Raw genomic sequence first — 128,968 nt, 5'->3', positions numbered from 1 at the left:
CCGCGGCGCGTCTGCGCGCCCCTCCTTCGGCGGCGTCCCACGCCCCCTTCCGGCCGGGGGCGCGCGGGGCGGAGCGTGGCGCGCCGCGCGCCGAGTGGGGCGCCGGGTGCCTCTCGCCTTGGCCTGCGGAGTGGGCGAGATTTGTTTGCTTGTTTGTTTGTTAGCGATCTTTGTTTCCTGTCAACTTCTCTCGCAGAAAACCTGAGGGAAGGCCAAGCGCCGCTCTTCGCCGCTTCAAAACAAGTGTCGACTTGGGCTCGCGGACTTAACTCAAGCCCAAGGAGGTTGAAGATGAACGAAACGCGCGTGACTGGTATTTGTCAAAGTGTCAAACTGGAGAAGACCAAACTTCGTGAAGTGCTACTTTCATGCTTAAGAAAGTTATTTATCGTGGTTTTGTTACGTATGAAAGTGAATTGAGAATGTTTAATCAGAAATTCCACAGTGAAGTTGGATAAAGATGAAGGAAAATAGAGCAAGGAATGGCTAGGAAAATGTAGAAATATTTGCTTGGATTTTGGTGTTTACAAGATGCTTCAAGAAACAAATGATGTTAAAGTTCAGAACTCTCTTAAAAATGCGTTTGGTCATCCTCCTCCCCCACCCCCTTTTAAATCTCATTTAGTATAAAGACCAAAATCCTATTCAAATATCACATAGCGACTTACGATGGTTTACCAATATCTACAAGACCATATCAAAAATCGAAACTAACTTTCCAGAACCACCATTATATTCTGGGCCTGTGTAATGTGTGTACTGTGAAACTAGAAGGGGTGCTAGAACACTGATACTAGCATCTCATTGTCTTGAAATTTCACTTTATTCTTTTTCTGAATCTTAAAAGACTTTCCAGTCTTCAAGAGTGTTAGCAAAATGCCAGTAACGATGTAATAATGGCTCTTCAGAATAGGCTAGAGCCTAGTCCCCTGTAGGAAAGGTAAGCAAGAGAGAAAGGGAAGTAGCTGGAGAGGAGGTTCTGAAAGAGGTGGTAAAAAACATCACACAACAAAATATGCTGTCTTCACATTTTCATTCTGGGCCCTGACCGGTACCACCATTTTCATTTGGGGCTCTCAGCTTCAACTCCATTATCCCCGCGTGCTGTTGCTGTCTCTCTGTCCTCGCATCTCAGTTTATTGCTGTTCTTTCTGTCCTATACTTTCATGAATTTCAAGATCCGAGTCAGAACTTTTCCTGAACACATCTTTCCACCACTTCTGGTCACATCTCTCCCACAATCCCCTGATACACAACTGAATGCCTAGGTCACTTATGTTGAGACTGAATTATGTAATAAATAATATGACTGGCCTTTGAGGGTGTATGTTTGACTTCCCAGCCACACTGTAAACTGTGAGAGATTAAAGAACATTATTCTGTATTCTTCTTGTACCCTCTATACTTCTAGTACAGTGCTAATCCCACAGGAACGATGACTTCTGTTGAGGTACATGTTCTGTTCTTTATGTTCTTCCGAGTGGACAAATGGATAAAGTATTTGCTTCATGTTGTTTTTCTAAGGCCTAATTTTTTTTTCAAGGTCTTAGACTGAAAGAACGTGCACATGCCAGAATTAGGGTAGGGTCAGATGGAGAGTGAGCCTCTTAAGCAGGCTCTGCTACCAGCACAGAACCAGTTGGGGCTGCATCTCACCATCCTGAGATCAGGACCTGAACTGAAATTAAGAGTCTGGCACTTCTAACTGAGCCGCCTAGGTACCCCTCTAAGGCCTATTATTTTTTTATTTAGCTTTGTTGTTTAAATACTTTTGGACAGCAAAGAAGTTTTGAGAAAGGCAACAGTGAAGCATATTTTAAATTTAAAAACCAACCACCAGAGTCAAGCAATAAAGAAAGGGGTAGGGGGGGATGCCAGCAGGTAACATTGGAATAGAATATAGAAATTGTTGAATCTCCAATAGCGCAATTGTATGTTTTCTTCTACATGGAAATTTTTAATGCAAAATGTTGAAGGTACAGAAGTAGTTGGGAAGGAAATCCTTGAAATAGTAAGCTATTTTGGAATGTAAAGGGTTTTAACTGCATTCTCGACTTTGAAATTTTTAAAAATGCCCAGGGTGTTTCATTTATTTAGCAATGGATGCCATATCACACATGAAAAGAGTCTTGTTATTTGGTTATTCAAGGATTTCCCCCGCCAAAAGTACTGTATTTAGACCAACTGCAAATCCACACTGCAAAAGCTCTGCATAAAGAATAATGTCTGATTCACTTATGCTTACAAGGTAGAGGAATAGACAAATTTATATAAAATGTGGATAATTCCATTCAGCAAGTTGTAGTGGAAACATTAGGTGTTTGGTGTCAGACTGAAGTTTGAAATCTGTCTCTGTGTCTTTCTAGTTTTATGGCCTAAGGCAAGATAGCTATTATCTCTGGCCATCACATTCCTCATCTGTGCAATAGCAATCGTGATAACAACCTTCCTAAACTGATGTGAGCATCACATGGAATCACATGGAAGTAGATGCTCAGAATAGCTGCTGGAATTGTTATATTGCAGAAGGCAAACATCAATTCTATAATAAGGGGACTGTTGTTAGACTGGTAAATGACACCTACATTCTAATGCAGATGAGTTTTTTAAATGGCATAATTTCAGGCCAGGACAGAAAACATACTCTGGTTAGACAATTTTAAATGGAAAAGCTTATATCAGAAATGAAACATTTTGCTCAGTTTAATTACTTTAGTTATTTTCTGTTTTTTCAGATCTTAACAAATGCCTCAAAATTGCTAAACAAGATTTACTATTTGTTAAGCTAAGGCATTTTGTTCTAGTTATTGCATTGTTTGCTCAGTAATATTTATGTAATCAAAATTTTATGCATCAAAATTTAGTGATAGAGTGATCGAAAGTGGTAGCATTGCAGTTTACCAAATTTTCAGCTCTTATTAAGACAAAAGGGAGCTGAGAGGTATCAGATAAGTAGAATTGCAGATTAAATAAACAGAGCAGCATTTTTTATTTCAGTAGGATTGCCTGAGAAAAAATTTTGTATGAAATAAGTTTGGAAAACACTATATATTATATCCCCACCTCTCACAACCAAATCCAGTCACAATAATGTAAAAGACTTGAGAAGTAAATTCTCAAGATTTATTGGGAAAAAAGAAGAAAGCTGGCTAACTTCATTTTACCCAGTATTTCTAAAAGTCATTTGAACATGAAATCTTTTGGGCCTGCTCTATATAGCTATTAACATTTTCAGGGATACCACTGGAATAATTTGCAACAGGATAAAAGGAAAATATTATTCAATGACTGAAATCTTTGAAAATAAATCTTGGTTTATTTACAATAAAGGTTTATTTACAAACCTTATAGATGAACAATGAGAAAAGGTGGTTAGTCTGATTTGAGATTTTTTTCTGATATATTTCTTTAAGTCATTATTAGTCATGAAAGTATTTCTAGTTGTGTATATTTTAAAGTAATAAAATTCACTTGTATAGTCTATAACTTGAACCTATTATTTATCCTTAGGGTTTTTCCACATTAGGAAGAATTTAGGGAGTATTATACTAGTTCATTATCCTCCTAAGTAAGCATTAATATAGCATAACAATCTGCTATTTTGATTTCCCTTATTTTCTCAAGTACACATCAGAAGGAGAAGCAGGTGTTAATAGCACTGGAACTTTGCCTTGCAGATTATTTACATAATCTGGGTAAATTTACATACTTTCTAATTTGTGCATGTTAAAAACGTGTCATTTTATCATCCATTTCACTGTCTTCAGATCACAATTTTTTCAGTTTGTCACGTAATGCTAAATTTACCTTCTCCATGGTAAAACCTTGTAGATAGCTTGTGTTCCCCCCGCCCCCAGTGGCTCAATTCTTTGGTGTTTCTGAGCAACAGGTAAGAATAGCTCATCTATTCTTCATCAACAATTGACTGAAGCAAGATTATGTAACAGAGTAAGTTTTATTTGGTCTGTTTCATGAATTCATGAAAATTTAGATCAGTCCTTTTTTCTTTTTCTTTTCAGTTCTGCCTTAAATATTGTTTTAAAGATCTCTGACATTTTCAAACATAAAATCTTTTGAGGCACATCTATCAGTATTAAATACTCAGTTTATGCCACTTGATATTAAACATTTTTATGCTGACACAACAAAACAAGAGGATGTCATTATTCCATTTCCTAGTTTTGACACTGTCTTATCATATGATCAATGTCTTGATAGATATATTCTTCCTGTTTTAAGACTGATTTCTAGCTTATATCACATATATTATTATTCCCTATTTGAAGCCATTTAGCACTTTAAAAAGTTTCACAATGCACATATTTGGAATTATATATTCACATGTAAATTTTCCTACCTCATTTTATAAGAATCAGAAGAGGTTGGTGACTACATAAACCATATCTAATACTAATATATCTTTAAACGCTTTAAATGGTACTGACCTCATAGATAGTTCTTTAACACACACACATACATGCACACATACACAATGTCTTTTTTAAAAATAATTCTTATGTGTGCCTAAACCTGAATAAATATAAACTGTACTGCCTCTCCCACATTTCCCTTCTCTAATCTCCTTTCTGCAGCTCCTTCATGCCCATCTCAGAACAAACACAATCTGCATTCAGAACAGAACCGTTTACAAGTTCAATGGAGTTATTTTGGGTGAGTCATTGAAAACACAGTACAAAACCTTTCCTCACTCACCAGAAATGCATTTTTAAAATAAAGCCAAAGTGAACAAGGCTTGGCAAGTTTGAGGGTGGACAAAATGGGGAGAGAGCAGGATTTCTGCCAGACTCAGACAGGATTTTGCTAAACCATTTTTGTCTATTCCTTACATTCAACTCTACCAATTTTTCTTACCATAGTAACCAAAAAGTATAAGATTGAGCAGGTGGGACATCAAAACACAAACATTTCAGTTCAACTGCCACTGTGATACTGAATAGAACCAGCAGATCCCTAATATCTTAGCATCAGTTAAGTCCCCCTTTTTGTCATTCTTTAATTCAGAAGCTATAAGATGTATCCACTAAATAATCTTATTATAATTAAATCAATTTTGACAAATTAATAATAATTATAGGCAGTTTTTGGAAGGTTGTATATAAATTTGGTAAACAATTCTTTAAAATTGCTAAAATAAGAGAAGTTCCATGAAAGTTAATTAAACAATAAAATATTAAAGGAAATAGAGCTATAGAGACAGAAAATAATAAGCTAGTTCCTAAAAAAACTTTTGAAATTGAATTAATATAATGAAAGTCTATACAAATGGCTTGATACATTTTAAATATTTAACAATCAGGTATTCAAGATTTATGAATCAGTATAGATTCTTCATTATCTATCTATATAACATATTACTCACCCTTTATCCTTCAGAGAACTTTCTAACAGAAATACAAGTAATTACTCTTCCACAACTTGGTACAAATCAGTTGAGGTTCACATCTCATGAATGAGGAGAAACCTAAAAAGAATCACGAAGGAGAGATTCTTAAACCTATAATGATAATTCAGAATTCCTTTGCTATAAAATTTGATAGTCCATGAAAGCCACCTTTAACATAGGTTGACCCAGAAAGTTACTTTGTGGTAACTGACACAACCTGTAGGCGGCCCTATGGTTAGAATTGTTCACATAGGGTCTTTCTCTAAATCTATGGCACAATCCAGGTTCTACTAGATGAAACTATGCAAATGTTCTCCTTGAACTCCCTGCAAATTATTAGTTTCCACAAGTCAGGGTGACAATTATGGGTTAAAAGGAATGCAAACTCTGTGTTTGAAATTAATCTGGCTATGAAAGCACTAGGGTCATAATAAACAAACACATATTTCCTGCTGTAGTTTAAGAGCATAGCCAAGAACTCTGGTTTCCCACATTTGGGGAATTTTTTCCTTTTCTTTTATGGTTAGGCAATTGTTTTTAAATTATAAAATAAGTACTTATACAGCCTTCAAAGCTTATCTCAACAATCTAAGAATGATTTTATCACATATAGTTGTATTTAAATATAATCAACAAATGTTCAAAAGTTAAAGGGACTAAATATCTATTGATGGGAACCCAAAACTAAGAACTTCCCCACAATCTTATTTCAAATCAAACAGAAAAATGAAGAAAACTTCCATTAAATTTCTTCGTAGCAGGCAAGAAAGGTAGCATATTTGGCCTGGACTACATTAGCACTAAATCAAACAGCTTAAAGTTATGTCTATTAATAGGTTGTTATTATATAAAAGAACTACAGGGTAAAGGTCAACACACAGGTTGTTTTGGTTAATTTTTTAAAAATCCCCTGAGCCAGTGTCTTTCCAATTTTTTTACTAGTCAGCCAAGTTGGCACCTTGAAAACCTTTAAATACTGTAACTATAATAGTGCTGATACTCAGTTTGGAGAAACGCTGTTAGAAGAGCAATTATTTCAGTGGACCCAAGGAAACAACAATGTTGAAAATGGATATGTTTGATTGAGCACTTGCTTTGTGTAGACACTGTACTTTTAGTGCAGGATTTATAGTGTCCCCTTGAATACAACAACCCTAAAGGGCTTGTATCATTCTCACTTTATAGTCAGGGAAACTGAGCTTCAGAGAGGTTAATTCTTGCCCCAGGCCATGTACTAGTAAGTGGCAGCTTAGAACCAGGACTTTTCCCCTGCAAAGTCTATGCTCTCACCTAAGATATGTGACTGTCACCTAGTATTCCAGATCCACTGTTAGAGAAACATTAGTAACTACTTACTCTCTTCAGACTGAGGAGATTCTTCCCCTGTAGCTGATGGGCAGAGGATCAGTGTGACTCAGAACTGGAAGGAATCCTATGGAGCCAATTACCTACTACAATTCCCTCATTTTACAAAGTGAGGGAAACTGAGCTCAGAAACTTGAAGTAGCCTGCTCAAGGTTGGCCATCTAGTTAGTGACAGAATTAATTAGGGACAAGAATCCATATCTCAAAACCCTACAAACACTGATAAAGGCAAAAGTTGAAAAACTGCTTTTATCTTATCAAATGTTCTAAAAAACTCAGAGAATGTAAAAACAAAGATTTTAGTATCTAAGCTTCTTAAGGACATGTAATATTTCAATTTATCAGTCAAGGTGGCCCAGAATTTGTCCTTGTACCTAGCTATCTTTGTGGAGAGGACTCAAGGTTGGGGACAGTGAGAATCTCTGCAAACTAGAGTATATTATTCAACTAATTTTGAGTCCTTCTAGGATAACATCCTATATTCTGTTAGATATAAAAACCCAAGACTATAGCATCCCTGTCCCAGCCACGAGAGCTTATTCAGGGGGAATCACACTCATGCTCAAGAAAAGAGAATTTTTACTTCTTAACCTAAAGTCCAGTCTTCTAAGTAAGACTTAACTGCCCAATAGGAAACCTGAAGTTTTAAGATTTCACCTTTTACAAGAACTATTTAAAATTCCATTTTTAAGAAAAACATTATTCAGAAAGTTTTATTGACAGGTAAAATTCAGTCACTACTGTGACTAATATATACTATATGTGAGTATTTCAATGTGTTAATATTTAGCCATGATTAAAGCAGACCAGCAAAGATCTGGGTATCTCAATAGTATCAAATGATTTCCAAAAAGATGGTTTTTACAAAATCACTCTGATTTGTGAAATGACATCAATCTATATTGATTCTCAATATGAACAATGATGTGAAATGAGATGTGTTTTTTCTAATAAGGAGTCTTCCCAGAAGTTGTTAAGTATATCACCTGGTGTTCTCTTTAGAAGAAACTCAGAAGAATGTCTTTTTACAGTATTTGTTCCAAGATGAGTTGAAATTACTGGGACATTTTATTCTAATCACATGGACACCGGGACTTGGATAACTAACAAAGTTTCTGTTTTTAACATTGGTTACTAGAAAATTGAAAGCCAAATATGTGGCTCACCCATGGTAGATGAGTAGGTCATCATGGTATGCATCCTAAACCTTATTCATAGCTCTGTTTTGTCCCCACCCTTTTTTTGTTCTTCTATTTTTTTTTCCTTCCTCAAAATAATATGGTATAGTTTCTGATATTCTTTTTCTGCACCATGACAAGGAATAGCTAACTATGCAAGAATATTATGCAAAATTATGTTTACTATTAGGAGGGAAACAAAGATGTTACATTACAATGACAATATTATGGCTTTTTTCTTTTATTTTCCAAACTTTCTGAAATTTACAATTTAGGGAGAAAAGGTTATTTGAACTTTGAAAACTCTAGCTATTTATTCAAAAGACAGAAGTATGGGAAATATTTGCAAGCCCCCTGCAATGTACTTCAGTTTGATTATATTAAGGCAAGAGAGGAACTGTCATAAAGTGAGGTTGGAATGGTAGGTGAGAGCCAAATTTCAAAGGCCTTGGTATATTATTCTAAGATTGTGTTATTGCAGTTGGGAAGTCAGAAGCACCTTTCAGTTTTTAACTAAAGTGCTTTATTGCAAGATAACTAGTAACTATATAGCTGAAAGAGTTGGGCATAGGAAGTTGTTAGGCAAGGGAGCCAGTTAGAAGGCTTGTTATTATGTTGCTTGAGGATACGGAGGCCAATAGAGACTCAAGTTAGGCTGGTGAGATTAGGGGCTTCCATCAGATTTCACAAGTTAGAAATGGGTGGAAAGAAAGAAACAGAATGATCTTTAAGGTTTTTTCTACTGTAGATATGTGACTAGGTATTGGTGTTGTTCAACATCATAGAGAATTTAGGAAAATTTGGTATTTGGCATTAATTTGTTTGGGAGTAAGGAGAACAGAGAAAAGAATATAAATGAGTTCATTATAGGACATATTAGATATGAGGTCCTTCTAAGTTATACAGATGGAAAGGTAGCCTGAAGCATTCAAAAATACAGTACAGAACTGAAACTCTGGATGAATGTTTGGCTTAAATTTTGTAAGGTATGTGTGTGCTTGCACTTACTAACACTAGACGGCCATGTTTCTATTTCCCAAGTAAACTATTCCCAATATACCAAAGCAGTGGTCATCGGTGATTTCTGAAATGCTAATCCTCTGGATCATTTTTAGCCCTCACTTTATACTTATCTTTATAGCTTTTCCAGGATTGGCTATTCCTCTCATTTCTTTCTTGATCTTACATTTTCCTCTTCTTCTACTTCTCCGTCTCCTTCACTGGTTTTCATTCTTTTATCAGCTTTATTGTTGTGTTCCCCACAGAGCTCCCCATGTTTATACACTCTCCCTGACTGAGATGGAGAAGACTAAGGATGGAAAAGGTTGGGGGGAAACAAAAGTTTGTTGAATGTATTAAGTTTGATAGCCTGTTAGAAATCCAAGGGAATATGTTGTGTAGGCATTTAGATACATGAATATCGAGTTCAAGGGAAAAATCTGGACTGAAATATAGATTTAAGAGTCATCAGCATATAAATAGTATCTCCAGCTAAAAAACTAATTGAGGTCAACAAGGGGGAATTGATGAAGAATGGTAATAAGAGATGTCTGAGGATAGTGCTTGGAGTACTCTACATTTTAAAGGCAGATAAGTGAGAAGAATCCAGCAAAAGAAGCCAAGAGAGATCCACTAGTATAACTAGCAAAATGGGAAGAGAACTAAGAGAAGTGGTATCTTGAAGGCCACTGAAAAAAAGGTTTTAAAGAGGAGGAAATGATCAACTCTACCAACTTCCTGAGAAGCTGATTAAGATGAAGACTGAGAATTGACCTCTTGGTTTGGCAGTACAGATGTTGTTGCTACCCTTGATAATAATTGTGGTGGAATAGTGAACAGTGAAGCCTTGATTGTAGTGGGACTCTGTGGGGCTGGTTTCGTTTTAGAAGAGGGAAACAGGAAACAGCAGGGGCAGTCAAACTAAAACAATTAATTAGTTAAGACAGAAAAAAAAGAGGGGCACCTGGGTGGCTCAGTGGGTTAAAGCCTCTGCTTTCGGCTCAGATCATGATCTCAGAGTCCTAGGATCAAGCCCCACATCGGGCTCTCTGCTCAGCGGGGAGCTTGCTTCCTCCTCTCCCTCTCTCTCTGCCTGACTCTCTGCCTACTTGTGATCTTTGTCTGTCAAATAAATAAAAATCTAAAAAAAAAAAAAGACAGAAAAAAAGAGCAAGAAAACCATTATAAGATATATGGCCATTCAAGATCATGAGTATCTATGTACGGATAAGGTTGGGCAAAAGCCAAGTTCTAAAGTTTTGACCCCTCTGACTTTATTTCCACTTAATTTTAATATTAGACCTTCTTATAATTACTATCATTTGTCAAAAATAGTCATGAGAGAAGTAAAGATAGAAACAGTAAATGTAGACATCTGATGAAGAACAGATGAAGATAGGAAAATAGCAAAAAGGAAATACAGAGTTGAAAAAGGATTTCTGGTTATTTTTTTAGGAATAAACCATGTTTATTGGTTAAAGACAAGAGCAAGTAGAAAAAGGTTAAATATACACAGGAAATGTTAGGTATTTGAGGGATAAGATCTTAAGAAAGGGAGGAAAATTTATTTCACTTAGGTCATTTCTTTCTTTTAGGTTAGAAAGACATACAGTGTATCAATGTAGTTAAATTATCTGGAGAAGATAATTTTTTTAAAGATTTTATTTATTTATTTGACAGAGAGAGAGAGAGAGAACATGAGCTGGGGGAGCAGCAGGCAGTGGGAAAGGGAGAAACAGGCTCCCGACTGAGTAGGGAACCTGATGCTCATAACCTGAGCCAAAGGCAGACATTTAACCAACTGAACCACCCAGGCGCCCCCAGTGGACGATAATTTAAAGGAGTTCGCATGTAATGTCCTATATATACTCTAAGAATTAGGCCAGATCTTCTGCTGAAGTAATGGATCATGAGCTGGTTGGAGAATTTAAGAGTGAAGGTTTGGCATATCTATTATTAAAAATGGAAACAAAACTAAGGGAAAAGTAAAATATTTATTTAACCATTATATACTACTCTAGGCACCTTTTAAATATCAGCTCATTTATCCATCATAATATATCTGTGAGATATGTTGACTATTATCCCCTCTTTGCAGATGATGAAAATGAGGCACAAAGTGGTCATGCTTTTTTTCTAAGGGTACCCAGCTAATAAGTGGAGGATCCTGGAACTGAGCTTTTGTGGGCTAGCTCCAGAGTCCATACTCTTATCTTCTTTGCATTGCTGATAAATGGCAGTGGCCTACCTTTACTTAGCAGGTTTAGGTACATAGGTGCTGAATTTCAAAGGACAAAATTTTACACCCGTCCAGGATAGGAGTTTAAAGGTTGAGTGTGATGGAAGTTGAGATTAGTTGATGAGATAAGCCATAGCATGCAGGGTTAGATGGAAGACATAGAGCAGGATGGAGAGAATCCAGTTCATGTAGGGGCTCAGAGACTTGAATCTTTGTTATAGTCTGAAGGCTTATGTTCCTTTGAAATCAAATAGTTTGATAGAGGTAAGGAAGAGGGACCATGGAAAACAGCAGGGACTCAATAAGGGAGTAACATTGTGAAGTGTCATTAAGAAGGGTAAAGAGTTACTGGGAATGGCGAGGTAACAGTGGAATATGGCACTGGTAGTAGATCACTGAAGTCCAAAGAAGTTAAAGGCCAGTGCAGCAGAAGAGGTCAAGAAATGCTGGATCTAGGGTGTTGGGTGGGGCACATCTATAAATACTCAAGTCACTTATGAATCACTCAAGATGAGACATGAAATCGGGTGGAGAAAACGACTGCAGAAACCAGTGGATTGCAATGTGAATGTGATGAGGGAATAAAAGATGGCATAAGAGAGACCAGACAGACATAATGAACATACTCCAAGCAGTGGAGTCATATAGGCCAATCTTCCCTGTAGCCACCTGCCTCTGAGAATGTGATAGGGAAGCCAAAAGTGCCATGCCATTAAGATGCCGAAATTGGCAGCATTCCTGAAGAGCTTTTTAAAGAGGTTGAACTGTTGAAATGATTAAAGCTTTAAATTACCTCAGAGGTACAACACATTAGTAAAGTAAATATTAATACAGATTAGCTTATCTAGCCCATGTAAAACCATTATGATTTAAGAACAAATATGGCCCTATGGATATTTTATGGTTTTAAAGGTGGGAGAGTGGAAGGAGGAAGAGAACATAGGAAACGGAGGTATAACGTGACCATGCATAATGTGAACAACTGACATAAAGGAGCAGGAAAGAACCAGCAACCATGAACATGGAAGACCTCTTAAATTTGCCCTATGAATAATGTGGAAAGGGCAAATGTGCAAATGAGCTATGCTTTCCCTTAGTTCAGAATTCTCAATAAAAATTGTTATTTTAGATGCAACCAGTGATAGGGGCTTTCCCAGTTCCAGCAAAGAGACTCAAAAACAAAAAATAGAATTTTACAGAAAAGAAATCCTATCCTTGAATCAGAAGGCAGGCTGAATTACATATTATGATATAATTAACTACTTAATATTAGAGGAAATTATGTTTCGATCAACAAAAATTCAGATTTGCCTGGCGACCTGTATTGTTGGTTACCTACAAAACCACCTCTCCTCCACCTTCTTCCTTAGCAACCAAATCTTTATTATGCCACTGGATTTTGGCATATACATATGACACCAAGAGATAAGGTAGCTGTCTTGTGATGATAAGTAGAGCTAGCCTTGAAAGAAAAACCAAGATGCTAATAAGTTTCCCAGATTTGAGAAACAGTAATGCAGGGACCCAGCTAAATATGAAATTTCAGATAATGAATATATCACAAGGGATATATATCATTTAACTAATATTCAGATTTAACTTTATGTCCTGTACTTAATCTGACAACCCTAGATACTCAGGATGACAAAATGGGAAGTTAGCTAGATCCTGTCATTGATGAAGTAATTGAGCTGCTGAATTAGCCAACTTGGGGATGACCTTAACTCAAAACATTTTAGCATCAGATAAATATTCCTTAGTTTTAAGTGAGTTCTCATTGCATTTTCTATTATTTACAGCCAAAGCATCTTAACTAACACAGTTCTGTCAGCCCTCTCATTGAGCAAGTCAATGCACATATTGTTCATCCCTACGTATCAACTTACAAATTCTAATTAGTATTTTCAAAAGGTTTCTTTGTGAAAGTTCTTTAATATGAAATACATCTATGTTTCCAGGATTCAGTTATCCATCTTTATGTAGTACTCCATAAAAGTTATTTTCATGAAATCTGTAAGATGAAATGTCTTTCTCTGCACAGTTTAGCTGGATTAGATGATCTCTAAGATCTATTCTGGTTCAGAAAATATTAGTTATTATAGGACAAAAGTAGATGTGAAATAAAGATAAGTACCTAACAATAAGACCATACAACAAAAATGATCCAGTATTAAAGTTAATTATGTAACAAAAGGCTTTTTCTGACAGTAGTTGCTCATTTTAAGAATTAGCAGAATCATATTCATAATACCACCACTGTGAAAAACTAATAAAACAGCTTTGATGTGATGTTTCTTGAGTTATAAAGAGAAATGAGAATGAAGTCTTTTATCCATATAAGTATATAGCTTTTGTTCTTAATATCCCACAAGTACAAAGGAATCTTGGGCAAAAGAAAACAAGATAAATGATGAAAAATTTCTAAATGGTTATATTCACAGGTTGTGTGTCCCTGGAAGCCCCCAAAAGTTGGCACTTTCCATCTGTTTCTAGTCGCTTATCAGAGGCCCGAATAAATTTGTGCGTGCTCTTAAAATTCAATTTTTTTTTACTATGAGTATAACCACAGTGATTGGAAGAACAGAGTGATCTTTAAAGAAACTGACCTCCCCTGGTCAAAGGTCAAAGGCAGGAACATTTTTAATGGTTATATGCATTTGTGTGCATGCGTGACAGTTCTGCAAGCGTGTGTGCGCACTTATGCTTGTGAGTAATCCAGAGATTCTTAGATCAAGAAGCCTCTGATTTTTCTCCCCTGCTCATGCACAGGGCAGATATAGCTGCACGAAATGGGAGCTGCAGAAGTTAGCTGTCAGAACTGGAAAATGGAGTGAGGTTACCAGAAAGTTTATAATCAACATATAATATATAATCAACATATCATTACTCTTCAAAACCACGTTCTGATCTGAAACCAGCCATTTCGCCACTCTCCTCTCTTCCCTCTCCTAATAGTCTTATTTAAATGCAATTCATCTCTCCTTCCAAGCCTGCTTTCTAAGAAAAACAAAAACACTGCAGTTATAGTAGCCATTCATTTTAGAATACTGTCCAATAACCACTATTCTCAGTCAAGCATGCCTCCTGACAGACTTCCCATGCACACCTCTCAACAAGCGTATCACAGTATTTACCCAGCAAAACCAGGTAACTCCCAAGAAGAAAAAAAATTTGCTTCTTAAAAAAATAATTTTCTTGGGGCACCTGGGTGGCTCAGTGAGTTAAACCTCTGCCTTGGGCTCAGGTCATGATCCCAGAGTCCTGGGATCCAGCCCCTCAACAGCATCAGGCTCTCTGCACAGCAGGGAGCCTGCTTCCAACCCCCCCCTCCCCACCCGCGCACCTACTTGTGATCTCTCTCTATGTCAAATAAATAAATAAATAATCTTAAAAAACAAAAGATTTTCTCTGTACCAGATCTTAGAAAGAACCAAAGGCATGTGCATGCATGCATAGCCACAGACCTCTACAATGAACTTGGGAAAAGAGAAAGGAGGGGAAGAAACATGTAACATTTTCATCTGGGTGGTCTGAAGACACTAGAGATTGGAAAAATATATTCAGAAGTTAAAAAATCTTTGTGAGATAATTTCATTTGAGATCTATTTTATGTATATTATTTGTACCACTTTTAAAAAATGATATATGTTTTTCCCTAAAAATTAATAATCATACAATAAACTCTTTCTAAAGACCGTTCATTGATATGACCTTGGAAGGGTATTTCTAGCTCATTGATTATTTTTTTATAATACTTATTTTATTATACTAGGTAAAATTTTGCCTCCACATCTTGCATAGTGAAGAAACAAAAATAAAAGCTGTAAATGGAAAAGAAAACTTCTTCAGGGTCATTTAATTCAAAAATTTCTAAAGAATTTTCTTTCCTCAGTTTTAATTGTCTAATAATATCCATTATTTTTCTAATGTATACAAATATTTCTACCCTGCCCCAGGAGAGGCTATTTTAAATATTTCTCAAGCCCAAAGCACTTACTATTAAACAAAATTTCTTGTTTTCCAAATGCTTTAGAAAGGGCTGAGAAGGGGGCACCTAGGTGGCTCAGTCGGTTGAGCAGCTGCCTTCAGCTCAGGTCATGATCTCAGGGTCCTGAGAGTGAGCCCCACATTGGGCATCCTGCTAAAGGGGGGAGTCTGCTTCTCACTCTCCCTCTGCCCTCCTCCCCACTTGTGCTCTCTCTCTCTCTCTCTCGTTCCAATACATAAAATCTTTAAAAAGGTGGGTGGGGCAGAATGATGGGGGCACCTGGGTACTCAATCCATGAAGTATGTGATTCTTGATTTCAGCTCAGGTCATGATCTCAGGGGCCGGGGATGCAGCCTCACCTGGGGCTCCTCACTGAGCATTCAGCCTCCTTGCGATGCTTTCTCCCTCTCCCTTGGCTCTTCCCCTCCCTTCTCCACATGCTCATGTGCACTCTCTCTCTCTCTCAAAAAAAAAAAAAAAAAAAAGGATGATTAAAAACTAAAACTTATATGTGATATATAATCTGATGAAAGAGAGGGATTAGGTCATGGAGTATGGCTAAGTTACCTCTTATTTTATTATTTTTTATTTTTTTGTCAGCACAATTGCAAAAATATAAAATGTCGCTTTGTGTCCATTGCCTATGTGACTTTAAATCCGTGAAAACAGGGGCACCAAGGTAGCTCAGTTGGTTAAGTGTCCAACTCTTTCTGCTCAGGTCGTGATCTCATGGGTCGTGAGATCAAGCCCTGCATGGAGCTCTATGCTGAGCGGTGAGTCTGCTTGAAGATTTTCTCCCTTTGCCCCTGCCATCCTTGCATGTACACACAAACACACTCTCCCTCTCAAATAAATAAATCTTAAAGAAATAAATCTATAAAAACAATCTTGTATCTTTTGATACTTCTACAACCAGTAATTTAAGACAGTAAAAGAAAAGTGCCTTGCGGAATACACTACCGGCTTATTAGCACTAAAGCACTTGCTGAGTACCAAAGGTAGTACCCATTGCCCCTTTTGCATACTTTAAATTCAGTGTCATCTTCTATTGCCTTCAAAGTACTTCTTCAAAATAACTCCATTTTACCAATTCAAGCTTATACATCAGTGACACATACACTCCTCTCCATTTGGATCTTTCTCTTCAATAAACATGTTTTCCCTTCCTCAGCTTTGTTGTTCCCCCAACCAGGAATGTCATTTCCTTTACCTCTACTCTCACCGGAGCACCTCATTTCCAGAAATCTGTTTCCTAGTGTTTGTCCATGTGTTGCTTTTACTGTCAATATGTCCATAAAGCGTTCCAGTGTTCTAATTTCTGTTAGTTTATTCTTATGCTTTTCTGTAGGCTCTGGCTCTCCTTGTATTTTGAAACACATTGGAAGTTCCTCTACCAAACTTTGTTTATTCGTTATTCATTTCTGTAGGATTCAAATTTCTAGAACCACCAAGTCAATAACCACAGTATAAAAAAAAAGAAGAAGAAGAAAGGTTTTACTTTTATAGAAACTACATTCAGAACCCCTTCTCCCTTATTTTGAAATGCAATTTCTAAGTGTTTCTCATGGTAGCTACGTTCAGAACCCCTTTTCCCTTATTTTGAAATGCAATTTCTAAGTGTTTCTCATGGTAGCTACTAACAGTGACATCATTTCAAATTTGGGTCCCCATGTTTTCTTCCTACAGGGCACGAGATAGTACAGTGGTTTCCAAGTATTTATTTTTAAGAGCACAAGTCTTCTTTTCAAGCTCATTCTTTTTTTTTTTTTAAATTTATTTATTTATTTGACAGACAGAGATTACAAGTAGGCAGACAGGCAGTCAGAGAGAGGAGGAATCAGGCTCCCTGCTGAGCAGAGAGCCCGATGCGGGGCTTGATCCCAGGACCCTGGGATTATGACCTGAGCCGAAGGCAGAGGCTTTAACCCACTGAGCCACCCAGGCGCCCCTCAAGCTCATTCTTACCCAAAATTTCAAATATGTCAGAGATGCAAGCTGAGCAACTCTTGTTAAAGAGAATGCAGTGTGTATCTGGATCGTGAGGGTCCTGCCTGCCTAGCCCTTACACAGCCCCACCATTGGCTCCCGCTGCTCCTTGGAGAAACTCTGGAGGCCCTTTGCAGACACTGCAGAAACTCTGGCCTTGGCTCTGCAGTCTCCTCTTTGTTCAGTCTTGAGCAAGTCTCTTTTCTCAATCTTAAAAACAGTGAACTTGATCTTCAGAGACCATTCATAGAAATTACAAAGCACCACACTCAAAACAAATGAGAAAAAAATTCGTGCCTATTTTGGTGTTCTATTGTTTTATTGGGTCATTACTTTGAAATGCTTTCTTAGGACAAAAACTGATAGATGTTTGATAAAAATTAGTACTGAGGGTTGGTTATATATTTGAACCTTCTTTTTTTTTTTATTTTTTTTTACCTAGATTCTGTTTTGTGAATACCTTTTAGTATCAGTAAATTTCAGTTTTGAAAATTCTAGTTTGAGGTAGCATTTCAAAAAAAGAAACCAAAGTTTATAGTCAACATTCACAACTTCTAATCTTTTGTATTCCTTCAAGAAAGCAAGCAGTGTAACATGGTGTTCCTACATAGAAACAATCTGGTATAAATATAATAGATATTTATTTTGGCGGGTGTTCATTTACAGAATGTGTGAAGAAATACGCAAACTCAGTACCAGGAAAATACCATTAAAGAGTACTATCATTCCAGTTAATAAAATATATTGGTGAACTTGGGACATTTCATTTTGACTGTATTTTGAAACTATTTCAAATGGGCACTGATTCATTTGTAAATGGAAAAAGTCAGCAAAAACCAAAACAGTAAGTACTACTTGATTCCAAACAAGCTGTTAAATAAACTACTGCTGCTTTTAACTGCAGAGTACTTACATCTAACTGCTGTCTATAATTTTTTAAGAATTCCTGGCTTCCCCAGCAGATAAACTTGACTCAGCTATCAACATAAAAGTCCCCTACCTATCAGTTTGGCTTAATCAAAAGTTTCTGATGCTTCTAATCTTTCTATCAAAATTTTTTATTTTACAAAATAGATGTATAACATGAAAATCTCAATTAAGAAAACCATTTAACCCATGTGTATGTATATATTTATGTAAATAAACATATAATTTTAGAAATATTTGTTAAATAAAGTTACTTCTAGTGAATTAAACTTTCCAAATTAAAGTGGTATATATAGACAACTTATTGAAAATTTAATTTGTTTTTACCATAGTGCCCTCATTACTAGAAGGTTACATAAGATTTTAAATACAGTTAAATTAAGAATCATTCAGTCGGTACACATTTTTATCCATTCAATAAATAGTTATGTTGTACTCTGCCCCAGATAGGAATTGAGTATTGAGATTTTGTTTCTGATACCCAGGAACTTGCAAATTAATGAGTAGCATAATATGGAACTACAGTATAATTATCATTTTAGTGATACAGGCAAGTGTTTTTAACATACCACTAAATTGTCTAAAAGCAAATGAGATCTGAAATGGGACAGTGGAGAAAGTTTTTGCCTGGAGAAGCAGTGAGAGATTCCTAGTCATACTTTCTTTCCTTCCTCCTGCAGAACCAGTACCAACCAGCTTTAAAAGTTCTAGCAAGGGTAAGAATAGCGATTTTGATTTGAGAAAGCCTGAAGTAGAAGGGAAGGATAAAGAAGATAAGGGGGTGGGGTGGGGGGGAACTAACATTTATGGAATACTTAGCAATTAGCTTTTTATGTCTATTATGACATTGTGTTTCTTCTTAAAAGGAACCTGCTAAAAAGCTATTGAAATCACTGAGGTAGAAGAAGAAACCAGACAAACAGACAGCAGTTCTTTACCTTGGTTCTATTCAACCTTGTCCCTATTGACCAGCCTTTGAGGGAAAAGTATCTAGCACCAAACTAATGGAGAATATCAAGTAAGATTTTCTTTCAAACTGTATACATGCCTTGTATTTAGTAGGTCAATGTTTTTATTTGGTTTAATTAAGCAAAATAAGGAAAAATGAATAAATAAAGGTAATGCAAAAATAAAAAAATAAAGGTAATGCTCATAAGATATAGAATGAGTTTTTGGACTCTTACTGTTGATAAGACCTGCAAGAATTATAGTACAGTCATAAAAAGACACTTGAAAGTTGGTTGCATATGCATTTTTAGAAAAATGTTGAGTTTGGGGACTTTAGGGAAAAGACCTCATAATTTTTCAATAGTTCAAATACATCAAAATAAAAACTAAAACCAAAATATTCTGACAGTTAAAATGTAGTTTCATTTTTTAAAAAATCTCTAACTTTACTATATATTTGTGTTTCATTTATCTATCTATATCAGTTCTTTATTTTATTCTCCAAATTAAATTTCCCTGAAATTTCTAGCAATAATAAAGGGGGGGTCTAGCAATAATAAAAAGAAACTTCCAGTTTCTCTAAAGTTAAATATCTTAAGAGTAGAAAATCAAGGGGCAGGCAATAGTTTAAAGCTATGTATGTCTTCCAGCAAATCTATATTTAATTCATCTGTATGTCCAGCTGGTTAGAATCTATTATCTTTGGTACAATTTTATATTAGATATAATAGAATTATAACACATCTTTTCTGCAGAGGATGTTTTTAAAGAAAATAGAGCCAAATATTTGTACGCAAGTGGAAAATTCCCTAATAGGAAATTGTGTTCAAAAGTGGGGGTTCAATAAGCCTTAGTGTGTATTTTAAGTCTGAAAGAATTATTCAGTATTTGCTTCCGTTAAGAGCTAGCTAACTAAGTACAAGCTAATCTTAAATGTTGGTAGAAAGGGAATTGCGTGCTATACTAAATTAAAACTCTATTAGTTCCACCTTAAGAGAACACTTTTTTTACTTCTCTGATTTCATGCTAGTTATATCATTATCAATAATCAGAGCTTCCCTAATTATTTTATTATAAGCATAAATATTTTGATATGCTCCTTCCTGTATTATAAAATGAGATATTAACCCTAAATGCTATGAAATTCTCTATTTCACCTTCCATGGTATTCAGATTTCTCATGGAAAATGTGCATATGATATATTATATACTATTAAATTTGAGATCATAAAATGAGAAAAATAGTTTTAAATTAGTTCTTTAAATATCATTTTTAAGGATAAATTGTGCATAACAAGGTCAGACTTTTTGTTGTTGTTGCTAAGAGGCCAGATTAGTAAAGTTTTAGACTTTTTGAGCCTAATGGTCACTACTCAATTCTGCCATGTATCACAAAAGCAGTCATAACAATATGTAAATGAATGAGTCGTTCTATCTTTTAATAAAACTTCATTTTCAAAAACAGGTGGTAGGTCAGATTTGGCCTCTGGGCCATAGTTTGCTGACTAGTTGTAGAACATATGAACATTTTTTTCATTTTCTTGGTTTAATAAAGATGATTTGAACCACATTTCCCACTCTCTCTAGATATTATATATGTAACATAATTGTATATATGGTTGTTATTAATATGTTATAGATGTTATATGTTGCATATGACATATTTTTATATATTGAGATTTTTGAGGATCAAATACATGGGAAAGCAGTTTAAAAACTAGAAGTATTGATTAAAGGGTAAAAACTTCCAATTAAATATGGGTAAGTTCTGGATATTATTTTATGACATGGTGATTACAGCATATAATTCTGTATTATCCCCACAAACTGCTAAATGAGTAGATCTTATATGTTCTCACCACAATTATGTGATGTGTTAGAGGTATTAGCCAGCACTACTGGTGGTAATCATTTTGCAATGTATAAATGTTTCAACTCAACATGTCTTACACCTTAAACTAATACGTGTTATATGCCAATTATATCTCAGTAAAGCTGGGGGGAAAACGAGAAGTATTTCCATCTGTAAGTGAAAGGCAGTAGGACTAAAAAATGAGATTTTTAACTGTTCATAGGTAAAAAGGGTATTATCCACCTTCAAATACATCAGGATGCCTTTCTAATATGATAGTGGGTAAAAATTATTTCATGTTTCTAATGTGAGGAGATTTGGAAATATCTCAATATTATAATTGTATAATGAATGTAATAAATATATAATAATATAAAACATAATATTTAATATTATTTATGACCCTCTGTACAGTTTATTCTATCATAAATAAGAAATTTGTTTGAGGGGCACCTGGGTGGCTCCGTTGGTTAAGCCTCTGCCTTCGGCTCAGGTCATGATCCCAGGGTCCTGGGATCCAGCCCCACATTGGGCTCTCTGCTCAGCAGGAAGCCCACTTCCTCCCCTCTCTCTCTCTCTGCCTGCTTGTGATCTCTCTCTCTCTGTCAAATAAATAAAATATTTAAAAAAAAAGAAATTTGTTTGAAACTAACTTGCTATGTTTTAACATTGTATTTCAAATACATAGAACCAGTATCATTCTTTTCCTCTACATGAAATGATTGGAAGGTGCTAATTTTTCAATATCCAATAATCTTTTTTTATTTACTATAAAATCTCTAATTTACCATATTTATAAAATCAGTGTCATTGCCATGTGACCATTGGGATTGAAGATGTTAGGAAAGAATGCAATGAGTCAAAGAAGTGACAGTAATAATATGGCTGACTGTGGAAGTTGATGTTACCTTCAGATGGAAAAGCTGAGAAAATACTGAACCTGAAACTCTCCATGTAATTTGGAAAATGTGAGTTCTAACACAGGCTAGACAAAGGTCATTCCTTTAAATTATTTTAATGTGAAGACTGTTCAGATTGAAAATTGTGATTTATCCATAATAAATTATCCAAAATGAAGAATTCAAATTACAGTGACAAATAGTTCACAGATTCACATTAAAACTTCTCTGGTCCATAGATAAAAATTTGCATCAGTTTTAGAGAAATATTTTTCATAGCTTTCAGAGTCTCAAAAGTATTTTAATTTATATAAATTGTGATAACCACATTAAATGTTCTTAGAAATACTATCACCTTTAGGTAGTGACTTGACTTTAAAAATATTTTATGATATATTACATAATATAGGGAAATAATTCTAGTTAAGCAGGTACATTTTACATAATTTGCATTTTTAGAACACTTACAAGGGAGACCGGGTGTTCTCAAAGATAAAAGAAGGAGCAATTCCAGTAACATTATCATTCATTTGAATTATGAACACTAGACAAGTTAGTGCTAATCAGATGTTTTTCTGACCTATATAAAATGATTCAACCCTCCCACATCCAGGTTCTAGCGAAAAAAAAAAAAATTACCGAATTGGTTCATTTTTTTCTCCAGGTCTGGGGATATTCCCTTTTGATTCTCAAGTCTGATATGGATGTGATCCATACTTCTAAATTAGTACTTATCATATTACATCATGGAAACTTTATATTTTTATACACATAAAATGAGTTATTTAAGGACAGAGCTGTGTCTTACTCAAAGTATTCCTAGTGCTTAATGCAGTACCTGGCATTTCCTTATACTTTATTGGTTAAATTGAATTATTAAAGACTACATTGTAAGGAGTTCCACTGTCACTGATACTAACCTTGTTAAGATATGAGGTATCTCAACATGGTGGCACCATACAAATAACTTTTCCAGAACCTATCCAGGGAGGCATGAGAAGGACAAAGTTGTCTTTCAGCATAAGGAAGGTACTGTGCTAAATTTTCCTATACTAAAATTTTCTCAACTAGCTTATATTTTAATTACTTCTTAATAAGTGGTTTTAAGTAATAAGCTTACACTATTAAACTCACTATTATATTGAAATCAATTTTTAGGAATAGAGTGTAAGGAGGCCGTTAAACCAATATTTCTCTGTAGCTTACCCACAGAGAATGTAACCTACAGATGATCTACTGCCATGAAAATGGTTAGATTAAAACACCAAAAATGTTATTTTTTAAGCAGGATGTTGGGGAGATGGTTTCCCATTAGAAACAGAGGAAATTGAACATATAATTCTAATATACATAAGTTTCCTTAAGAAAGAATACCTGGAAGAAGGAAGTAGGGGTGATTTCTCTCAATTGTTAATGAGGTGATTTTCCTTAAAAGTATACACTACCTATAGGCACATCTGACCTCCTCAGGCATGGGGCATACATTATATTTAAGAGGATTTGGTCCTATGCCTGGCAGTTAATGAGTATCAGCTTGTACATCTAAGGGTACTGATTGTTTGGGGCCAGTGTGTACATTATTGTGTACAAGCATTTGTACTGCCTTTTCTTATATTTTCATGGCTAGTAGAAGAAAACTGCTTCAACTTTGTTCCCTTAAAATCAGGCCCCTGTTCTAGCCTGGGTTCTACATTCCTGCCTAGCTGACCTCTTGTAAATAAGGAACGTTCTGTATCATTTGCATCCTCTCCACTCTTTTGCCTGCTATTTCCTTTGCTTAGGACACTTTCCACCACACCCAAGCCCTGATCTAATTCCTGTCCATACTTCAAGACCTGGTTTAGCCAGTAAACTTCTATGAAAGTCATCCCCAGCCCTTCCAGGCTCAGTTAAGCACCCTTTTAAACCATGCTTCCAGATCACCTTTGCAGAATTGTCCATTCACTTCTTGTTTTTCTATTTAAAGTGTTACCTTGAAAACAGGGCCAGTATCCATTATCATATCTCTACCAATACAAAAGCAAGGAGGCAGTCTGGAGATAAGAGTGAAGATCTTGGACTTGCTAAGGCTGTAGGGCTTGGTAGCAGTGTTACTTTCAGCAGGTATCAGTCTCTATGGTTCAGTTTCATCATCTATAAAATACATGTCATACTTTGCAGGTCGTTAATAAGTACTCAAAAATGTAATTGGTACCTTTTTAAAGTGCTTTACATTATTATCACTTATTCCTCTGTACAACTCTATGAGGCAACTGATGTTATAATTTATATTTTATAGTTCATATTTTATTCATATTTTATAATTAAAGAAACTGAAACAGAAAGATTAAGTAACTTGCCTCCCAATACTCAGAATCAGAATTTGAACCTGAGCAGTCTGACTCCAGAACACTAATTCATTCTAAACTGCATGTCACTTTGTTTACAGTTCTACTACATATAGGGGTATTGTAGTTTGATGATCATCATCTTCATGTATTTTCATCTTTCAGCAAGTTTCACAAAGCAATACTTTTGCTTTATATTTAAAGAAAATTGCATAAATTCAAAAAGGATTGTGATTAGAACAATTTTTTCTTAAACTGTGTATTTTATTCTAATTTGAAGAACAATATCAAATATTTAGAATAACTGAAGTTTTCTTATCTTAACACATTAGTCTTTATCATAGGCCTTAACACACAAATGCATTAAATTCTTGCTTCACTTCTAGTTGGACCTTGATACTAAATGCTCTCATTTAAGTTATTACAACCTTAGGCTCCCAAATTATCCTAGTATGTCTAGGAGGCCCCAGGTTCACTCAAGCAGGAAGCCAAATCCCTCTACTTTTTGCTCTTATTATTCCTCTTGTCAGTGTGTTTGTTCTAAAAATCTATTTCCACAGTTGTTGATTCTTATTTCTGTTTACGGAGATTATCTCCCGATAGACCTGCAGATAGGAGATTAAACAAACATACAAACTGTGCTAAGAATCATAACTCCCCTTACATTAAATTTCTAAGTTCTAAACAACCCCTCTTCCTTTTAAAACAGGAGTTTAACTTTTCTTGAAAAAATCAGATAGTTTTGGTAGTCTTGAATGCGAAGGTCATTGGAGAGGTCACGCTATAGTCACTGGAGAGCTACTGATGATAGGACAGTATGGTATAAAACACTTCACAAGGATTCAGCTGGCAGGGGTCAAGAGGGACTTGGAAGGGACTTAGGAATTGAGACTGAACTCACGACCCTTGCCACATGGCAGCTGCAAGTGTTCTCACTTGAGGAGGGGCAGAGGGAGTGCAGAGGGGTGCTTTTGAAAAATAGGATAAAGCAAGAATTCATGTACTACCTGACAGGATACAGGAGTCCAGGCAAGAGGGAAAGGGAAAAGCATGTTTTCTCTGCTTGAAGGCTGAGTGACAAAAGATGATACAAACAGAGATGGGGAGAGCTGATTTGGCATGGAAGGTGGTTCAGAGTGCTAGACAAGAAAAGAAGAGAAAAGCGAGTAATCTGACTACAGACGTGTTTCAAATAATGACACTATATCTGTATCTTTGTTTTTCAGGCAAACGTAAGATTGAGTTGAAAATTAATACAATCTAAAAACCACTTATTAAAATTCTTTTTTCCCTAAGTAATTTCTAAATCATCAAAAACATAAGTCATTAACTCCTTAAAAATAGGACTTCTAATTTAGTCCTATAAAAAATTGAGAATGCCTTTAAAAATATCCAACAAGTATTGAGCCATATCACATAACCCATCTTCCTAGAAAGGATATATTTAAAAAATGATTTCTCAAATACTCCAAAGGCCCTAAAATGGTCCTCTCATTGTATGTACTCTGTCTAGTGAATGAAAGAATGAGAATATAGTCAGTGGGCACTTAGTTTTAAACTGTACAAAAGTGATAAAAAGAAAAGATGTTAATTTTGGAGCTGTCCACACATTAGTGACAATTAGTTAAGAAAACTCTAAAGGAGCAAGACTCAATACAGAAGAGTAGAGGGTCTGGGAATATATCTCATATTACACCTACATTTAATGTGTGGAGAGAAGAGTGAAAGCCAAAGTACAACGTTGAGTAATGCCACAGAAATGAAAGAGTATACGAATAAAGGGTAGACCATGGTGGTAAATGCAATAGAAGACTAGGAGGGGGAGGGCTAGAAAAAATTGCTGAGTATGTGTGCATTCTAGTGGAAAAGCCAATGAGTAGGAGAGTAGAAACTGTGCTAAAATAACAAAACTGAATATATGCATAAAGAAACTGTGTTATACATTTGGGCTTTTGGCATATATCCCACACCCACAATTTACAACATGGGTTTGGTTCACAAATGCAGGTAATTGCAGATTATCCTGCACCCTGACCATATGTATAGTTTGCTTAAATTCTCTGTGCAGCTAGACATGTATCGTAGTGCCAGTTATAATTCAAGAACATTTCTTTATTTGCCAGGTATTGTTTGAACGTTAAAAAATAAAATCAAGTGACGCAAGTAGCTTTTCTGTAGCTGTACTGTTTGCCAAAGTTGTGACTGGATAAGGTCCAGTAATACTTTTAGGATGGGCCCAGAAATAAGTAAAAAAGCAATGGGTATTTTGATAGAAACTTCTAGGAAAAAAATCACATGATTTCATAGTTTTAATTAACCTTAGGAATCAGATCCCAGCTCCTCATTTACAGTGAAAAACACTTAAGGCCAAAAGAAGTCAAATGACCTGCCCAAGCTCACCAAACTAATTATTGGCAAAGCTAGAACCAGAAGTCAACTGTCATTCTTGTTCCCAGTGCCCTGCTCATTTTAAAAGCCATACTGCCTTCACCTGAATTCACAAGACTCCCAAATGCCATTTTAGCTGTGATGTGTTCTAAAACAATGTGTTTTATTTTTTTTTAATGTAAACCAATCTGGCTACAATATGCAAGTAGTATCCACGACAGTCTTTTCTTTAATTATTATTTTTAAAGACTTTTTAAATTTATTTGACAGAGAGTGAGAGATCACAAGTAGGCAGAGAAGCAGGCAGAGAAAGAGAGGAAAGCGTCTTCCCACTGAGCAGAGAGCCTGATGCAGGGCTCAATCTCAGGACCCTGAGGCTCCGAAGGTCAGGAGGCTTAACCCACTGAGCCACCCAGGCGCCCCCCTTTTTAAAAATTTTAAAAAATAATTTATTTATCTATTTGAGAAAGAGAGTACAAGTTGGGGAGGGGGGGAACAGGGGAGAGGGAGAAGCAGACTCCACACAGGGAGGGAGCCCAACATGGGGCTCAATCCCAGGACCCAGAGATCATGACCTGAGCCAAAGGCAAATGTTTAACCCACTGAGCCACCAGGTGCCCTGAATCTAAGACATTCTGAAATTAACAGTTTTTACTATTCCAGACTGAGTCTTGGTAAGCAAAATTTTAACCAAATATTTAATAACCAGTGTTTAAAACAAATTAGTTGAACAACTTCTGATTGTATCTGCCTGATGTTCAGTCTCACAGGTTAAAAACTAGAAAATATTTTATCTTTCCTGTAAGAACTTTGACATAATTTCAGTGATTAATACAATTCACATTTAAGAATGAATTTTTTTTCAAGTATGAATTCTATTACAGTGAGACAGTCTAGGTAACATTAGCTCAAGAGTTCTTGTTAGGGAAAGCCTGTTAATATTTTCTCCCTCTCTGTCTCTGTCCTTGACAAGTAAAAGAGGTCTTTAAAGACATTACAAAGGCGACTTTAAAAAAAAACAAAAACAAAACTGTGCTCCTTAAATTGTGGCCATCAATATCTCATCCCATGTAAAGATGCTTGTTGCTAATAGCAGGAACAGTATCTGATGTGTGTTTGGTTTTTATCAGTACTACAGTTCAAATTTCATTTTGTTTTTTACAAGCCCATTTGGTATCAGTTCAAACTAACATTTAACAGCACCTTAGCAAAACAATGCAAAGTTGATCCGATATACATTACACATGCACACACGTACACACTCTAGTCCTTTTGCAAATGTCAGATACCTGTAGATAAAAGAAGATGGTCACCTGATAGGCTTCTTGAAGTTTCATCTCTCAGGCCTACCCAAACACAGGGAAGACCCACATAAGTATTATAATACAATAACAGAGAAGACCATTTAGAATAAGAGCTAATTTATTTTCTAATTATTTTTTAGGACTCCTAAGGTTTTCTGCAGTTCTGTACTTGGGTGGTTATGAGGTTATGCAAGCCAAGAGAACACGCAGAGGAGTCTAACTAGCCAGGTAGATTTTGGCAGATACCATAGTTTGAGAGTTTCAGGAAGGCCATGGGAGGTAGGCACAAGGTTGGGAGGGACATAAAGTTGTTCTATTTTAGGCTGCAGTCCAGGGAAGTCAGGTAAGGCCAAGCACAGCTGGCAAAGACCATCGTTCTAAGTAACCAAGGCCCAGAGTCCAGGAAGTCAGAGCAAATTGGAAAGAAAGATTTTGGAGAACAGGTAACACTTTGTTCTTTCTGCTCTGTGTGGCCATGACAGGTCCCTGTTGCTGATTGTTACCAGGGAGAGGTCAGAAGTCAGCCTGGGAATTCTGTTTCTCACTGAAGCAGAGGATCCAGGATCATTTGGTGCAGATTTTGGCCATTTTCAGTCATAGATGACTGACTTCTCTATTTCAAACTACACTGGTAATCTTGAAAGGAGGCTACTAATTATATACTACCTACCATATCTCTGTATGTATTAAAGCTAACAAGATTTGAATTTGTGATACACAGAAATATTATGAGGGAATAGAAATAATAAAATTTCAGCTGTTGGTTGGTGAGTCCATCATTTTCACAAGCTGTGTTATCTCTTGTAGGTCGTATAACCTCATTTATTCACATTTTATTTGCCTGTAGCAGTAGATTTAATGCCATACAATATACAAAACACGAATCCCTGGGCTTGATATAAATTACTTCCATTAATTCATTTATTCTTTTGTCAGCCAACAAAAAGTTACTGAGGACACTGCTATGGGCCATTCTGGATTCTATGTTCTGGAAACAAGGTGGTGAGCGAATGAGATGTTCTTGTCCCCAAGGACCTAGAACTCCTTCTTGTTTCCTTTGTTTGTTTACATATGCCAATTACCCACTTTCTTCTTCACAAAGTAAAAAAATGTTGGAGAACATGGTTGGGTAATAAGGAAACCTACAAACAGTTACAATGATCATGATCCAAGGTGTGAATCACTTAAAATATCAGTAAACTATCTTGACTCATCACAGATTCCGGCAAATGAGGTCACAACAAATTATATTTACCACTTCAAGTTATCCAAGACTATTAAATGTAGTCTAAAACCTGACTAGTTCACACACATGTATTTGTAATATCTGCTCAAACACCTGATTCATTTTACTAAGAAATACTGAAGTGCATCTTGCATTCTTTGATGGCTTCTCCTCTTACCTACCCTCAAGTCTTTGACTTCTCTACTTCCAAAATACAGACGCCAGCTGGAAAATACCCTTTTAAAAAATTAAAAGCCACAATCCCACATAAAAAGTAATTTTTTCTTATTTCTATGCTACATTTTCTTGATTATCTCTTTTCAAATATCACTGTATCACAAAAGTAAATATAGTTAGGGCTTCAATATTTTTTGTTCAAAAGGCTAAAGATTAAGCTTCAACTTTCTCATTGCCAAAGATAATTGGCATCTCATAGGTTAAAGGGTTATAAAGTTTTAAGAAAAGCTTCCAAAATGCACAGAAGAACGAGGGCATTCAAGGGAAGAGATGTGAAACCACCAGTGAGGGTAGGAAACACCTAAATGAAGGAGGCATCCCCTTGTCAGTCCCCTGCTAGGCTCTGCTCAGCAGGAGATAATGTTCTTCATCTTCCCACAGTGCAGAGCAGTGTTGTAAGGAGTGAAATGAAGTTGATCCTTCAGTACATAGATAAAGGAAACAAAACAGGCCCTTTTGAGAGGGACTAAAATCTCATTAACTTCTAATTGGAATGATTTATTTGAAGTATATAGATATCCACAGTTTACCAATCACTGCAGTGCACCCAGTGACAAATGTGATATATTGCTCATCCTTTTAGATCATCCAGAGGGTTACACCGCTCTCTTAGATAATGGATACATGACTATATGTTAAACTTTCTATATCTTTAAAAAATATAGGCAACAGTGGTTAGCACACACACATCTATACACGCACGCGCGCGTGCGCGTGCGCGCGCGCACACACACACACACACACACACACACAAGAAGGGCTTCTGTTTTCTGGACCTGGGGCTTCAGAGACTCTCTCTGCACAACTTCTAACTACAGATCTTTGCACAAGACTTAAGAATTCAGGAACTGAAGGATTGTGCCCATCCAGAACTAGAGACATGCCTCCTTCTATGCCTTCTCTGGTTACACAGTATCCCAGAATTTCCCACCCAAATGGACATGAGCCTGCTTCAGCTTCTAACCCCAGGACTGTTTCCATTGCATGGATTGTTCCATTTATATGAAACACGCAAGGCTTGAGAGATGCCCAACCAGCAACTGTTTGTAGCAGATCAGATATGGATATGTGTGCTGATCTGGCCATGAGCATAACTTTGAGATCTCTTGCCTTGTCTTCAGACCTCTCATCTTGTGGGATGGAGCTGAGAATGGGAAAAGAAGGGAGGCTGGGCTGCAGGCATTCAAGTCGACTCTCCCAGAATTTCTACTTTTTTAAACATGAAACTCCAAGGTTTCAAACATTTTAAATTTGAACTTTGCCTAACGTATATTTTTTAAGGTGAGAGGATAGAACCACAATTTATAACTTGATATGTTGTACATGGGCTTCTACTCATACTCTTTTTCAAATCCCATGAATATTAGGGAAGAGACTGTATGTAAATATTAAATAGAGTTAATTTTATGGTATATGAATTTATAAGAGGATGGAAAAAGAGCCCTAACTTTTTTAAGGTGTGCTTCAGTCTGTGATTTCATGCTAAGTCCACATTACCTTGGATTTCTTTTCCCAACATGTCTCAGCAAAACTTTATACAACCTGATTAAACAAAGCCTCTTTCCCACACAGCTCCACCTTCCTTACCTGGCAGGTTTAATCTGGTGACACCCTTTAAGGACCATCATTCCAGCCACATTTAAAAGAACTAGACTTTAGAACTCAATATAACTTTTTTTTTTTTTATGTTGTAATCTATTTCTGACCACAGGGCAGGTAAAACCAAAGAAAAAATATCTCTAAAGGAATAATACACTCTAAACTTTTCTTCCCACTCTTCCACTCCTAGTTTTTTTTTTTTTTAAACAAAGCCACACAAACTAAACAAACAAGGTTAAAAAAACAAAACAGAAACAAAGTTGAATACCATGGGATCATTCTGAATATTTATATTCCTAATACTTCTAAGTCATAATAACCAATAATACATTAGTAAATATTTATTAAGAATTCTCTACAACCCTAGGATATGCTCCTAGGTAATGGCAGTCTAGGGATGTATTATGTATGATACAACATGCAAAATGAGGCATAAGAAATGCTAGGCAAGAGAAAAAGGTTTTAATGTAAGTTCAGGGACAAGAAGGATTATTTTACCTTAGGCAGTGGGTAGGAATTAAATATACTTTATGAAAGACAAAAGGGCATGCCATGATTGCTTTTTAATTTAATTTAGAGCCTTCTAGAATATTCCAAGTTTAAATATTAAAGGTGTTAAAGCATCTTGCTTTCATATATTCAGCCTATTTAAGATTTGCAAACTGCCTCAGGTAATCTGAAATGGAGATCACAAAAATGGGCAAGGAGGAATAGAGTAAGGTTGGGGCACTGATTTTCAGGACATTACTCCTGAAAAGTGATGACTTTTTAAGAAAACTAATGGCTATAAAATGTATTGAAATTTTCATGGCAAATATATCTTCTTTGGATATTGATATTTAGTGGGAACATAATATATAGACAACTACAACTGATTTTCTAACATTAACTCCAATGAGTCATTGAATTACCCTGGTTATATGTGTGGCATAAGTGATGGACTGATCCATGATACACACCCAGTGTGTCACAGATGATGACGCTCAAGGTGGGCTGTTCATAAGCCATACAGATTCCTCAACATACAGCTCCTTGGACTTGAGTCATCCCAGTGGTATTCATTACATTCTGGATTGTCAGAATGCAAACATGTTATCATAAATTTCTAAAGCCTGACTAACCATGTTCAACTGCTCGAACCATTGTCAGGTCCCTAGTGAAAGCTCTGAACCACAAATATGGGCCAACAAATTATGATTTGGGAAACATCACCACAGGCATTCAGTTAAGTTTGTGAATTGAAACGAAGTTGCAACACCAGAAGTATGCTTTGGCAGGCTGCAATATGTAATGTAGGAAAATGTTTTGTTTCCCTTGTTGTTTTTGCCTTACTCTTAAATTTATCTAATTTGAAACATTATCCAAACTGAATCTTCTTAGGTATGGTATAATGTACAGTTCATGGTGGCAAATTATTTTTAGAAAAGAAAGTATGGTGAAAGTCGGATATGTACAGAAATAATGCTGTTTACACTAGAAATACAGAGGGACAGGGAGAATTTGAGCTCAGCCAAGCATGTTCCCCCTCAGGTCACTTGCACTTGGCTATCCCCACTGAGTGGAACACTCTTGCTTTGTAATCTGCATAGATAGCTCCTTGCAACCTTCCAGGTTCTGATCAAAAGTTGTTTTAATCAAAGAGACTTCTGACTACTCTTTATATACTAGCAACCTCTTTAGGTATCACTCTCTCCCTTTCTCTGCTTATACATTTAATTTTTAAAATGGTTTTAATTTAATATTCTCCTAAACATGTATCAACAGTTCACATGTTATATACTACCTGTATACCTTTGTTATTTTTTGGCTTCTTCTCCCTAAAATATGTTCCTTGAGAACAAGGACTATGTTTTGTTCATTACTCTATATTTCCAGCATTATGTCCAAGGCACAGAGTATAGTAGATACTCAATAAATTTTTCTTGAAGAAATGAATGGATAATTGATAGCTCTTTGTAGATCAAGTTTAATTACTTGTAACAGTTCTCACTCATTCTAACCTTAAATACAATAAATGATATAGTTACTTTGGGAAAGAAATAAATCTAGGCACCTGAAATATTCAACAGAATAAAATCACAAATTATTCAGAAGGAAGAAGAGATGTACAGTGTGTACAAATCTATAAAACCAATACTAGTACCTGAAGCTTCTCAGGGTTGAATTTGCTTATTAGATACCCAGTGACAGATAGCTAATATAACTGCTAACTTAAAAGCCTCCTAGGTATGGTTTAAAAGCATATGTAAGCAGTAGGTTAGGCCTCGGCCTTTGGCTCAGATCATGATCTCAGGGTCCTGGGATTGAGCCCCGCATCGGGCTCTCTGCTCAGCAGGGAGCCTGCTTCCCCTCTCTCTCTGCCTGCTGCTCTGCCTACTTGTGATCTCTCTCTCTCTCTGTGTCAAATAAATAAATAAATAAAAATCTTTTTGAAAAAAAAAATAAAATAAAAGCATATGTAATTTCAACAAATGCTGTGAGGATAACTGGATAACTACATGAAAAAGAATAAGGTTAGATACCTACTGCACAGCACCTGCAAAAAATTAACTCAAAATGGGTTCTAGACCTACAGTTAAAACCTAAAATTATAAAACTCTTAGAAGAAAACATAAAAGTAGACCTTTTTCACCTTGGATTTGGCAATATTATCTTGGGTACAATTTTAAAACAAGCAAATTGGACTTCCTCAAACTTAAGAAATTTTGTGCTTCAAAAGAAGCCAACAAATAAATAAATAAACAACCAGTAGAATGGGAGAAAATATTTATAAATCATACATTTTACAAAAAACTTATATACAAAATATATAAAGAACTCTTACAACTGAAGACAAGTAACACAATTAAAAATGGGCAAAGAATAGATATTTCTTATGAATAGATAACCATAAGAAAAGGTGATCAACAGCATTAGTTATTAGGGAAAGTGGAATCAAACCAATAATGAGAGACTACTTCACAGCTACTAGTATGGCAATAACAAGTGTTGGTGAAGATGTGGAGAAATTGGTATCCTAATACTTACTGATGGGTATATAAACTGCTATAGCCACTTTTGAAACAGTTTGGCAGTTCCCCAAAATGTTAAGCATAGAATAACCATATGATTCAGCAATTCCATAGCAAGATATATACCCAAGAAAGCCAAAAACATATATCCACACAAAAACTTGTGTGCCTGTATTTATAGCAGCATTATTCATGATAGACAAAAAGTAGAACTACCCCAAATGTGCATCAACTGATGAAAAGGTAAACAGTGGTGGTACATCCACATAATGAATACTAGTCAGAAATAAAAAAGAATGAAGTACTTCAAGGTTCATACTACAACATGCATAAATCTTGAAAATGTGATGCTAGGTGAAAGAAGCCAGTTACAAAAGGTCACATAGTATATGATCCATGTATATGAAAAATCCAGAATACAAAAATCTATAAGGCCAGAGAATAGATTATGTATTACCTTATGCTATATTGGGGCAGTGGGAATGGGAATGGGAAATGACCATTTATGTACAGGGTTTGTTTTGGGATGATGAGAATGCTTGAAAATTAGATAGTGTTAATGGTTACACAATGAAGAATAGCTAAAAATTACTCAACCGTACACTTCAATTGAGTGAATTTTATGGCATGTAAATTAGATTCAAATAAAGCAAAAAAAACCCAAAAAACAAAAAACCAAACCCAACAACATAAGTATGAAGTATAGCTATATAGCAAATCACCTTAAGTTGTGCTACACAATAGGGTCACACAGAGCTGCAGGAAACCCATGCCTGCGAGGTGCAGATCATACAAAGGCAATGGAATTCTTCCCTTCAGGGCCCCTTCTGTTCATAAGTGAGCAAGAACCTGGAGTTAAGAGGTGCTCAAAAGCCCATTTGCTCAAGTTTTCTCCCCCAGCTTGTTGCTTCAGGGTCTGAAATGCCTTTTATAGGTCATCTTGTGGAATAAATCGTGAAGGAACTTATTAAAATAGAAACACTGTATGTGGAAATGCATAGTATATTAACTTATTAACACTCATAAGAATAAGCTTATGAACTTACTTAGCCAAGCATTTCAGTAAGGCCCTAAAGGAATGAAATGTTAATTAAAACTGAAGTGAAGAAAAAAAGATTTGGTGCCTGGCACACTGCCTAAAGCACTGGTTTTAGAAATAAAATCTGAGAAACATAGATCCAAAATGTGGGATGGCACTAAAGATTAATATTTTTGTATATCATTTACCCACCTTGCTTTACCTTTCCTACCATGTAAATAAACTCTGGCCACATAGGCTAGACTTAGACAATTTTATTCCTTTGTTCTTTAAGCTTTAGTAGGCAAGTGGTAAATCTAGGATTATAAGTCATAATCCTTGGCATTGAAACGCAACGTAAAGATTTTGAAGAAAGGGAGTGTCATGATCAGGTGTTTTAGAAATATCATTCCAGCTGCAATGTGGAGAACAGATTTGCAGAAACAAGACTGAATGTAAGGGCATGGTATAGGGACCAAAAACCCAGCAAGATGGTATGAAGATTATTTCAAAGTGAAAACATCTGCAGAAAGAAATCTTATCTGCGCTACTCTTCTATGACTAAAGCAGGGCTTTATGAGAGTCAGTTACCACAAACCTCCTCTCTAGGGAAGTCTTGAGTCAGGGAGGCCAGACAACTGGCCTTGGGCACTGGGACATTCCAAAAAATTGTGTAAGCAAGTCTCATCAGAACCTTCCAACTTTTGAAGCCCTAAATTCACCCTCCTCTGTTGAGCTGGTAGAGAAACTCTTACTCCTTGTTTAGTTGTAAGAGTAAGAAACTCTTACTCCTAGTAAGAAGGGAATCACTTCTTGTGGGGTGCTCCCACATGAATGTGAAAATAAATTCTTCTTCTGTTAATCTATTACCAATTAATTCATAGGCCCCCAATCACATGGACCTAAATTGATAGAGGATAATATTTCCTCCCAACTACAGGTTAGGAAGCTATTATACTAACCTGGTAAAAAGGAAAAATAATGCTAGTTTGAGTTAGGGTAGCAGCAGAAGGAAGAGAGGTATTTTAAATAGAATCAGTAAGTTTGGGGATTTAGATATGGTCAGGAGGGAATAGGAAGAATATGAGAATAAATGCCAGGTGTCTTTCTAAGGCTCTTCAAAACTTAATTCTCTTCTGGCTGAATAGCCTTCAAAATTTAGAATGTGCTATAAAACCTGTATGTGGTTGGGTGGGCAGGTACCTCAAAAGCAGGTGACAATTCCTCATGGAACAACTGCTTTGTTAAGCAAAAACATCTTGGTAAGTCATCATTGTCTCTGCATTTGGAGCTTGTCTAAAATGAGCTTAAAATTGGACAAAGAAAATGGTGCCTGCATAATAAAGTATAAAGAATGTTTTGCTTCAGCAATAAATGGATGAATCAAATGTTTGAAGACCAGGAAAAGCAGTGGGGGAGAACAGCAAGTAGGGAAGATGGCCCAGGAAGTCATCAGAAGCTAGGTCCTGAGCAAAAGTATTAGCTAGTGGTGAGTACTGCCAGTGAACAGGGAGGTCTCCTCTTCAATGTGATATTATTTGCTGTGCTATGATGTCTTTGTATCTTAAGATACAACCCAAATCTTTTAACTTCACTTCCTGGTATAAAAACACTTGTGTTTCACATTTGGGTCTGTGCAGAATGGATAGAAGAGGCTAGCCAGGGAATGCCAGGGTGACTCGGTTGGTTAGGCATCCAACTCTTGATTTTGGCTCAGATCATGGTCTAGGAGTCATGGGATCGAGACTCATGTTGGGCAATGTGCTCAGTGGAGAGTCTGCTTAAGATTCTCTCTCTCCCTCTACCCTCTCCCAGTTCCATGCTCACATGCTTTCTCTCTTTCTCTTAATTTAATAAATATTTTTTTGTCTTTTTAAAGGATGGTTAGAAGAGGAAGGATGTAAAAGACATACTTTAGCAATAGTAGGAACTGAGAACAAGAAGTAAAGTAGGGAAAATGTACCCCCTGATCTTCACCACATCTACTGGGAAGTGGGTTGGGAGGTGGGAGTGGCATCAGGGGAAACAAGAAAATTATATGTGAGACCCAAGGTAAGGGTAAAGGTGGGACCATTTCCAGTCAACTATTACAGGACAACGCAACTCTGAGCAAACTGGATGACTAGGGCTACCAAGGAGCTAACACATGGGTAAATATCTAAATGAGAATCTTTTAAATTGTCTTTTCAGAAATCTAACTTCTAAATTTCCTCATCCTTCATTTCTATGCAAAACTGAAAGTATTCCTCTATTTGTGAACGTAAGTTACATTGGATACACATCCAATGGTTCAAAGTATTAAGAGACCTATTATCTGTATCATATACCAATTAGCTGCAGGAGCTGAGTGTTGAAACACACAAAATACTATTGTCTGGAGTAGAAAATAATACTGGACAATTTTCAATCTTATAACTCTTCTTAGCACTTCAGCAAGGTATAGGTTTTTCTTAATTGGGACTATTGAACCAATGAAAATGTCTTAATTCTATGTGTAAAACTAATGCCTTCTTACTTGGAATAATACTAAGTCAGTGAAATATAGTTTGAAGAAAATATATTGAATGTCTTATGTCTTAATATTTTAAAGTCTTATTGCTTGAATTATTTTCCAGAGAGGCTTTCTTGAAGCAGGACAATTTAGAAAATAAATAACGTTCCTGGAAATCATCATCATGGTTAATCTTGTTAAAAATATGTTCTTCATTCATGATTTCCACAGAGACTTTATTGTATTTACTAAGTTACTGGCTCTTACTGTTGTTACCACTGGAATTCTAATGAAAAATAGATTTTCTCTTCCTAATGAGTTCAATATAATCTGAAGTATATTCTTAATTTTCAAATAAGAGCTAATAGAATATACCATGAAAACAAACTGAAAGATTGAGGGGTTTTTAAAGATGAAAGCTACAGATTTTGTTTTGGAATGTCCTCTGAATTTGTATATTCTATCCACAAAAAGGTATAAAATTATATTGGTTCTGTAATATGGATACAATTTTAACTTTGCATAATCAGGTTTTATAGATTCTGTAGAAAATTTTTAATTTATTTATCTTTTCAGCAGTGATAGAAAAATACAAACATGAGTGCTGTAATTGGTTACCACCTATTCTTGGAACCATTATCTGTCCATGTACAATTATTTGCAATAGTTAATAAATGCTCAGTGGTGTCACTGAGCTAACCTAAAATTTATCAGCTTGACTTGCTATGTAGATAACAGTTAAAATAAAGTGTTATCTTTGAGAGATGTGATATGTCACTAAGGCTGATTCCTAGCATCATCTAATAGAAAAGACGTGCTCCTAGGTCATTCACATGAAACCAAGTCTACATTAGTATAAATGTAGTAAGCTTCGTACATACAACTTTTAAGTAAAACTATCTCTGAGATTTGTGAGGGCAGGAAATTTCTGCAATAGCTTCATAAAATGGGAAGTAGACAAAATGTTTATAGACAAAAATTCAGGAAATGAAACATTACTAGTTCTTTTATATTAGCTCCTTTTTCTAGTCTGTTAATTACACTATCTAACCAAAATTGGATATTTTATTATTATCAGAACTTTCCAATAGTTTTCTCATAGCCATAGTTCTGTCTGCCATTTGAGGAAATCTCAAAAATAGCAGTAGGAGGTTTATCAATAAAACATTCTCTTCTTTTCCTTACAATCAAAGCCATTGATAAAATTTGAGTTCTAAGAGAAAAAGATTCCATTTGTATGTATGGGAGGAAATCAGTAAAAGTCAATTTTTAGCAATATTTTCTTCCTGGAATGCACTTTGAAATTTGAGTGGGAGGGGGGAGGATTTAAACAAAGTACTGTTAGAAAAAAATATTTTCACCCATTAAACACAATTTACCACAAAAATATGGGGAAAATGAAAAGTTATATTTTATTGAAATTAGAAAGAAGAAGTTGATACTAATGTTATCTATTAACTTCAGTTAGCTGTTATTTCCTAAGAAACTAACACAGGATATGTTATTCAGTATTCTATTTTAAAACAGAACAGGTTTCAAGTCTTAAAGCTGGTCAAAATTGGGGAAATAAAAGATCATAGCTTAGAATTTCTCTCCCCTTCAGCTTTAAATACATAAGCTTTGGGTGAAACTGTACCCAAATCAATATACCTATTAAAGTTTTGAGTTACTGACTTCGCCATTTGCAGCATTTGTGGAGTGGGAGAAATGAGAAAAAAAAATTCCTAACATGTTTCCCTCCTACTGTCTTTCTTCATGCTAAAGGTCACAATTTTGCTTTATGATACATTGCATTATAGAGTATTGGAGCTAAAAGAGACTCTTTCAGTAATCTAGATTCATGTTCTTTTTTAATAGTGAAGAAGAAACTGAGGCCCAGAGAACTTAAACAAATTGCCCAAGGGATACAAAGCTAAAAATAATGGGATAGGAGCTGAAAAATATGGAAGAGGAAAGAGTTTTCTCTGTTAATTGTTTTTTGTGGTGTTAGTTCAAATAAGTTAACCTGATAAGAGATTAATTTAGGTAAGCCAGCTAAAAATACTTTTAATTATTTCTCAGTATAACAAGGGGGGAGAGGGGAAATTACAGGAATGAATGCATAGGAATGAAAAAGAGAAATGGCCCACAGAACAAGCGAGACACAGCATATGTGCTTTGGTTTTTAAGCCTCTGGGCCAAAATCACACTTATGATCTTGGTAACCAAAAAGAATCTTGTTCCTGGAATGCTTGTAGAGACCTGAGTTAGTCATAAGCTTCTTAAGAAAAGAATTTATCCTTTGTTTGATATTGCAATGATTCTTGATCAGAAAGGCAAGCAAGCCTCTTTTATTGTTGGAGGCCTAGTCATACTCTTGTTGCTGGTGTAACAAACCCCTGGGAAAACTTTGACTAAAGAACCATGTATTTGAATGATTTTAGTATGGATTAGATGATCTCATGAAATCTCTCCCTGCTCTATCATTCTTTCCCTATTGGTGCCAGGAAAACCAACTTCATATGCTTATTTCAAGGAATTTGACTAGCAATGATAGGCTTTCTAATTATAGACTTATTCAGCCAGGGAAATAACTATAGAATGTTTATTTCAGAGTATTGCTAGAATCATTATTCTGAAAGGTTTATATGAGGAGGACTCAAATGCTCATATCTAAGACAAAACAACTCGACTGAAATCATTGGCTTTAGACCAAGTATTTTGACCATTTGATAACTTAAGTGGTAAGTCTAGCTTCTGGTTTTCATTCAATTCAATTCCTTCCCCCACTCCCGACAGGTAAATCTGTTACTGCCTGTGGCCAAAGGATAAAAACTCCTTTCTAATCTACTTTCACAGTTAGGAGATGGACAAATATTCTACTTGGTCTTTAATTAAAGTTTTCCATTTTGCTAAAAGATAAGAAAGAAGCACCCTACATTTATTTCTGAAGTCTCTAGGAACAACTTTAGCTTCATATTATATTAAAATACAACATTCAAAATAATATCTGGCATCTTCTTGACATTCCAGAGGCATACTTGAAATAAATGTTGCTAACAGTAGCTAAAAATGGTGAAGGAAATTACAGAAGTATTTGACTGTCATCCAAAAGATTCCAATGGAGGAAAATTTCCCTCCACCCCACAAGCATCTTAAGGCTTTGTACCAAAGAATGCTAAGATTTTAACTGGCTGGCAAAATACATAGCAGGTGGCAAAATATTTTTGACTTGTAGCTGAACAGTCTTTCTTTCTTTCTTTCTTTCTTTCTTTCTTTCTTTCTTTCTTTCTCTGCCTGCCTCCCTTCGTCCCTCATACTTGACTATATTATAAGCAAAAATAGTAATCAGAAAACAAAAAAAATCAGGAATAATTTATATATGATAGAATCCATTCTATTTGAAAACAGCAAGGTTCTTCAGTCTTTCACAGCAAATAGAAACTCTTCTCTCCTCAAACATTTGATTCTCTGGTCTTCCCTTTGTCTCCCTGCCCCACTGAAATACATGAACAACGCTTCATGCATATTCTTATGAATCAACATGAAATTTGACAACACTTTACCTTCCTCATTTCAGATATGACTCATTGCTCTTGGTGTAATCCCCATGGACTAGAGAAGCTCTACTTTAAAGTAAGGAAACAAAAGAAGCACCTTTGATTCAAGCTGGTTTATCCAGAGAACTCTAATAGTTATTATTCACTGACTTCTTAAGTACAGCATTATAAAGCTGACTGTTTGAAGTGTCCTCTCTTCATCAGTCCCTGGGGAAACCGCTGTAGAAAAGCTGGAGGGGTAACCTGACTGATAAGTCTTAGACTTGAAGTTTATCAGCAGTTTTACTAAAACCATCCATTCTCTCTAGGATGCTATTGGATTTTAGCTTTGGGAGCATTTTATTTTACTTCCAAGATTTTGGATCATCTTCCCTCCAGATCCTTCTGACTTTGTATACAAAAAGTAATAGATCTGAGCTACTTCTTTAAAGTCTTTCTAATTTAAAACTTGACCCTTTCTCTGCTGAGGGATAACCATTACCCCACCTCCCAATCTCTCTCAGAAAGGGCCGCAGAGCACAATTCACTTCAGAAGTCTTAAATCATTTAGAAAACCGGGGGTCTTTCAAACAATATTTAAATAAGAAGGGAAAAAGAATATGGCCCTCTAAGTAAAATTCTATTTAACCCTTACTTGAAAATAGGAAAAAGTAAATAAAAAGCTGAGGCCGCTTTTCCAAATCTTAGAAATATCTAGTCCCAAGAGAAACTGTTTCTTGGTTTAGAAGATGAGAAGAGTTGAAGTTAAACAATGATCTTTTTTTCCATTTCCAAAAATAAAAAAAGAAGAAGAAGAAAAGCCAGCAGAGGCAAATGGCTCTGTTGGACAAATTGTTTCAGCAGATGTTCATTGTCCCAGGGAGAAAGCAGTCTCTATTTTGCAGCTTAGCACTTGCAAATTTAGAAACTTAAATATTTTTAACTTGAAATGGTCCATGTGGTATGAGTGGGATATAAATATTAAAATTATTTATATGAGTAGGTGGTCACTTTCTAACATGAACATCTACAGACTGTGGAGGACCCTTAGGTCATGATATGGTGGTGCAGCGATTACCACCTATCTGTGCTTTTCAAGCTTCTGTAAGTTGTTATTCCCATTTATAGTGCACCTGGGAGAATATTAATATTTATATAACATTTATAGAGTGATGTACCAGGCATTCATATTTATCTTATGGGGTAAAATACTATTAGTGTGACTATTTTAAAATGTGTAAACTAAGGCTTACCAAGTTTAGATATTTTAGCTAAGTTATAAGAAGTGGTGGCATTCACATGCAAATATAGGCAGTTTGACTCTGGGACAGGGGTCATCAAACCTTTTCTCTAAAGGGCCAGGTAATAAACAAATATTTTAGGCTTTACAAGCCATAAAAGCCATTGCAACCATTCAACTTTGTCTTTGCAGGACAAGAGAAGCCTAAGACAATGTGTAAATGAGTGACCATGGTTTGTTCCCCACCCCTCCCCCAAAATTGTATTTATGGTCACTGAAATTTGAATTTCATATAATTTTCATGTGTCACAAAATATTATCCTACTTTTGATTTTTATTAATGTTTAAAAGTGTTAAGACAGTTCTTACTGCAAGGGATGTGTAAAAACATATAGGATGGTGGATTTGGCCCACAGATTAGTTTGTCAACCCCTGTTCAAGGCTCTTACTGATTATACTATTTTTTTAATAGTGTTTTTTAATAATTTTTAACAGCTAATGGAGCTGTATTTAAATTCTAGCATTATCAAATTATGACAGACTTTTATCATAAAAAATTATTTCTTGGGAAGTAAGTTTTTTGTATTATTTATATTTGTATTTTATATGAAATAGATATATAAAGAATCATATGAAATTTGCCACTATTTAATTGTTTGACATAAAAAGTGGCAATCTCATATGTTTCAACATTACATTTATAACTTCTTACTGCTGTCAGAAGTAACACTTTTTTTTTTTTTAAGATTTTATTTATTTATTTGATAGGCAGAGAGAGAGGGGGGGAAGCAGGCTCCCTGCGGAGCAGAAAGCCCAATGCAGGGCTAGATCCCAGGACCCTGGGATCATGACCTGAGCCGAAGGCAGAGGCTTTAACCCACTGAGCCACCCAGGCGCTCCAGAAATAACTCTTTATTTATATTAGCATTATGAAAGCATAGGCAAGTGACCAGGGGAATATTATATAAACAAGCATCAGATGGGTAGCACGCTAGATGGTATTTAAAGTTCCTTTAGAATCTTTTCTATGAAATGAATTAGGATAGTCTAGGACTCACTGAAGTGATAAAGGGGACCACTTACTGCTATGTAGTTGCTCTGTGACAAGTACTAAACTGTGTTTTCTCATTTAGTTTCCATAATGATACTGTGAGATAAGTATTTTTATTCAGTTCACAGTTGAGGCAGTCTAGGTTTTTGGAGACTAAGTAAATTGTCTTCCTCATACCACTGATAGATGGCAAAGCATGTCCTTGAACAAAGAAGAAAAGTTCCCTCTTTGTTTTGTTCACACAACAAGGGCAATTTCACTGCCATCTGTCAGTACCACTAAGACTTTTAAGATGAAATTCAATTTTTTCTTCAAATTCATTGCTAGAAAACCAGTTATAAGCCATAGTATTAGAATTTCTCTCATTTTTCAATAAACTCCAAAAAATACACTTACATAATTTAAACACTTTTTGTAGCCACACCTGCATTGTTTCTTCAGAATTTCTTACACAAATAACTCCTTAGTTGGGTAAGATCTCAATTTATATTTAAGTGAAAGAGAAGAGGAAAGAGAAATCACAACTTTTGATAAACATAATTTTTTAAAGATTTATTTATTTGAGAGAGAGAAAGAGAGAGTGTGGGCAGGAGGAGTAGCAGAGGGAGAGAGAAAGAATCCTCAAGCAGACTTCCCTCTGAACTCTGGGGGGATCTGAGGACCCTGGAATCATGATCTGAGCCAAAATAAAGAGTCAAACACTTTAAGGACTGAGCCACCCAGGCACCCCAGTAAATATCTTAATAAAATAAATGATTACTTAAAAACTGATAAGTTTACAAAGTCTGAGAATTTAAGAGCATCAAATCCTTTTCCTCACACTTTCACATATTAATATAATTACTTTAAGTCCTGCATATCCTAAGAAAATAATTTTGCACATACTTTGCACAAATAAGCATTAAGGTGAGAAAGAAACTATAAAGTAAAATCATAAGAAATACTGAGATCAGAATATTAACATTGTATTACATTGCTTCGCTTATGCTTCTCATTCTCGATCTAAAGAAGAAACCAATAATCTCATCAATGACCACTAAGGAATAAACTGTAAAACAGGTAAGGAATTCTAAAGGATTCACCAAAAGAAAAAAATTATTCCAAGTCACACTTACACTAGAAAGGTATGCTACTGCTCTTTTTCTTTTCTCCTGTTTTTCTTCTTCTTTTCTTCTCTTTCCTTTAACTATTTTTCTTGGCATAGCAAATAAAATAAACTTCGGCGTGACTGGCCTCTTTTCTCTCACAATTTTCCATCTTTATTTTTATGTCTTTCTTTTTATTTTTATGTCTTTTTCCCCTTTAGGCCAGATTGACTATTCTCATTAACAGTATTTCAACTCATCAAATATTCTATTTTTCTTCATTCAAAATTTACTTCAAAGGCAGTGTTCTCTGGAATGTACACCAAGCAAGTTAAAAATAGAGACATTTTGCCAGAAAGTGAAGTTCAGAAATTAATGAAAAGGTTCTTTGCAGTTTCCAAGAAACAGAGGGTTTACATGCAAAAAAAAAAAAAAAGTATGAACAAACTTTTGCAACCATTTATAATGCACTTGTTTCTGCTGCTGCTGTTTTGTTTTATAATATAGAATAGACCAAAATCAAAGATAGTTGAAGGAAAAGGGGATTTGAGATCTTCTGATACACTGTAACATAATCACTACAAAAGTAGGGTTTATATCTTATTCGCTCCTGAATGTCCAACATAAAACTCTTTCTGCTCAATAAATATCTATAGAATGAATGGATATTTGCTGAAGAGTGACTTTGGACAAAAAACCAGGAACAGAGCAATTAGAAGAAATTATTATCTTGCCTCAATAAATCCTTCCTTATCCATGAGTAGAAGGAATGAGGGAAATACTTTACAAGTCATAAAAACATAGCACTGTTTAGTAATGTAGATAGAACATGGGCTTAAAGATAATGTGACCATTGTCATTTTGGTACTGGTAATAATTAAGGAAAAGAAAAGTGGGCAATCCAGTCAGATCATGATTCCTAGGCTTTACACAGGCAGAGTTCAGAAAGTTCAATTAAAACTTAGGTGTCATTCTATAGGCCAAGATGATAAATAAAAGACATGAAGAAGGCACATGGGATTTCAGGATGTTCTGAAAACAAATATTCTAACCTGTAACCATGCATTTAGCCACAATACAGTAGGTGAGGCCTATAAAGTAGGGTTTCTCAATCTCAGCATTACTGACATTTGGAACCCATACTTCTTTGATACAGGGAGTGTCCTGTGCATTGTAGGATGTTTAAGCAGCATCCTTGTCCTCTATCCACCAGATGCTGAGTACCTCACCCCCTTTGTTGCAGAGACCAAAAAATATCTTCAGATATTGCCAAATTAAGAACGGCTCAAAAGGAAGGAAAAGAGAGGCAGCATTCTCAGGTTTTAGAAATACTTCAAAGCAAAAAAAGGAACTTGTAAGAGTTGTTAAAAAATCAGATCATTAAAGTTGAGTTAAAAATCTCAGTTTTAACAAAAACTTTAAGGACAAAAAAAAAAAATATATTCCTAGTGCCTTATCAGAGCAAGGTGAAGTTTGGTGCAGATTATGTATAAACAATGGGACAATTAAAATTACTAAAATATTTTGCATGTGTCTTCTCCACTTTGAAAAAACTTTCTAATATTATAGAGAGACCATTTCTAGGTAAGAAAAGAATAAGAAAGCAATTCACTACTTTATATATTGTTCTGAATTTCTAAAGTTAGGCAAATTTCATATCAAAGTGTATGGGAAAATTAGTAATCAAAAGCACAATGTGCTTAGGAATTCTTGAAATGATGTTTAACAGTAGTACCATGAAATAAATAATGCCAGTTTTCAAAAAAAATTTTTTTAATGGTGTTAAAAAATTGATAAGCTGATTAATAAAGATCCCTAAAATATTTCTAGAAAATGAAAGAAATGCTAAGTGCTTGTATGCTAAGAAATGACTGCCAAAAACCTCTTGAGTTCACTACAAATGAGATATGTAAATCAATTTTATACTTAACTAGGTTTCTTGAATTGCACATTAGAGTAATACTGGAAATATAGTGTATCTTGACTGTCATGAACTTTGTCAAATAGTCTCAGGCTGTTTATATTCTAAGGGACTAACTGGAAGAGTATGGCTGTTTGCTAATACAGTTTATTTTCCCTATATCTTCAGCTAGCCATTCTCCCCACCCTCACACATTCACCTAATGCTTTGGGGGAACTCTAGGAGTTTCAAAGCCATTAGAGACACTGATCAGTAAATGTCTTTAAATGCCTTTCATTTTGTGGTGTTTCAGTCACTGTGAGCTACAAACTACCACTGAATTCAGTGTCTTCTCAATTTTATTCAATTGAACAAAACCTTATAGACTGATTTCCATCCCAACCCAGATAAACATCTTTTTTTTTTGCAAAACTCTTCATCCACAGGGAAGTAAATCAGCACCAGTTAATATTTGCTTAATTTAAAAAATACCATTCAGAAATCTAGTCAAGATTTTTTGTTATACTGTTAAATGTTTTCTTTACTGTTACTTTATTAATATCACAATCACTCTCTTATACTGACAAATGGTGTGCTAGAGGTGGAAAGAAATCTGCCTATCAAATACTCTATCAGTCAGACTTTTGCTCCACTCCACCCATCCCACATATTCACTTGTCACCTTGCTTTAATAATTGCAAAAAAGACTAAGCAAAAACTTTACCAGTATAGATTTTTAAGCATCATGATACCAGTAATATCAAAAGTATATTTTCAGGGCACAGAACACTATTTGACAAGACCAATAAAGCAATATAAACTAGAACAGAATTGTTTAATTACATCTTGCCTGAAAACAAATACAGTTCTGACCAAAAAATGGTAATAAATCACACCAAGTATACGTTAACTGCAAACCATGCATTTATTTAAAGGGCTGCTTCAATTTCACTACTATATAAATTAAAAAATAGAGTGTAATGAAAATTTGTGATAACTGATAATACTGTGACTTTTTATCTTTATTAATTAAAAATGTATAGGAATTCAAGAAAGGAGACTCCGTTTTGGCAAGTTAATAATAAGTGGATGGATTGCATGTCATATTTAAGGATCACTTCATCGACATTATTCCACATAATAGTTTCATTGCCAGAGTATTGGTTTACTTGTGGAAAACCCAAATCATATTACCAGGTAAAGACATGCTGCAATGATTTCTTTCCAGCATCAACTAGGTTCATATTACACAGGTCGCATTTATACTCCGGTGTCTTCAAACTCTGAACAAATGGAAACTTACTTAATGAGACAACAAATATTTGACCTGACTTGTATCCATTTTGATGATCTTCTTTTTAAAGGAAATATATTCCCAGGAAACCCAGAACGGTGAGAGAGATGAAAGAAAGGATGAATAACAGCACTCAACTTTGCAAATGTACCAATGAACTTGTTTTCAATGTATAGTCCACAAGAACTCTGAAGTTTTAAGTTTAAGTTCATGAGATTGCAGAGTTCAACTTAATTCTATGAAAGTGTGAGTTCTTCAAGAATGGGAGGATGATTTGACCCAAAACATTCAATTCCTAGAACCCTTTTCCAGCACTTGTCCCACATTATTACCACTATGAGCACTATATTGGTGAGCCTTTGAATCAAGAAATGTGATTTTCCTTCCTCAGGAAGAAGGGTAACTTTTTTGTTTGTATCAAACCTGTTAGTAGTAGCATTAAATACAAGGACTCTAATTTTATCTTCATCTTTAAGACAAAATTGTGAAGAAAATGCCAAGAGAAAAGAGATAATGAAAATATATGTGGTTTTAAGAAACAAGTAACCTAGTTTTAAATAAATTCAACAAGGCTTCCTTTTAAGCTAACAAATATAAAGCCCATTTCTCAGTTGAAACAAACTCAAACAAGATTTGAAATATTTTGTCCGAACAGAAATAATGATATTCGCTGCCATAGCAATGATTTTAATACTTCAACCCTAAACACACCAACAACTTTTTGGTTTACGTGGATTTACTACTCTGAAATCAAGAAGAAACCAACTCAAGAGCCAGTCTCACAGCTGGCTATTATAATCTTTACCTCTTTTTTTTCCTCAGAAATTCAGCTGGAAGAAAATCAACATAATTTTATATGAAACTATCCCAAGTATCAAAAAATCATCATTTTAGATCCACTTATTCACTCCACACAAAAGCATTTAAATGATTTAGGGAAAAGGGAAGCATTAGGAAGAAGGTAGCACTTTCAAATCCACATCTTACCTGGTCAATTGAAACGGAACAACACCCCTGAAAGCCTTCTTGATTTGTGCTCCTTTCCTCAAGGGACAACTAAATCACGGCAGCCTATATTCTTAAACCCTCAAAGAAGAATCAGGAAGCTTGATCTGTGCACATAATGGCCTGCATAATGTAAGAAAGCACCGTTTCTTGGCAACTAGAAAACAATCCTTTTCAATTAACTCACAGCAATTGGCCCCATTTGTTGTTAAACACAGAGTAAAGAAAATGTTTTAAGAACTCAAAAGAACTTGCTAATAGCTCACCAAGAAAGTCAAATCAGTTTGTTCATTTTGAAAAGCATTTTTAATGAATTGACTGTCCATTCCAGTTGCCTAACCCTTTCCTAAGGCCTTTCATTGACATACCTGTCTCACTTCTTTGTTGCATATTACTTAATTAAAACCCCAATCCTGAATAGTTGCATCTGCTGAAACATAGTGAAAACCGGAGAGTTCGTTCCAGCAAAGGGGTGGCATGTAATGTTGTCCTACTCCTGTTCATTTTGTATACCATATTTTACTTTCTAAAATGCCAGCTTCAGCAAGGCCCCGGATGCTCATTAGGATGCATAATTCAAAACAGCTGTATGTTTGTAATCTCTTAGCTGTTAAAGACCACCTCCAGCGGGCATAAATTTTAGGTGATATATAAGAAGTGCAGCTGGGCTAGATTGATTTTGTGCTACAGTAACCATTTTGAAGGGGCTTATTTAACTTATGAGAATTTGAACACTATTCTTAAGGCACTGTGCATTCTTACATATGTATTGGAAATTTCATGTATCAAAAGGAATCCATATATTGGACCCCTATGTAAGAATGTCTGTTCAAAAGAGCAAGTGGTTGGGTGCTTAAGTGGATCAGTTGATTAAGTGTCCAACTCTTGATTTCCACTCAGGTTATTATCTCAGGGTGGTGAGATTGAGCTCCCTGTTGCGCTCTGTACTGGCCATGGAGTCTGCTTAAGAGTCTCTCTCTCCCTTGCCCTCCGCCCCTCCCCTCCTAAAAAAAAAAAAAAAAAAAAAAAAGGCAAGTGGTGAGGAAAACACAAGTTATACACAGAGAATTTTTGCTGTTGAACTTTACCATTACAAGTAACAAAGGCTTAACTGTCTGTATGATTATATTTCCCAAATGAGAAGGTAGCTAAAGATGGGTAATTTCCATGCCCAACCAAAGCGAAATTGCTTGAATTTTGTCTTTATTCCCCCTTCACTTTGCCAGGATTGACTAAGAATGTATATTATAGTGTTTAACTTCAAAAGCTCTTTTATTTTCTTTTTTCTCCTTTTATCATCCAAATCTCTTTAAAACATGTCTACCTGATCTTGCTATCATTAACAGGCAATTCTTTTAAACTATATCCTTTTGCAGCTGTTATCGTTCAATAAAGCTCTTTCTCTGCTGATGGGAATTTGAGTCAGTGTTGTATACAGTTGAAGGTGATGTTTTTAGGCAGACCTTCTGGCACCTTCAAATCATAGTCTTGATGGCTGTGTACACTTTCCATGGACAGAATGGGTTGGGATAATTTTACAAGTGTTTCTTCAGCTTTAGTACTAACTCTTCCCCTTGCTAGCTCTATGACCTTAGGCAGATTTGTTAGACATCTTGTGTCTCAGTTCTCTTACCTGTCAAATGAACTTAATAACATTTACATTGTGGGGTTGTGGTGAGGATTTACCAAATTTACATAGGTAAAGCTTCTTAAAACAGTGGCCAGAAGATGGTAAGTGCTCAAAGGTTAATTATGTTATTAACATCCTTGTTATTGTTATTAGTATTCATGAACTAAATAATTTCCAAGTTTCTTTTCAAAGTTAAGAGTTCAAAAATCCTATATAATTCTTATGTAAAAATTTGAAGTAATGTATAAAAAGGTTCTTGAGGCATCTAAATAAAGCCATTTTTTTCTTTTTTAATAGATCAATCCTCATTTACTATATAATATTGTCTAATATTTAGAACTGTTGTATGCCCTTTCACTAATAAAATAAAACACACATTTATTTAAAAAGTGGGATGTTTCTTTATCTTTATGAAAAATGCAGTCATATTAAATACATTGACTTAGTTTAGCCAAAGGCATAGAGAAATAGAAATTTTGCAAGAATTTTTCAAGACCTTTTATTACATGCAATACAATTATTAAAAGATTCACAAGCCTTTCTTCTTACATTCCTAAAATGTACGGACCATTTTCTTCAGCATTTGGCATTCCTTTGGGTGTGTTTTTAACCAGAAGCTGCAAATACTAATATTTGAGAGGAAATGTATGCTTTTGAGTATTTGCTGTAAACACAGTCCTGTTAGAGTGGGCCATAAAGACTCCACCTGGTCCTCTCCAGTTTGAAAGGCAAGTCTAACCTGAAGAAAATCTGTTATGCAGCTCCCTCAATCAAAATACTGTGCTCTGTCTCTGCTGGGAAAAAATTCAAAATTAGTAAGAGGCCGAATGAACCAGTTTTCCTCAGAGAGATTAGATTCAGCTACTCAGGTAGGTATTTACTCTTATCGGCTCTGTTCATGACAGTGCATCCCTTGTTCCTTATTTCTCACAGTCTTGTTTGTCTCAATACCTTAAAATAGCAAATTTTGGCACGGGAGAAATTAGCCTAGGAAATCTGCAAAAATAAATAAATAAATAATAAGACAAAAAAAAAAAAAAAAACACAAAAAACCAACCTAAAAGGACAGTGTTTGTTTAAATGAACTCTGGAGATTGTAACACCAATACTCAATAAAAATATCAATCTGGTGTCGCTCTTCACAGAAGATTACATACAATATGAAAGCAGGGCTCCATTCTCTAGCAGGAAATGTGAATTCCTCATTACAAATTCTATGATGGTCTAAGTCACAGAGTAATTTCCTTCAATAACTGAGAAAGTCCCCAAAGTTCAGTGCTACCAGCTTGAACAGTACAAAAACATAGCATGATATATGGCATTTATTAGTAACTTTTGGGTATCCCTATTTCTAATTCAAGTATAATGTTGAAAAATGATTTGCATGAGAAATATTAGTATTTAAATAAAAATATTCAATACTGCTCCACAAAAATATGTAGAAGTCATAGATAATCCTAACACAAATTATTAGTTTACAAATAAAACATCAAGTCTCACTGACACAAATTGAAGAGGACTGTGCAAAATAATTCTTATGGATGGTATTTAATGATGAAATATTTTACAAAATAAAATATTTTGTAAGCATTAACTAAAAATAGGAATAAAATTTCAGCAGATTACAGTCTGTCCTAATATAACAGAGCCAAACATTATATTTCACATTTTTGGAGCAAGGGGCAAAAATTGGTTGTAAGAAATTGCTTGGGTGGGGCACCTGGGTGGCTCAGTGGGTTAAAGCCTCTGCCTTCAGCTCAGGTCATGATCCCAGGGTCCTGGACTCTCTGCTCAGCAGGGAGCCTGCTTTCCTCTCTCTGCCTGCCTCTCTGCCTACTTGTGATCTCTGTCTGTCAAATAAATAAATAAAATCTTAAAAAAAAGAAAAAGAAAGAAAGAAATTGCTTGGGTGTCTATCAGGAGAGTGCTGTTTCTATAATCTAGAATTCTAATATGCAAGCCTCACAGTAAGAAACAACTGACATTGAGAAAGTTATTAAACATGCAGATTCTTTGGTCCCAAAGCCAGAGATTCTCAGAGATACCAATAGAATGTCTTTGGTAAAGTCAAGGAATCTGTATTTCAGTAAGTGTGTGTCCCCTCCCCTGCCCTTCTGCCCACACTGAAGCTGGTGAGTTTAAGGCCATTGCTGACAACTACCCATCCAGAGAAACACGGGTTGGGTGGGTCTCTGCTTCTCTGACACAGGGAACATTTGGATGACTGAAAGAGGAGTAAGGTGGCCCAAAGGAAGAAATGTGATTGGTCATGAGGAAAAGTAGAGAGAGCTCAGCTTCCTGGGGCCAGAGAAAAGGATGGAGAAGGGTGGGGAGTGAATCTTGAAAGACAAAGAGGTGTGGATATACCTTTAATGAGATCCTCTTTCATACTTGTAACGCCATTTAATGTAATGGCATAAAAGCCAGCATCCTTAAAAATAGATTGTCAGACTGGCTCCTCTTATATCTCATTTCTTACTATTCCTTTAGTGACTCCACTTGGTCTGCCAACTATTCCTTAAAACATGGTGTCTTATACTTCTTTCATATCTTTTCCTAAATGTCATCTTCTCAAGAGTCCTTCTCTGACCATGCTACCTAAAACCACACTCACTGACCAATCTCACTGATATTCCCTTTTCTCTTCCTGGCCTAATTTTCCCTTTATTATTTATTACTGTGCTCATATTGTTTATTTTCTGTCTCTACCTCCCCCGCCCCCATTAGACTATATGCTCTATTATGGCAGGGATTTTTACTTGTTTTGTGTACTGGTATATGCCCAGCACTAGAATGGTACCTGGAAAGTTATAAGTACTACCATACAGGATTAAAGAAGTTCCCTAGTAAAAGAAAAAGGATATATTCACTGCTAGAAGTAGAGAAAAAGTTTTTTTTTTAATATTTGATTTTTTTTAAAAATTGCTCTATGTTCTTCTAGGTAAAAGAAGAAACAAGAAAGAACTGAAGTGTGGGAATCTTTTCAAATGTTTCACTGCTTGAAGGTATATTTGTTTTCCATTCTTTCACAAAAATAAGCATGGGTAGTTACTGTTTAACTCTATCAAAAGCTAATAATTGTGTCACTTCGGCCTTGGGGAAATGAAAAACAGGAAACACTTTACCGAGGTGCATAGATTCATAAGTAATATTTTAAAAGGTTATCTGAAGGTTGTTTTTGAACAGAAGTGTGTTAAGGTAAAATATATTTTTGAAAAGGCATTAACAGAACTAGAAATTGGTCATTGATACTCTGTCTCTTAACATACATGGCTAAACCTGAATATTTTTTTTTTAACAAAACCATCACAGAAATAAGCTTAAGCAATGGAAATTGTTATTCTAATTAATAATGGCAGGATTACAACACTTTATTGCAGAATGTGTTTCTTCTGAATGATCTGACATATAAAGATTGAGGATAGGAATGACCTCACCAATTCATCTGAAAAGGGAGAAAAGACCTTGTCCATCTAAAATCTTTCCTTCACTCCCTCCCCAACTCTAGTTCCATAGAAAAGTTTACTTTTATTTGTGTATCACACTGGACTCTCCTCCCATTAATAACATGAAAATACCTCTCAGTTTGCAGTGGCACTGTAATGGCCTGATGGCTTTTCAACTACTTTACCTAGTGGACAGCTGAGTCCTATTCAAAGGACAGACTTCTGACATTGGGTACATGGAAGTGCTAGGTTAGGTGCAGAAGTATAGTTGAAATGGAAATATAAGGGAGAAGAGGAGGGGGAAATGTTTTTGACTTTCTGCTTTATCATATGTACAGAAGACTAGTGACTCTCAAAGTAACATAAATCTCCATATGTTTCCTGACATTTCATTCCTATCCCATTCCCATATCTTCAATATTTAAAAACTTCATTGGAGAAGTTAACATTAGCAAGTAACCATCACGTCCATACTGTGTCCCCAATAGTGTTCTTTATATGCCCCTTTCAAAGTAGTCTCTCCATCTATATCTCTCCCTCTCCCTCTTTCTTTCTTTCCCCCATCACTCTCCACCTCCTTCCCTGCTCTCTCATACACACACACACACACACACACACACACACACACACACGATACCTATTGAAATTATGTGTTTACTCTTATATGACTTGTTAATGGTGCATCTACTCTGTGCCAAGCACTGGTGATTAAATTACATATGTTGCCTCATTTAATCATTAAACCAACCCTAGGAGGTGAGTCTTTTATCTTCAATGTTACAGATACAGAAAATGAGCAACAGATAGGGTAAGTAAATTTCTTAGTCACATTTATTAGTCAGAGAAGCTAAAACCAAAGCTGACTGACACCAAACTCTATGGATTTAACCAACACATTCTATGGCCTCTCCTCAGACTCCTGCCATGTCCAGCAAGTGAGTGTACTTGAAAAGCCTCTGACCTTTGTGTGTTGAATAAATAATAACATAAAATGGAATGCCTGGCAGATCTACTGCTTGTGGCCCTCAGAATGGATTTTTTTAGTGTAATTAATTTTTTTGCTATTTATAAAACACCATGAAGTACATTTAAAGACAAAATAATCAGACATTTTCATGCAGTCTTATGTAATGATGTGCAATTTAGACCTAATCCTTTTGGCCCAGAGATGGCAGACTGACACTCTAAACAAAATTCATTGTGTTCTTTTGTGCTACCATAACAAGGTATTTAAAGGATGAAATTCTGGCTTGCAGATGGATTTCTTGGCATCACTAGACATGCATCACAGAAATTGTTTTGTTTCAGAGGATTTAAACAAGATGTCTGACATTTCTAAGGAGCTATTTCCACTTGTAAATGGGGTAACTTGTTAGGTGGTGGTGTTGATGGACAATAACAAAGGTTTTTAAGGCTTGTGCCCTGCTTATAATTTTGTGTGATGTATAGAAAGTGAATTTGCATCCTAACTCAGAGTCTAGGTATTTGGTCTTGGTATGTAATATTCCTATAGCTCCCCTCATCCACACATAGGATTTCTCTGTGTCCTGTGACACAATATATGGAAACATTCTACTATATACCCAAACTAACAGGGAACAGAAAAGAACATTTAGCTGTATATTTGTGTGGCCAGAGTTGCTCCCTGAGTACCTGAAGAGCATCCATAGTTCTTTAGGATGGAGAAGTTTTCTTCTTTTCCATGTGTTACTTGAGGCTGCTACAGGTTATCATAATGCCACGTATTCTTGGAGTAAGGGAAGTTGATTATCATTCAAAATGCAAATGAAAATTCTGATAATGTAGGAATCTTCCCTATGCCTAGAAAATCAAAAAATGAATAGGGCCAAGAGAACATAAGGGTCAACCTTTTGCTTTTAGACAAGTGACTGCTTAAATCACCCAAGATACCAGTAGTGTTGTCTTCTTTTTTTGAAAATCTCAGGGGTAGAGCCCTCACATGGTGTTTCACTGGTGTTAGCATAAACCACAGAACTTCTTTTCTTTTCCTATAAAAATTCATTATTTCAGCAAACCCTCAAGGAGTATCCCCTGTGTATCTGTTATTAGCATAAAGACTGGTGATACAAGAGAAAGCAAGATGGCAAGGCCCCTTTGGTGGGTTTTAAAAAATGGCTGCAAAATTCTTACATACTCTTCACACTGAGAGATGAGTATACATTCTCTCACTTTGAATGTGGGTGGGTTTGTAACTACTTTGACTACAGAATAAGGAGAACTGATGTTATGTGATTTCTGAGACCAGGTCGTAAAAGGTGATACATCTTTTACCTTGCTCATGAGAACATTTATACTTTTGGTCCTGAATAGTCATTTAAAGAAGTCCAACTACGGAAAGGTACCAAGGTGTGAGCAAGCCAAGCGATATGTACATGCCGCAGGTGACAATAAAGCTGAGCTACCAGCTAACAACTGGCTTCAACTGCCAGACATGAGAATGAGCTTTCTTGGACATTTAGCCCCGTTGAGTCTTCATATGACCAATATAGTTCTGGGCCATATTTGACAATGACTACAAGGGTGGCTCCAGTTAGGATCTGCCGAGCTGAGCATTCCTGAAAATTATTGTCAGACAAAATCATGAGCAAAAGGAAATGAATGTATGTTTTACATGGATTTGCTATTTAGCAAAAGGAACAGATTTTGTTACCTGGACATGGGTATTACCCGGATCAGTGAGCCTCAAAGTGGCAGTCAGTGAAGACCTAAAGGAGGGTGAATGGAATGGTATTGGGGCTAGAAGATAGGAGATCTTTGATATGTAGTGATAGAAAGTTTGGGAAAACTGTCACTTACAAAATGTATCTAGTGAATTAATTGATCTGGCTAAGGATATTTCTATGCTAAATATTGAAAGTGACAATGAATCTCTTTCACTATATATCATAAAATAAAGAGATATGAGCTAAAGAAGAAATTACCTCATTTTTAAGCCCAATGTAGGATGACTAAAAATGGCCCTTAATTTGCTAACTTCAAAAATAAAATATTTCTCTTCCCTAATTTCTCCCTGAAGAAGACTCTCAAAAATAAGAAAAGAACCTCTGGGGAAAGATCAATTCCAGAGTACTGTCAAGAAATGTGGTCTTACAGTAAACATGAAACAAAATGTGTGGTTGTTAAACCCTTTCTTAAGAATTGAAATATTTAAGGGGATTTTTCATAGACCTTTTCAGAAAGTCTTTACAGATTTTCAGGATATGTCTCCCAGACCTTCTATGTTCAATTAACGATAACTTTTCTAAGAATCTTAAAGGAATAGGTCCCCAATAGCCCCATAAGAAATTTGAGGTAGAGATCTACTCTGAGGTCAGTGTTCCAGTTTTTGTATAGGGACACAGTGTTCAAGATTGAATATTTTAAGCAAAAATCAAAGTATCAAATCATTATATAAGCCCAAATCATGCCAAGTTACAGATGAGAGGTATTTTCTTAGAGATTTACTTCAATAGACTCTAAAATAGAACTTTTTTTTTTTTTTTTCCTAATGGGAAGTGTGTATGTGGTCATTGTGCTTTTGCATTTTACCAAGCTCTATTTATTGAGTCCCTCAGATGAGGACATCTACTTTTGAAGCAGGCATCAGGCATACGTTGGAATTCCCTACTAAAGGTGGCTAACCTGTTAACCATACACTAGATACATTCTCAGGCAGTCTAATTTCAGGGAACAGACAGAAGGATTTTGAGTTTGAAGCTAGCATGCTGGGTTGCAGTGGTGGCAGGTTTCAGAGGTGGAGATGTGAAGATTAAAAGGAAGTTTATGGACTTGGCATTAGGAGGTACACGTGATCTCAGTCCTGCCAGAGCTTCACATCTGTGACGAAATACTTGACAGCATCAAATAGTACACTTGATAATGGGGAGAGTTGCTGGGACTCGTACATGCACTTCCCCACCATGCACCAACAGGAAGGAGAAGAGTTCTCTGGAAATGTGTTAATAATAGAGTCTTTTGCAATGAGCCATATGACAAGGTGTTATTGAACAGTTTGGAAAATCGCATTCAGTTAAAACATGTTTTTACAAGAGCAACATACAGCAAGGCATTATTAGAGAAGCTTTAGAATTCATGGGAGATCTAAATTCTCCTTGTTAGCAAAGCTTTATTCAAGAAGAGAAGAAAAAGAGGGAACAGAGCCTATTGTTACAGAACCCAACCAAATGGCTGAGTTGAGCTGGAGGCCTTAGTTGAGACTTGGGGAGTTGCAGTTGATGGTGCTGGTTTACCAGTTGTCCTAGTAAATCAGCTGCCCTGTAAGTAAGGTGCCACAGAATGGTTTCTAACCTCCAGCCCTGGGAAACTCAGGGAAAACAATGGGAAGCCTGGTAAGAGACTGTGTCCATTAATTTAGTTTTAGTGTAGGACATCTGAGTTCAGAGAGAATAGCTGGGACCATCCAAGTACAAACCACCTTTAATGTAGAAGCTACCTATTTATATGGTACTTGTTCAATGCATAAGTCTGCCAGAAAGGAAAGCATCTTCCTCTCCATTTTTGGAAAAAAAAAATGGTTATAGAAAAGGTGGGTAATTTTTTAGCAAACAACAGTTACCATGGTAAACTTTTCTTACCCCTGTAGAAATTAAGATCAGAAAACAAGGAGGAACCAAGGAGATGAGTCGTCCCTGCAAGCAAAATTGCCCAATAGATAATTCTGGCCCCTTCTTGTAGGAGGCAGGGATCATGCATGCAGGGGCTGAAAAGAACAGAAGCTGATGCTTCTCCCTTTGTGTAGGAGTCATTAACCTAAAAGTAAGCCTTGAACCTGAGTGGAAAAGATGATAGAAGACACTGGTGAGAATTTTATATCTTTTAGGCCCATATTTTATAATGCTACCATCTTCTAGCTAGGGACAACTGTATAACCCCCAGAAAGCCACATGTCACAGAGATGTCTGCTGATGCAGGGAGACCCAGCTCGATTAGGCTGGGCTGGTGGCAGTACTGTCGTTGGTGAGTAGCATTGTGGAGGTGAGTGTGAGAAACTTACCCACTATCCTAGTGACAGGGCAGAGCCAGAAATAAATGCCCCAAGTGCCAGTTCAAGTCCTCAAAGAGGAAAAGAAGTTGTTTGGACTCAAAGGAGTTGAAGGCTTGGATGCTACGAGTAAATTCAGTCTTGTTTGCTTTCCCACACCTTACGAAGGTTTTTATGGAAGGTGAGTAAGAGACTGCCTTTTCCCTCTCAGGGATGCCCTATACGGTGCTGCCAGGCACTACCTAGATGCCCTTGTTGGCTGGAATCTGGATGCTGATGGCTCACAGCTGTGTCCTCCTTTAGGCATTGTCCTTGGCTCAAGGAAGCTGCCTCACCCAAGGTTATGCCTTCTTCCTGTGACACAGCACAAATCCAACGTCTGGGCAATGCAGGATGCAAGGGCTCGTCCCCCTGGCCTTAATTCAGGACATATCTAAAGAGCCATTCCACCTTCAGAGATCCTCATGAGATTCCCTGAGGCTGTGGGGCTGTTTTTGTAATTACTACATCACAGGTCAGCTCCTCTTCTCATGTGTCTTGGATCAGTACTAATCCCTAACAAATTAATTTAAATGTTTGAGTCCTAGTTTGATGTTAAAACACTTTACTAGATTCTATAAAAATCAAAATTATGATGTGGTCTCTGCCTTCAGGGAGATTTTAATGTATAGAAATGATAAATGACTATAAAATATAATACAAGGCTGCATGGCCTGAGTATAAGGTGCTAAGGCATTCATTCACCAAAGTGTCGGCGCCTACTCTGTGTTTTGTGTAGCAGTATGGTGACAGATAAAATAGGCCCCGCTATTAAGGAATTCAGTGTGCTGGGGGAGGGGAAAATCTATTCTTGACAGGAGTTTCTTCACTGAGGCTCCATTTGTTTGTTTGTTTGTTTAAGTCTCCACTAATGTCCAAAAAGAATTTGAGTTGGATCATAAAAAGTAATTAAGTATTTCATGAAGGGTTGGGGTGTGATGGAGTGGGAGGAAAATTCCAGGTTGAAGTACTAACATGAAGGCAGTAAATAAGAGACCATTTTCTCACAGTGGTTTCTGATAGGGCCTTCAGAGTATAGCAGTTCAAAGAATGCTTACCTGACAAATGGAATCCGAAGTTGGCAGAGGCCTGAAGACAAAGGTAAGGAATTATGGCTTTGTGTAGTATGAAGCATAAATATTTTTTCTAGTTTATCTCCTATACTTATTTATAACATCATTGTCTATCTCACAGTCTCTGTCTCACATCCTTTCATTGTTTGTTGATAGTGATATCACAGTCCCTATTTTTCATATCCTCGTTTTATGAATTTCACTTTCATTCACTTCTATTCGTCTTCATCCTTGGCCATGTTTGTCATCTCTCTTTAAGAAACAATATGGTGTTTTAAACCACCTAGCTTTGGGGAAAGGCAATACATAAGAGTAGACAACTGATAGGGCCTTTGGATTCAGGCACAACAGCCTCACTCAGGTGTGGCCTGGGGAGAGCACAGTGGGGGCGGTCTTCCCATTGGCACAGTTTGGGTGGTGTGCACTGTCATCTATTTTGGGTTGAAAGACAAATATGTTGCTTAAGATTATATGTAGATTCACTAGCAGAGACATATGTTTGGATTTGTTGACCAGGAGCTTGAAAGGAGAAAAGTTAGAAAAATGAGACAAAGAAGCCTGGAGAAGAAACCTGTGAGCTGGCATGTTAACGTGGGTGTGACGTGTGAAAAACTTTGGTTCACATAATCAGTGGACCAGAGAGAGTCTACTAGTGAAGGGGCCCCAAACAATCTTATAGAGTAACTTAGTTGACAATAGCCAGTGTGGATCAAAATCCACCTCAATGTTGTACAAAGGGCTTATACAGGAGAAGCTATGGAGGCAAGGATGTAGTCTATATGGGCCCAAAAACATGGTTATCAGTCACCAGGTAGACCTAGTACTGCTGCTAATTATCTAAACTGATAGCAGTAACACTAGGGCTGATCTTCTAATAAGGCACCATCCCATGAGGGGACCAACCAACCAAAGTTGATTACGTCGTGTCCATTCCATCTTGGAACACAGAAATTTATTTCGAGTAGAGTTCTCTATGTGATTGCCTTTCCTGCCCACTAGGCTCATTAACAGCACCATTTTCAAGGGCAAACATGCCAACATGTGATCCTACATAAATTGCACTGGACCAAACAAAGCACTTTTCAGCAAATGAGATGTGACAATAGGCACCTGACAATGAGGTTTACTGGTCCTATCATATATCCTATCACTGGATTCTGCTAGTCTGATGGAATGGCTTTTTTTTTTTTAAGATTTTATTTATTTATTTGACAGACAGAGATCACAAGTAGGGAGAGAGGCAGGCAGAGAGAGAGAGAGGAGAAAGCAGGCTCCCCGTGGAGCAGAGAGCCTGACGCGGGGCTCGATCCCAGGACCCCGAGATCACAACCCGAGCCGAAGGCAGAAGCTTAGCCAACTGAGCCACCCAGGCACCCCGATGGAATGACTTTTTGAAGGTACAACTAAGGTGGCAACTTGGAAGTTATACTCTATGAGGATATGGTACACATCTTCATTCTCCAGGATGAAGAATACTCCTTATATCATCAACCATTATATAATGTTGTGTTCCCTAGAGGGAAGACTACATGCATCTGGCAAGTAAGGGTTGCAAGAATGAGAGACTCTGCTTATCACTCCCAGTGACCACTTGGGAAATCTCTACTTCTATCCCCACAACTCTAGGTTCTGTGGTTCTAATGGTTGTGATTCTCAGAGAAGGGATGCTTTTACAGGAGCTCCACTAAGCTTTAGCTGGACTGCCCCATGGTTACTTTAGGTTCTTTGTGCCGGGAATCCAGTAGACCAAAAAAAAAAAAAAAAAAAAAAAAATCCACATCCTGTCAGGAGTAATTGTCCCTGATCATCAGGAGAAGGTAGGGCTGCTGTTAATAATACAAGCAGACAAAAATACACTTGTTACCCAGGTGATCTGCTGGGGAAAGTGGAAGGTGGAAGGGAGCTCTCGGCATTCTCCACACCAATTTTTATGGTAAATAGACATGAGCGAAAGCCACATCCTGAGAAAGTCACAGCAACTAGGGGCCCAGACGTCCTCGTCTCTGAGGGGAGCCTGGATCCTTCTGCCAACTAAGTGAGGAAGACCAGCTGATATGATAGTCGAAGGTGAGCAGAATTTAGTAGTGGGGTTAATAGATGAGGGAGACTCTACATATCAGATGCATCCTGGGGAAGAGCTGCAGGGGACACTGTAACTTGTCCTACTAAACTCCTCATAAAGCTTTCCTAGGAAAGGCTGCCAGTTACAGTCCTGGAGTCATTCCCTTGTGGAGGCAATATACTATGTGGAGCAAGTGGAACTGAGTCGTACAGGAATGGATTATAGTGAATACATTTGGACACTTTGTAGATTCCCCTGCAAAGTCAAGTCTTCATGATCTCAGATGCTGGTAGTGTTTGCTAACAACTTACAGTTGCATGCAACTCTGGGAATTGACCTCAAGCTGCCTTGCCCAAGTCTATGCACCTGTTCCTGGCTGCAGCTATATCCAGTGATTGATTATTGTGGGCTGTGTTCCCCAATGTGGGACATCTTTGTAGGATCATCTCAGTGATCATTGAGAGATCACTGTGGCATTGACTGTAGCTACTATTTCAACTCTATTTCATTTTAACTTCTCCCTCTGCCTGGTCTCATCTCCCTTGCTCCTTCACAGATATTGATTCTAAGAACAATCCCAGTAAATGTCTTGTATGCAAATCCAGGAGGAACTTTACCTGCAAGAGTGGGGTAAATTCATAAACCTAAGTTGCTAGGAAAGGGAGATCCTGAGACCATCTTTATTCCAATAACCTCCTTAAGGGATTTTGTTTGTATGATGCTGATTGTAGAAGATAGTTAAACTCCACATAAAACAAGAATTCAGAATTCACAGGAGGCGATTTCATAAGAAGGGAACAAAAATGAAGGAGTAAAAAAAAAAATAAAAAGAGGAAACCTGATGAACATGAGAGTGAAAGCAAGGGAAAGACTTCTTGTTGAAACCAGTGAAGGGACTGAGTTTTGCATCCAGATTAATGGGAAGAGGTAGGCACATGTAGACATAGGATCTTTGCCTCCTCTGCCAACCTGGGGACTTGTACGGATCTTCAAAATCAGGACTTTGATGGGCAGAAAAATCCATGACAGATAAGTAATTACAAAATACATTTGAGGGGGATGCCTGGGTGGCTCAGTTGGTTAAGCAGCTGTCTTCAACTCAGGTCACGATCTCAGGGTCCTGGGATGGGCCTGTGACAGGCTTCCTGCTCAGTGGGAAGTCTACTTGTCCCTCTGCCCCTCCCCCAGCTTGTACACACTCTCTCTCTCTCCCTCAAGTAAATAAATAAAATCTTAAAAAGCAAACAAAACAAACAAAACACCCCCCCAAAACTCAAAATACATTTGATGTAGCAAGTCATATTTTTCTTTTAGGGTTGATTTTTTTTCTTACACTAGTATCTCTTCCTTCCTAAATGTATTCTTTTCTATTTAATTATTTGCTGTTCATTGTGATTTATCAGCAGTTCTATTATAAATTATAGGGGTAATCTTTGACTTTGCTTTCTCTCAAAGGCTACATCAAATACATCTGGAAATTTCACTGGTTCTACATTTAAAATATCTTCAGAATTTAGAAAGTTCTTCAGACAAAAGGAATATGAGACCAACCATAAACTTTGATATACATCAAGAAATGAAGAACATTAGAACTGGAATCAAGCAAGGTAACATCAAATTAATTTCTCTTATTTTAATTGCTTCAAAAGATAACTGCCTAAGGCAAAAATAGTAATGTATTATACATTTATCACAAATTTAAATATAAAATGTATGACAACAACAGCATATGGAAGAGAGGAAAAGTGTATATAGTATTTTAGGGTTCCTATACTATATACAAAGTGATACATTATTTTAAGGCAGATCCTAATTAAAGTGCATATTTAAAAACCTACAGCAACCATTAAAAATTATATAAAAAGACATATACTCCTATAGTAGAGGTAAATTAAAATTAAAAAAAAAACAAAACACTTCATGATTCAAAAGTAGGGGAAAAAAGAGGACAAAAGAAGCAAAGGACAGATAGAACGTTAGAGAACAGTTAGCAAGATGATAGAGTTTGACCTAACCACAGATTAATATCATTAAATATAAATAGGATAAACACACTACAGTCTCAGATTGTCAAACTAGATAAGAAAACAAGATGAAACTATATGCTTCTACAAGAAAACCATTTTAAATGTAGGACATAGTTAAGTTAAAAGTAGAAATGGAAAAAGACATACCATGAAAACACGTAATAACAACAACAAAAAGCTAGAGTAGCTATATTATAGTGGACAAAATAGACTTTAAAGAATATTACCAGGAACAAAGAGGGACATTATATAATGTTAAAGAGGTCAGTTCTCCAAGAAAACATTATAACCCTACATGTGTATGCATCTAACAACAGAATTTCAAAATACATAGAACAAAAAAAAAATTATGGTAAGAAAAGAGAAATTCACAGTTATGGTTGGAGATGTCAGTACTCTCCTGAGTCATTGATAATTAAATAGAAAATTAGTAAGTATATAAAACACTTGAACATTATTGAAAAGTTGAGCTAATTAATATTTATAGAACACTCCACTCAACCGCCGAATGCACATTTTTTCCAAGTTCAAATGGAACATTCATTAATATAGACCATCTTCTAGGTCATACAACAATCCTTCATACATTAATTTACTTAAGTGAATTAAAGTAATATAAAGTATGCTTCAGACTTTAATAGTTAATCTAGAAATCAACAACAGGAAGGTGTATACAAAGTCCCCAAATATTTGAGAATAAAACTAGTTACTTCTAAATAACCTATGAGTCAAAAGAGGAAATCAGAAGAAAGGTTAGAAAATATTTTGTACTGAATGAAAATAAGACCCAGTGCATCAATTTGTGGGATAGCACTGAAGCAGTGCTTAGAGAGAGATACTTCTATCATTTGATGCGTATAGTAAAAATGCAATCAGAATTTAAATCCTGCTCAGTTCTACTTACGATCTATAACTCTTCTTCACTCGGATTATTGCAAAGCACCTAACTGATTTCCTTACTTCTGCTCTTGCCCACTACAGTCTGTTCTCAATGCAGCAGCCAAAGCTGCTGATTTAAATCCCATGTCAGATCATGTCACTCCTAATCCTACACTAGCTATTCATTTTTCTCAGTGTAAACATGAAAGACTATATGAAGCTAACTTGACATTATATGTTTTGGCCACTTTACCTCTCTGACCTCATTATTGGTTCTCCTCCCCGACCTCGCCAAAGCCAACCTTACTTAACTCCATTCAGCCACATAACTTCCTTGCTTATCTCAAGCATATCAGGCACACTTCTGTCTTGGGCCTATGCACTCTTTGTGCTCTGTCTAGAACAGTCTTCCCTCCAAAAACCACATGGTTAACTCTTTCACTTCCTTCAGTTCTTTTCTTAAGTATGTTCTTCTTAATAAGGACTCTCTTAATCATCCTGTTCTAAACTGTAGCCTGCCTCTGTCATTCCTGTAGCACCAATCCTGCCCTGTTTTTTTTTTTTCCCCCATAGCATTTATCACTTTCTAGCATACTATGTTATTTTCCTGTTTTGGCTTATTTTTATCATCTGTGCCCCACTAGGAAATAAACTCCTTGAGGACAGTGATTTTTATACTGGCATATAAAAATGCACTAAGTAAATAATTTGAGGGATTAAGGGGAGGAAGGACACAGGGACAGGGGATAAGGGAGAAAGATGAAAAAAAATCGAGGGGGATAATAAATCTTTTACAATTTCATTTTGCTAATATTTAAAGATAGATTTTATGTTTGAAGTTTTGGTAAACTACTCCAAACTACTTGTTATAGAACATATACCTACTCTAAAATATTCAATGCCAAAACTTTTCTCTCTCTTGCTTTTTTTTTTTTAACCAAGTAAATTTTATTCACAAGTGAGCCATAAAGTATGAACCTTTTTTCCCTCTTAATACTTGTTTATTTCTGTGGTAAGCCCTTTAGAAATCCACTTACGGCAATTTTCATATTTCTTCCCACTTCTCTACAAGAGATTGTATTTTTTTCTGGATTTTAAGTGTGATGTTTTTGTGAGTAAACATCGGATTCATAAAGTGGACCGGGTTTGGCTGTGTGTATGTCCACATGCCCAGGAAACTACATTTCAATGTATGTGTGTATTTAGTTACAGGGGGATCTCCATTCATGTTTTGATTTTTAAAAAGTTTGAAATATTCATTGATTGTGTTTAGAAGGCAATTTAGAGGTTAAGAATGTGTGCCTTGGAATCAGACTCCCTGAGTGTGATTCCTGGCTCTGCTCCTTACTAGTTGTGCAATTTGAGCATATGACTTACCATTCTGAGCCTCTGTTTCCTGTATAAAATGGGGATGCTAATACTGAGTTGGTTTGTTCTTTGTGTGTACAAAAAAAGATAATCCATACACAAGGCTTAGCAGTGTATATAAAACTTAGTATTCGAATGGCAATTATAATCATAATATTTGTAAAATCCCATTTTTAAATAAGTTATTTAAAATTTGCAATAGTTTCCTTTTAAAATGTCATCCATACTGGATTAATTCCCAGACTATATGAGATAGCATGGTGAAATATCAAAATATACAAATAAATTATATTGTACACCTGGATTAACTATATAAAACTGTCCTGTAGAAGGAACTGAACTCCTGTAGGAGAAGGAACAGTCTGTGTTCATTCACTTACTCATTCACTGAACGAACAATTTGCAGCACCTTTGTTTTGCTAGATGTGTATTAGTGTTAATTTTCCTCAGCAAATAGACTCTGAGTTATGAAATCCTCTTGCACAGAAGCTCTGTGAGTGAGACCATGACATTCTCCTGCACAGGGCTCATCTTCTAACGTGTCAGGACCACCTTACTTCCACCAATAGTTCCATGACTTTAGCAAGACCTATTAGCTCAGGGTTATTTCTCAGATTCAGGCTCATTAACCCTATTTGTTTTCTACCAACAATATTTTTACTACTACTAACTTTCTCCCTACCTCCATCTTGATCTACATAAGATAGTTCAGTTTCAATTTCTCTCCAAAGTTAAATGTCCCAAGAGAAAATGCTATATCTTTTTTATTAGCAGCAATGGGGTATGAGGCATGGGCCAATAATAAAAAGAGATCACAACTCAAAATATTCCCTCCCCCCAAACCTCAAAAATCAATTATACTTGTAGTGTAAAGCAATCTAGGTCCCGAAGCTTACAGTTTTTCCCCGATTTTAACTAAAACTCCATTTGTGTTCTTGAAAGTCCTTTGCTGTGTAAATGACAGATTCCATTTCATAAAGTTTGCCCACAAGTTGGTTTTAGTTGTTAAAATTAGTTGTTAAACTTACCAAAAATTATTGACTTTGAGACAAGATTAGGTTTTGATTTCTTTAAAAGGGCCAAATTGGCAGTTTTTCATTGGCATCACTTTCCAGACAATAATAAACTCCCATGCTATTTAAGTCTGCTTCAAAAATGGAATGCTATATACAAGTATGTGTTTATCAGTGTGGGAAGAGATTTTGCTTATTCTGAGAGTCTAGAACCAGTTGAAACTACACTAGAATGTTGTTGGGATGTCTATCAGCATTTCACCATCTCTCAATCACCCTGTGTTTTTCTGTCTAAAACAGAATATATTTTCATCTCTTAGATCTTGAAGATTTAACTTAGAATCACTTCACTGGCTCTGTGAAGAAGCGAAACAAAGCTGTATTCAGCTTTTCATTATGTTTCAATTAATTATGATCCTTGGAACAATTTGGGCACAAGAATTTCAACTGTCAAATTTGCCTTCTGGGATGCTTTTCTTCCACAGATTAGTGTTTCTCAAAAGCATCCCATAAAAATAATGACCCTGACATTCTTGACAAACAAAGCATCTCCTTTTTCTTTCAACAGTTCTCTTTGAGCTAGGAGATAGAATTTTACATCTATAATTACATAGCAAACTCTATTTCAAAAACACTTTTAAAAACTGGCATTCTGTGTCCTGCAGATGATGAAACTCAGGCTCTGTTTTTGAGGAACATATACTTTGTGAATGATTAAAAAAAAATCACAGAAACTTGGCTGATGGCCAGATATAACTGATGAATTTTTAGGCAGTTATTAAAATGTTTGCCTTTCAAAGCAGTTCTTTGGAAAAGGAAGCCATGCCCCCTTGGAACCACCTATCAAACTTATTCTATTATTTGCTGCCATAGCTGTCATTAATAACATGTGAGAGGAGCTTCATCTCTATATAAACAGCTGGAAAATCAAAAGATAGTATTCCTTCACCAGATGTTTTTTTGAATATGTGTGTGCAAAGCTCTGTACTGTGTCTCATATAGGTAGAAAATATGAGACATGACTTCCTCAAGGATTTTATAAGTAAATAAGGAAGAAGAGACATTTATATAATTGATTATATCATAAGGAAGAAAGATTAATTTTATTTTAATGTAGAAAACAGAAGTATAATCTTAACATAAGAAGAATCCTTGGTCTTCATTGTCATTTCACTGGGTTGCTTTACAATGTACCATACTTCTTGTCATTCCCAGCACCTCCCGCAAATGAATACAGGCACAGATGCTTAAGATGTTCTTTTCTCATAGTATAAGCTTCAGAATTTACACACAGCTACCTTGGCTGAGGGTTTTTCCATACTAAGCATAAAATAAATTCTACAGCTCAAATACAAATCTTGTGCCTCATTTTTCTCCAAGTGTTGCATATATTTGGTGTCATTTAATCTTAACAGCAGGGCATCAGTAGAGATTGATTTATTAAAAGAGTCTGCTGAGAGGTACACAGGCTGTTATCCAATATTTCACATATCCCATTAATTATGAGGCTGGCATTAGAAGCTGGTTTTCCAAAAGCTCTGCCCAAAGAAATTCTTTATTGGGTTTATTGATAGTTTATAATAATAATTATCAATCCCAGTTATCCCAGAATAGCTAACCTTACTACAGAAGTGGCCCTTCTCAACTCTTTCAATAATCATAAAAAAACAAACAACAAACAACAACAACAAAACCCAGAGTGAGGAGAGTTTAGAACTACACAGTATCAGGAGACAGTCACTGCTTCACATCCTCAGACTTCTAGCCACCCCACCATGAGTAATGACTGGATGCCCTCAGGACCCTCTTCCAATCCATGAACTAGGAACACAGAGCTGATATAGGAGAAGCCATTGATGTGTACAATTTAGGTCCATAGCCCTGGATTCCAGTTCTACTTTTCTGATATCTTATTTCGGGTGTGTGGGGGTGCCCCATGGATTATACCACTTTACCCAAGTAGTTAACTGATAAAGTGCACTTTTGCTTCTAACTCTGAACCTACCCCCTTTTCAGATCTCATCTTTCTTTTTTTTTCCATGTTCAGATGTCCCATTACTTCCTCCTCCTGATGCTTCACCTTACTACAGGCAGTTATAAAACAGGCTGGGTTAGGAGTGGTGCCGACAGAGAAAGAATAGTAAATACTCTAGCACAAGTGCTCTTTCAGATTTTACTTTTCACATCCTATGTTCACTTCTGACTGTGAAGGCAGCCGTGTCCTTGGTATATCAATCAACCAAAAACAATACATCAAAGCTCTACTCATGTTCCAGGAACTGTCTAGCACATCATCTCTTTATGTCTAGAGAAAACATCTACTGAATCTCTTCCTATACTTTAACATTTAGCTATCCTTCTCCCTTGATAATAGTGCTCTGATTTTTATAGTCTTCTACTTTGAAATACAGAAATATCTACCTAGGAAAAAAATGGAAAAAATTCATTTAAAGCAGGCTTACATTTTCACAAAATATAAGTATTCATAAAATACCCAAGCTATTAACTATGCTGATACCTTTTATGGATTTATACAACTATGTTTTCTTCAAGGTATCATAAAGAACAGTAATGAATAAGATCTCAAATTCTCAACTAAACATTAAATGAATACATATTCAAAGTAAGAACTGGTACAAGGATATTTGTTTTAAAAGAAAGTCCAAGTCCCAGAAAATTATGTTAATAATACCAAAGCATTTATAATAAAAATCTTATTCAACATGTTTTCACTAAGGAAAAAACCCAGACAGTAAATAGAATAAGCAGTAGCATCATGCCTCATTTACCTCCAAAGTTAAAATTGTAGATGACTTCCCCACGAGCCAGTAATTTATTTCCAAGTCACGTCTGTTCTTATAGACTTCATTATACCCAATGATTCTTCACTGCACTGAATCTAGACATTTTCCAAAATTCTACATCAAACAGTAAAATAAAAGCCAAAATTGAGAAAAGCTGAGTTTGGTGCTTATAATTCTTACTCCATTTTTTCAGGCGAATTTTGTTTTTAATTAAGTATGAGTAGATTCTTCTAATGACAATGTTGGTAATGACTTCTCCAAAAGAAAAATAAAGCTGTTTGATGTATTGGGATTGGGTCTACGTTCTCTAATCCTTTAGTTCTTATTCTTTTGAAACATTGCTTCTAATGAATGGAGTTATTTCTCATTGAAAATTCAGATCTGTTGTAACATAAATGCCATTGGCAGTTATCTGTGAAATGTTTTGAAGGATAGAGTTGGTCTTTACTCCTTAAATCAGACTCTCTTCATTATTCCAAAAAGCCAAACTCAAGATTTCCTACATCCTTAAATGCCACTGTTTTACCACCTCTTAGATTTGGCTCAATAAACTTTTTTCCCAAGATTTCTCTAACTTCAGGGAATTAGAGAAAAGGGTGAGGAACAAAGAAAAAGTCACTGAAAACACAGGTGTTTCAGCATAGGCCAGTTCTTTTCTGTCATTTTGCAAAGAATGTGCTAATGATATTTCTACTATTAATATTTCCTTAGGTTACAATATTATAATGATTTATGGGGCAAGAACAGGATTTATAGGATTCTATTAATTCAGTCCCCAGTACCATGCCAACAATGGCACTTAACAGATGCTTGTAGGTCATACTTTCTATAACTCAATGGAGCCAAACATCATGAATCAGGAGAGTAACAAGCAAATTCCATCTGAATTTGTTGTTTCTTTTTTTACATAAGTAAATACTGAATTCCAGAGTTTTGGATGCGGCATGACCTCACACAGACTCCAAGTCTCCCATTCTAAGATGCCCCCATCTTAAAGCCATGTGTGCTGAAAAATATTTTTACCCCTGTATCAGTGGAGTGTGCTGCCATCCCACTGCTATCTTCTTCTTTGACCATTCTCTCTTTTCTCTTTAATTAATTATCGTGTTTAGAGAATGCTGTTAGTAATGCTAATGTATTCAGTGTTTTCGAACTCCTAATAGTCTTGCCCATACAACATTGTAATTACTTACAGTGTTCTACCTGGGCTGTGTGGACTTGATCTCCACAACTAGATGGGAAGTGCTTTAAAGGCAGAGCCTATGTCTTATCATTTTATCATCCCCAGAGTGCTTGCCGCATTGTTGGACACCCAGGAAAACAAATAATGTCTGCCAAGCTTCCCAGATCCTACAGAACTCCAGACCTCTCCAGCATGATGTCCTCCTGTGTTCTGCCACTGTAGAGATCTCATCCCTGAGATGTTCTTTTTTTATTTTTGTTTCCTTGCTACCTGGTGAAATACCCTGTCCTCAGACTCCAGGTTGATATGTAGTTTTTTGAACAGTATTTCTTTGTGATTATGTTTTTTGTTTTTTGTTTTTATCAGCAGACAACTGAAGATAAGACTCTGCCTCTTTAAACTGATGATAAACAAGGATTATGGCAAATCAGTATTCAAAAATCTGGAGACATGTGGAATTTTGAAATTCCTAAAATTACATAAAGTAGGTGGCCAAGTACTCCAACTGGGCATCAGGATAGGGTTAGTCCCCACATCATGATCATTCAGCACATTTCTTCTTGTAGTTATTTCCTTTCGGCTTCAGAGGAAGCTGTTATAGCAAATGTTGATCACAAATGAAAAAGGTCATGCTGATCTTCAAAAGTACAAAATATACTGTAGAAAAGAAAAAGACCAGGTGAAATGTTGTTTTAAAAAATGGAGCTACTATGTTTGACAGACCTACAGATAGAAAACAGAACTCTGGAAATAGCATAGGAGACATAGGGGAAAAGGGCCCCAGTGTTTTTAAAGAGCTGATGAACTAAGCAAATCAAAAAGAGTAATTACTAGAAATGAGTTGACAATAATGGCGAAAACTTGAATTTTTTAGAAATATCGTATCTCAAACATCAGTCAGACTATGAATTGATCTTAACCTCATGATCGAAAACATGATGTCAAGTGTGTGAGTAGCAAAGCAGAGCAAGTTAGAATGAGGGAAATAAATTGTAAAAGTTGATCATCTTTTTGTAATATTTGTATTTTCAGTGAAAGCACAATCTTTAAGGGTCTCTGGAAGAAGGCTGATCTTTAAAATTTTTTTCTTTTAATATTGAATTAGATAAGTGTATTTCTTTAAAATTTTTACATTCTGGGGCGCCTGGGTAGCTCAGAGGGTTAAGCGTCTGCCTTTGGCTCAGGTCATGATCTCAGGGTCCTAGGATCAAGTCCTATATCAGGCTCTCTGCTCAGTGGGGATCCTGCTTCCCCCTCTCTCTCTGCCTGCCTCTGTCTACTTGTGATCTCTCTCACTCTGTCAAAGAAATAAATAAAATCTTCAAAAAAAATTTTTTTTTACATTCCATCCAAGAGAATAGAGTTCGAATCCAGACTGTGAATAGCTTATGGAAGTGGTAGGACTGATTTGTGATTTGCAATTATTAGCCTATAGAATTCTTCAGGTTTTGTGAAAAATCAAGTTTCTTAATTTTAACATTTGATCTCACCATATGTGTTTCCTTGGTAAATTCAAAGATTTATGCCAGGATAATTAGGATTTCATGATACAGGATCACTAGTCATCATAGTGAACTTTAGTTCACTATGGTCCATTAGATCTTACTAGCTGCATAAACTTGAGTAAATTACTTTCCTATGCATAATTTTCTCATCAGTAAATTAAGTTACTAGTAGTTTCTATCCTGTATGATTGTCATAAGGATTCAATAAAAGAAAACATGCAAAGTACTAAGTATGGATCTACTGTAAAGCAAGTATTCGATTGATATTATTTTTATTCCAGTGGTAATATGGGTACCTAATCTTAAGCCATGACTTACAGAAAATGTCTTGGGGAAAATTTCAAAATCCAGTACTTAGTACTAGGGAGCCATTACTTTCAGAGGTTCTGTCTATGACATATACATCTTAGAAATTTGAGCCTTGGGTTATGGACATTGGGGAGGGTTTGTGCTATGGTGAGTGCTGTGAAATGTGTAAGCCTGACAATTCACAGACCTGTACCCCTGGGGAAAATAATACATTATATGTTAATAAAAATAATTAATAAAAAAAGAATCAGACCTCTCAAGATCATCAAAAAAGAAAAAAAAAAGAAAGAAAAAATTTGATCCTTAACAAAATGCAGTAGTGGATTTTCATAGATAAAAATGTACATATTAAAATGTTGATTTTCATTAGGGAATTTTCAAGCTTTATAATATTTTGCTTATAGTGTATTTCTGGGCAAATTAGTTTTTTTTATATGTCTCAGAGCTTACCATGATTTTGGTAACATAACTCTTAACATAATACTCTAATGATCTGATGTCTTTCATCACCAGATCTATTGTTTCTTTCATACTAATTTTAACATTCACCAAACAAGTTGTATAAAATTCATAATTCTTCCTCTTAAATGACATTATTTTCAACATTAATTAAAAGTTAAATATGCATAAAATATAATGTTGGGGAAGAAAGGGTTGGTAGAATGAAGAGATAAAAGAACATTAGACTGAGTTTTTTTGTTTTTGTTTTTGTTTTTTACATAGGCTCCATGCCCAGTGTGGAGCTCAACTTGGGGCTTAAACTCATAACCCTGAGATAAAGACCTGAGCTGAGATCAAGAATCAGACACTTAACCAGCTAAGCCACCCAGGTGCCCCTAGTCTGAATTTTTACAGTTCGGATTATAGCCTTGGCTTTGCCCATGAATAAATTGTGTGCATTTGGCATATTTAATTATATAATGATATTAACAACCAAACTTTATTCAGTCTTTAGTCTTTATGTGCCAGATACACTTCTAGGCTCTTTATGTTTATTTGCTTTATTCAGTTCTTACAGAAATCTGTTTTCAAGATCTGTGAAGGGCCTGAGATTTTACTCTACTTGGACATTAATATGTTAGCCTGCCACAATTACGTGGATGTTGGCAGAAGACGCAAGACTCCTGAGTCACAGATGAAGGTCTTTATTGCCCACATAAATATTAATAGCCAGAATATCAGCATTTGCTTCAGTTCTCTGAGGGCCAAGCAATGCCTACACACATTAGAGGGTCATAGTGCAGGAGAAGAATCCTGAAATAAGGGAACGCAAATCTTGTATGGTGGGAAGGAAGTATACCTGCCGAGAGACACTTCTTTATTTTGCTGGATCATAAGCAGACTTGCTCTTTGCCCTGAGCCGGACAATAGTAGAACCTTCAAGGCTGTCGTCTGTATAAACATTTTTGAAACAGTAGTCCAGAACAAAGGTACTCAATATGTCCGCTTAAAAGATAGGCAGAATCACAAGAAACCTACCAATACCTGTGAGTAGATACTATAAAAACTGATTTCACAGATGCAGAAACAAAAGATCTAAGAGGCGAAGTAATGTTCCCAAGGCTTGTATGATTGTCAAACCCAGACAACTGATTTCAAGAGCCTGGGATCTTCACTAGTGTCATCACTAGTATTCTCTTGAATGCCAACATTATTATTCAAATACATAACAACATGTAAATATAAGTTCTAGGTGCCATCATCCCTGCAGCTCAGCTTCCTCATCTATAAGTGGCCACAGGGCCAGGGCAGAGAGGTCTGAGTGAAAGGCTCTCTTGGCGTTCCTTGCAAATCTAATATGCTATGATTCTAAGATTTACCTCTTACCCTGAAGGAACAGCATGTGTGAATGTGATGCAGACTAGAAACACTGAGAGGAAAATAAGAGCATCTATTTCATTGTAAGCGTATATTTTAACAATTTTTTTTATCAGGACCTTACATTCCTTAATTAAGTTTTATGAGATTCTTGGGAAAAATGAGTGTTACATTACTACTTATGGTATTTTGGGCCTTTCTAATTATAGTTCATGGCTAGAGTAAGCAGATACTTTATTTTCCAACTACCCTTATCATAAAACTTCCTTTTTCTATAATATGAGTGGGAATATTATCTAAAGATAAAATGAGGGCCGTCTTCAAGCTGCTCATGCCTGGCATGTTACCAAGGAAGCATGTCCTGGATAGAGCATTACCAAAGAAGGGAAGGAAAAGCAAAGAAACTGTAATAACATTAGTGAGATAGTCAGGCTGTGAATCTTCTTCACATCCAGAGGAGCTCAGAAGATGTTTTCTTGAGTTGGAATCTGGCTTTAAAACTATATTTAGATATGGACTGACAATCTGACCCAGAACATACTATCAGACACTTTATCTTATCATCACTTGTGGGTCATATGCTGCCTGGAGCCTTTTGAAGCCTCATTTTCTTGCCAGAGAAATACAAGAGCAGCCCTGTACCTCTTTTACAAGTTGTTGTAATGAAAGGAGTCTCTTTTTGAGCCTCCTCTTCTTTCATCTGCCCACTTTCTCCAGGGTGTCTCATCTACTCTCAGAGCTTCAAAGGCCATTTGTATGCTAATAAACCCCAAATCTCTAAATACGGTTTAAAATGCTCTCTGAGCTCCTGACTTACACAATCAACTTTGTGTTTGACATCTCTGCTTGAATATATCAAGGATATTTCAAATTCACCTTGTCAAAAATGGAATGAATGCACTATCACCACTCTGCAAAGCCACTTCTTCTCCTTAAATATTCTCTAGGTTTCTAAGCCAAAACCTAGGCATCTTTTACTTCACTGCCCATGTCTAGTTAATCATTAAATCCTGTTAATACTCCTTCCTAGATTTCTCCATTTCCACTGAAAACATCTTTGTAGAAATTGCTATTAATTTTTATCTTGACCATTGTATAATTCTCGAATCGGTCTCTTGAAGCTTGAATTACCTATATAAAATGTATGTCTGACCATGTTAGCCTTCTGCATAAAACCACTCAATGGCTTCCCAACTGCCTACTAGATAAATGTTTGAAGTCCTAATATAATATACAAAGTCTCCATATTTTGGCCTCCCCTCACCTCTCCAGGATATTGTCTGAGTATCTTTATTCTAGACATACTAGTCTATTATTAGATCCTTACACCAAGCTCTCTTTTCCCAGCTCTCACAGATTGTCCTCCTGCATTGGACATCATTTCCATTATAAAATGATTAATCATACTTACCCTATTCAGCATAACAAATCACATACTTAGAGACTCTTCTCTGTTCCCCAGAATGCTATAGTGTTCGACAGTGCCTGGAGCTTCCTTTTATCATTAATACCAGGTTTCATTTTATAGTAATGAACAGTGACCATGCTTGAATCTCCAAATCTGGCCTTGAACATGGTACTTAGTAGGAATACAATAAATTCTTATGAATGAATGAATGAAAAAATAAAAGATCTTCCCAGGTGCGTTTTTGTGAACAGGAATTTTGCCAGGCATCCCTGAAGCAGCACTCAGCCTACTGGCATTAAAGGTCTGGCGTTAAGTTCTATACCTCTTTCCTAATATGTGGATTGTAGAGCTTAGACAATTTTTTCGATTAGATCTCAAATTACCTGCCCTTATTTATTAGAAAAATCAAGATTTAATAGCTAAGTTAAGATAGTTCAGAATTAGTCTTCAAAATAATTTAAAAAAATAGGCATTGTCAGATTTTTCTTTTTCTTCTTCTTTTTTTAAAGATTTTATTTATTTGACAGAGATCACAAGTAGGCAGAAAGGCAGGCAGAGGTGGAAGGGAAGCAGAGAGCCCTGTGCAGAGCTCATGCAGAGCTCGATCCCAGGACCCTGGGATCATGACCTGAGCCAAAGGCAGAGACTTAACCCACTGAGCTACACCCAGTAGGGTGCCCCCAGATTTTTCATGCACGTACTTTACATACTCTGTCTTCTTCTGTGTTTAAGAATTGAAATTTTATAAAATGTAAAAGTATTTTAAAAATTGTCACAATCCTCCTTTTTATCCTCAGGTTAAAAAGTCTTAGGTGAATAGCAAGATTATTTTTTCCCCATCAAATAGGAATTTAAAGCAGGATGTATAACCACATTCCCTTGCCATCAAATTTAGTCAGTGTCTTAAATGCCATCAAGTATATCATCAAAGTATATTTTGGATTAACTAGAGACAGAAAGGAAGTGATGTTTTCCAGATCATGACAAATTTAAATTATAGGATTCCAAAGCAAAATTTATGAAAGGTCTCCTTTCTACTCTTTTAACCCACCAATTCTAAAGATATTTCAGTGTTTGGTGGGGGGGGAGGGGTAGGTGCTATTCTTGGAGGTCCTAAGTATTTCAGTGACTACTGGGGCAAGTAGTAGATCTAGGTTTTCTTCAGCTGAGGGGAAAGTGGGTAAAATAGGGGAAGAAGAAAACTGGGTCATACACTTTCTTTTTTCTTCTATACCACTTATCACAAACTATGTTGTTTTTGTGAGCCAATGATAAGTAACTATGAAATGTCTGAGGAACCTTGGGCCCTTCATGCCAACAACAATAAAATACGTAAATGATTGCAAAGTTACATTAAGAGATAAGGAGTTCTGACTCCTCCCTTTACCCAGTCAACAAAGCAACATGATTATAATTAGAGTGAGCTTACATCCAGATTTGCTCAGGATAATCTTCATTTGGCCGGCTATCCTGAGCTAATTATTAATAGTGACCTCTTCACTCTGAAAAAGTGTCTTTGGGGTATATACTATATTATATGATTATTTTAAGTATAATAGACAGTTAACATAACACCAACTAAATAGGTTTTTTCTTTTCTTTTTTTTAAGATTTTATTTATTTATTTGTCAGAGAGAGAGAGAACAAGCAGAGGGAGAACCAGGCTCCCCACCAAGCAAGGAGCTTGATATGGGACTGGATCCCAGAACCCTGGGATCATGACTTAAGCTGAAAGCAGACACTTAACTGTCTGAGCCACCCAGGTGTCCCTTTCTTCTTCTTCTTCTTCTTCTTTTTTTTTTTGAGAGACTACTATATGCCCGCTGTGATGACTCTCTTTTTCATCTGCAATGTAACTTATTTTTTACACTAAGTAAAAAATTTATTTATTACAATAATAAAACCAGTAGGTAGACAATATCAGTCTTTTGAAAGACAGGAAATTTATTGTGTAGAAATACTAAGGTGTTGCCCTAGGCCACACAACAAATACATGACAGCTACGATTTAAACACTTTCTGGGCAACTGGAAAACTCTTCTCTTTCATTTACATTATGTTCAGGTTCAAAGTTGAGCCTAAAAACACACTCCTTCCTTACCCCCATAAATAAATAAAACACACAGACAGAAGCAACAAGCACTCCAAAGTGACTAGATGCAAGACAATCTAATTTACTTCTGGGTAATGAGGTGTGACTGACTTAACCACAGACTTGGATAGATTTATAAATTCTAGCACAGCTCCATTGTCCTGGATATGTTTTCAGACCACTGTATATACATCCTGGGGGCTCCCTTGAATAAGAAAAAACTACAAGGGAACTTTCACTATGTGCTTCTCACTTGCTTTGTGGCTCTGGAAACAGAACGGAACCCCTCCCCTCCGTGCTGCCCACTGCTACCAGTCTTTCCCACACCCCAGATATGAAGAAAGATAATAAGGCCTCAAATAGAATTTTCCTGATTGTGAGTCATGGCTTACTCAGCCTTTGTTACAGAGAACCTGGAAGCCTTTGAAATACACTGTTGATTTTGGCAGTCTTAACTCCCGGTGCTGTTATCAAGAAACAAGTTACACGACTAATTTGCTTGAGAAATTGCCTCTGTAATGAGTATATTAAGAACAGCCTCTGCTAAAGGGGCTAGTGTTTAATATATGGTTTTTAATGCTTAAAATTATGAATACGTATTCATTTTCTTGAACAGTGCTTCACAGATTATAGTTCCTAATAAATATCTGTTATATTGAATTAAATTAAAATACCAATGATGGCTAACATTATTATGGGGGTATTTAAAATGAACACAGACAGGCATTATATTAAGAGCTTTATGGATATTATCTCTTCTCTCTCTCTCCCTCATTCTCCCTGTCTCTCTTTCATAGATATAATATGTGTATTTTTGTGCATGTCTGATGCATAATAAACACTTAAATATACAATTAAATTTAATTAAACAAATTTCATATACATCAGCATATCTTTCTTAACTAGTTATTGCTTTTGATATGTACTTCAGAGAGGTAATTTTTAAAACAAATTAGTAATATGTATTATATAATTATCAAGAAAAATACATCATTATATTCACTGAAATTAGAGTAGACAGTATGTATTATTATATAACACTGTAGTATAAATATTGTGTAATCCTTATCTGCAAAACATGAATAATAATGTTACCTAATTATTAGGGCTGCCAAACAAATAAAATTAGATAATGCATGTGAAATACAGTTTTTGGCATATTTCATATTCCCTATAGATGAAGGACTCCCACTTCATACTCACTACAAAGACACACTACAATGAGTCTTTGGATATAGGTAACTACCTATTTTGTTTAGGGAAAAATCTCATACAGTATCATGTGTTAAAGGCACTGTTTAGAAATATATACACTAGTTCTATTGTAAATATTGTTATATAGTTATTAATATTTAAACTTAAAATATTATCTTTAAAGTTGACCTGGGAAGGCAAATTTTGTAGTCTATGATTTTCCAAAGAGAGATTCTGATTTTTCTTGAAAGAAAACTTTTGTCTTTTTTTTTTTAATGTTCTTTGAACCAAAACAGTAGAAAAGTAGGTAAAGTAGCAAAGTTCTCTCCCTCCGTCTAAAGACTACAATTCTTGCTGTTCCAGGGTAGTTCTTGAGTGATCTTAGAGGCAGGCCATGCTTCTTGATTGTGATTGGTTCAGGAACACAGGCCTAAGCCAATCAGCAAACAGTGCTCACTCCCCAGTAGAATTTGTTCAAAAGCAAAGAGGTGATCTAATTTAGGTCAAGACCCAATGAAATTTTCTGTAGGCTTTGGAAAGGGAATTTCCTTGTTCTTACAAAAAATGCTGAAACAGTAGAGTTCTTTTTTCTTGGATATTTTTCATACAGACTAAAGGAGAAAAATGGCCGCAGTCATCTTGCTACTGTTGGAAGATTAGGTAGAGACACAGAGATAACACCTAAGAAAGATGCAGAAAAATAGAGTTGGAGAAATTGGGTTAAGCTAACCTAAGACCTGAATATTGGGACTTCTACAGTCAGTGACTTTTCTCAAAGTGTGTTCAGCCCAGAAGCAGCAGCCTCACCCGGAAACTTACTAGAAATGCAAATTCTAGAGCCCCATGTCAGACCTCTGGAATCAGAAACGTGAAGTGGGGCTCAGCAATCCCTGTTTTAAGAAGCCCTCAGGTGATTTCCAATGCAGGCTAGAGCTCCAGAGTACTGGTTTGAGCCAGTGTGAGTGACATTTTCTGTTAGTTGGAGTCAAAAATTTATTAAATCTAACATTTAGACTTGTAAATATATACCAGTCATATGCATATTGAACAAGATTGCTTGGAAGTATACTTGAGTTGATTAATCATGAATTAAAAAGAAAAGTTCAAACAAGGAAGTCATGGTATAATAGAAATGGAAGATTGCCTTCTTTGAAGCTAATAGTTAAACTCAAAAGGCTTTGGACCCAGACTGGCTGGATCTATATCCTGGTTCCAGTATTTATTAACTGTTTGACCAAGAGAAAACTACTCTAACATATAGAGAATTGTACCTCTGTACAATTCTTCTGTAACATATAGAGAATTGTACCATTCTTTTGAGTGTTAAATGAATTAATAAAGGAAGAGCAATTAGAACTTTTTCCTAACAAAACTAAGCACTCAGTAAATGTCAGCAGCTAGTATTGTTCTCACCATCAACAGGCAAAATACCACATCAGAGAAGGGCTAAGAAACAAACTGTACCTGACTAAACTGACCACATCAATATTCTTCCAATAATATGGAATTGGTGCCAGATTGCTCTTATGTTGGCATATGGATTCAAAATCAATAATTTTATTATGAAATTTATATCTCATGGGGATAACACTGTTATTGTTCATCAAAAATTCCTCTTAAAAATAACTCTCAGAATTTAATTGAATGTTATTTCTAATTTATTCACCATATATTAACAGCCCAATGGTTAATATTTTGTTATGTGAAATACACATACATACCCCTCTCTTGTAAAGCTAGAAAAAAATTAGAGGATTATAGACCCGTTGCAGTGTTTGTCTTTGGGTAATGGAATATTGTTTATATTTTTCTTTTCCTTCATCTTCTATTAAAAATATACTTGTGTTATTATTTAATGGAAGATGAAAAACACTGCCTAAACGCACATATAAAAAATACTTTTGGGTTGCCTGGGTGGCTCAGTGTAGCATCCAACTCTTGATTTCAGCTTGGGTCATGATCTCAGAGTCATGGGATCAAGCCCCAAGTTAGGCCCTGCACTGGGTATGGAGCCTGCTTAAGATTCTCTCTTTCCCTCTATTTCCCCCTTTCACCCACCCTTTAAAAAAAATAAGAATCTTCAAAAAAATCACTCTTAAGTGAATACAGAGGTCCAATCTCAGGGTGCTTGTGATATAATGGCCAATCAGCATTTAGTTCCCTAATTGTGGATTTTTTTTTTTCCCCTATAGCCATATTGGGTCAGAGTTCATTGCCTGAGTTCAGTGCCAACTCATGTCTTCATGATCTCAGGCTTCAGGGTAGAAAATCAGCCACGGATACTTTAGGGCAGGGCGTAAGTACCAAACCTACAGCTAGGGTGTAGATGTTAATCAACTAGTCTTTTCTGTATAAGAGTCCTGGGGCCATCAGATGGGAAATACACAGTAAGGCACTTGACCAAAGAATTAAGGTTACATACCTCAAGGTGAATTTTGAGCCAGAAACCAGCTTAAAGTCTTTCTGTCACACTTTGATTCATCAAAAGCAAATTCTCCTGGCTTGATTTAGCAGTGTTGCTAAGTCAACCATGGTACAAAACTGTCAACTAGGACTCTAGAAAAAAGCAATTTACAGCCAAAGTAATGGAACACACATTCTAATCACTTTTTAGTATCATTGAATTTGCAACCATTCATTTTCCTCCCAAGCTTCTGTCTCCGTCTCAGACTGAACAGAGGCGGCAAAGCATGGCAGCCAACACAGCAGGGCTGTTATGAACTGGACTCTATAATCAGAGAGTTCTAGGTCCAAATCCCATTCTGCCACTAAAGAGCTGTGAGCTGGTAGATACCTAAACCTCTCAAAATTACCTCCTCAGACTGTTATAAGGGCAAACTGAAATAATGCACACACAGTGCTTAACTCAATAGGGACTGCAGAGGAAACAGTCAGTAAAGTCTATACCTAATATCTAATAATATCGATTGTTCTCCCTCTTCATCTTTTCCTCTGTTTTCCTTGCTATTACAATATATGGATCTAAGCAGCAAATGCTATTGAGGTAAAACCTTCCAAAAATATGTGCTTTCTTATTCCCATAATGTAAAGAGAAACAAAAATAAAAATGTGTATCATAGTTTTCAGATTGTGAGATTTTAGTGATTTCAGAAATTCTGCGTTCCAACAGGACAAAGAGCTGAAAGGAAATCAGTGTATTTGGCAAAGTTTTCTGGTGGCCTACCGCTCAGGCCTTCTGTGGGCAAACTGGCACCACAAGGAAAGAATACTTTGACTGATTGCCAGATGTGAGGGCACAGTGCTCGGCAGCCCCCCCAGTGTAATAGTGAAACTCCTAGGAGCTACCAAATCCTTGCTTTCCCTCTGACACACAAGATTCAAGTTGACTTGGAGCTCTAGTTATCTCATCTCAAAATGTAAAGGGAACACCCTGGGCAAGTGGTCTGGCCAAGTTCAGGTTCTCCTCTCTCTATCCTTGAAGTCTGTATCTAAAGCAGGTCAATGTCAGTGTTCCCTTGGACCGCAAAAGGAGCAAGTCACCTAAGGTCCCTACAAGCTTTGGGCAGCTAGGGTCAGACCAGACATCATACGTCCTCTCCGGACCTTACTGTACCTCATTTCTCTCTTCCCTTTGTCTGACCCTTAGCCTCTCAACTGTGCAAACCCAGGAAAGGGGAAGTCTCGGCCTCATTGTCAGATACCATCTTATTTCCTATATTCAGAACCTCCAAAGGGAAATGTAGCATTGATGGGCAATAATGTAGTATATATTATTGAAAGAGAAACCTTAAAAACGAAGTCATTTCTTTTTTTTTTTTTAAGATTTTATTTATTTATTTAACAGATCACAAGTAGGCAGAGAGGCAGGAAGAGAGAGGGGAGGAAGCAGGCTCCCTGCTGAGCAGAGAGCCTGATGTGGCTCCACCTAGAACCCTGAGATCATGACCTGAGCTGAAGGCAGAGGCTTTAACCTACTGAGCCAACCAGGTGCCCCAAAACTAAGTCGTTTCTTATGAAAAAGGAGACAGAAGAGATTTTCAGAAAACAAATTACTTTCCACAATGTCATTATGTTCCTTCTTCACTAGGCTCATTTGAAGGGTAAGTAAGTAACGCCGTGAAGCCAGTGTTGGAAATACATTAAGTCATAGAACTGAAAGGGTGTAAACAAATGATGTGCATCTATTAAAAAATCTCTTGGGTTACAAAGGACAGTACTTTAAAGGTTAATCAGGATAATTTACTAATTAGGGTCTTCTTTCACCTGTCAGAATACTTTGCCATACACTATACCAAATGTCTAAGACTATGAATTATCACTGCATCTGTTCTGTGATCTGGAGAATATCAAGGTTCTCAGATTCTTTTTGTCAGTGAGATAAAAATGTAAAATTCTGGGTTTCTTGTGAGGTTTAAAAAAAGAAAAAGTATATTCACTTCCTATTCAGGTTCTGTTTTCTTAAAAAAAAGTTAACAGTTGCCTTTACCCAGCCCTTACTTTTCCTTTATTGTTTGCTGCATTCTATTGTTAATTAGCCATAAGAATGTTCACTGGGGAAACATTTGATGAATTCATTTTTCAGAATAAAAATAACTTGGTACTATTAAAACTTGTATATAATCAGAGATTTGGAGTCTGTTAGATGTGCTAGGAGCTCTTAAACCTCTAATTCAATGCAGGATTAATTCTGAAATGTTCTTACACCAAAGAGCTAAAATTGTTTTTACGCAAGTTTTGAGAAATGCAGGGATTTGGCCATGATTAAAGCATCAAAGAAAAATAAGATAAATAAATTCTAAATACATTTACTGATTATAAAATTACTATACACCTAATCTCTTCCATTGAATCCTCCTCAAAGATTCACCAGGTTAGAGGGAAAATCACAAAGGAGAATTATTAAGGAAGAATTGTGGAAGTACATGAAAAAAAGGGCACATACACTGAAGTAAGAAGATGAGCATTTTGATAAGTGTTACTTCTAAAAAGGCAATTTACTTTTAAAAATATTTACCAAAAAAAATTTTTTTTAAATAAATAAATAAAAATATTTACAATTAACACAGTCCAAATCCATGCCATTGTTAGGATTTCAGCATGTCCTGGGTCAGGAGATCACAAAGCAAAGAGGGAAGGCTCTTCACACAGAGACACATCAACTCTAAGAACAACCATTTTTCAATTGTCAAGTCCCTGTGTACAGTTTCATGTTGTTATGAATTGAATTATGCCCCCTTCCAATTCATATATTGCAATCCCAATCTCTAGTACCTGGAACGTGACCTTATTTGGAAATAGGGTTGTTGCAGATTAATTCATTAAAATGAAGTCATACAGGACTAGGGTGGGTCCTTAATCAAATATGACTGGTGCCCTTATAAAAAAGGGGAATTTGGACACACAGACAAAAGAATAGCAAGTGAAGTTTGGAGTTACACTACCACCAGCCAAGGAACTACCAGAAGCTAGGAGGAAGGCTTAGAACAGTTCCTTCCCTAGGGCCTTCAGAGGGTGATGGCCCTGTTGACACCTTGATTTTAGCTTTAAGATGAGAAATAAGTTTCTTTTATTCGAAGCCATCTTGTTTGTTAGGACAGCTCCAGCCAACTAAGGTAAGTATCACATTTTTTCCTTACTCTTCCAAATTTTTCTTTCCCTTTCAAATAACACAAAGGTGTCAAGTCAAGTAAAGAATCATAAAGCAGAGGCAAGGCTATGCAGACTGTGCATTCACTCCACTTCCTTCACCCTCTCACCCTCCAGCATATCCAGATCTTTAGCCGTAATGGAGATGATTTCCACAAGTGAAACTGCTTGCTGCCTTTCTCAGCCCAGGCTTTCTTCAGAGGGAAAGAAAGCAGTCAGTCTTCTCTATGGGCCCCACTGGCTATCTGGCTATAGTAAGCACCTCTTTCATCATGACTTTTTCTGTCTTATTAGGTCAGTCATTTCAGAAGGAAATAGGCCACTTCCCCAAGCAACTGCCCCCACCTTTACCAAAAGGTCTGAAATTCTCTCAACAAAATAAGAATCTTTTCTCTTTACACATCAAATAAACTGTTCTCTCTCAGCGCGCATGCACACACACACACACACACACACACACACACACACACAAGCAAAATGGCCAGTGGCATCAGAGTGTGATTAGTGCTCTGACAGGATGTTGAAAAAGTGATATGTGAATAGGCTAGCACAAGTTTTTGAAGAATAGTGTGTTTGAAAGACAGATATATGGAAAGCTCTACATAAGTACAGGGGAAAAAACAGAAAGTAAAAGATAATTGTGTTGTACCTTCAAAAGAAGTACCTTCTGTTGCTTGTTGGTGGAGAATATTGAAACTTGGGGACACTCAGTATGTGTGCCCTCTAGTTGAGGTCTCAGAACTTTGACCAGAACTGCTACTGCAAATTGGCCAACTTTTGTAAAAACCTCTTTGTTTCTATTGCTCTCAGACACATTGTAAATTCATTAAATGGCCCAAGGCTTTGCCACTGATTCTCACTCTCTTGTAAGATTTGATAAGTGGAGTGTTTGGGGCCAAAACCTCTGTGCAAGATTCTAGGTTTGGGAGGAAATGTACTGGTGATTCATCCTCTTCTAAGGTGATAAAGTATTTTATTAGGTACCAGCAATCTGATGACCAGGTTACAGTGGAAGTCAGCCTCTGTTCTGAGCACATAGTGAAGGCAGATCTTTGGGAATGCCTTCAAACCCAAGGCCTCAAACAGACCTTTGACTCAGAATGAGAAACCTCTGGTCATGCTGTCTACTTGCTAGGACTGCTTTCTGCCTTGATCTTTATTTTTCTCCATTCTGGACATCTGGAAATACAGAATATGGCTGAGTGATACTGGGTTAAGTGAAAGACACCATAACATACAGAAATCAAGTCTACAGATAATCTAAAAAGCATATTCGGACAATGTTATGGGATTCTGTATTATTTTCTTTTCTCCCTGTAAAAATAATCCTTTCCATCTATTGAGAGATGGGCAGAGGATGAGGGGAAGAGAAGCATAAAGAATTTAAAAACTGGATGACCTGATCCTGAACAACTGAATGTATTGAAAAAGTAAGCATTTCAGAAAGCTTTTGTTTGGAAGAATAACATTAGTATTTAGCATTTTAGAGAACATCAAGATTTCTCTGCTTTAAACTACTTCCTGGTTTCAAGTTAGTTATCAATGTGAAGTAGAAACCTGAAACAATTTAAAGTATGCATTACAAAATATAATACTTTTTAATAATATGAATATCTTCCAAAAATTAAAGTAAAATAGTGTTTCCCAGTTCCACTTTTTAAAAAAATAGTGTGTTCCTATTGAAACAATGTCTCCCCTTCCACCTCTAAAAATTACTTAAAAGCCTTTGGCAAGATCAAGAAGGTCAGTCCTATGATTTCGGGCATTGTGGAACACATATCCCATTATTTCTACTGAAAATAACACACTCCATTCTGAAACTCCACTCAATACATTTTTAAAATAAACTTTTGAATTTATTTTACAACAACTTTAAAAAAAAATTGCAAAGATAGTACAGGGAGTTACACATACCCCGCAGCCACTTTTCCCTGCTAGTAACATCTCACGTTAGTATGGCTCCTTTGTTACAATTAATGAACCAATATTAACACATCTTTATTAACTGAAGTTTATACATTTTTATTCAGATTTCTTTAATTTTTACCTAACGTCCTTTTTCTTTCTGTTCCAGGAACTCATACAAGATACTGTATTTCAGTCATTCTATCTCCTTAGACCCATCTTGACCATGATAGTGTCTCAGACTTGTTTTTGATAACATGTATAGTTTTGAGGAGTGCTGGTCAGAAATTTTGTAGAATGTCCCTCAATTGGGAATTGACTGATGTTTTTCTTATGATTAAACTGTGTTTATATGTTTTTTTGGAAGGAAGACTGCTGAGGAAAAAAGTATTGTTTTCATCACATCATATCAAGGGTGTATGCGATTGGGGTCCCTGGGTGGTACATTCAGTCGTGTCCGATTCTTGGTTTTGGCTCAGATCATGATCTCAGGGTCTTGAGATCAAAGCCCACAAAGGACTCTGAGCTCCACAGGGAGTCTGCTTGAAATTCTTTCCTTCTACCCCTGCCCCTTGATCCCTCTCTCTCTCTTTCTCTCTCTCAAATAAATAAACACATCTTAAAAAAATAAAGAGTATATGCTATCAACATGACAGTAGGTTGAAATCACTGTTGTAGTTAAGACTCATCACCCAGCTGATATGGATTTGTCAGGTTTCTCCACTGTGATGCTACTTTCTTCTGCCCCCCCCCCCCCCGCCTTTCTATCTTGTTCGCTGGAAAGATGCTCTCTGCATAGCCCACAGGTAGGGAGTTTTGCTCTACCTTCTTGAGCGCAGAGTAATGACCAAAATTATTTGGAGTTTCTCTGCAATAGAGATTGGTTTTTTCTCCCTCATTTGTTTATTTATTCAATCATTTCTTTGCATCAGTATAGACTTGTGGAAATTTATCTTACAGTTTGGATTATAATCCAACCCTAATTTTTTTTTTTTTTTTTTTTTTTTTTGCTCAAATTGTTCTAGTTTTTAATCACTGGGAATTCTTTCAATTGGGTCCTGTGTCCCTTTGACATACCTCTATCATTGTGCATTGTTTTGTTTTCTCAGCCCTTCCTTACTTTCTGGCACTGCAAGGTGCTCTAGCCTTATCTTATATATTTCTAGTCCTAGAATCAGACATTACCCCAAGCTCTCATTCCTTTTATTGGTGAATGGTATGAGAAACCAAGGTCTGGGTATTTGGTCTCCAGCCTGGAGTGTCCTTGTTTTGGGCCCTCTCAGTTGACTGAGCAAGGAGACATCTCTTTGTAAATAATATCCCATGTATGTACACATCTCTATAAATATTTGTACATGTAACCATCTGTAGTTATATTACACTAAACATGAGATCATACTGACATCTCCGACTCTAATCTATTACTACACAGATTATTCTAGCCCCTTCCCCTTGCTTGTCTGTAACCTCTCATTTCAACAGTGAGAAATCTGAGTTTGATGGGTCATTATCCATTTACTTCATTGTTCAATTTCAGTATACATATATAATGGTATTAAAATTTTTCACTTGTACCCCTGTGAGCAATAACTTCATCAACTAGAGTACAGGGCTTATGTATAGTTTCCTTTGCTTTTTTGGAGTCTTACAGTCCCCACTCATTTTCAAAGTACATAAGTCAGTAGCATTTCCTCTCACCCCATGCAGTGAGGTTGTTTGCAATACACATTGGTTGTGTTGTTACACATTTGTAATACAGTTACATTCTTTTGCCACATTGCACATTCTATCCCGAGATCCTTAGACCCCCTAAATGTCTTTCATTGGGATACATTATGGTTCACTCTCTATACTGTAAATATTGATGGATTTTGACAATTGTATTGTGACATGAATCTATTATAGTATCGTACAGAAGAGTTTCATCGCCCTAAAATATCCCTTGCAAATCGCCTGTTCAGTGCTCTCCTTCTCTCCCTTATCCTCTGGCAACGACTGATCTTTTTAGTTGTCTCTATAATTCTGCCTTTTTTAGAACTTCATAATTGAAATCTTTTAAGTATTTAGCCTTTCACACTGACTTCTTTGACATAACAATATGTATTTAAAATTCATCCCTGTTTTTTTGTTGCTTGATAGATTATTTCTTTTTATCGTTGAATAGCATTCCATTGTATGGATGTTATCACTGTTCATTTATGCATTCACCTATTGATTTCTTCCTTGGTTTCTTCCATTTTTGGGGTGGTTATGAGTAAAGCTGTTCTAGATAGTCACGTGCATATTTTTTGGTGGACATGCATTTTTTAATCAGTTGGGAAAATAGGACCAAAATCGCTGGATCATATGGTAAGACTATGTTTAGCTTTGTAAGAATCTGCCTTCTGAAATGGCCAAAACTTTCTGCATTTCTACCAGTGGTCAATAAGAGCCTGTTTTTCTACATCCTCAACAGCAGTACATTGTCATGTTTCATGTCTTTGGACAAGTCACTTTAATATGTGAGGCCTATTTCCTCATCTGCACTTAATGGCATGATTGTAGATAACTGAGAGTTTCTTCGAACACTCGGGTTTTATTCTTTGCTTCCTTTTACAGTCTCAGACACTGACCCACAGGCTCATTAACACAGTATTCTTTTCTTTGGCTACCTTTCCTCCTACCATTACCACACCAAATTTCCTTTGTTTAGTTGTTAGTACTCTTTCCAGACCACTCCTTTAAGTACAACATGTAATTTTCCTGGCTTTTATTATCTGCACATCATTTTCCTTTGTTAAATTGCTGTGTTTTCATTTTTTTCACATCAAATCTAATTAGAAAGAATTTTCTTTGTCTAAGAGTAATTAAATTTTATCAAGTCAAATTAAATTCAAGTCAGTGGCCTTATAGTTTACCTAAAAATTATTGAAGACCACTTGCTAAAATCTAAACTAAATTCTTTTCCATCCCTTCATGAGGAAGTCTTCATGAACAGAATTTAGGGTCTTGATCAATTTCAACTTTTAGACTACTTTCTTTCTAAGGGACAGATCTTAGATGCTAAGAAATTGAGCCTGAAAAACAACAAACCACCAAAGGGTGTCAGGATATATTTGATAAACTCTTTTCTTTGCTACTAAATGTATCTTGTTCCCTTGAAAGAACTAAATATACCTACCTTATACAGTGAGCAATTTTCTCTCCAAGGAGTATTTTACTCATTCAAGTTCACCACAGGTCAAGCAAAGAACAGTCCTAGTGTAATTCATTTTTCTTCCCACAGACATCCTTAACTGCTTCAGGATGTATGACTAATTAGAAAAAATATACAGAACAGGCACAGTATGTGACACATGGTAACCACCTACACAGGTTACCATTGTGTTTCAGTCACACAGATTGCCCTATGAGTCATTAACTTTTATAAAAAGTCTTCAAAATCAGTGTAATAGCAGGGAATGCATATGAAAGCTTTCAGAACTTCAGGTAAGCCAAGTGATAGCTAACAGGAAAGCAGCATTTCCTTCTTACAGGGAATAGCTACAAACCTAAGGATTATATATCCAAAATCCAAAAACTAAAACTGTCTCTAATGGGCAACTCTAATGATTTTTCAGTCCCACCCAGATCTTGAAGCAGAGGTCTAGGTTCAGGGGCCTGATGGCATGCACTGCCCCCCACAACACATTTGCCATTTCATTTATGACTATAAAGTTACTCCATCTGGGCAGACACATATTCTTGGCCTTGTCGGTGTTCGCAGTTCAGCAAGTATTTATTGTTAAATTAGAAGAAGGGAAACTAGATGGTCTTTGAATAAGGGCTTAGAAGATCTCATCTTTGAGTGAAATGTATGACTGTCCTATAAGCCTGCCCCAGCAAGCATCTTAAGGCAGGTTTACATGAGGTAGCATGCTTATCCAATCTGCCCACTCTGGGTGGGCCCTAGAACTCGAACAGCTAGAGTATGTCAAGATATTATCAGGTGTAATAACACCTGGAAGGTTTTTATATTCAAACTTTATGAAACAACAAATTTATAACTAAGGAATAACTATATATGCAAATTACCACCGAGTTTACTTAAACACAAGATCAACTAAAAAAGGTCTTCAAAAAACAAAAACAAAACTACAAAAGGTCTTCAATAGTTCCTTTATCTACTAAGGACTTAATTCTTTTAAATAAACAAAACCTCCTTATATGCTCCTTGGATCTAAATTTCTAGGTTTCTAAATTGTTCCACATAGTGGAATTCAAATTGTCTAGTTTCCACTGATATTCTTTTGTGTGTCCAAGTTCTTTTCCTGGAGTAATAATAAATAAACAACAAAAGAAAATTTTCATTAAAGACCTACCATATTTGCAGAATCGTTCTAAACTCCTTATGTGTCTGAGCTCACATTTCTTTCATCTATCAGGACCTCTATTTCTGTTTTCCAGGACTTTCTCATCAGTCTACAACTGCTCAATTTTAGACTTTAAAAGCTGTCTTATCAGGAAGGAGTTTCCTTTAGTGTTCTCTGATGTGGGTGGGGAGTTAGTGATTGTCTGGGAATGGCTGCTCTGCCTGTGTGGCCTTGAAATCTGTAAGTCTCTGTGTGTGTGTCCTACATGCTGACTGAAGGAGTGAACTTCTAGAATGTAACTTTTAAAAGAGGACTAAGTTGGAGTAGGTTTGCCCATTGCATGTGAACATGGATTATACAACCCTCCCTGTGAAAGATCAATAATAGAGCTACATGAGAAAAATCATGATTACTACTACAGAATATTTTATAATGGTCTATTATTAATTGCTCATGACCTATTTTGTGCTCATTATTGGTACAGGCAATATATGTACTTTGTGATACCTAATTTAGCCACACTGATACCTTTTTCACTTCTCGTCTCCTAGATATATTCTACATAGATGGGATTCTGGATAACAGAGTTCCTCCTGTCCCTTACTATAAACCACATTATTGATAGAGAGTTTACTCCTTTTAGAAGGATTCTATACTTGGCATTAGGGATCTCAATTTACAATCTGTATCCTCTTTGGTTCAGAGAGAATATAATTACTATTTTTAAATGATTAACACTTGAGTCTACTATGCTGAGGGTTTTATATTCATTATTCCCGTTAATCCCCATAGCACCCCCATGAGATGAATATTGTTCTTAGTCCAATTTGACATATGATCAAAGTCTGATTTGATAATGTTAAATGACTCAGCTGTTAAGAGTTTGAAAGCAGATCCGCTGATACTGTAATCTGGTTTTTACAGTATAGTTGTGTCTTATACCTAGTGTTCATGCTCAGAAAACAAAGCGATTTACTTGTTAGATGAAGGCAGATCCTAACATTCTTCCTGGTCATGTAAAATAATGATAGAGGAAAATGGGGAAGAAAATGGTCTTCAGCAGCAGCCACAGAGATCTTACAGGTTTGCTAGGGTGGATATAAACACAGCCATCCAGTTGAACTAAAAATGTTGCTTTGAGCCAAGGTTGTGTAGTCTGAATTTCAATGCCTATCATACTGGCTTGTGCATAAAAGACACCCAATAAAACATTGAATTGAATTCAGGTATGTTCCCCAGAATAGCTAGCCTCCATATGAAAGGAAATATAATAGAATTACCTAACCTTTGGATTACCATTTTATGGTTTGCAATCTGCTTTTGAAATCAGCACATACAGCTTGTAAAGTAGCTAACAGTGATGTCACTGAGCTGCTCTTACTTCCTGGTGTTTAGAGAAGGTACTGTGTTACCCTAACATACAGCAGTTTTTTCTTTCAATCATCCCAAAAGCCCACGATATAGATAGGTCAATCTTATTATTCTACTTAGTGATAAACACCAATATGTTTAGTAGTAAACACATTTAATAATGTGTGGCAGAGATTTGCTTCTAATAATTTGGAAAGTTGAAAACTAAGCAGGGAGGGGTAGCAAGTAGTTGGCACCTCATATCTCATTTTGTTCTGAGAGAATTCACTTTGGTGAGCCTTTTAAATGTAAGATATAGGTATAGATGAAGACCCATGTTTTCATAAAACTCTGGATTATAAAAAGTTGACCCAAGTGCTGCTACTTCAAACAGATTCTTTGAATTTTTAAAAATTCTACAATTGGGAATATCAGCAGAACTTTGCCTCTGGAGGATAGAGAAACCTCCTCCCCAGTCTTGAGTCAGACTGTCTTAAAATCAAGAATATCTTGTTCTTGGGAAATTTGTGTGGGTTTTTGTTTGTTTGTTTGTTTCTTTTTTTTTTTTTTTTTTTTTTCTGGATAGCTATTCATAGGATTCTGGAAGCTGAGGCCAAGCTATGACAGGAGGGACATGCAAGTCTCACACTTTCTCCAACCCCTCTCCCTCCTATTGCAGGTAAGGATCCTATCATGGGGAATTGACTTGAGGCTCGTGCCCTGCTGCCTAGACTGATCTGTTAATAGCACAGGCATGTGCTAGTTAAGACAGAGCAATCAGGATTTTGAGAAATAGGGAGAACAATTGTGATGATCTCTTCCAGGCCACTGTGGTCACATTACACACAAGTGGGTGTGAGATGGGTAGGTGGGATCTTATCTCGAGAAAGCAGATTGTATTACCATCAATCATTCCGGTTTCAATAAAACAGGTCTGACTTCATTTAAAACAAGAACAAGAATAACAACAATAAATAGCTGAGCTTAGACAAGAGTTTGGAGATATTAAGAGATTCTCACTGCTGAGATTGAGCGGGTCTCTACAATACCAGACCCTGTGGCAGTTGGTCAGGGACTCTGCAGTCTGACTGGGTTTTCAGGTCCTAAAAGTAATCATTGCTGAGTGCAGCTGTTGGTTACTCTGCATAAGACTTCAGTTATTTCCAGGTCTTCAGTGAAATCTTACTAAAATCATGGACTGGTATCACTTTTGCTAAGAGGAATTAGCAAGAGCAGAGCCATCCCTAGAGCTGAAGAGGAGGTATCGGGGTGATCACCTCACTCGGGCCTACCCCAGCATCCACAGGCCTGGGTAGGAGCTCAAAGGAGACATGTACATGCATGACCATATATTTAAACATTATGGATCAAACTACCTAATTGTCTAGAGTATGTCCCATCCTCCTACCTTGCCAAATATATCTTCTTAATAGCTTAGAGGGCCAGTTCAAATTTAAAATTCTCTTCCCCCTTCTCGATCTTTTGCCCACAATCCTTCCCTTTTTCTTCCCACCCCGGCTCTGTCCCATAAGAGAAGGGATCTTGTTCACCCATGCATGGATATCCCAGGCCACACTTCCGATTTCATACACATTCTCACAGCAAATGGCTACCTTAACTACCCCTTGAGCCATATTCACATGCTGTAGCTGCAGAATGAAGGGCCTAGGTTTAAAGCTGAAGTCTCTCTGAGCAGATGAATCTGGAGTCCTGGGTATCCAGAGCATAACCTAGATAGAAGGAGCAGGAGGCCCCAGTGAATGCCTTACCACCTAGAGTGCAACATGGGTGAAGGAGAGTCAAAGCAGAGCCCTTACCTAGTTCTAAGAGCAGGAATACCAGTAGAGGACAGTTTTCCCAAATGACTACATCCTAAGAGTAAGTAGCAGCAAAATCAACACTGGACTGGGAAAAAAATTATATATATAAGATCATATCATCTGCCAGAGATCATAAGATGATCTTAGATGTAGCTGGGGTGGACCATGAGAGGGGCTTACTTCAAGCAAATCTGCCATTGGAAGGTTCAACTGTAAAATTATAATTTAGAAATAAAGTGATGTATTCTTTGAGTTAGATGATACAGGAGCAGGTCACATCCACAGTGGATTTCTACTTGGAGTCAACATTTGCCTACTTCCCCAGTGTGGGATTACTGACGCTATCAAGAAACTCCTTGCCTCACTCTCATGATTTGGGAATTTTTCTGGCCATTTTTAATGCTTCTTTTCACATAACATGTGACTGGTCTTATACCTCTAGACTCCTACTTCATATATTCAAGAATGGGTATTATATATTGAGCACCTAGATTGTACTGGATGCCTTTTTACTCACAGCAGTCCTCTGTGACAAAACAACACAAATAATGACTAGGCTCTGTTGAGTACTTCCTGGGCCTGTCACTATGCTAAGCTCTGTACATCTATTTGGATATTTGCTGTTACCACCACATCAAGGAGGAATGATCACTCCCATTTTATAAGTGAGGAAACTTCTCAGAGAACATTACATGAAGTGCCTAAAGCCATTAAGAGTGAAGCTAAGATCTGAACACCGGTCTGATTCACTCCATGTCCTTTTCATTGTACCGGGCTCATCCCTTACTTTGTAATATACTAATTTAGCGGACATTCTTTTTTTTTTTCTAAAAGAAATAAATCATTATTCATAGTTATTATTCTCTGATCCATACGGTGTGGTTGTCCTGGGAACATCAGAGCTAGCGAGAACACTAGAAGGAGCATCTAGTCTGCTATTGTCACTGTATAGTCGGGAGGACAGAAGCTCAGAGGCATTCAGTGACTGGCTGAAGGTCTTCCAGTGAGCTGTATAGAACCCTCTTTATTTTCTAAATTCTTATTTTTGTTTTTGGGGGTTTTGTTTGTTTGCTTCCACAACTATTTTAGGGGCCTAAAAGAACCCAATTTGGCAATCCTCAAAATTTACTAGGTTCTCTGCATCACCATCTTTTAACCTCCGTATTTCAAGAATGAAACCCAATATTCTCTAAATGACAATGTAAAATCTGAATATAAGTCCATAGCTAAAAATTCAGGAGCTGGACAAAATCTACATACAGATGGAGTATCACTTTTCAAAAGGTAAATGAAAGTAATTTTGTTATCATCAGAAGACTAGTGAAGTCTAGAATATTTTTAAGTGAATAGTACTTGAGTTTTACCAGAAAATCTTTATTACTATTACATGTAGAGCCCTACAGTTGCCCTATGAATACATTACTGAAATGAATTATGCTACTTGCTGTGATTTATAAAGCAAGAGATAAAGTGTGGCAAAATTTACTTAGCTTCACTGATATAACCCATTCCCCTATCTCCGGCAGTAATAAGCTCAAATAGAATGGCTTATTAACCATAGATCAGAAGGCTAACATGTATAGCAACAAAACAAATGCACTAGATTAAATAAGGAGTGAGCATTCATTAGTAGTTCAGTCTTGATTTCCAAGTATGTTGCTGTTTCTACCACATCATTATCAGGCAATAATTGTTATGTCAAAGAAAATGGGCGGGATATGCTCTGTACTTTTTGCCATTCCTGAGGGTGAATATGCCATAAGGAATGTAATAAGGGACTAAAAGGATTAGGTTGGAAAAAAAATGGCTCATTAAAGAAGATAGGAAGAAAGAAAGAAAGAAAGAAAGAAAGAAAGAAAGAAAGAAAGAAAGAAAGAAAGGGAGGAAGAAAGAGAAAGAAAAGATTAAAAAAAAAGAAGGAAGGACATGTACAGACCACACACATTTTTTAAGTAGTATGTGGTTTACTATTCAGTGTTGCTCAGGCACGGTATCAGAATTCTCACATGCCAAGGGCCAGAAAACTCAAAGGGTAAGTCGGTAGCCAGCTGCTAAATTCAGCTTATCATGTGCCTGGTAACAGGAACCATAGAAAAGATATTAAGTTGTCTCACTACCTACCTTCCTACCAAATCACTTTACACCTATCTATTGGCTGTACGTTGTATAATTTTATCAGCAACCCATCTTCCAGTATTTATTCAATTTACTTTGAGGATAATCACAAACAGCAGTTATGACTGTTTACATTTCTAAAAGTTCAGTTGAGGCCATTAGGATGTCCCCAAAGCAATTTTTTTTCATGAATATGCCATATTTTTTTCTTTTGGAAAGTATTATAATTTATCTCTCTCAAGAAACTAGCAAAATAAATTTCTATGGATATGTGTACTATTTTCTGGAGATATTAACAACCAAAAATAATTATAAGACTTTTTATTTTACAAGAACAGTACAGTGTACTGTCACTTCAGTCAAATAGAGAGCTATGTGGTCTGAAGTTTCAGAAAAACCACAATCTTAAAATATCCCCTATTTAGGTTAATTGTAGGCATTGAAGAGGATTTCAGAGTGAAATTGTATAGAGAATGAACTAGAGAAAAAGTAAGGCATGGCCTTTTAACTTTCTTGAAAAAGACATACATTCAATGGGAGCTCACAGCCCGAACTTGCCTTCACAAAATCTCTACCTGACATCCCACAGCTACTCCCAACTGTCATCATTTTCCTACAGTCACATTGGAGGAAAGGGCTCTCCTCCTGAGGACTCCTTCCTCCTTATGTCCTGTGACTCCCACCTCCAATCACCTTTGTGGAACTTTGCACTATTGATTATTTAATCTCTCTGCCTACCACTGTATCCTCAAACTTGTTTCATTCAAGCAATTATTTGCCTCAGATTTTCTTTTCAACAGGATTTAAACATGCCCAAGTCTTTTACAGCTTCACACACACACACACACACACACACACACACACACACGCACACACACACCATTCTCTTATCCTACTCTCCTTAACAACCAAGCTTTGTGAAACCTTCTTCCTTTGTTTTCTCATTTCCCATTCACTTTCTTCCTTTTAGAAATTGGATTCAAATATTTCAAATATGTATATATTTCTCAAGCTACTCCAATCTGACTCCCACTCTGCTGGAATCACTCTTTGCTGAGGCCCCCAGCGACCTTTGTGTTGCTAATGCCAATAGCCATGTTCAATCTGTGTCATATTTGACATCTCAGCATTCAACACCAGCCAGTTGTCTCCTCCCCTGCTGAAGTGCCACTGTCCTCTCTTAACTATTCTCTAACTTCTCTACTGCTCCCTCCCAGTCTCCTGAGCATCTCTTCATCTTCTACTCATGTTTAATGATAGACCTCCTCGTAGAACTGTTTGCCGTGTTCCTCCTTTCTCTTTCACAACACTTCCTCTCAAGGCACCAGAATCACCCTATGGGTCATGTACTACTTGTGCGAAGACCACTCTTGGCATATATAGCCCCCCTGGACCAAGGTGTGCAGTCCCGAACAACATATCCCAATTGACAGTTTAACATCTCTATTTAGATAAGGCACAGACAACTGAAACTGATCATGGCTAAGTCAGAATTCATTTTCCTATCCAAATCTTCTCTTTATCAGTGTTTCCTACTGAAAAGTGTATCCCATACTCCTTGTTGCTTCTGCCAGAAACCAGGGAACAGGGTTGGACCAAAACACAGACAACAGCAAACCATTTGTTCAACATTTGTTTAGTGGGTGTGCTAGTTTCCTAGGGCTGCCATAACAAATGACCACAATCATGGTGATTTAAAACAACAGAAACTTATTCACTTAAGATTCTAGAGGTTTAGACATCTGAAATCAAGGTGTCAGCCGAACCATGTTCCCTTTGAAGACTCTAGGTAGAAACCTTTCTTGCTTCTAGTTTATGAAGGCCCCAGGCATTCTTTGGTTTGTGGCTGGGCAATGAATCTCTGCCTCTGTCTTCACGTGCTCCTCCCCTTTGTCCCTGTAGTTTCTATTCTTCATATAAGAAAAGCAATCACTGGATTAAAATCCATGTTAAATCCACAATGATTCTACCTCCAGATCCTTAATTAATATATCTGCCAAGACCCTGTTTCCAGATAAGGTTGAATTCTGAAGTTCTTGGTGGAAATGAGTCTTTGGGAGTGTTACTTAACTTACCACAAGGGGAAAGGAAAGGAATGAATTTCAAAACTAAAAAAGTATAAATAGAAACTTATTTGCTTCCTTAGTTAATCACCCCTATGTATAACTGATATCCTCAATGTGCCTTCCACCTGCAAGAGAAGTTTTTTCTGTGCCTCATCTAAGGTTCCCACTTCTTCCTAATTGCATATCCAGGGATCCCCTAAAGTTTATGGGAATTGTGGAGTCAGGGGACGGGGAATATTGCCTGGTTTGGTCTCTCCCTAAATCCTGATAATGAGGAAGAATGCCAGTGGCTGAGGATTCTGGCCTTGGAGAGCTGTGAGTAAAGGTAGATGAGAGCAAACCCCATCCTTCAGCAGCCACAGGGACCAACATGGTATCCTGCTCAGTGGAAGCAGGTATTCAGGATGAGGAATAGGAAGTACTTTCACACCCCTAGTGATGTGTGGGGACATCCCCACACATATAGATTCCTGTAGTTGAGTAAGCCAGGCCTATAGCTGTTTCAAGTCCTGGTCCCTCCATAGGTGTTAAGCCATACAAATTAAGATTGTATTGCACTTGTTCTGCTGGGCACTGCTTTGCTGCGTACTAACCATGAGATGTCTTATGAATGCTACATGCCAGGCATCTCCCCAGGAGGAACATGGGCTTAAGAACATGGAGGTGTTTCCCAAGCCATAAAATCACCATCCTTAAAATCTGGCCCAGAACAGGATAGAGGCAAGGTCTACCCTTCCAGTGACCACCACTAGAACCAGAGCAGAGGCCTGACATGGGGATTCATAGGGAAGAGGCAGCCCTTCCACAAACTGTCTTGGGTTTTCATGTCCTTCCTGGCCAAAGACTAAAAGATCAATAGCTCTGGGGCTCAGTCTCCTAAGTTCATACCTACAGCCATCTATTGGGTACTTACTATTGTTTCATAGAGCCAGAATCACCATCTTCTCCCCTTCCTTCCTTCCTTCCCTCCAAGATTTATTTATTTGAATGGGGGAAGGGTCAGAGGGAGAGGGAGAGAGACAATCTCAGGCAGACTCCCCGCTGAGCATGGAGCCCTACACAGGCTCTATCCCACAACACTGGGATCATGACCTGAGCCAAAATCAAGAGTCAGACATCTAACTGAGCCACCCAGGGGCCCAAAGAGTCACCATCTTTCTAACTCCTTCTGTCTTCCCCATGTCATTATTCTCCTGGGTGGCATCTCCCCTTTGAAAAATGAGGTGTCTTCCCTTACATTTGCCCTTTTAAGGGAAGCCACCTTAGTGATTGGCTGGTGATTTCCTGTCTCCATTTATATTATGATTTATTGTTAATTCATTTCCTAAAGAAAAGAAAGCAAGCCTTCAGCTTACTATCTGGCTATGTGCCCTTTTTCCTAGGGCTCACATTGTATCTTAACCAAATTACTGATAGAAAAACTGGGAGCATGGCTACAAGGAAAACATCAAGAAGAGTCCCAGGCTTTTATAACAGAGGGCCCATTCTGTTGTCATGGTATTTTTGTAGTGAGGATGTAAGATTCTTCTGCTCCCTCTGGTCATAAACACCCTGGGTTGGGCCCAAGTACTGATTTCCTTTCCCCTGAAATATCCTAAGTTGGAGTAGAGACCTAGCAGGGCTGTGGGGATGGTTGACTTAAAAAGTACTATGCTGTTGTCTTGGCTTTTTACATTTTGTCAGAAATCAGCAGCAATGAATCTGATGCTATCCGTGGCTATTGGTTGCTTGTTTGTCTTAGTTCATAGCTTGAGCCATCCCTTTGTTTATTTTGCTTCTTTTTAAAAGGCCCTCTTTGTGATCTTAGGCACTGTAAGTAGATGGAGTGGAACCAGGAGTTAATGTGTAAGGTTTTTCATGTCTGGAGAGTTTCATTTCAAGCTAACTTTGGGTCACATGTGCACCAAGTTCAGTTTTTGTTTGGATAGAATGCTTCAGCTTGGACAGAAAGAACAGGAAGTAGTACATTCCAGCCCCCAGGCAGCAGCTTCTGCTTGTCAAGACTTTCTTGACAATAAGGTCACAGACATTTAGTAAGGGCGGCTCTGGGAAGTCATTTACAAATTATACTAAGAGCAACAACAACAAAAAAAGGTTTATTATTAAACTAGGAACTATATGAGCAGACTAGCAGAAACCGGTTGTAAAATGAGTTTACCACCAATCCAAGTATCAGGAGACTGTGCCAGTTAGAGAGAGAGAGAGAGACCTCAGGTGGGAAGGAAACCAGGGCCGGAATTGGAATCATCCTCCCTGCAAACCAGCTCCTCGAGCAGGAACATGGAGGAGGAGAAATAACAAGTGCCTCCCCGGTTGCGAAGGTTGGCAACCAGGAGACAGAAAGGAAGAGTTGCTCTTCCTTACACAGTAAAGCACATTCACATTCCAGCCATGCAGCAACAGCTGTCAGCGCCAGGTTAGTGCTTTCAGAATAAGGAACCAAAGAAGGAGGCCAAAAAGCCGGGCTGCAGCTCCGCTGTTACAGATATTCCTGATAAATACACACATTCAGATTAGAGAAAAATGATCACTTCTGGTCTTTCCTCAAGTTGGTGCTTAACAATTTCTTGGAATTAAGAACCTGTTGTCTGTTTCTTTTATTCCATCTCCGAGGAGGTCCCCGCATACAGCGTGTAAGGATGCTCTCCCGGAGAAGTCACCCTGGATGGGCCGGACTGAACCGTGGGTTGCCATTCTCTTGAGCCTTGACCCCTCTCCTGAATTCACAAGAGGCAGTGACAGCACTGGGGAAAAGAGGCAAATACCATCTAGTGTCCTGATGGTGACTTTGTGCTTAATTTAGCATGGCCCATTTTCTCAGTTATGCTGGAGGATAGCCAGATGTCAACATCTTCAGAGAAAAGGGATGGTGGATAATATAAGCCACTTCATCATCCTAAAACTCCACAAAGAATCTAGAATCTGCTTGTACCTGAATCATGCATTCTGACCAGGACAAGAAATCATTCACAGGGTAAAATGGAAACTGTCAAGTTCAACAAAGCACAGCTGTCTTGGAAGTTAATAAAGTCTTATTGATGTTCTCCCCCCGCCCTTAAGACAAGAAGGGATAGTCTGTCAAATGAGATCATTTATAGTCTCAAAGTTACCCAGGTCACCCTTTCGTTACTATGCTCAAAAGATGGTAGCCTATTCTTAAAGGCACACAATCTCCATCTAGCCTCCTAGCATGTTGCTTTGTTATTAGTAATGCCATTTGTGTTTGAGCTAGGAGGAAATCCAATGTCAAATGAAAGGGGTTTCTCCTTTTCATGAATTAGCCTTTCTTTTGCCATGCCATCAGAAAAGTGAGGACACTGCTAATTTCCCAAATCTTTTCCAGGCTGGCAATGAATGATTCAAGTAAATCACTGGATGCCTTTATCTCTGAGTGACTCATGCTATTGAGAGCCAGCTTTATGGGTTTGAAACCCAGCTAAGTTCTCAGTGCCTCCTTTGTCTTCTTATATAGCACAACTAGGTTTAAGGAAACTCAGAAGTTGTTCTTGAATTATCCAGCTTGTTATTAGATATATCCCATAAAATTTTATCTGCTTTCTTGATTGGCTCTATTATGCCTGCATGATATTCTCTTTGCAATTCTGAAATATAATCTTGACATAATTTTGCAAAGTTAGGACTATGCTATGGCTCCATAAGAAAAGCATGTCTTTTTTTAATAGGTTAACAAAAAATGAATTTGAATAAATGTATTATTTTTGTTAACCTATATATTTCTTCCTTCAGTAGCTGACTTATGGAACATGTTTTGTTTTTAAAAGGAAAAAGGGGGGTGCCTGGGTGGCTCAGTGGTTAATGCCTCTGCCTTCCACTCCGGTCATGATCTCAGGGTCCTGGGATCGAGCCCTGCATCTGGCTCTCTGCTCAGCAGGGAGCCTGCTTCCTCCTCTCTCTCTGCCTGCCCCTCTGCCTACTTGTGATCTCTGTCAAATAAATAAATAAAATCTTTAAAAAAAAGGAAAACTCATTTCTCATCTTCTCTAACTGAACTTTTTCAAGATTATATAATGTGTAGGAAAGTATAATTAATTGCATTTGAATCTAATATTGTAGATAATAATTTCTATACAAAGACAGACTTGAGGAAATGGCAAAGATGGGATTTAGCCAGATGTTTTATTAAAATAAAAAGGCTAAAATCCAAAACTTTTTCTCAAACAAGGTAAAATTATCCCCACCCTTATTAGAAAAGGAAAAAAAATTAATTTCATATTAAGAGTGTGTCTTTTATTAGAATGGTTAAAGGATTTGAACCCTTCAGTTTGGAGTTCCCAGTTAACAATAATTGTCTCCTAATTCAAGACTTGCTTCCTCTGAGTGAGTCTATGAAGATGTAAGGATCCTGCAGATTTGAAATCAAACAGAAATTTCAAATGATCTTAAAGATCAGTGTCATCTTCTCATTAAGTAATATTCCTCATGTGTTTGATAAAATCATGTTTCAAGAGTGAACAAGCTATATGAAGTTAGTATTCCTCCAATCCTTTCATTTCGTAGATCAATATCAAGTTCAACTGAAAAGCCATAAAGATAAGTGCTGTCAACTTTGTAAGCTGTTGTCACAAACACAAGGACTAACTTACCCAAACAGGTTTTATGATCCATGAAAGCCAAAGGCATTTCTTACCCCTAGTTGTAAATAAAAATACTGTTGTTGCTTATTATCGTAAAACAAATATCAAATATTAACATTTAATTATTGCTGACACTTGTCAAGCTCTTTCTTTCGAGACTCTGATAGTAATAAATGTACCGTTCATTCAAGAACGTGAAATGACGTATCCAATACTTTCAACGTATAGCTTGTTAAAGCTAAAAATGTTCAAAATGCCTATAAGAGTCAAATTAAACAACCTTTATTTTAGCAAAAATGAATAAGGAATTTGAGAGTACTTAAGCTTAGACAAAAATAGACTTGTGTTTCATCTAAGTTTGGGTACTTACCAACCACATAACCTTAAGCAAGTTATTTATGCCCTTTGAACCTTAGTTTCCACATATTAAAAATGGGATAATGAAACTTACTTTGGAAGATTACTTTGCAGTTAAAGTAAGAGAACATTTATAAAACAATTACTACATCTTGACACATGGTAGACATTTAAATTGCTAGTAGAATTTACTCTTTGTAGAATGTTAGTATTATTGTTAATGAGATACTACCTGGTTATACTGGTTGATGTTTTTAAACAAAGTATCTTTCTAAAAACAGAAATAAATTGCCCCCTGATAATACAGTCATTCAGATAGGAGAGCTAATGAAAAGTCAGCAGGAGTGGCATCACACCGTTCAAAGATCTCCAGGAACCCGAAGATGGTGCTTGTGAGACCGAGACCTTTTTTGTACGCTGCTGTTACCTCTCAGGTTGTGAAACAAGCTATTCACTTAAAGTGCTCCGCTTTTCTTATGCTCTGGCTTCTTTGCCTAAAATGGACTTTACTGACCTATGTCAACCATGTAGCATCGGGGGTAACATAAGATGAGACAGATGCACAACGAAGAAAAAGGATAACGTGAGATGACAGCACTTTGGTCACTGAGGTTCTGCAAAACAGGATGTTCTTTCCACACCACCTCTTCCTCTCATTCACTGGGGATGATGAGTTAAGTACTTTGGGGGTTGGCAACTTATCATCCCAGAAGAAACTTGGCATGTCCATGAACCAGAACCTATATATGTGTTGAGCTTGCTTTTCCTTCTTTTTTTTTTTTTTAAATAAACCATGGGTTTATTTAAAAGTTCTTGAAAGAACTAACTATGTGAGAAGGAAAACTTAAAATTACTATAAGAACTATTAGTATAAAGTTTCTTTTTAAGAGCTGTAATTGTTAAGGAATCTTAAATAGCACATGGGAAGAAATCACAAAGATGTAGCAATGATAAATCAAAAGATATTGGTATCCAAGAGTCTCAGGTAAGGCATACTTCAATATTCAGTCAACACTTGACCTTCATGCAGCCAAAAAACATTTGCTAAGTGGCTATTATTTACAAGGTACTATGGAAGCCCTATGACATACACTAATATGAAGTAGTCTGTAGAGTCTATAGTTTAGCAGTGGAGACAAACATTTTAAAAATGAATAATTTTATTTTATAATATTGCAACGTGAGTAACTTTGGTGGGCATCGCATTATAGCACCACTAAGGGAGGGTACATAATCTTTCTTGGGAAGTATCAGAGGAGAATTCTTGGCAGATATAACATGAGATCTGAGCTTTAAAGTTTGATTAGGAGATAGCCACTGACTCTCTCAGTCAAATAAATAAAAAAGAATTTTAAAAAAGAAGGATTTTTAATGTTTCGTGTGATGAAGAGTTGAAGAGATTTATGCAGAGAACAATGAGAGCCACATTTTCATTTTTTTTATATTAGGTTTTTATTTTAATTCCCATATAATTAACATACAGTATTATATTAGTTTCAGGTGTACAATATAGTGATTCCACAATGTCATACATCACCCAGTGCTCATTACAAGTTATTGTAGAGAATGGATTAGAGAGGGAAGAGGAAATAATTAGAAAGCTGTTGAATCGGTTCAAATAGATGATAAAGACTAGAACTAGATCATGATAGTAGGAATGAAGAAAGGGAAGTTATTTAAGAAGCATTTGGAGACAATCTAGCCGGTCTGGACAACTAATAGGTAAGGGGTGCAAAGTAAACTTCTGGATTTTTAATTTGGGTGTTTGGCATTTTAGTGCAGACACTAAAGGAAGGAGAATAAAGGAAGGGGCCAATGGAAAAGGAAAGACAAAAATTCTGTTTGAGAGGCCAGTAAACGGTGTAGGTGACAGTGACCAAGAGGAAACTGGATATGGAAATCTACAACTTGAGAGTTGAGACTGGATATCTATGTGGGGGTCATTAGCAAATAGCTATCAGTTCAATCAGATGGGCAGTTTGACTGAGGCGAAACATCTAGTATGAGAAGCGCAGTATATGGAGGACATAACTCAGGACTATGGCAACATTGGTGTGAGTGGAAGAGAAGTGCCAGGAAGAGGATAGCCATAATGACACAAGCAGCTAGATGGATACAGTTTGATGGCCTTTATAGAAAAGGAGAGCTTCAAGAAGTAAAGAATGAGCCACAGCATCAAATGTGGCAAAGGCATAGCATGGTAAGACTGAAAGCTTCCATTGGATTTAGCAGTTGGTAAGATTTGGTGACCATGAGGAGAGCTGAGAAATCCATGGGAAGGAAGCAAGTAGAGAAGATCTTCTTTGGAGAAGGCTAAATTAGTGAAGATAGTCTAGGAAAACTGGGGGAAAGTGTCTATATGCCTCCCGGTTATAAAAACTGGGATTCACTGGAGCACACTCAGAGGTCGAGAGGAACATAGAAAGATCTATTTTCTTTCACAAGTAAGATTCAAAGACATTATAGATTTAAAAAATCTGAAAGCATTTTAAAAACTCCTTTAAAACCATAATTTCTTTCTCCCTAAATCTTTCATCTATATGCCTAGTGGCCTTCAATTTGGACTGATTGTGCTTTTCCTGACTTTTTCAGCCAATATTTTGGCTGGCACCACTAATAAGCAATGAATGCAAGCAACATAATGGAGAAGGAAATGGAAGGGGGGATAACAAGGTCCTGAAAAATTCAGACTGGAAAATCACCTTCTGAAGGGGTCCTGGTTGGCTGGTCAGACCCTGAGTAAGGCCAAGTTGGCTGTGCTTCTTTGAAATATATCCAAACTACAATCTCAAATGCTGAACACTGCAGGATCCTAAAAAGTCATGCTATAAAGTATGGGCTTGGTCCACTTAAAGGGTTATTATTTTCCAGAGAGAGGCCATAGTCTCTGTCAGTGGTAGCCTGAAAGCAATTATTTAATTGTCTTATTTCCCAGCAGAAGATGACATCTAACAATTACTGTTTGGCTGCATACCTTTGAATGTCATCCCTTCTCTGTGAACACCCAGGGGTGGTGAAATCCAGGGCATTGTGACAACACCCCTGGGTGTGTTGTACTGACTTTGGCTAGACCCGTAGCTCTGCCCAGTTTCAGGTGGCACACTCCTTTTGATTATTAACCATGAAGATAATACCAATGCAAAATCAGCCCAGAAAATAAAATGTAGTTTTGCTGCTTTGGGACATAGCCTTGAAGTAGAAAAACTTTACTGGGTATATTTTTATAAGCTGCCTTAAATTCTTTTGGGGAAAAAGTAAAATATCCATAAACTTGAAAAATCTCAATAATGTTCAGCTGTGGCTTCAGAAATCATTCCATAACAAATTCAGTGACAAAATGCAAAGAGTATGATTCTCAAGAGAATCTATAACATAAGGCTGGAAATGTTGCTGTCCTAGTGGTTTCTAGAACTAAGTGGTAGCACTCAGATCTCTGCTTTATTTTTGAAAGATAGTTCTAAAATTTAAGGATTCTAGGCAGAGTGGTGAAGATGAATTTAAATCAGGGAAGACACACACTAAATGCATACTTGTGAGTATCAACATATCACCAAGGGACCTCCTTGTAGTTCTGTTACCTGTCCAAACTATCCAGTTTTAAGAGGGAATTTCACCATTTGCCCTGGCCTCCTTCTTAACATGACCCCCGCTAAGTCCTCTTGACTACTGTCTAGATGTCCTACATAACCTGAAATTAACCAGGATTTCAAGGAAATCACAATCTACATATAAATCAACAAATTCTCTTTACTCAAAGCTGTCAAGGTGACTGAGAAAAACCTCCAGGTGAACCCCCTGAAAAACATTCGAGTTGCTTCCTAAACTCGACAAATTCTCTTTACTCAAAGCTGTCAAGGTGACTGAGAAAAACCTCCAGGTGAACCCCCTGAAAAACATTCGAGTTGCTTCCTAAACTCTGGTAATATGACTAAGTTGAGATGGAAGCTACATCTTGCTGTTCTGAGCCACTACTTTCATAGCTGACAGTGGTAGCTGAGGTCCAGAAGAGTGCAATGAAATATTGGGCACTTGTTAAAGGTTTCAAAAGCTCATTCATTCCTGGGGATTTAATCTTCACTGTTTCAAAGTTCTGGGAGGATGCTCTAGTTTCTTGTGCTTAGTTTTGGAGCTACTTTGTTAAAAACCACAGCTATTAAAACACTGAGTTTCATAAGGAGTCACATTTGTTTTTGTTCATAGCCCAAGGAAAAAAAATCAATAAACAATAACTAACAAGAGATAATTACACAAAAACTGTATTTGTCTAAATATTGACAAAATAAGAAACAGAAACACTGGTTTCTTCAGACCTCACATATCCCTTTTCTAGAAAACTATAAAATATGTCCAAGATAAAAGATTTAACTAACATTTGTAACACTGAAGATTAAATTTTACATATGATCAAGAATGTTAGAAACAAACTACCTTCTCCAATACTGAAATAGTAAGTTTTTGGAAATCAGGAGACATTTTTCTCGGTTTCCAGAATCTAATTACATTGTTTGGTACATAGTGGATGTTAAAGTAAAACATTTTTAAATTATAAAATTGAGATAGATACACTCTTGCCTAAAGTCAGAGTGAATTAGAAAACAAAGGACCATTACTCTTAGAGGTTTTCTTTGGGAAGGTAAGAGAAGAGTTGAATATTTTCTTGATGGTCCTTTCTTTGAAGTGGAGGAAAGACTAAATCTTCAACTGATTGCTTGGAAAAAAACAACTTTATATTAAAAAAAAAATCTGAATTTGGGATTCCTAACTTTTTTTTTTTAAGATTTTATTTATTTGACAGACAGAGATCACAAGTAGGCAGAGAGGCAGGCAGAGAGGAGGAAGCAGGTCCCCCGCTGAGCAGAGAGCCCAACCCTGAGATCATGACCTGAGCTGAAGGTAGAGGCTTTAACCCACTGAGCCACCCAGGCGCCCCGGGATTCCTAACTTTTATTAAGAAACTATATTGTACTAAATGCATTGCCTATACAAATGTACCAGGGCCTACAGCCTATGTGTTAAAAATTAATAGGCCATATGGCACACGGGCGTGCGCACGCACACACACACACACACACACACACACCCCTAGCTATGGCATGTTAAAGACTTGCCAAATCATTCTAATCCGTTATCTGCTCCCACTCTGGTGAACACCCATGTCCTTTCTCTTCTCTAAGCTACTAGCCCATCCGTATTCTATTATTTCAGTGACATCTCTCCTCCTACCCCAAAGCCCTCAAATCTAAGTCATTATATAATATCGAAAGATTGAACAAGTATAGGAGAGAATATGTAATTGACTGAATATATGGTTGTTGCTTTTCTTTAGCACTCAGAGCAAATTGAATAACACAAAAGAAAGAAACTTCTGGTCTCTGTTCACACTATTATTTCTAAATATGTGAAATTTCACTATGGTGCCAAACCATGTAATGACTAACCAATGAGGAGCCAATAAAACATGACAGATGCTATGGGATTAGGGAGCAGCAAAAGTCTGAGCACTTGTTTGGATGTGTCTGTCTCATGGTGGCCTTTCGCTGTCAACCACCTATGCCTATTAGTAGAGACCAGCATAGATACAACACTGTAGATTTCTTTTTAAAGAATTTATTATTTGAGAAATATTACTATATTCTTCCACATTGAAACACAAAAGGAGCTGCGAGAATAAAAGCTGAGATTTTCAGTTGTTCCCTTCAACACTCTATTTAATACTTGTGTAAAAGCAGTTTTTAATACAAGAGGCCTGTTGATGGCTTGAAGAAATAGGATGCCTGCACCAACCTTCTAATTGTCTGTTTGAAATAAGAGACTTTGATTTTGAGCACAAAAACTTCACTCTATTTGGAGGGGTAAGAAAACCTACTGGTTTCAAAAACCAGGTAGGAAGGTATTTTTATGTTGCTGCCTAAAAATGAATAGTAGAGGGGAAGCTGTTTTTTGCCTTCTCATAGAACTTAACTCAAGTTATCAACTTTATTAGCTCTTAATTTTATCTCCTGATTACAGATATTTATGTCTTTTCCCTCTGCTAAACCACTTAGAGATCAACTAGATAACCATTTGAAAAGTTGTCATGATAGATCATTATGGACATAAAACATACGGCCCATTTCTAAGAGCCTTCTCTTCTTCCTTCTTTTGGGTGGGCCTGGCTTCATCTGAAATAGCAGGAGAGGAATTAGTTATAAAGGCAACACAAAAACACTTTCATTCCCCTTTAAATTGTGACTCATTCGCCAAGTGTGATATTGTTGCTTCCTCTGAAAGTTTAGTGTCAGATGCAGACTGTTCCCTTAGGTAGCAGATCCAGTATCTTGGACAACATGATTATATAAATAGTATAATTATGACATATTTTATGTCACACCAAAAGGTGCGTAAAATTATTCACACAAGCTCTGATAGTAGTATTAGCTATGATTGGAAGACTATGACTAACTCTGTTTTAAAATATTTTGTGGTAAATCTTAGCTTTTTTTTTTTTAAATTAAGGGAAAGGATGAAAAATGGGTTGAGTTTGAGAAAAAAATGAACAAAATTATAACCTATGAAACCCTTTAGAAGGGACAACACTTTAAGTCATAACACTCAAATACATACACCTGGCTAGATTCAAATATTAACTCCCTTCCTCCCCTCCCACCCTTATTATCTATGGCCTTAATTCTTCCTACTTCCATTTCCTCCTCTCTAAAATGGGATAATAATAGTATCCGACCTCAGAGTTGTAAGAATTGAGAGAACACTTGGCAGTTTAACCATAGCCAGTAACTAAAGTCACTTAATAGATGAGATTTCATTTTATGTTTATGGTGCCGTGTTTAATGAGCACATAGCAAGTGCTCCTTCATTATTGTAGATGAGAGGACCAATGTGGTTTTTTATTTTTTTTATTTATTTTATTATTTTTTAAAGATTTTATTTATTTATTTGACAGAGAGAAATCACAAGTAGACGGAAAGGCAGGCAGAGAGAGAGGAAAGCAGGCTCCCCGCTGAGCAAAAAACCCGATGCGGGACTCGATCCCAGGACCCTGAGATCATGACCTGAGCCGAAGGCAGCGGCTTAACCCACTGAGCCACCCAGGCGCCCCCCAATGTGGTTTTTTAGAAGCACTGTACTGTGTTTTGTAACTTCCTTAACTGTTATTTTAGTCTCACCCTGGATGTGAAGTGATAGGGGGCAGAAGCCAGTGAAGAGGAAGTACAAAGAACAAAAGGAAAAATAAGATTAAAAATGCTAAGAAATAAGTCCTCACGAAAGGTCTAGATAAATCCTGAACCTCAGGGGAATCTCAGAAGAGGGCCGGACCTTAACAGCCTTGTAAAGGAACTCTTCCTTTCACCCTGATGCTAAAAGGTAGCCTGCCCTTCCCTAGAGATCAAGGAAAATGCTAGGCCTTCGCCTCTCAAATGGCTGCTCTCCTCACATGCATACTTGTGAGAGCGCACGTCTCCGGAAAAATCACAACGATTCTCACCCACCTTGGCCTCCGTGGCTCCCTGTCAACAAAGCCCTTGAAATGCACACAGCACGTGAAATCGCCCTCGCGATGGCCTTGAGTGCTAGCGGATAAATTAAAGGCAGCCCTTATGCTGGGCAGTACCGTCGTAAGCCTTTCAGAAGCACATCCTGTTCATTGCTGTTCATTCATTTCCAATCAATGTCTGCTAGCAAAAGCCCCCCTCAGGCATGACTTCTTGCGCAATATTTTCACGAACCATTTGCTGCCCTACCCGAACGCGAGACTCCCCATCTGACTTCCTACCCTGCGTCAAGGCTCCGTGTGCCACGCGGCGGCCCCGGCGCTCCTGGGGGGACCCACACAGAGGGCCGCCGGCTCCTCTGCAGGGCCCCACCCCCCAGCCCCCGCGCCTCTCCACCCTGGCACCCGCTCGGCCCCGCACCCCGGGTGGCGCCCCTGCAGGGCAGTCCCCACGACGCCTCCTCTTCACAGAAACTTGGAGTCAAGTAAACAACGAGGACGGATCAAGGTTTCAAAGTGCCGGAGCCTGTCCCAGGCCTGTCCTCCCACGCGGTCGGGGGCTGGGAAACCGAACCTGGCGTCTGGCTTTCCCCGGAGACGCGACGCGCGTGTCCCGCGGTTGCCGGGCTCGCCGCCCCCACGTGACCCGCACGTCGGCCCCGGCCTGGGGCGGCTTTCCCGGCCGAGCCCCGCCTCCTCGGGCCCTGCTTCTGCACCGCCCTGAGCACGCCCGAACCGGCCAGCCGGGCGGCTGGTGCTGGGAAACGGCGGAGGTCACTACTGAAGGGAGCTTGCCTGTCAGGGACGCTGAGCTTTAATAGCTTTCAGGGGGCCTGGCTTTCTGATTCGCCTTTGTCCCTCTGGCTGGAGGGGATAATGCTGTGATTCTTCTCCTTACAATGGCAAGGCCGTGCTCTGCTGGCTTTCCCCTTTTGATCAGCCACAGTCGGTACACGCTGAACTTTCTCCTCTGCCCTCCAAGTCTCAAGTTGCCAAAGCGAGGTCCGCGAAGTAGTACAGGGGATGCAGTTTTAGCCACCGGAGACCTAGAAAGAGACTTTCATATGCCTACCTCTATGCCAATTTTCCGGACACCCCACCCCCAGACCCTGCTTCCTAAGGGAGAGCCGCCCATCATTTTCTTAAGCTCTTCCATTACTTGAACAAACGACACCTCCTACCTCCCAATCCCACCCTTTTATCAGCTGTCACCCTCCAGGTTAGGAAGCTACTTGTCCGAAGCCAGATTTCTGACTTGAAGTTGTTTGATTTACGATTTTGATTCATAGGCAATAATAATAGTTGAGGAAAGAAGAATCTTAGGAAACTGTCATTTTTTTTAATTGTTCAAATTTTTATTTTGATGCATAGTATGAGAAAGTGTCATTCTTTCACAGTTTCCTTGATAGTCTTTCTCCCTGCAAACTTGCCAGTATGTCAGCTTATAAATACCAGGTTAAATCCTTGCTTGCCTGAAAAAAGCTTCTAATCCACTCCATGATCTTCTGAAAGGACATCCTGAGACCCTAATCCCTGAGGGCCCTCAACATTGTTCTTCACTCCAGACACCAATCTTTGAGTGCACAGCCAAACAGGGGGAAAGAGGGGGAAACTGCCTTACCACATTAGGCAAACAAGGTATTGTGGTAGCACTTCTTCTTTTTCTTTTCTTTTTTTTTCTTCTTCTTGATCCTTTGCGTAATTGCAGTACTCTTCTGATTCACTTTGCCAGTCCAGACTTGGCTACTAGCCCTGTAAATTGTTTTCATTAAAGCTGGAAGTCAAGAGGGAAAGCCTTTAGCCTAAAACTCAACTTAATTCCTGTTGGACCAAAGGAGGACTTTGTAAAGACAAATAAAATGTGCGCCTGTCACTTTAATATCCGATTCCTAAAGAAAAGTTTGGTTTACTGTCCTCCCAGTTGATTCAGAAGGAAGCCTTAACATTCTCTTTCAAGGTCATGGCTGTGTTGTCCTCTTGCGGGAGTTACAAAATAGACTGGAGTCAGGGCAGGCGGTGAAAGACGAGGGGAACAAAGCTTCATTACTGTTTCCTAGTGGGCCCGTGCCCACCAACTGGAGGTCAAGAGAGTACGGAGAAGCAAAACTCACCTCCACCAGGGAATGGATGGAGGCAGGGGAGAGAGGTTCACCGTAGCAGAGTGGTGTATGTGTTGGCTGAGGAACACACACTCTGTTGTCTGTTAGTGATTGCTCAATTTGTTTACATGGTAACTCATTTATGCTGCTGTTCTTTGTTCTTTCCTGAAGATAAACTATCCAGCAGAGCAAATCTTTGTTCCTTATGAGCTCATCTGCTCCTGCAGTCTGCGCCACACCTGTAATTATAATTATGGCCTAGTGCTTGGGGTGCTGTAATCCTTTCTAGTGAAACCAATTGTGAGTTCACCACCAGAGTTACTTAGCGAAGAGAGAATGCCTGGATTGATCGAACCAGCATCATTAGTCCCTTTCATTGCTTATTCTGGCTGCGTTAAGCTTTCTATTAAGATTCAGGTGATTACCATTTTTCAGTAATATAAAGTCATCCTTGCATTTTCAACGGAACTGTGATATTAATCAACTGAAAGTGGGACAATCTGGACAAACATAATGAGACGAGACTTTCTGGGGGAAAAAAAAACAGTTGATACTGAGAAATAAAAGAATTAGTGATATTACATCTCAGGTATTACATTGATAAAAGAAAGAGAATTCACATAGAATGGTGTTGGTAAATCATCTGTAGGCTGTTTAGACCGTATCTTATGAGATGGGTATGCGTTTCAACAGTAACAGACTCAGTGTGCGGCCGAACTATTTCCGCAGAAAGAATAGTCCACCATTAAGCAGAAACGGCCTGGTGGCTTGACGAACTCATTGTCCTTCAGATGAAAAAATTTAACACAGAACTTATTTGTTTCAATTATACTGAGACTTAGGGACATGCAGGCCTTGTTCTGAAATAACAGAGTTCCTTTTTTTTTTTTTTTTTCTGAAGAGACATTGTTTCTCTTTGGTATAGTGTTTTTTTCCTAGATACTTGATAAGAAAAGGAATTTGTGATTATGAGTGTGTATGCAGTTTGCAGTTATAACCTTTTCTCTCCCTGGCTTTAAAATAGGAGGAGTGGGTTTTTCAAACCATGTAATGCAGATAAGACTGTTTTTCTTCTACAAGGTTTCATTTCTAAAATCTCAGCCCAAATATTATAGCCTTCAATTGGTCTATTGTATTTCAGACAGACAAAGGATTTAGTCAACTGCAGTGGCATTTCAGCCTTTTAATCCTGTTGCAAATTACTGGATGTACCATGGGACTTTTCTCTGGTGTATCAAATAAAATTCAACTTGAGAAAATAGAAGAAACAAAATGGAAACAAATAAGAATGGTCTAGGACAAAGATGATGAATTTGATTTATCAGTAGGCCCGTATTCATCTCATGAAAAGTGCTTTTGAATACAATGAGTATGTTGCAAAAATCTATACTCATGGAAAAAAAAAAAAAACCTGGTTTTTAATAAAGAAGAATCCCAGAATTTTACAATTAGCAATGAATATTGCCTCAGGCAGTGGTTCTCCAAGTGTGGTCCTTGGACAAGCAGCATCAACATCACTTAGGAACTTGTCAGAAATGCACATTCTCAGTGCATTCTAATTCAGAAACACTGGGGCTGGAGCCCCACATTGCCTATTTTAATAAGCCCTTTGGGTGATTCTGTTGCCCACAGGCTTAGATCAGTGTAATAGCCTCCTATCAAACCTGCTCAAGGGTTTGCTTCCCATAAATTATTCTCCACACTGTCTCCAGAATGTTCTTTAAAAATAGTCATGTAATTATGTCAGCCCCCTCCTTAAAACTTTTTCCTTGTTCCCCGCTGCTGTTGGATCAGGATATTCATGTTCAAGATTCTCCATCCACTGGTCCCTAATTTGTTCTGTAGTTCCTCTCTCCCCCTTTCCCTTAATCCACTCCACTGTCACCTCCACCTGCCAGGCCACATGCACACACAACCCGTACCTTCACAACTTGCACACCCACAAAGTTCCAGGCTTTTGAACTCCTTGCAGTTCTGTATGATACTACGGTCTTCTCATTCCCAGTCTTTACATTGTTCCTCCTGAAATACCCTTATCCCTTCTTTCCCACCGGTTCCTTCCCACCTCTCTTTATCTAGAGGACTTGTTCTCAGTCTTCCAGGATTTCTGTTGGTTCTCACTCATCTCCTCTGGAGCACTTTGCTTGCACATTCTCACCCACCCACACTTAGGCTAGATTTCTTTCCTAGTCTTGCTACAGAGCATTGCGTATGTTTCCATCTCTGCACTTGTCGCCTAGAATTACAGACTTACAATCACTTAAGTTTTCTCCCCCTGACTAAACTGTATGTTTCTGGATGGCAGTGAACTCTCTCTTAAGTTCTTGATATCCCAACATACAGGGTTTGGTTCATAATAAGCATTTAATAAATTTGTGTTGATTGAGTGAATGAATGAGTACCGTGGTACTGCAGATGAACAGAATTGGGTCCAGAGAAGAAAAGTTCACAATGGATTGGGACCACAATCTATTTTGTGGGGATTAACACCCTGATCCGCTGTTGCTCAATGCAGTGTCCATACCATGAAATCATACTGTTTTCAGACCAAAGGAAAAAGTTCAGATGCAAAAAGTTCAACTTTAACATAGTGGTGGTGCTTTTTCTCCCCCCAGCTTTATTGCAGTTTAATCAAAAAATAAAATGTAAGATAGTTAAGTGCATATCGGGGTGATTTGATACATGATGATAAACATTGTGAAAGGATCCTCCATCTCATGACCACATCTGTCACCTCACATATTTATCTTTTTTGCATGTGTCAGAACATTTAAGTTCTTAGCGAATTTCAGTTATACGATGCCGTGTTATCAACTGTGGTAACTATGTTTCATGTTAGATCCTCAGAACTTATACATCTTATAGCTCCAAGTTTCTACTCTTTTATCAATCTTTCCTTCTTTTCCCCACCCCCTGCCTGCACTCCCCGCAGCCCCCTGGCAACTGGGACTGTTTTTACTCTTTGTTGAGGTGAGTTTGGCTTTTCAGAAATTCCACAAAGTAGTGATACCATGCAGTGTTTGTTGTCTGTGGCTGGCTTACTTCACTTAGCATAAGGCCCTCCCATCGGCACTGTAATCTAAGTAGTCTGTTAAGGTCAAAATTTGGGGGATTTAAAAATCCCCTCTCTCTTTTTCCTTTGCAAAGATTAAACACACCATTACCATCGTAGATGTAAAACACCCACAGGATTTTTTTCAGTATGTAAGTGCTATGCATAGGTTTGAGTGTGAGAGAATATGGCAGACTTTTCCAATTCAGATTCAAACACTTCCTGCCTTTTGAATCATGTTCAGCTCTTAATCTTACTCTGCACTTTTCAGAATGATCTAAGCATTAAACCTCCCTTGAATTCAATGGGAGCACTATGCCCAGTCAGGCCACATGAACCAGAGTGAGAAAAAGGACTGTCCTACAATGAAGAATGGAGTTTTCAATTGTCCTTAGATGATGACATTAGAGATGTTATTAAAGGAGGGATTCAATAAACCAGGCTTGTAAGTATGGATCTCAATTGGCCTTTTTAGACAGAGGCCCTTGTTAGAGATGACACTGTTTCTTTGATTCTCCAAGGACTTCTAAAAGACAGTGCACACTCTGCTTAAGAAGGGTCAGGAAATCACTGGCTTTATTAAGATGTTAATGTGTCAGGAAACATGGTCACTAAGTAATTAAAAAGAATCCGAAACCCTTTCTAACAATGAACAGATGGCCAATTTGATTACAAAATTGTCAAACATTTGTTAACTTACATCTTGATGCTGTACTAGGGCAGAGACAGAAATCAGTCAAATACATACTTTTCATTGAGTCTGCATTTCGATATACAGGAATCTGGCTCCAGAACTTACCAGCTGGGAAATATTATGGCACTTCCCAAGCCTCAGTTTCCTGGCCTATGGAATGGAGGTCTGTAAATGTCTATATCTTTCTTAGGATCTGAAGATTGGGTAAGATCATCTCTGTGAAAAGGGAAACTTAGAACCTAGCTCCGTTGGGCTCAGCAAATATAACCTATTAATGTCCAGACCCAGTGCACCAAATATATCATTGGAGGATATTGGATATCCCTCATGCATATACACACACCTATACATATCCTCCCCCACCCTCATTGAAACTCCAGTGGAAGTTCAGAGCAAGAGTCTGTCATGTGAGGGGGCTGTAGTTTTCCTCTTGATCCAGGAAGTTCTGAGACACATTTGGGTGACAAATACATCTGAACACCCCTAAAATAGGACAGAATTACTACCAAGCAACATACACTCAGCACGTGAGAGAAATACAACTGAAAATATTTGGGTTTTTTCCTCTCCTTTCCCCCACAGCCATCAAGAACACAGCCTGGTCCTCTGTCTCCACACTTCCCTGGTTTTTGAGGTCCTGCACCTTCCTCTGCCACACACCTGTCCCTGCGTGCCGCTCTCGCCAGGTCTGTGTTCCCAGTCTCCATTCCAGGTTCCTGCTTCACTTCTCCTTCTCAGGTTTTACTTTCCATCTCCCTCCTGTTCCACTCTCCACACCCTCCTCTCACTAGCGAGACCTGTAGCGCTTTTTAAGAAAGCTGCATTATATGTACTTCATGTTTTGCATGAGATGATTTGACTGATTAAATTGTCACTGGCGTGACACCCAGCCAAAGAGGAGCCCAAGAGGGGTGAATTCAACTCTCAGTGGAGTAGGGGACTTTCAAGGGGGCTGGGTGGAACAAAAATATGAACTTAAAGGCAAGACTGTTGAAGTCTCTGAAATAATGCAGGACAACAACAGATTGAAATAGGCTTGTTTATTCTGTCCTAGAATTGGAGAATTTGTGAGTCTTTCTTGCTGCCTGAAGGGAATAGTCTTAATAAAACTAAAAGAGGCATAACATTGTAAACTTAGGCAACAAATTCCCCTGTAAGGTTTTACCAACTGGCAATGAAAATCACTGAAAAAGGGATTGGATAGGCTATGACTGGTAGAGCATATTAAATTAACCTTCTTTGACCAACCTCCATGCTGTTCTCAGGCTCAAATGATAAGTTACCTTTTTTCAGAGCCACCTTATCGGCTCTGAGAACACAGGGAACCCTGTTTTTCATTTCCTGCATCTCTCTGGAGATGTAAGCTATAGTGAGCCCAGAGTTATGGAGTGAAAATGTAACTTCAGATTTCAAGAGTGAAAGGACAGATCATCAAGGCTGAGGTGTGTAGTTGACCTTATCATCATTATCACTCTGTAGAAGTCCTCTGACCTGTCTTGTCTTCCAGAATGCCGCATGCTTCATCTTCTGCCTCTGAAAGTCATGTCTGCTGGGTTGTTGGGCTACATTCTCTTAAGAAGGGTATCCATTCTGTCATGTAGGGATGATTGCAAAATGACCTGTACAGCAATGTAGTGAATCCAAGGCATGACCCCTAAATTACAGGAGTCACAGGTGACAGCAGTTTCATGGTTGGCACACCCAACAGGTAAATACATCTTCGTGTGTGGCCTCTGATGACTTTTTTCTCTTATGTACATGTGCGTTCAGGCTGGAGGAGGAACTCACAGTACCTTGTATTTTTTGATCATCAATTTTAAATCTAGCATATAGAGCCTTCTGTAGATGTTTAAAGAAAAACACAGAGTCAGTGTTTAGGAAGTTAACTGAGGTCCTGATTTTTCACTTCTTTGTCCTTCCCCATATCCCATTTTGTTAAACAAAAAGGGTTATGGATACACAGAAAAGCTGAATTAGGAATTTAGCAGGTTACTAACATTAGTTGCTATTTTAAGTGATATATATGTTTATTAGATTTCAGAAATTTTCATTTATTAATTGCGATTACCCCCTTTGAAATGGTTGAATTTGACATGTATTTTTGAACCACAAGTGTTGAGTTTCTGGCTGCTCACCCACACCTACCCTGAATGAATTCACTATAGCTTTTTGGATTTTTTGTTAGGGGGAGGTTGATTTGATAGTACAGATCAAAAAGACTATCAGGAGTGCTGAAAGCTACTTTACAAACCCCGCAAAAAATGGATATGCTAAGGCACTTTAAGCTTTCTTGGATTTATTTAGTAGCTTCTCTCGGAAGAGCTAGAATAAATTGGAACTATGTTTATTTGAAAGAAGGAAGATTATGAGTTACCTAGTTAGGAGTCACAGACTTAGATGTGTTGTTTTCCTTATATGTATTTAATTGAGACTACTGTGAAATTCATTTTTAAAAGGTTAAAATAAAATTTGCAAAGTATAACAAGAAAAACTGGATTTATAACTTGTGCTCGTGGCAGGGTGGGGTTGGGGTTGGGGGCCGGGGAAGACTGATCTCCCTCTCAGGAAAAAGCAACCCCTTGAAACGAAACATGAGCTATGCTATGCTCAATAGATTAGGACTATATTTAGAAAGAAGGCAAAGCAAGATAAAGAGCTCAGATGGCAACACCCCATTTCTGGCTTCACACATTTTCCTGCCTGGGAAGCCTATGCAAAAGGATCAGTCCACCCAGAGATATGTTAAGGCTTCAGAGAGTTCCAGAACCCCCTTTGTAGACTTAGCAATTTAACTCAGCATTTGAATTCAGTACAACACACCTCCGTAGCTGGCTTGCAAGTTTGATCAAGACCTCTGAGTCAACGTAGAGATAGGAAAAGACAATTATCTTAAAAGTAGCTATAATTTTGGTGAATATTCCAAAAGTTTGATTAAAGCTTAAATCCTAAATCCTAAATTAAAACATTTATTTTCCAAATGCCTGAGGCAGTGTCATCAAAAAGCCTCCTCAGAAAAATGATGAACACCACTATTCCCACAACTCCTTCAGCATACTGAGGGGCTTATGAGAGTTCACCTTAGGGGCACCTGCGTGTCTCAGTTGGTTAACCCTCTGACTCTTAATTTCAGCTCAGGTCGTGATCTCAGGGTTGTGAGACCCAGCCCAGTGTTGGTCTCCTCACTGAGCACAAAGCCTGTGTAGGATTCTCTCTCCCTCTTCCTCTGCCTCTCCCCCTCCTCATATACACACTCTCTCTAAAAAAGAAAGAAGAAAGAAAGAGAGAGAAAGAGAGAGAGAAAGGAAGGAAGGAAGGAAGGAAGGAAGGAAGAAAGAAAGAAAGAAAGAAAGAAAGAAAGAAAGAAAGAAAGAAAGAAAGAAAGAAATGATTTCACCTTAAAGTTGGTGGGACATAGAAGCCATTTTAGTGAAAAAAGCCAAGGTTAGCATTATGCCTGAGGTCCCACAGCTCAGTCCAAGGATTGTGCTCTCTTTTCAGATTCTTCTCTCCAAATTATTACAGTGTTGATTTCCGTTGCCTTCTACATTTCCTTCCCAGCAACAATGTCCTCACCTGCTCTGTGCCATGGGTGCATCTGGGGTGCTGCATTCCTTTCTCCTACAAGACTGCTTTCAGTGTCAGTGCTATCCCAAGGAGAAGTGGAACAAATTTCTAAGCAGTGAAAGAACTCAATCTTAACTGTTCTGTTACATGTATATTTCTCTGGTTTCCAAAATGACAAGTGATGCCAATGAATTAGACTAAAAACTCAAACCATCCCAAACCAAAGCCAATACATTGATGTGCTGATCATTAAAATTTTGATATGAGAGAGCTAGACCTGACGCCCTCTTATTTTTTCTATTAACGCTCTAGTGGAAACCGCTTGGAGGAACCCTTTGGTTCCTTGGAGGAATCTTAGTCTCAAAGGCTGGAAGTTCCAGGCCCTCCTCTGCAGGTAATGAAGGAGATATTTCAGAGCAGGTGGGTCCTGTGTCAGTTTCCATACGTAAACATTTAGGTAACTCCTTTTCATCCATAATCCATTCCATTGTCTGGTAGATTTGATAAAGATACAAAAGGATGGATTTGTCAAGGTTGAGGCTAAAAGATACCTCTGAAGTTTTAAAGAGTTATGATCCCTAGTCAATTTCTGAAGCTAATCTCCTCAGTAAGTTTTATGTTCATCTTAATCTTTGCACATCTGTAAAAGAAACATGTGCATTTCACTGCATCAAATCACCTACCAAGGCTTTGAGGGCTGTTTCATTCCTATCATTTCAATAGGTGTATTTGAAACTCAGTGGCCTGCCAAGATTGAGAACTATTAGTTCTCAGATACCTTTATCTGATGTAACACATCATTAAAGAGAATGTATTCTATCCTTTATCTTTGTTTTGGTGTCAATTTCTTCTCAACCCCAACCCCCGAAGAGAAATGAGGCTGGGTGTTTAATTGTAGTCCTGAACTTAAGAGCATAATATTTGAGCTTCTTTACATGCTGTGAAGCATGGTCTTTGGGAATTCTCCACCCAAGTGCTATACAAACTTTCTGAACAAAACGGACCTTGATCCTGCATGGTTTTTCACAATGCTTCCATTGATAACCTAAGATCCAACCACCAAAGTGAATGTGGTGGTGATGTCATTGCTGATACAGTTCCACCAAATCACACACTTTAGTGAAGCAAGAAAAATCAGAGTTGCAACATCCTGGTGGAATAATGCATTGCAGCAGTAATAAGGAGACAAAAGAAGGCATGTAGATGCTTTGGATTAGGCAGAAATGGTGAAAAATTATACAAACTATACTAGTTGCCTGGCAAGACAAGCAAAAAAATGGTTGCATCTTTTGGAGTAAGGAGTATAGTTTTTATGCTCTTTATAAGGCAGAAATGCTAAGAATGAAGCTCCAAAGTCTACCCTGTAATGTGGCAGGAAAAAGAAAGCTATTATATCATACTCACTCTAGGAGCACCTGGGTGGCTCAGGGGGTTAAAGCCTCTGCCTTTGGCTCAGGTTATGATCTCAGGATCCTGGGATGAAGCCCCGCATTGGGCTCTCTGCTCAGCAGGGAGCCTGCTTCCCTTCCTCTCTCTCTGCCTGCTTCTCTGCCTACTTATGATCTCTGTCTCTCTGTCAAATAAATAAATAAAATCTTAAAAAAAAAAAAAGAAAGGACATATCATACTCATTCTATAATGCACAAGAATGATCATACTCATTCTATAATGCACAAAAATGAAATTTGGGACATTCTCAATTTATCAGCAATAAAATATAAGAGCACCTATAACTCATGAAAAGTTTCCCTAATTAAGGAACAGGCTTTCCATCCCATACATCTACCTGAAATAGGTTTCAGAGTCTCAGAGAGGCAGGGACATTGCCAGAAGCACTCATTTCTGAATTCAAGAATTCCTTCTTATTTTAACCCTTAGATTTCTAAGCACAGGGTGGGGGCAGTCTATGGTAATTTAATCAGAAGTTGGTAGAAAATACTAAATGCTACAAAGAATGGCAACTGCAGAGGTACCAGTGAGACCAGCACAGAAAGAGGACAACTCCAAGAGCACTAAGTACATAGGAACCCCAGGCTTTAAGACACCTCTTAACTTGGCAATGGGCAGTCATCACAGTAAGACCCCGGATGTATAAAAAGTCGAAGACTTAAAACTCATCTGTCCAACAAATATAAATTGGATGTCCACAGTAGCATGATAAAGAATACATAGTCCTTGCCTCAAGTTGCTAATTTATAGGCGGGGAGATACAGAAGTTGACAGGCATTTACAATAGAGACCAGAGCAATGACTAAAATGGGATCATAGAGCACAAAGGATGGGCACCTCCCCTAGGAATGGCTTCCTGAATGAGATGAGGCTGCAGCCAAAGTTGGACTATGTGTTTAAATTAGGTGAAGGAGGAAAAGGGCAGGACATTCCAGGCAGAGGTGGAGTAATCTATAGAAAGGCACAGAAACAGAGAGACTTAGCAGTTCAGAATATCAAGAGTGTAGGGGGCATCAGGAGATTGCAAGAAAAGTAAGGTGAGAGACTCAGGCATAGATCTATCTGTCTGTGAAATCTTTTCCCATCTTCTTTTGCTTCCATATAGATTTGCTTGGCCTTGAAAGAACTGAATGTCTTCAAAATCAAACTTTTGTTTAGTATGTAAGTAGTATACTTCCTTTTAACATAAAAATAGAAAACAATAACATGATTTCATTTTTGTAACTTTCCAAACTAGCAAATATAGTGTGTGATATTAGAAATGAGGATATTGGAATCCTTTCACTATATATATATATGTTTCAAATAAAAAAATCAGGATATTGGTTACTCTTGGAGGGAGTAGTGTTTGTGAAAGAGTACAGGGTTGTGGGGGCTTCTGGAATGCTTGGTAAATGTCCTGTTTCTTGACCTGGGTGTTGATTATGCAGATATGGTCACTTTGTAAAAATTTGTTGAGCTGTATATTTATGATTTTGTACTTTCCATATGTAATATGGGAAAATTTTTAAAATGTTGGTTTTGTACTTATATACTATCAAGAATTAGAAAATGCTTTCTTTAAAAAAAAATACCATTTATACCTTACACCAGGTACAAAAATGAACACAAAATGAATCGAAGATCTAAACATTAGAACTAAAAAATAAAACTCTTAGAAGAAAACAGGAGAAAATCATTATGGCATTGGATTTATTATATCAAGTAATATGGCTTATAAATTAGATTTCATCAAATTAAAAACTTCTGTGCATCAAACGACACTATTTCAGGAGTAAAAAGACAATCCACAGAATAGGCAAAATATTTATAAATCATGTATCTGATAAGGGATTAATGTCCAAAATATATAAGGAACCCAGTGTTCAATAACAATAACAAAAAAAAATCAACCCTATTTTTAAAAAGTGGGCAAAAGACTTCAACATCCATTTCTCCAAACAAGATGTACTAACGAGCAATACGCCCATAAAAAAGATGCTCACCATCATTAGTCACTAGGGAAATGCAAAGCAAAACCACAGTGAAATACCACTTCACATCCATTTAGAAGGCAATTATCAAACAACATCAACAGCAAAAATGTAAAATAACAAGTGTTGGTGAGCATGTAGAGAAATTGGAACCTTCTTGTGTTGCCAGTGATAATGAAAAATAGTTGAGCTGCTTCGGGAAACAGTTTGGTAGTTCCTCAGAAAGTTGAACGTAGAATTACCATATGACTCAGCATTCTACTCCTAGGTATATACCCAAGAGAACTGAAAGCAAGGACTGAGATTCATGAACCAATGTTCATAGTAGCATTACTTACAATGGGCAAAAGGTGGAAATAACCCAAATGCTCATCAGCAGATGAATGGATCAAAAAATGTAGTATATACATACAATGTCATATTATTGGCTAGTCAAGAACAGACGAAGCTCAGTGCCAGAGACACTCAACAGACAGAAGACTCAGGGTAAGCATTAAGATTTCTTATAAAGCCACAGAAAATGAGACAATGTAAGGTTCACGCAAGAATGGACAAATAGGTCAACAGCTAATGCCCTATCATTGGTATAATGGGTATCAACAGAGCTCACTCCTCTACCTCACCTCCTTTAGGTTTCTGTTCAAATGCTATCTTAGTAGTGGGGACTCTTACATGAAATCACAATGTCTTTTCTCCCCACCCCACCACTCTTCTGATTTTCCTTTTTCAGTAAAGAGTTATCCATCACAACTTAGAACATTTCGACATACTATATATTTTACTGTGTATCCCTTTATCTTCTGTCTCCCCACTGTAATATAAACTACACAAAATCAGGGATTTCTTACTGCTGTTCGCTGCTGTGTCATCAGAGTATAGAACACTACATATTATACAATTAGTGGTCGACATATTTTTTTAATGTAAATGGGTACAAGATTTTAGAATACCCAGAAACAGACTGATACATATAAAGACAGCTGATTTATGAACAAGTTGGCAGTACAGGTAAGTGGGGAAAGGATTCAATAAAGACATTTTATTTCCTTTACCCAGCTTCTCTTATTCCAAAATTTCCCTAGCATTGAAAGAGCTGAATTTCTATAAATCAGATTTCTTTTGGTTTCTAACCCTATAATATCATATCTAACCCTATAATATTTCTTTTGGATTCTAACCCTATAATATCTTTCCTTATAATATCAAAAAGATATAAAGCTCTAGAACAAAGTGGAATAATTACTTAGAGGTCTCCGTAGAGATTTAAAAATTCATCCCTTCCTTTCATCATACTTAAAAATCAATTCCAGGGGCACCTGGGTGGCTCTGTCGGCGAAGTGTCTGTCTTTGGGTCAGGTCATGATCCGAGGGTCCTGGGATCAAGTCCCACATCAGGCCCCCTGCTGAGCAGGGAGCCTGCTTTTCTCTCTCCTTCTGCTGCTCACCCTGCGTCTATTCTCTCACTCTCTCTGTCAAATAAATAAATAAAATCTTAAAAAAAAATCAGTTCCAAAGGATTAATTACTTAGAAGTGAAAGTGAAAACTTTAGAATTAAAAAAAAAAAAAAAGAATTTATTTTAAAGTACCAGTTAAGGAAAAATTTCCTAAGGATGACAGAAAAAATACAAGTTACAAAGTATCTGATTGATAATTCTGACTACATTAAAATTAACAGCAAATGTTCATAATGTATTCCATTTAAAAAAGGAAAAATACAAGTCACAAAGCAGCAGAAAATATTTATAAACACATAAGCCACAGAGGAATAGAATCTAGACTGTTTAAAGAAAATCTACAATCAATAGAAAAAGATGAATAATGCAATAGGAAACCGGGCAAAAAAATGGGTAACTTTGTTAGAAATCAAAGACATGCAAATTAAAACCACAAGGAAATGCCCACTTTTTTTTTTTTAACTCTTTGGCCAAATTTTTTGAAAATTGGAAAATATCAAGTTTTGACAAGGTTGGAGAAGCAGAGCTCTTACACATTTGCTTGAGGGTTGGTAATTGTTACTACTTTGGAAAAAATACCTTCTGACCCAGCAATTTCATTCTTAGGTATATAACCTAGAAAACCCATTGCACATGTACATCTGGAAATATGTGTAAGAATGCTCTATAGAAGTTTTGTCCACAAAAACAAAATGCTGAAAGCAACTTAGACATGCATTCCTCATAGAGTGGAAAGTGAATTTTACTGGAGTTATGCAAGGGAAAATTATACCACAATGCAAAGGGAAGACCCACACTTCATGTGTCAGCATGAATGAACCTAGAAACATAATGCTGAGTGAAGGAAGGAAATCGAGGAAGAGAAACCGTGAATCCATTTATGTAATGTTCAGACCCAAGCAAATGTAAGCAATAATTTCTCTAGAGATGGAGCAAAATGAGCAAGAAAAGCAAAGAATTGTTAAAAGAAGAATGAGTGAATAAACATATAATTGTTATCCCTGGCTGAGGAAAGCAGTAGAGCTATAAAGACATTCTTTCTCTTTGGGGATTTAAAAAAAAAAAAAAAAATTACTAAATTCTCTTCCCTTGGCAACATTTCTCTCCATAAAATACCAAAACAAAACAAAAATGTGTTTTAATTTCTGACATTTTTGAGGTGTTTGTGAGATACCTTTCACAACATGGGGTGCTCCAAACTCTTCAAAATTAAACTTCTCCGAACACGGTCAGTGATATTCTTCCTTCCCCACAGCAGGACTCAGTGAACTCAGGGTCTTCGTGTGTTTAGAGTAAAATGGCTTTGCTTTCCTTCAAAATGGTAATTGTGTAATAGTTGCTTGTAAAGGAAATTGATGTGATCATGTCTGGCTGGCAGGAAATTAAGCAGATAAGTGATCAGACCATTACACATAAGCTTTCATGGACCGGCAGCTGGGTACCTGTCTCTGTGTATCATGAGCCTCCATTTTGCTGCACAGCTTCCGGATTTTGTCTTTCTACCATTTTCATATCATCTTCATACATTGTTTTAATTATTTTAAAGTATTTAAGTTACTTTAAAATGCTAAAATCATTATTAAAAACACCTTAAGCAAGGAAAGAAATGTAGGACTTGTAAGCTTTTATTGGCTAAAAGGTGCTAAATAACCAGAGCAAAGAATTTTTCAATAACTGCAACAACAACCAAAGCACTTTTTAGAAATTTTATTAGGGATAATAAATCTGTAACTACAGGACAAATTTTTAGCCATTAATTCTTATAGAAGGATGTATTGCCTCCTTTTCTGTATTTGAAAAGGGAAAAATTTCACTCTGTAAAAGCATTAAAGTCATCACTGAAGCCCCTTAAAACCAAGGGAGCACAATTTTCATATCTTTAAATCATAAACCAAAACTTCACTATATATTTGTATTGAGATGGACGTTAATGCAAACTGAAATCACTATAACATTCTATTATGGTACCTCTCTGATATAAAAAAAAATCAATCTCAGCACACACTTATTGTAGGTTTGGGGGATTAAAATTACTCTTTCGAGTATACAAAAAGGAAGGTTTAAGAGGTCTTTGGAAAGCTGTAAAACGGGATGAACTCCCAAAGGCTTGTATGCAGTTTCCCTTTGCTACCGACTAGCTGTGAGCTATCTGATAAGTAATTTTGCTTTTTTGGGTCTCAGTTTTTTCTCTCTTATGGTTGCTTCCATTCTAATATGAGATGCTAAATTCTTAATTTTGTCTTTGCTCTTAACAAAAAGATGGGTTCCTTAGGGAGACAATGGAAGTATTTAGGGAAGGAATTGTAAGACTGCTCTTGTTAGTGTCTGCCCTGGAAATCCTGACTTCCTAGGATGCCTAACATCAGCTTCTTATGTAGAGTAGGTACTCCCTGGCAATTCTAAATAAATAAGTGAATGAATGAATGAATGAATGAATAGCTTAAGCTCAGGAAAGCTATCAAAGCTTGTCGTTTAACTAAAATTTTTTCTTCCTTCATTAAAATATCATAACAAATTCTATGTATGAGTTTTAAATTATCTGATTTTCCTTGGGGAAATTTTTTCTTAACCTCTTACCTTTCTGAACCTTCTTAGCCTACTTACAGACTAACACTGTAAAGAACCGTAGTTTAGAAACTGAGAGCACATATTTACTTTTCACATTAGCATTTTTTGGCCAATTGACACGACTTCAACCCATTCACTTAAGAATCTTGAGCTTGTTCATTCTCCATCTTGGATCTCTGGCACTTTGGAAAATGGGAATAACAACATTGACCTGTTTTGAGCAGGAAAACAGCTAACATTGACAGTGAGCCTGTGGAAAGCTAATCTTTAATTTTAATCAAGGAGAGATATTTACTTGGTTGCTTCCTCTGGAGAAAACTTCTGGAAATGAAACAGTAACCTTTAAGAAATAAGTTTTTTTCCCTTCCATGTTGCCAAAGTTTGTTTGGGGTAGTCATTGTTTGCTGTGGGTTTTTTCCTTCTCTATTTTTGTTGTTGTTGTGGAGGATTATTATCCTTGTGGGGTATCTGCAAGGTAGTGTTCCCTTCAGTGTCAAGATTTTATTCATGATTCATCAAAGGAAATAGTGAGGAGGTGAGAAAATTTAAAGTTCAGAGCCAGGTTCTTTGTGGAAATATATTTAGCACTGAATCTTATTTTTTTCTTTTTCTTTTGTCAGTAGACACTGAATATTTCTGGATAGTTACTGTGAAATATTAGATTAGACACTTTTTAAAGTCATCATTACAAAGCTAGGAAAATATTATATTAAAAAATCTAATTATTATGAATATCATATCTAGTTTTAATAAAAATGAGCCATAAAACCAGCATGTTTCCCCTTCCCTACAGGTTTTACTGACCATGGTAATTAATCTTAACATCTGTTAAGGTCACTTGCCTTGTGAAATAATAAATTATCAAATAGCAGGGCCATAAAAGAGTGATGATTGCCTGTACGCGGTGCACCATATGGCCCAATTCAGTACCAATATAGGGAACGCCACGTGCTTGGTAAACAACAGGCATACTATGACCTGTGTTAACAAGAGTGGGTTTCTAACAAGCAGTGGAAGTACAAAGTCATATAATGATAAATTTTGGCCTCACCGAGATGGAGCTAATATCATTAGCCATTTATTGCAAAGGAACTTAAATCTTTTCAAATTAAACTCATGATGGATTTTAATCACTTGGTTAATGTTGGTA

The 128,968-nt window shown here is 37.1% G+C and overlaps 2 long non-coding RNA genes across 4 annotated transcripts; one reads left to right on the top strand and one right to left on the bottom strand.

The window, feature by feature from the left end:
* Window positions 1-3,850: 3,850 nt before the first annotated feature.
* On the bottom strand, window positions 3,851-48,588 carry LOC116597859. Its single transcript, XR_004288817.1, has 2 exons — window positions 48,461-48,588; window positions 3,851-5,482 (listed from the first exon to the last, which is right to left on the bottom strand). It is a non-coding gene; the product is annotated as an uncharacterized LOC116597859 (long non-coding RNA).
* A 9,371-nt stretch (window positions 48,589-57,959) lies between these two features.
* On the top strand, window positions 57,960-118,578 carry LOC116597858. 3 transcript variants are annotated; one of them, XR_004288815.1, is made up of 4 exons: window positions 57,960-59,696; window positions 63,186-63,337; window positions 117,392-117,495; window positions 118,411-118,578. It is a non-coding gene; the product is annotated as an uncharacterized LOC116597858 (long non-coding RNA). The 3 variants fall into 3 exon arrangements; XR_004288814.1 differs by lacking the exons at window positions 117,392-117,495; window positions 118,411-118,578 and adding an exon at window positions 84,152-84,299; XR_004288816.1 differs by lacking the exons at window positions 117,392-117,495; window positions 118,411-118,578 and adding an exon at window positions 67,338-67,960.
* Window positions 118,579-128,968: the final 10,390 nt, after the last annotated feature.

This window comes from Mustela erminea, chromosome 8, assembly GCF_009829155.1.
Source record: "Mustela erminea isolate mMusErm1 chromosome 8, mMusErm1.Pri, whole genome shotgun sequence".
Lineage (NCBI taxonomy): Eukaryota > Metazoa > Chordata > Mammalia > Carnivora > Mustelidae > Mustela > Mustela erminea.
Note: the sequence above shows the minus strand (reverse complement) of the source record. Positions and strands in the feature narration are given on the sequence as shown.